This window comes from Peromyscus californicus, unplaced genomic scaffold (assembly GCF_007827085.1).
Source record: "Peromyscus californicus insignis strain IS unplaced genomic scaffold, ASM782708v3 Scaffold_7__1_contigs__length_154581171, whole genome shotgun sequence".
Classification (NCBI taxonomy): domain Eukaryota; kingdom Metazoa; phylum Chordata; class Mammalia; order Rodentia; family Cricetidae; genus Peromyscus; species Peromyscus californicus.
The window spans coordinates 3,975,538-4,083,563 of record NW_026294595.1 but is presented as its reverse complement, the minus strand read 5'-3'; the positions used below and the strand labels follow the sequence as shown (position 1 = coordinate 4,083,563).

At 42.3% G+C, this 108,026-nt stretch overlaps 1 protein-coding gene across 12 annotated transcripts; it reads left to right on the top strand.

The window, feature by feature from the left end:
- Nucleotides 1–7,776: 7,776 nt before the first annotated feature.
- On the top strand, nt 7,777–96,162 carry Cntrl (centriolin). 12 transcript variants are annotated; one of them, XM_052726319.1, is made up of 44 exons: nt 7,781–7,977; nt 13,716–13,963; nt 15,566–15,696; nt 20,590–20,720; nt 22,212–22,353; nt 24,207–24,393; nt 26,346–26,539; nt 33,238–33,357; nt 34,326–34,548; nt 36,550–36,659; nt 38,590–38,784; nt 42,780–42,933; nt 44,061–44,281; nt 46,693–46,869; nt 49,578–49,712; nt 52,512–52,657; nt 53,117–53,324; nt 54,025–54,204; nt 56,001–56,180; nt 57,201–57,317; nt 57,644–57,788; nt 58,228–58,376; nt 66,369–66,558; nt 68,479–68,795; nt 71,785–71,993; nt 73,998–74,190; nt 76,725–76,855; nt 76,952–77,092; nt 77,189–77,315; nt 77,471–77,635; nt 78,339–78,498; nt 80,893–81,008; nt 81,083–81,300; nt 84,544–84,701; nt 85,903–85,976; nt 87,538–87,726; nt 88,121–88,346; nt 88,962–89,167; nt 90,208–90,348; nt 92,657–92,920; nt 93,090–93,152; nt 93,700–93,903; nt 95,335–95,404; nt 95,720–96,162. In XM_052726319.1, the coding sequence occupies exons 2-43, from the start codon at nt 13,747–13,749 to the stop codon at nt 95,386–95,388; spliced, it is 7,008 nt and encodes a 2,335-aa protein (XP_052582279.1). In that variant the 5' UTR covers nt 7,781–7,977; nt 13,716–13,746; the 3' UTR covers nt 95,389–95,404; nt 95,720–96,162. The 12 variants fall into 12 exon arrangements, with proteins under 12 accessions (XP_052582287.1, XP_052582283.1, XP_052582285.1 ...); XM_052726318.1 differs by lacking the exon at nt 95,335–95,404 and having other exon boundaries at nt 26,349–26,539; XM_052726317.1 differs by lacking the exon at nt 95,335–95,404 and having other exon boundaries at nt 68,482–68,795.
- The last annotated feature ends 11,864 nt before the right edge of the window (nt 96,163–108,026 follow it).

Below are 108,026 nucleotides of genomic sequence, written 5' to 3'. Positions count from 1 at the left end.
TAGCCTAACTTATGGGACACTATGAAAGCAGAGCTAAGAGGAAAATTCATAGCTCTAAATGCACACATAAAGAAGATGGAGAAATCTCATACCAATAAATTAACGCACAACCAAAAGCTCTAGAACAAAAAGAAACAAACTCACCCAGGAGAAATAGATACCAGGAAATAATCAAATTGAGGGCTGAAATCAATAAAAAAAAAAGAAACAAAGAGAACAATACAAAAAAATCAATGAAACAAAGAGTTGGTTCTTTGAAAAAATCAACAAGATAGACAAACCTCTAGCCAAATTAACCAAAAGGTAAAGAGAGAGCACCCAAATTAACAAAATCAGAAATGAAAAGGGAGACATAACAACAGACAACGAGGAAATCCAGAGAATCATCAGGTCATGCTTCAAAAACCTGCACTCCACAAAATTGGAAAATCTAAAAGAAATGGACAATTTTCTGGATAGATACCACATACCAAAGTCAAATCAAGACCAGATAAACTATTTAAATAGACCAATAAACCCTAAAGAAATAGAAACAGTCATCAAAAGTCTCCCAACCAAAAAACACCAGGACCAGATGGTTTCTGTGCAGAATTCTACCAGATTTTCAAAGAAGAACTAATTCCAATACTCTTCAAATTGTTCCACACAATAGAAACAGAAGGAACATTACCAAACTCCTTCTATGAGACTACAATTACCCTGATACCCAAACCACACAAGATGCAACAAAGAAAGAGAATTACAGACCAATCTCCCTCATGAACACTGAATCAAAAACACTCAACAAAATATCTGCAAACCGAATCCAAGAACACATCAAAAAAAATTATCCACCATGACCAAGTAGGTTTCATCCCAGGGATGCAAGGATGGTTCAACATACGAAAATCTGTCCATGTAATACACCATATAAACAAACAGAAAGAAAAAAACCACATGATCATCTCATTAGATGCTGAAAAAGCCTTTGACAAAATCTAACACCCCTTCATGGTAAAGGTCTTAGAGAGATCAGGAATACAGGGAACATTCCTAAACATAATAAAAGGCAATTTACAGCAAGCCAATAGCCACCATCAAATTAAAAGGAGAGAAACTAAAAGTGATTCCACTAAAATCAGGAACAAGACAAGGCTTTCCACTCCCCATATTTATTCAATATAGTACTTGAAGTTCTAGCTAGAGCAATAACACAACAAAAGGAGATCAAGGGGATATAAATTGGAAAGGAAGAAATCAAACTTTCACTATTTGCAGATGATATGATAGTATACATAAGTGACCCCAAAAATTCTACTAGGGAACTCCTACAGCTGATAAACTCCTACAGTAAAATGGCAGGATACAAGATCAACTCAAAAAAATCAGTAGCCCTCCTATACACAAATGATAAAAGGGCTGAGAAAGAAGTCAGAGAAACATCACCCTTTACAATAGCCACAAATAATATAAAATACCTGGGGATAACACTAACTAAACAAGTTAAACTAACTACACAAAAAGTTGATAAGAACTTTAACTCTCTAAAGAAAGAAATTGAAGAAGATATCAGAAAATGGAAGGATCTCCCATGCTCATGGATAGGTAGGATTAACATAGTAAAAATGACAATCTTACCAAAAGCATTCTACAGATTCAATGCAATCCCCATCAAAATCCCAACACAATTCTTCACAGACTTGGAAAGAAAAATACTCAACTCCATATGGAAAAACAAAAGACCCAGGATAGCTAAAAGAATCCTGTATAATAAAGCAACCTCTGGAGGCATCACCATCCCTGACCTCAAGCTCTACTATAGAGCTATAGTAATAAAAACAGCTTGGTACTGGCATTAAAACTGACATACAGACCAATGGAATCGAATTGAAGACCCTGACATTAATCCACGCACATATTAACACCTAATTTTTGACAAAGAAGTCAAAACTATACAATGGAAAAAAAGAAAGTATCTTCAACAAATGGTGCTGGCATAACTGAATGTCAATATGTAAAAGATTACAAATAGATCCATATCTGTCAGCATGCACAAAACTCAAGTCCAAGTGGATCAAAGACCTCAACATAAATCCAGTTACACTAAACTTAATAGAAGAGAAAGTAGGAAGTACTCTTGAACGCATTGGCACAGGAGATCACTTCCTAAATATAACACCAGCAGCACAGACACTGAGCACAACAATTAATAAATGGGACCTCTTGAAACTGAGGAGCTTTTGTAGGGCAAAAGACACGGCCAATAAGACAAAAAGACAGCCAACAGAACGGGGAAAAGACCTTCACCAACCCCACATCTGACAGAAGACTGATCTCCAAAGTATATAAAGAACTCAAGAAACTAGACATCAAAATACTGAACAATCCAATTTAAAAAAAAGGGTAATGAGCTAAACAGAGAATTCTCAAAAGAAGAATCTCAAATGGCTGAAAGTCATTTAAGGAAATGCTCAGCATCCTTAGTCATCAGAGAAATGCAAAATCAAAATGACTCTGAGATACCACCTTATACCTGTCAGAATGGCCATGATCAAAAACACTAACGACAGTCTATGTTGGAGAGGATCGGAGCAAAGGGAACACTCCTCCACTGTTGGTGGGAATGCAAACTTGTACAACCACTGTGGAAATCAGTATGGCAGTTTCTCAGAAAATTGGGAATCAATCTACCTCAAGACCTAGCCATACTGCTCTTGGGCATATACCCAAGGAATGCTCAATCATACCACAAAGATACATGCTCAACTATGTTCATAGCAGTACTATTTGTAATATCCAGAACCTGGAAACAACCTAGATGCCCATCAACTGAAAAATGGATTAAGAAAAAGTGGTACATATACACAATGGAGTACTACTCAGCAGAGAAAAACAATGACAGCATGAAATTTGCAGGCAAATGGATGGAACTAGAAAATATCATCCTGAATGAGGTAACCCAAACCCAGAAGGACAAACATGGCATGTACTCACTCATAAGTGGATACTAGATATAAAACAAAGAACAATCAGACTGCAACCCACAGAACCATAGAAGCTATATAGCAGGGGGGACACTAGATTGACTGTGGCTTATAATAAATTTTGGTTTTACTCAATTACTGGGTAAGCCTCAATGAAACATTTCACTATCACTATTAGGATAAGAATTTATACTGTATCAAGCTGATAATAGAAAAATAAATAAATAAATAAAAATGAAAAAAAATAAAAAAAGAGATGATGAGGGTAATTAATACAGAAACTAAAACATTTAAGCTGTCATGGAAAGTATGGTGATTTGAATGAGAAAAGCCCTCAGGCTCATGTTTAATACTTAGTCCTCAGTTGGTAGAACTTTTTGGGAAGGATTAGGAGGTGTGGCCTTATGGAAGATTGTTGGGGTCCACAGAGGTTTCCTAGTGAGATCTGTGTTTGCTTTACACAGCAGGGCTGCATTAGGGGATGGCTTGACCATGTGCGTGGTCACCAGGTGTCTGAGATGGTCTGCACTTGGCTGTGCTGGGGGGGAGGTCTTTTGCTCCACTCCTTGGCATTCCTTTTAAAGCCCTTTGGCAGATACAGTCAGGGCCTGATGGATTAGGATCCAAGCCCTCCTGAGGCTATCCTGTGTTTTCTGTCTTTCTCTCTCTAACTATATTTATATCTAATATTTCATGCTGTTCCTGTTTGAGTACCCTGGGGAAAAATGGGGGTGGGGTAGCCCCCCCACAGGAGATGTGTCACAAGGGGTAGGCTTTGAAGTTTCAAAAGCCCACAACATTCCCAGTTAGCTCTCTCTGCCTCATGGCTGTATTTCAAGATGTAAAATATCCACTACTGCTCCATCAACCATGCCTGCCTGCTTGCTGCCATGCTCCTGGCCTTGATGGTCAATTTATCTATATTAACTAGCTAGAATTCTTCTGAAAAAAGCAGTGGGGGCACTTTCTTTTTATAGCAATTCACATAGTCGACTTAGAGAAGCTTTAAAATTAGAAACAAAGTTAGAGGTCTGTGGAGCTGAACAAATGAGAAAGCTGGACATAAGCAAATAGCATTTCCTATCTGTTCTGGTCTTCAGTGTTCGGGGATGTGCCCTTTCACTTAGATGAGAGAATCTCTTTGACCTTGGGGAAGGGAATGGTGAATCTGGCTTTAAGGGGTACTGTTCAGAGACAGAGGGGTTCCAGATTTGCAGGACTGGTTCTAGCTGGACCTGAGAGTTTAAGCCCAGTCCTGGCTTTAGAGTACAGGCAGACTACAAATGTCACAAACTTCAGCACTGGAAAAAGGCCTAGGGTTAATCCATTAGGTTATTCATTTATTTTAATGATATAGTGGACATGAAAGGTCTTCCCAGTGCATACTTGGATTCACACCTTATAAAAAAGGAAGTCTGTAATTCCACTCCACTGTCACAATGCCATATTTCCACATTTTTCACTGTGCTACACTCTCTCTCAGCGCCCAAAAGATATTTACATTCATTCACCAAGCATACTCACAGACTACATACGTGTTAGGGTTATCACATATCCACATATTGAAAAATAAATACAGAGCAAGGAAACACAAACAACAGAAGCCCAGTTAATTGAGGGAAGATATTGAAGGCATCCTATGAAGTCTGATATTTTGTAGATGGCAGCAGGCCAGCTGAAATTTTTTATAGAATCGGGTCATTTTCTCATATCTATATTTTCAAGGGTCTAAGATAGGATTTATATTTATCATGGAAAATATTTTTTTAAACTATACCTTATAAGACTTAGAGGGAAAAGAGCAAGTCATACAAAAATCCCAGCATGCATGGGGTTACAGTCTCAACCCTAGCTGAGGAGCTATTGGCAATTGATGAAGGCTACAAGACTCAGTTTTCTTCAGGGATGAGTGCTGTGGAATAATCCTCTTGTACACTGTAAGATTTGTCATTTGAATTGGCTTAATAAAACACTGATTGGCCAGGCATGAAGTGTAGGTGGGGTGACCAAACTAAGAATGCTGGGAAGAGGAAGGGCGGAGTGAGGAATCACCAGCCAGATGCAGAGGAAGCAAGATGAGAATGCCAGACTGAGAAAAGGCACCAAGCCACGTGGCTAAACATAGATAAGAATTATGGGTTAACTTAAGTGTAACAGCTAGTTAGTAATAAGCCTGAGCTACTGGCCAAGCATTTATAAATAATATAAGCCTCCGAGTCAATTATCTGGGAAGCAGCTGCTGGGTATTTGGGAATAGGCAGGCAGGAGAGAAACTGCCACCTACAGATGAGGCCCTTGAGAGGCCACCCATGCTTTAGCAGCAGACAACCCTACACCCTTACCCATACTGACAGCATTAAATAAACTTGATGGATTTACAGAAAACAAAAACAAAACACATTAATTTCGGAGGAAAAAGTGGTGGTGGTGGGGGGCGTGAAAGAATTGTAGAGTAGGAAATGGGGGTTGTGTTTGACCAAAACACACAACATGGCCCAGTGGTGATGGCACATGCCTTTAATCCCTGCACTTGGGAGGCTGAGGCCATCTTGGTCTACAGAGTTAGTTCTAGGACAGTCAAGGCTACACAGAGAAACCCTGTCTCAAAAACCAAAATAAATAAATAAGCACACACTGCATGTATGTATGAAATTTCCAAACAACAGAAACAAGCTTTATTTTTAAATGTAGCTGTAATCTAGTTAATTTTTGTAAAGTCATGCTATTAAGTCACAGAAATGGGACAGTGGAGGCTGCCACCTCTGCCTGAGAAGTCCCTCTGACTCTCTTTTAAAGGTGACACACGGTGTTTAGTGTGGAGTGCAAAGGAGGAAGCAAGTAAGAACGCAGAGTTTTGCTAGGGCTTGGACAAAAGAGTCATCGAGAACTAAGTCACTGTGCCGGGGCCCATCTTTCAACCTTGGAGACATGTCACAGCCAGGCTACCTTCACATCTTCCTAGGTGATATCTATATTGTAAATTAAATGCAACCCAGAAAAATGACAACGTCAGTCTCTCTTCTGAAGTCTTCAAGGCTGGAGGTACATCCAAGTTTTTCACCATGCTAAACCCCAGAGAAGGTTAATTACTAGATCTGTATGAAGAAGAAAAACAGGGCAACGTGAAACCAGATGAAAACAGGAGCTACACAACTCCCTGGAATTTTGTGTGTGTTTTTTGAGAGCTACTGACAGGATTGATGAATTAACTCTGGCACAGTGTAATCCGACAACGGAACTCATCTGAACACCATTACAGATTAGGGGTACAGCCATGAGCTTGTGCAATAAACCCAAGTCTCTGAAAAGACAAGTAGACGGGTGTTAAAGAACAGAACAGAACCTCAGCAATGTACACATACCGAACTAATACACAACATTTGAACTTTGACTAGAAATGGATACAACTTCCTTTCAAGGTTAAACAGATCTTTACATAAAGTTTGCTTTTCAACTGCAATGACTATTGTGCTGAATAGTGATGGGGAGGGGAGCATTATCCAAATGGGAGTAAAAAGCGCCCCCTGTTGGCAATTACCAGAATTTCCTGTCCAGTGAAATTACCTCTGCTTCTATAAAACAGCAAGGTTTAAAGCTGCTTGTAAGGTTCCTCTTCCGTCTTCAGCTTCTGCACTCCAGACTATTGCACAAGCCATACTGAACTACATTTGTGTATTACTTACGTTTTCTTCCAACCACAATGAATTACTTAATATCCAGTTCACTGCCAAATTCTCTTCCCCAATTCTTCCTGGGGTTTGTACAAGCTGTTCTCTTGGCCAAGCAAATCTCCGCCCTTCGGTTAAATTCTTCTTTCAGAGTTAAGATGAAAAGTGATTTCTAAGAAGTCTTGCTTAATGATAAGAACAATTAGGGCATACTGAGAACTTACTAAATGTTAGATACTGCTTTAAGTTCTTTCAAATTATTAAAGTTTCTGCTCATTGGGAAAGCTGCAGGAAATGGAGATGATTACCTGTTACGTGGGAGAAGAAACTGAGGCAGAGAGGAAATACCTAAAAAGTGTTAGAAAAAATGAGCCAGGAAGTTAGTGGTAAAGAAAGGAAACTTTAATGCTGGACTGGAGAATAAGGTAGTTAAGAAATACGCCCTTTGGGCTAGAGAGGTGGCTCAGTGCTTGGAAGCACTGGTTGCTCTCCCAGAGGACCCAGGCTCAGTCCCAGCACCCGTATGACAGCTCAAAATGGTGTGTAACTGCAGTTTTAGGGGATCTGATGCCGTCTTCTGGCCTCAACAGGCAGGAGGCATGCACGTGGTGCAGACAAACATGCAATCAAAGCAGAAAATGCAGTAGAAGACAGCACTTTTGGGCATACCCAGCTCAAGTCTCTGCAAATCCTTCTTGCTTTAGTTCCTTTGTGCTAACATGAAGAACATTCTCGGGCTGAATATCTCAGGCTCACATAGCTCCCTAAACCTCAGGAGGATGGCAGCTGGAGCCCAAGGACGCGCAGCCACGTCCGGCTGGATAGGTTCCCAAATTTGCCTCCAACATAGTCAGGTACGGGATAAGCTGCTTTGAGACACGGAAGCTCAAGGCCAGCCTTTCACCATCTGAATGTTGTGGACAACTGGTCCCTCAGGCTGTTGCCTCAGGGAGAGGAACGGCTGGCCTGGAAGCCTCGCCTCACAGACTCGGTGCCCAGGAGGCTGACCGCAGCCCGCCAGCTCGTTCACGGAAGCCGCGCATCCGAAGCGGAGCTCGCCTGGAGGCGGCAGGAGTGGCGGGAAGTCATCCCCGCCCCGCCCACTAGCTCCGTGCCGGGGGCGTGGCGAGAACAAGCCCCGCCCACACCGAGCGGCGCCTCTCGGCAACTGGCACAACACAACAAGATGGCCGCCGCGCGGCCGGTCGCCTGAGGGCCCGCGTCTCCGTGTCGCCCCTCCCGCGAGGCTGTCCCTCCCGTTCCTCAGGCGGTGAAGTGTGCTTCGGCGTCGGCACCAGGCGGGGCAGGCGTGCGGCTAAGGCCGGGAGGCCCCGGGTCAGCGTGAGGTGGGCCGGCTCGGGACGGATTCGGGGCGGGGGTGTGTGCTTGGAAAGGGGATTGGACGGGAGGGCGGGCGGGCAGGGGCCGGCGTGGGCCGGGGAGGGAGGGGAGGGCAGGGAGGGGAGACGCTCGGCCGCTGGCTCGCCCGAGCGCTGCTGCGTCGCCGCCCGGCTGGGTGCGACGCTCTGAAGGATGTGGTCCCGTACGAGGAAGGGGGCCGGGGCAGGGGGCCGGGGCGTGCCACTGTCCCCCGAATGCCTGCGACGGAGATGGGCTGGCAATCCAGAGGGCAGCTTGGGAGGGAATGTCGGTCGAGAGAAATAGGGACCAGTGAATGTGGACGCCGCACTTGATTCTACCACTCTGCTTTCCTTAAACCTTAGCTCTGTGGCTCTAGGCAGGTTCCCTTTTTTTAAACCTTTTTTTTTTTAAAGTATATGTGAATGGGGGACATGCCGTGGTGCACATGTGGAGTCACTTCTATCCTTCTACGTTTACATGGGTTCCAGATAATGGAACTTAGATCATCAAATTAGCACCGGATGCCTTTACCCACTGAGCCACCTCGCTGGCCCCCTGGGCATGTTTCTTAACTACTTCCTTGATGTCTTAGTTACTGCTGTAGTAAGACAACTGTGACCAAAATCAGCTTGGGGAGGAAAGGGTTTTTGTCTTACAGGTCCCTGATTACAGTGCACTGAGGAAAATCAAGGCAGGAACTGAACGAAGGAATTTAAGCAGAAGCAGTGGAGGAATGCTGCTTACTGGCTTGTCCCTCTTGGCTTGCTCATTCTGCTTTCAAAATACCATCCAGGACCACTTCCCCAGGAGTGGTATGGTCCCCAGGGATCTGGACCCTCTCCCATTAATCAAGAAAATGCCCTACAGGCCAATCTTTGGTTTTTCAGGACAGGGTTTCTCTGTGTAACAGCCCTGGCTGTCCTGGAACTCATATGTAGACCAGGCTGACTTTGAACTCACAGAGATCCACCTGTCTCTGCCTCCCAAGTGCTGGGATTAAAGGTGTGCTCCTCTACTGCCTGGCACCTACAGGCCAATCTTATGGATGCATTTTGTCAATTAAAATTCCCTCTTCACAGTTGTCTAGGTTTGTGTCAAGTTGACAAAAACCAATCAGCACCCTTGAGCTGTTTCTTCATGTGTAAGAATCATATCTAATCACTTTTGAGTGTTCGCCATGTGTCAGATACAGTTCTAAACACTACTTAAGTATAAAGTCGTTTAGAATTTAATGTAACTGGAAGTTGCATTCACACTTTAAAACTGAGCAAGTAACCTCAAAGTAAATAATTTGTCTTAATTTTACATAGTAAATGAAAAACGATTTTGATTTAGGCCATGTAATTCTAGAATCCAAGGTCTTGATTGCTAACTATCACTTGTAAAATGAGATGAGTAATTTTGTTGTAACATAGCATCTTAAGGATTTAAATTTGGCAATGTCTGGAGCTGGAAAGATGGCTCAGAGGTTTAGAGCACTGGCTGCTCTTCCAGAGGTCCTGAGTTCAATCTCCAGCACCCACATGGTGGCTCACAACTGTCTATAATGGGATCTGATGCCATATTCTGGTGTGCATGCTGACAAAGTGTCCATATTCATAAAATCTATATTTAAACAAATTTTTTTTTAAATGGCAATGTCTTTGGAGTGTTCACCTGTCCCTTCCAGGCAGTAGGCCTTCTTATTGTTTACACAATAGGCAATCCTTCTCTACTCTCTTGCGGTTTACAGTCTGATAGGAGAAACAAATCCAATGGAATGAATGTTTATAAATCACTTAGTGCAGAGTCTGCAATGCAGAGACTGTCTTCTCATACATCCTGAGTGTGGAAACCTCAGCTGTGTGTTTGCTCCTCAATTCATAAAAATTGCTCAGTGAAGTTGGATAAATAAACTAATAGAGAGGGATGGGAAGTTCGTGAGATGGGAGGGAAGAACTAAGGTTGTAAATAGATAGAGGAAGGTGTACTAGCCAGGGTGTTAGCCTGGAAAGGCATGTTCTGAGATACTCAGGTTGAAATGAAGATGAGCAGCGGCGGTTTGGGCGTGTTGTTTGAGTATTCAAAGAATGGAGAAGGATGTGGTACTTGTTGAGAGATAGCAGGTGAGGAAGATGGGATAGATACTGAAGAGTTAAGGGAGAGTATTAGAACTGTAGAGAGATGGGGAAGAATACTGTGGTGTCTGGGAACTGGGACAGAATTTGTGAGGAAAACTTTACAGTTCAAATGGTAGTGAAAAAGTAAAAGGCAGAAGTGGGTAGCAGGGACATTGGCTTTAAAATGAATTGTGACTAGGTTAGAGACCTTGAAGGATGATGAAGTTTAACGAGAATATTTAAATAAGAAGGTGTAGAATGAAGAGAATCAGAGGGATAGTACTAAGATGTTAAAGGGCTAAGGAAAAACTGTTGGGGTTGTTAGATCAGGGCAAGTATCTGGGTTTGTGAGTGGCAGGATGTTGTCATATAAATCTAATTGTCACAACACTCCAGTGGCTCTCTCTTGCTCTGTTGAACATCTGCTGGGCATTTAAAAACAAATCTCCAGCTCTCCAGTTGTTTTCTTGTTTCTATTTTGTTCCTTGACAACAGGAGCACCACCCTGTCTTCTCTTTTCCATTGTTTCCATTTGTTCATTCTGGGGTCAAACTTCAACCCATTGCAAACAACAACACAGGGTCATACTTCTCTGTTTTTTCCTTAAGAAATGAGTGGCTACCACCAAAGTTAACTAGAATATGCTAGTGGCCACTATTTACACAGGGTTTACCAAGTACCAAATACCATAACAAACTTGTATTTGTTGTGTGATATTTTGTTTGTGTTCTGACAAATAAGGCTTGCCTGGAGATCAGAGGGTGGAACTAGCCACTAGTTAACCACAGAGCCAGGCAGTGGTGGCACACACCTTTCATCCCAGCATTTGAGAGGAGGAAGCAGGAAGATCAGGAGTTCAAGGCCACCCTGGGCTATCCATATTGAACCAGTCTAAAAGAGAAACGGAGCTGGACACTGGTGGTGCACGCCTTTAATCCCAGCACTGAGGAGATGCAGACAGGAATATTAGGCAAATAGAGACAGGATCTCATCCCATTCAGTCTGAGGATTCTTGGAGACAAGATCACCTCCCCCTGCCCCCCATTCAGTCTGAGATTTCATAGAGGTATGAAGTCTCTGATGGCCCACTACTCTGCTTCTCTGATCTTTTAGCATTCACCCTTAATATCTGACTTCGGGTTTTTATTTGATAAGACTAATTAAGATCACACATCATATATTGTCACTTTGGAAGAACTGGATACATACTATCTCATATTTTACAGATGAAGAGTTCATTTGCCCAAAGTTCCACACTAATTGGATAAGCCAAAATTTCAATTCTCCTATGATCCCCAAACCTGTGCTCTTTGTTACCATGTCATATAGCTGAATGAGTTTTCTGGGGTTTGGATCATGTTTTTCATCATGTCCTGCAGGGCACCACATGCCTTACACAAAACAAACTCTAAGTGACTTCTGCCTCATTACAGTATTACATAGTTAGTTCACTGCACACATACACACACATCACTACTTTAAACTGCTAACTTACATATGTCTATACTTTTTCTTTCATTTTTCTCATGTGAAACTAACCAAGTAAGTCAGAAAAGCTTTCTCCCGAAGTCACAAAACTACTGTTTATACCACCATCACAAAACGTTTTGCTCTTTATTTTAAAAGGGTGGCTAAAATAACTAAACAAAAACCCATTTGTGTCTAATATCATACTATTTTTACATGGAAAAGGGTCTCTTGGTCATACTACTGATTCTGTGTTAAGGTGAACTGGCATTCTCCTTCAGATATGAACAATACACTCAAGCTTGAGAAACTAGGCTTGATGCAAACACTTAGATAAAATGTATTTACTCTTTGTGGTGGTTTGAATTAGGGTGGCCCCATAGGCTCATATATCTGAGTACTTAGTCCCCAGCTGGTGGAACTGTTTGGGAAGGAATGGCTGTTTTGGAGGAGTAGTGTCACTAGGGGTGGGCCAGGTAGTTCACCTTCTGCTTGTGGATGAAGATGTGAGGTCTCAGCTGCTGCTGCCTGCCTGCCGCCATGCTGCCTGCCATGATGGTCATGAACTACCCCTCTGGAACTGTAAACTGGAACCTTTGATAAGTTCTTCCTTCTCTAAGTTGTCTTGTTATAGTGTCTTGCCACAGCAATAGAAAGTAACTAAGTCACTCTCATTAATAAAATTAATTAATGGATGATAAATACTCTAGGTTATAGTTTTCATAAAGGAAATAAATTCAAAACAAAACAAAACAGGGAGGTACAGGCCATCCTCTTATATCTTTTTTTCCTGTCTCAGCATATCTGATGATTATAAAAATAGGATAATGTGTATCATATACTATAGATATATTTTTATATTTTTCTTGTTTTTGTTTAAAAAAAAAGCACCCTATATCTTTAGGCAGTTCAATTATTTTGTGTCTTACATCTTAGTCTTCTCTCCAAATCATCGAAATTGTAAACCATCTAGAATTCCTCTTGTAAATCCTAGTGATCATCTCACTAAATTATTATGAAGTCTTGTTACCTCTCCTGCTAAGTAAAATTTGTATTTACCCAGTCATAGAATTAGAAAAGTATTCTGTGGATTCCAGAAACCTTTTTATAACCTGTGACCTGAAAGATTAAATGATGGTTCCAAAGTCACAGTGCACCTGCAGGTCCCTCCTTGAGTTGCCCAAGTCTGGATATTGGAACATACACTGTCTCATAGGGTAATTATCCTGTGAGCCAAAGTTTGGGATTACAGGTTTTGAGAATGGAGACTCAGGCAGCACTTAGGGACAGAAATGGAACTGAGGTTTGGGAACAGTTTCATTGGTTGCAGATCAACATTTGTCTTATTTGAACATGGTTTGATACCTTAGCAAACCCGCGATTAAGAAAAGCTAGACTAAGACTCAGCTAATTGTTTCAAAAGTATATTGTTAAGTTGGACTTTCAGTTAGTTTGTACATGAAGGTTGTGTTTGGCTGTATAGAAACTCAAGGCCAAATTCAACATACATAAAGATGTGTATACATCATTCTATTACAGTACCCCTTCTGATACCAATTTATCATTAGATTGAAAACTACTTTAACTTAATCCACTATCTCACTAAATGTTTCTTCCTAAAACTTAACTGTGTATTTGAGAGCTGAGGGTATGTGTTGGATCGTCCAAGGTGACATTTAAAGGGGACAAAAGGGACACTTAGAGGAGTACTGGCATTTGGGCTGAGTAGAGGATCATGGTCCAGCGAAGGAGGCTACAGAGTAGCCAGAAAGACAGAAGAAAGCCAATAGAACATGGTGTCACAGACTGGTTTCTAGGAGGAAAGGGTGCTTACAAGTATTGGTTGTCATATATTCCCATATGTGACCTGGTATGGGAAGGACTGGGAAAAGTTTGGGCTGATAAACTGAGAAAAGAAGTAACAAGTAAGACTCTGACCTGAGCATGTGTCAGTGACAGGCCTTCCGGGGTCTGGTCCCTGTGGAGGGGTGATCAGCATTTAAGACAGCACTGCTCTATAAGTTTAGAGAAGTATGGGCCAAGTCTCCATAGCCTTTGAGTTCACAGCCTTATGGTCTTAGAGCTCTAGAGATAATCTAATACTCTTAATAACTGCAGAGAGTTAACATTATTAAATACATTGAAAACTCTTACAGGTTTTGATGGCCACCTGGTTTTATTCTTGCAATGAAGAAAGGTTCTGAACAAAAGCTCTCCAAAGCAAGGATGCCACTGTCATCTCATTTTTCTGGGCCATCATCTCTTATGTCCAATATGCGATCTAGGTCACTTTCACCGTTAATTGGATCTGAGACTCCACCTTTTCATGCTGATGGACAGTGGTCTGTACAGGCTGAGCTTACAGATGAAAACACCATGCTTTTGGAGTCCCAACACCATAAAGGTACTGCTAAAAATGTGTCTGGTCTCACACGTAAGTAGAGATGGGAAGTACTGAGCTTAGATGTAGGACCCGGATGTAACACCCTCCTGAACTAACTTGAATTGCTGTTTTAACTGGTAGAAACTGTGAGAATGGGGAGAGGACTGAGGCTTTGGGTGAGGATAGAGATGTCTGTGAAGGCATCAGGGGTGGGAAGTTTCTCGAGAGGAGGTTGGATTTCTTGTTGAGTTCTTTCAAGGTCTTCCTAGGAATATTCCACCCTCTTTATTTAGTTGGGGTTGGACATACCTCCTTACTTGAGAGTGGAGTGCTTTCAAGATAGAAGTTCAGTAGAAATGTGCTTAGCCATGCTTGGCTCTTCAGTCTGCTGGTTTTCAAACTGCCTCTCTGTGAGAGCACTGACTTCCACTTAGGGACCATGCACATGTCCCCCCAGCAATTCAAGTTTTGTTTTTTTTTTCCTTAAAAACTTTCTGCTGTGCTAGTTCCTGTTTTCAGAAATGCTTTATTCTTTACTAGGTCGTGAAATCTCGTCAACCTCTGCTGACCTGATGGTTTTATAAAAATATGTCAACATTGAGTTCATACTCTACTGTGCAGCTTTACTGCCTATTGGTACCTGGTTATTTCTGAATTGATTATTATTCCAAAATATTGGTTTTGTGTTAGGAGACTTTTCTTTTTATAAAACAATATGACTTTAACAGTCTTTGACTACACTTTCCACAAAGGCCATAAAAGTTCTGTTACTTACAAGCTGATACCCTATGTCCATAAAATATGTTACTTTTATTAAATAAAGCAACAGATGAAAAAAAATAGCACTCTGAAACAAACCTCAGTGCTGCATATGGTTGAAAGTTCAAGTAAAAACACTTGCCACATAGGCCTGAGGACCTGAGCTTGAGCTCCAGGACCCATGGTGGAAGGCAAGAACTGACTCCCAAAAGTTATGTTCTTATATCCACACATGTACCATGGTAAAAGTGCAGCTGCGCACGTGTACACACACACACACACACAGAGTACAAGTTTTAAATGTATCTGCTTGAGTTGACATTTTGATTTGTGCTATATTAGTTGCAGGATATTGAGAAAAATAATTTAAAATATTTATTTTTGTATGTGCATGTTTTGCCTGCATGTGTATCAATGCACTACTTGTATGCCTGGTGCCCTTGGAGGCCAGATGAGAGTATTGGATCCCTTAGCACTGGAGTTACAGATGGTTGTGAGCTGCTGTGTGGGTGCTGGGATCAAACCCATGTCCTCTGAATAGCAGCCAGTGCTCTTAACTAATGAGCCATTTCTCTTGATCAAACAGTTTTTTATAGAATGTGAACATTAATAATTTTTCTTCAAAGGTTTATACAAATTACATTTTTAATGTAAAAAACATTTATCACAAAGCCCAAACTGTAACTGTTTTCATCATGATAGTGAAGTGATATAAAGTGACATATTAAGGTACTGTGATTACAACTAGCCAGATACTCTGTACATCTACATAGATTAAAATTTCTTTAAGTATAGTGTAAAAGTGATTTGTATTTTATGATATTTATACCTTCTTAATGATAATGACCTGTTTTTGGATTTCAGGAGCGGATTCTTATGTAGGAGTCCGGTATATTACAGAGGCCCTCATCAAAAAAATCACTAAACAAGACAATTTGACCCTGGTACATTCTCTGAACCTTTCACTTTCTAAAGATGGTGGCAAGAAATTTAGGGTAGGTTTCCAACAATTTCTAAACATAAACATTGATTTCATTTTTTTATGTCTTAAACCTGCCAGAATTTTTTTTTTAGGAATGTCTTATTTTTTCCTTTAATGATTTTTTAAAATTTAATTTTAGTTTTGTGTGTTTGCACACATGAGTGCAGGAGGTCAGAGGCTGTGGGTATTTGTGAACTACTTGATGTAGGTGCTAGAAATTGAATTCAAGATGTATTGCCTTACCAGTACAATAGCAGTAACAGGGAAGGCAGGAAAAGAAATGTAGACCATTCTTGTGAGTATACTCGTGATGAATGAGGGCTAAGAGGAAGGCTCAGTAGAAACCCTGTTATAGTGCAGTGCGTCTTGCTGATAACAGGAGAAGTGTGAACATGGCGAATATGAATTGTGCAGCAGGGAAAATGGCCTAGGCCACTGCCATAGCCTTGCTGCAATGGCTCCCACTTCATTGGTATTAGCCATGTGATGCATATTGATTGTAAAGTGGCTGCCTTTAAACTGAGAAGGGGAGAGGCCGTTAAACAGTGCAGTCCTTAGTTTGTACAGGGGAACAGTGGTGGGAGAGTTCTTGTTGAATAGTTTGTGCTGCTTACTGTATGGGCATTGCTGAGGGTCAGGGAGAATATTGGCAGAACCTTACTACTCGGTCAGGGAAAGCAGTAGAGGTCTAGGAAAGCTGTTAGGATTCACTGATCAAAGCAGCCTCTAATGCACCTCCCTTAGTGTGTTCTGTCAAGGAATCTGTTGTATAAAGTATTCACCATTATTTTCCAATTGGAACAATTTGTTTATATTGTGTGTTGCGGGGGTAATTATTATTTTGGTTCACTTTATTTTGTTTTGGTTTTAGAGATCTCAGTCCATAGTTGTTTGGCTCTGGTATTTTGGGGCCTATTGTGAGGCAAAATACAGCAGAGAGACATGCCAGAGCAAAGCTGCCCAGCTCCCTCCTGGCAGCCGGAAGAGAGAGAGGACAGACAGCAGGAGCCAGAGTTCTGTGCCCTCTTGTTTTCAGTGGGGTGTCATCTTCTTACCTAACTGGCCGCAGAGCTTTTGCTGTCTTGTTTCCAGTGGAAGTTCTCTGTCAGAAGTGTGGTATCTCCATATCTTAGTGCCTTTGTCCAGTAGTCTATACTTCACTGACTCTAGAGAAGCAACTGGAAAGCCCCTTTACTGGTCTTTGTAAATAATTGTATTGGTACTCAGCCACACTAAGTTGTTTACATGCTGTCTACAGCTAGTCACACACACTATTAGAGTTGAGATGTGGCCCACAGAATCAAAAGTATGTACTAGCTGGCTTTTTATAGAAAATGTCTGCTGTCCTTGCTCTGGAGCATTTACTATTTTATCTCAGACTGTGTTATGTAAGCACATTGTAATAGCTTAATTTCTTTTTTTGTTTTTGTTTTGTTTTGTTTTCTTCTTTGAGACAGGGTCTCACTATGTAGTTCTGGCTGTCCTGGAACTTGCTCTGTAGACCAGGCTGGCCTCTGTATACCACAGAGATCCATTTGCCTCTGCCTCCTGAGTGCTGGGATTAAAGGTGTGCACTACTATATCTGGCTATGTAATAGCTTAATTTTTAATTAAAAAATTAAAAATGGACTCTATTGCATTACATCCAAACATTAAACGCAGAGGGAAAGAACTCAGGGAAAGCAAAACAGACAAGGAAATGCTTCAAAAGAAAATGAGACTGTTGTTTTCCTCCTAAATAAACACTAGCACACGTACCATAAAGGAAGACACTATAGATTCAGCTTCCTAGAGATTTTATTTTTTTTTTGGGTTTTTTTTTTTTTGGTTTTTTCGAGACAGGGTTTCTTATCTTTTTTTTTTTTTTTTTTTTTGGTTTTTCGAGACAGGGTTTCTCTGTGTAGCTTTGCGCCTTTCCTGGAACTCGCTTTGGAGACCAGGCTGGCCTCGAACTCACAGAGATTCGCCTGCCTCTGCCTCCCGAGTGCTGGGATTAAAGGCGTGCGCCACCACCGCCCGGCGAGACAGGGTTTCTTTGTGTAGCTTTGCGCCTTTCCTGGAATTCGCTTTGGAGACCAGGCTGGCCTTGTACTCACAGAGATCCACCTGCCTCTGCCTCCCGAGTGCTGGGATTAAAGGCGTGCGCCACCACCGCCCGGCTCAGCTTCCTAGAGATTTTAAAGAGAGCTTTGTAAATGTTCAAAGGCAAACAGATCTGGCAGTTAGTGTGGGCAGCATGTGTAGCAGCACCATTCATGTAATACAGAAGATGTCCTCTGACTCAGTGACAGAGACGGGAGATTTGCAAAGAATGTGAGCAGGCAGTTCAAAATGTGCTATCAATGACCACTAGTAACTTGAAACCCTGACCCGTTCATTACTGTCAAATAAAACAATAGTTTGGTAGCATTGTATGTTTTGTACAGCCTGTGGTCAAGTTTTGAAAGCTTTCACTATCCCGGAGGTCTGAGAAGGGGTGTTGTGTGTGTGTGTGTGTGTGTGTGTGTGTGTGTGTGTGTGAGCACAGAGAGCAGGTAGTGTTCAGATGTGCTTGTTCTCTGGTCAGTAACTTGGTTTTTACTTGCTGAGTTTACACTCAGTACCCAGCAGTTCTCCTACTCTATTATACTTTTCTAGGAACACGTTTTGAACATATATACCAAAATGCCAGTACAGTGATGCTTATTAAGTACTATTTAGATAGAAAATTTAGAAATGCCTAAACGTCTCATTGGAGATTGGCTAAATAAATTATAGTGCAATATACCATGAACTAATGTGTCAATTTTCTAAAGTGATTTAGAATCCTATGTTAACATGTCTTAGTCAGTGTTCTGTTGCTGTAAAGAGACACCATGACAAAGACATCTTTTACAAAAGAAAACATTTAACTATGGGCTTGCTTACGGTTTCAGAGGTCAGTCCGTTATCACCATGGCAGCAGTGACACAGCTCCTCCAGCAAGGTCACGCTTCCTATCCTTTCCCTGATAGCCCATCAGTTGGGGATGTAGCTTGAAATATGTGCGTGTATGGGGCCAGTCCCATCCGAACCACCACAATGGGGTGTACTTCTTTTTTCTTCGTATTAGTTTCAGTGAAAATCAGATTCTAAAAGTGTTTTATTTAGTATAATCTCAAGCTATTTTAAAAATTCTGTTTGCTGTATGCATGGCCAGAAAGGAGCGCATACACATCAGCCTCTTAACAGTGGTTTACTGAGCCATGCGACTCTTACCTTAGTGAGCTCAGAAAGAATGTTTTATGTTTCATTTGAAGATTTAAATAGAATACACTCAGGTTTCAGTTATATAGTTATGGAGGAGAAGGAAACCTGCGGTAGTTTTAGAGTTAAAGAAATGAAATATCAAATCAGTTTGTAGTTGTTTGTGGCTCTTATATGCACCAGACATGTCAGTCTAAGGAGGACATGTCAGTCTAGCTTGTAGTCTAGGATTTTAGAGTTTGGTGTGAAAGTGTCCAGGATTGAGTGTGAGATTAGGGAGAATCAGGGAGTTTGGGTTGGGGAGGCAAAGCCAGTGTGAAAGCCTGAAGGATCTGTTGTATTGGAAAAGACCCGAGAGCATGAGGCATGGAGGCTACAGAGAAGGATGATGAAAGTGACGCAGAATAGCCAGAGAGGAGAACAGAAGTCATGGCTTTCTCAAACCCACCAGGCCGTTCTTTCAAGGCCTCTGTAGAGTTTTGTTTTTAAGATTTTTATTTTGAGTGTGTGTGTGTGTGTGTGTGTGTGTGTGTGTGTGTGTGTCCTGCATGTATGTCTGTGCACCTTGTGCATGCCTTGTGCCTACAGAGGCTAGAAGAGGGCACTGGATTCCCTGGAACTAGAGTTACAGATGGTTGTAGTAACCATGTGGGTGCTGAGAATCAAACATGGGTCCTTTTCTTACCTGCAGAGCCATCCCTCCAGACCCTTGCTTGCGGTTTTTGTTATTTAGTTGGCCTAGTATTCTGTGTTCCAGGGTGTACACACAAATGACTTCATGTTATTAAGTCTGTGCTGGATGTACTTCCTCTATGGGGCCTTCTCTTACTACCCAGTTTTAGACAGACACCTTCTCCTCTTCATTTAACAGATACTTACTTAGCGTCCAGTTTGTGTCGTACTATCACAAGATGTTTTCCTTATTGTCTTCTTTGAATTTTTCTGTCTGACAATCTTGTTTGATGTTGATATGCCAGTAAAGTCAAGAAACCCTATTTTCCTTACTTGCCACTATATTTCATGTACATAGAACAGCTCATGGCACATAATCCATGTTTGATAAATATTTGCTGAATGGATGGTAATAGAGAGGCCACGATGTGCTAAAAAGATGTATTGCCTTACCAGTACAATAGCAGTAACAGGGAAGGCAGGAAAAGAAATGTAGACCATTCTTGTGAGTATACTCGTGATGAATGAGGGCTAAGAGGAAGGCTCAGTAGAAACCCTGTTATAGTGCAGTGCGTCTTGCTGATAACAGGAGAAGTGTGAACATGGCGAATATGAATTGTGCAGCAGGGAAAATGGCCTAGGCCACTGCCATAGCCTTGCTGCAATGGCTCCCACTTCATTGGTATTAGCCATGTGATGCATATTGATTGTAAAGTGGCTGCCTTTAAACTGAGAAGGGGAGAGGCCGTTAAACAGTGCAGTCCTTAGTTTGTACAGGGGAACAGTGGTGGGAGAGTTCTTGTTGAATAGTTTGTGCTGCTTACTGTATGGGCATTGCTGAGGGTCAGGGAGAATATTGGCAGAACCTTATTACTCAGTCAGGGAAAGCAGTAGAGGTCTAGGAAAGCTGTTAGGATTCACTGATCAAAGCAGCCTCTAATGCACCTACCTTAGTGTGTTCTGTCAAGGAATCTGTTGTATAAAGTATTCACCATTTATTTCCAATTAGTACATCGAAAATTTGGAAAAGTGTGTTAAACTTGAAGTACTGAATCTCAGCTATAATCTAATAGCAAAGATTGAGAAAATGGACAAGCTGCTAAGATTACGTGAACTCAACTTATCCTATAACAAAATCAGGTGAGTGACTGCTCCTTTAGGTAGCATTGCAGGGTCTTCCTGTCAGTGGTAGACTAAGGGCATCCAGGTCATTGAAAGAATCCACTGAGGGATTGTGTGCTGGAACTTCCCATCTGTCTTCGTATTTCAGCATTACTTAACTAGAGGATAGTATTTTACTTAGCATTATTAAAGCAGATATATTTTTTGTTCCAACTTTTAATTATATTTTTAGCAGTAACTTTGACTAGATGTTGTCTGTGATTCCTTGCCTTATTATATAATAATGTTTATGTAAGAGAATGGTATTTTGATCTGGAAGATATTCCAAATAACTTGATCCTGTGTATTTATCTTCATGTTCTTTGCTCATTGTTGTAAGAGATAACACTGTGCGTCTCATTTCTAATTCAGATTCACATACAAATATACAACTACTGGGAGAAATAAATGTAAAACCCAGTAATGACTAAAGCTAGGTATAGAAAACTGTAACGGGGAAGATGAAGCAGGAAATCTTGGAAATCTTTAAACACTTTTTCCCCCGACCTAGACTTCTTAAATACAGTAGTCAGTAAATGAAAACAGGCTGGAGAGATGGCTCAGCAGTGCAGAGCACTGGCTGCTCCTCCAGAGCACACAGACTGTTCCCAGCACCCGTGTGGTGGCTCCAAACTGTAACCCCAGTGTCAGAGGAATCCTGCACCCTCTTCTGGCCTCCGTGGGCACTGCACACACATGCTTCACGGACAAATTTCATGTAGGCAAAACATGTATAAACATAAAATTTTAAAAAGTTGGGAGGGGGGAGAAAACAACTGTAATAACAAGAGAAGTTCTAATTTAGACAAAAATGAAATGTAAAAAAAAACTTGGCAAATCAAGTTCACAATATGAAAACTTTCAAAAGAATTGATCTGATGAAAGTAATTTCATGAAAATAGAGAAGCTCAGGAATATTTGGTCAGTATAGTAAATTGACTAGGGAATTAAATTGACAGCTAAATTGCTGGTAATGTAAAGGATATGCTATCAGTGAAAGTTTAGTGGGGTGAATGGCAAATGTGTTTTATTTAAGTATTTTCATTGCAGTGCATATATTCATAAACACAGTATCATTTTAGAATGTGCCGCATGTGCTACTGGTATAATCTTTGGTGAGGCCAGTGTAGTTATTGTGGACATGTGGACAGCACTGTGGCTCACAGCAGTGTGCTATTGAGTGCTCCACTCTCAGTGGTACGGCCATGGGCACCTCTTCTTTCCTGTTAGGAGATCTTCGAGTACGGTAAGGTGAGTAGGACTACAGGCTCACTCACAAAGGGTTGGCAGTTTAGCTCTGTGGGAAAATTTGACTTTGGCCACTTTCTTTAGTTGTCATTCAGGAAAAAGTTAATAAATTATAGTTATGAAAAGCAGATTCATGCAGCTGATGCTATTTACTGTAAACTACTGTGAAAGAACTTAATCATTTTATGTACTAAGTGTGATTTTTTGTACTCTGGTTTTCAGCAAGATTGAAGGACTAGAAAACATGTGTAATCTGCAAAAGCTAAACCTAGCAGGGAATGAAATCGAGCATATTCCAGTGTGGTTCACAAAGAAGTTGAAATCTTTGCGAGTCCTCAATCTAAAAGGCAATAAGATATCATCAGTAAGTATTCAAAGTATCGAGATTTATTTTTCCTAAAACTTAGGTTATTTGAATTGTAAACTCTGTCATGTTTATGTTTTATATTGAACATGATCCCTTAGGCCAGTGCCCTCTCTTTTCAGGCCCCTTCCTCCTCCAGTTAGTCCCTTTTATCTTCCTTAAAAACTTCTTTATTCAAATTTTTTTATTTATTGGGAAAAAATATTTAGAAACCTTAAGTTGTTTTTAAAGTATGATATTTCTTTTAGTATCCTTGATTGATTGACCATATGCTAAATTCAGATATAACCTAGGATTCTTGAGTGTAATGAAACATAGACTGATATCATTTTGCAAAGGTTCCATAATAACCAAGAACTGATCTCTTAGTATTTTATATCCATCATTTCATTGCACCTTCTTTTATCCTTGTTGCCTAGTGCCGTGCTTCAAGTGTAATATGTATGTGATACATACCTATTTTAAATTAATTCATGTTTAGTTAGAAAATGCCTTCTGAACACCTAATGAATGAATGTGGCACCTAATTGGTGTTACATTGGGTGTTAGAACTGAAACAATCATAACATATCTTAAATTGTTAGACTAGAAATGGAAAGGCATGGCCAGCCACAGGCCAAGGCTGCCCTAATGTACCTTGGAGTCCTTTGATTTCTATGAACTGTTTAAACTAGAGAAAATAATTCTGTGTGGCCTCTTTATGGAGGTGTCAAGAGACTCAGGAGAAACGAGAGAAACGTTGAGAGAATGAGTGACTTAGGCTGTGTTGGCTCTTCTTTAAATGTGAAGACGTGTTAGAACAGGCACCATTTGTTCATCTCACTGTTGGTGATCTTGTTTGTTATTACACTGAGCTTGACTTACAGAGACAAAGAAAGTAAGTCTCTGTAAGTCAAGCACAACTCAGACGTACAGCTCTCACACCTTCATGTCCACACGTTGCTGCCACGGGCGTGCTCTGCCACCCTCGGCAAGTATCTTCCCTTCTTCCATTTTTATAAAGATCTGGGAAGGAGACTCTATTTTACTGCAGCAGCTCAAGAGCCTCAGAGTCCAAGCCTTCCGCCATTCTTATGTTACCTCATGCTCTTGAAACTCATAGGCCCATAGGAAGAAATAGCCAGGGATCAAAAATTGACCCTAAGTGTTTCTCAGTTCTTGATTTTAGGTCATACCCAGTGTCTGCTGAATAACAGGAAAACTGTTCAGTATTTATTATATGTAACCATGTATCATTTTCTCATCTGTATGTTTGGAATTGGCATTACTAAGGGTAATATATGTTTATTTAGGAGAAATACATACTTGTACAAGCTGTTTAAGATAGTGTTTCTCAACCTACATAAGTCCTTAGAATAAACAAGAAGCTTCAAAGAATGTTGGTATCTATACATATTTTTGTAGGTTTTTTTTTTAACCATCAGTTATAATTGTTACCTCAGAATTTACCAGAATCCTTCATAGCAGTTCATTTCATGCTTACTTGATCAATACAAAATAAAGACATTAGTTTAGAATAATATAGACTTAGATTGAAACCCCCATTTTATTCAGTGTCACTAGGTTCTAAGCAAGTCATATCTTTGAATCTTGAGTTCTTGACCTGTAAAATTCAGGTAACACTTACAGCATGGGTTTTGTGAGGAGCCACAAAGGAAAACAAATATTACTGCCTGATATACCAATGCTCATATACTCCTTTTCTGTCCCTTTCTTACATTGCTAATTTGGGGCAGTAGGTTTTTTAAATAGGTTTCTGGACATGCTAAAAGCAATCCTCTGATTTGTTACTTTCTTTGTTAGTTTATGATTTTAAAGTAAATTATTCCAATGCTGCTATTGTACCATTTCAGCTCCAGGATGTAAGCAAGTTGAAACCACTACAAGATTTGACTTCTCTAATCCTCATTGAGAATCCGGTTGCGAGCCTTCCTCATTACCTCCAGTTTACCGTTTTCCACCTTCGCTCCCTGGAAAGTTTGGAAGGTCAGCCAGTGACCACCCGGGACAGACAGGAGGCTTTCGAGAGATTCAGTTTAGGTGAGGTGATACTTAAAAACTCGACTGAGGAAGGAACTTGTCTTTATAGTCTCTAGAGGGATGGGGTCTGGTGAGGCAGCTCAGAGGGTAAAGGCATTTGTTGCAAGACCCGAGAATCCGAGTTCAGTCCCCAGGACCCACTTGGTGGGAGGAGTGAGCCGACTCCTACAAGTTGTTCTCGATCTGTACACTTAAGCCGTGTCAGTAGGTGTGCATTCCTACCCACCTCCAATAAACACACAAACCTCAGTTTACAAAGGTGCATATCACTGCACCTGACATTTTTTTAAACAAGGATTAATTATAAACCTTACAAATCCTACTGAAATTTTCATAGAAAATGGCACCATAAATTGGTTAATTAAGCAAGTATCTGTTGAGCATATACTATGTACCACAAGTTCCCTGCCTCAAAAACAATCTCCTGAATGTGTGTGTGTGTGTGTCTAAGGTGTGAGAAGAGGAAGAATGGTGAGCAGCCAGCCAAGAAAACAGTAAATGACAGGCTAGCAAGATCAGAGTACAGGAAATAGTTTCAAAAGCCCAGAAAAAGAGTTCAAGAGAACAAGTGGTCACCATGGTAAATGGACTGACACGTGAGTTAAGACAGGCACAGAGATGGCTTTAGAATGACTTTGGACTGGGCAGTGGGGATGCACACCTTTATCCCAGCAGTAGGGAGGAGAGGCAGGCTAATCTCTGAGTTTGAGGCCAGCCTGCTCCAGGATGGCTGGGGCTACACAGAGAAACTCAAAAAACAAACAAACAAACAAAAAGAATTGCTTTGAATTGGTTTGGTGTTCTTGCCTAGAGCAATTCAAGAGGAATGGGAGCTATTGATAGATGTTAACAGATTAAAGAATGGGAGGAAGATGTTTGAGCAAAGACCTGAAATTCCTATAACAGCTTCACTCTTCTAATACTTAATAATTGTGATTTTTTTAGGTTTAAAGGTAAAGAAAAGATCCAAGACTAAACATTCACCAATAGCTTCAAAGCCAGGAAATGGGAAGAAACAAAATGCGATCAAACCTCAAAGTTTGTAGTGATGAAATAGTGTTTCTAAGATCAGGAAAGACGAATCACACCTTGATTCTTTTAGTTCATAAAAATGAGGACCATGGGCTGGAGAGATGGCTCAGAGGTTAAGAGCACTGACTGCTCTTCCAGAGGACCTCAGTTCAATTCCCAGCACCCACATGGTGGCTCACAACCATCTGTAACGAGATCTGGTGCCCTCTTCTGGCCTGCAGTCATACATGCTGCATATATAATAAATAGATAAATAAATCTTAAAAAAAAAAAAAAATGAGGACCATGAGATTAGATTTTGAGAGACAGAGATCACTGATCATCTTTTGGTAGGAGGGACACATTCTCCTTTAGATGTTGGTGCTTTGGTTGTTTGGAGTAGGAAAATAAGGGCACTCCCTTAATGAACTGGGAAGCTCAGCTGAGAAAGACTGGCTGGAGTGTGGGAAGTTTGAGGAGAAAGGAAGGTGCCAAGTGACCATTTTAGAGTGTTGAGAAGCCGGCCTCTGTTCAGTCTGAAGTGGAAATTGAATCTGAAATTGGCATGCATCACTTTTGACCTACAGAAATGGCAGTTTCACACCGTGGTGGTGGCTTAGTGAGGAAGGCAGTTCTGAGCAAGCCTGCTGGCTTGAGTCCCATCCTGAAAACCACAAACAGGTGGAAGAGCCAGTTCCAACGAGCTGCCCTGTGACTTCTGGGCCACATCATGGCTTCCTGTGTGTGTGTCACACAGATAATAATTATAATAAAGATCTCTCCAATTACTACTTTCTTACGTCGGATTCAGATCCAAGGTGGTCTTCATTTTCCCGAAAGCCCACAGCGTATAATTTTCAAAGTCGTGTTGCGTGTTCTTAGACCTCTTCCGCTGTTGCTCTGAGAAGCACATTCTGTTCCTATTGCGTTTTTATTCGCAGAAGAGGTCGAAAGACTGGAAAAAGCCCTGGAAAAGAAGACGGTGGAAACAGAAGAGCTTAAGAACAAACAAACAAAGTTTCTTGAAGAAATTAAAAATCAAGATAAGCTAAACAAGTCCTTAAGAGAAGAAGCCATGTTGCAGAAACAGAGCTGTGAAGAGCTAGAAAGTGACCTCAGCACAAAAAACAAGTTGGTGAGTCTGTGCTACACATTGCTTTGGCTGTATTCTGTTAAGGTAGAAAATTTTGCTCTTATATTTAAAAACACAACATCCTGACTGTAGTAGCATCGGGAAGTATCGGGGACTATGGGGGTCCAGCCCCTCGATAGTCCCCTCCCAGGGTCCGGGAAGACTCTACAACCAGCTGATAATTAATCTTTGATGAGGAGAAATGAGTCTATGTACACAAAACTCCTTAGTCCATACACTTTATTATTCTGTGTCAGTTACAAGCTTATATTCTGCTCTCATGTTTAGGTCTTTTCTTGCCTGATTTCTCTCTACACTTGTCCGTGGTCCCCTCTGGGTTCTATCTTAATTCCTTCATCTTGTTCTGCCCCTTCTAGGGTCTCATCCATCTTGTTCCTTCCCATATCATCTTCTCTCCCATCTCCTTCTCTCTCATTTGTTTCTTCCTCATCTCGTTCTTCCCCATCTGGCTCATCCTCATCTTCCATCTCATTCCTCAGTACTCTCTTCTAGCCCTTCAATCTAGTTCTTCCCCATCTCAGTTTGTTCCTCTCAAGTTCTTACCCGTCTAGTTCTTCCATTCTCTTTTCTCTTCTCCCCCCTCTGCCCTGGAAGTCCCGGTATATAAAAGGAGGGTCCGAGCTAAATTGTGTAAAGCTATTACTTAACGTCCACCTGACCTAGGCGGTGTCTCCTTGTTGAATTTACCTTAAGTCAGGAGGCTTGTATGTGGGCTGTTATCACTGTTAGTCCTCGGAAATTGGGCGACCACCTGGGCGGTGTCTCCTTGTGGAATTTACCTTAAGTCAGGAGACTCGCCTGTGGGTGGTTATCACTGTTAGTCCTCGGAAGTTGGGCAACCACCTGGGTGGTGTCTCCTTTAGTCCTTGAAAGTGGCTAGGGGAGATATCTGATTCCAGAGAAAGCCTTTCCTGAGGCTGTTCTCCAAATGCCTGGAATGTGTATATCTAGAGAGTGATCAGTCCACACTGTTAGCCGTTCTTAGGGAAAAGTCAATTGGGAAAACTATGAAGGCACACATGATTTTCATAACAGAAGACAGCTGATATATAACAAGCCAAGTAACACCAAAAACTCCTTGGGATTTGGCTTCCTCTGGAGGAATTCCCTGATTCCTCCAGGTAGTGACTTTGCCATAACCAGCTGAGTTCTTATGATATATTCCTGCGGCCCGCAGCAGGGAAGATGGCCAAAGGCTTTGTGAATTGTAGTTGACTGTGATCTGCTACCCAAAGGCTAATGTGTGAGGTATGGTGTCCAGCATGAAAGGAACATAATACTTCACACTGGGTCACACTGGTTAGGATATGTTTAAAATAGCTTCATAGATAAGACTATATATTGTCAAAAGTTTAGAAGCTGGCAGAGTTATCCAAAGGTTAACCCTATGCACCCTGTGTCATGGAGACTCCTTTTCTGTAGAGATGGTAGCAGTAATGTGTAAAAGTAAGCCCGTGTTCATGCACAGACACACACACACACACACACACACACACACACACATACATAACGTACGTACACACACACACACACACACACACACACACACAAACACACACAGATATATGACATGCTTTATATTAGCAAAATTTCAAATAACTAAACTTGGATATCCATGTGGTTGAATAACTTATAGTAAGCTCCTAATAAAATGAAGGCAGACATGGAAGGGTGCTGGGCATATTTTACTATGTGAAAAATTCCAAATGGTGAGAACAGTGAATGCAGCATGATCCTGCATGGAAAGATGCACGATGGTCTTCTGGGGGAAAATAGCAGAAGATTAACAGGAGTTGTTTCTGAGGATTAACCATCTAGGAAATTGCCAAGGTGATCTTTATGTATCTCTGTAAAGTCTAACTTTTACATAATTTACTTTATAGTTGAAATGTGGAGAAAAACATTAAAATGTAGAAGAGTTTGGACAAATATTTGAGAAGGTGACTAACTGAGAACTTGAGAGGTCTGGAGAGGGTCAGGGAGCTAGTTGTCCAGGCTGGAGGCAACTCAGGGGGCTCTACCAGTTGTAACTGTCTCACACAAGAAGAGTTAGAGCTGTAATTATATAAATCAGGCCTTGTGAGGTAAATTTAAGACCTAGCAGAGACATGTTTTCATTTAGTAGTGAATCTGATGAGTCTTGAACTATACTACAATAATCAGAATATACCTACTATCTTAAAATAAGCAAATATTAACTGTGTGCTTGGTGCTTCAAGAAAGGCCTCCCCCAGGCCCTGCCACCACCTCCCTCTCACCCCCTCACCCCTACAGGGTTTCTCTGTGTAGTCCTGGCCAGCTTTGAATTCACTTTATAGACCAGGCTGGCCTCGAACTCACAGAGATCAGTCTGTCTCTGCCTCCCAAGTGCTAGGATTAAAGACATGCACCACCACCTGGCCAAGAAAGGCCTTTCAACACAGACAATATGATTTTGTAAATTTACACACACACACACACACACACACACACACACACACACACACACACATTTGGTGTGTGCACATGTGGAGGTCAGAGGACAACTTAACAGTTTTCAGGTCTCTCCTTGCCCTGTGTGAACCCCAGGGATCGACCTCAAATCATAAGATTTGAGGGCAAGTGCCTTTACCCGCTGGGCCATCCTGCCAGTCCCTTGTTTTCCTATCGTTTGTTATAATGTTACACCTTAGACAGGTGTTTTATAAACTGTCAACAGTTTTGTTCTTTCTTCTGTATTTTTATTAAAGCCATATTATGCTCTTCTGTGAACTGTACTATTTTTATTGTTAACATTTTTAGAACCTTTTTATACATAATTAACATTTATTTTAACAAATTCAGATCATAGAAATATAAGCATGTGGAAATGAAGGCTTTCTTCTATTTCACTCCCCCAGATGTTAATGTATAGCCTTTTTGTTTCCATGCTTCTGTACTACATATGTAATAAGTACATTATACACTGGAATAATTTTGTGAATATTTTAAAAAGGAGTCTTTTTAATATATATGTATCTATAGACAATGTAGATAGATACTGCATTTTATCTTTAATAACACAGTCAAAGCTCTCCAAGTTAAAAAATAATGTATATATAAATCTTCCTCAATATTCTAAAAGTCTGCGGTTTTTGTTCCATTGAATGGCTCCTCCATAATTTAGCCAATGCTGCAGATAGATATTTAGATAATTGTTTTTGCTCTTGGAAGTAGTACCACATAGAAATTGAGTGTGTGTGTGTGTGTGTGTGTGTGTGTGTGTGTATCACTCACACTAGTATTTCTTTAGCATAAATCACATCAAGGACAATTACTGTGCAAATTTCTTTTGAAATGTGTGTTTGTGTGAGTATGTGGTGTGTGTGTGTGTATGTGAGTGTGTGGTGTGTGTATGTGTGGTATGTGTGTGTATGTGAGTGTGTAGTGTGTGTATGTGAGTGTGTGTGTATGTGGGTGTATGTGAGTGTGAATGTGTGTGTTTTTGACAAATGAGACCAGCAGGATAACTCAGCAGGTCAAGGTGCCTGCCACTGAGTGTTCAGACCTGAGTTCAGTCTCTGGAATGTACATGGTAGAAGAAGACAGCCAGCCCTGCAAGTTGTTAACATAACACACACACACACACACACACACACACACACATACACACACATTCACACTCACATACACCCACATACACACACACTCACATACACACACTACACACTCACATACACACACATACCACACATACACACACCACACACTCACATACACACACACACCACATACTCACACAAACACACACATACACACACACCACACACTCACATACACACACACCACACACTCACATACACACACACCACACACACACACAAACACACACCACACACTCACATATACCAATGTCCACTTAAAAAAGCTTATTACTAATTTGTGTTTTCCACAGCAGTGAGTAAAAGGGTCTAACTGGGTTTATTGTTGTGAACTTATTAGAGAGAAAAAAATGGAATCTTGTTAGTTTCTTTTTATATTTTTTAACTGCCGGAGGAGTGAATATTAATTGATCATTTTGTCTTTCCTTTTAAATTACCCATTTTATTATTTTGTCTCTTATGTTATCTCAAAGTACTACTATGTATTTAGAAGTAGAATTCTAGGTCTTCTTTTGAGAGCTTACATTTCCCTTTGTCTCTTGCAAGATATGTGATGATAATATCACTCCAATTATATAACTGTGCAATTTTATTAAGTGATTGTGTACTAAACTAGTTCCTTTATAAAACAAAAGTTGTTTTGATGGTTATCTAAACTATAGTGGCCCTATCCCCACCATCTGCAAATACTAACCCAACTTCCTCTTGGTCATTTTGCAAGGTATTTAACCCTGACCTTTCAGTGTTCTTATTGTTTTTTTTTTTTTTTTTTTTTGTTTTTGTTTTTTTGTTTTTCGAGACAGGGTTTCTCTGTGTAGCTTTGCGCCTTTCCTGGATCTCGCTCTGTAGACCAGGCTGGCCTCGAACTCACAAAGATCCGCCTGCCTCTGCCTCCCGAGTGCTGGGATTAAAGGCGTGCGCCACCACCGCCCGGCATGTTCTTATTGTTTAAATGGAACATTTACTTGTCCCGCCACCTCATGGCCTTGTGAGGATTTAGTAAAGTTCTAAATGTGAGAATAACTTCAAGTGAAGCCAGCTAAGTAATGTAAGGTGGTAAATTTACACTCAGTGACGCCATGGGTTAGAGTAAGAGTGACACCAGGACTGATATCATTCGGTGGTGAGCCATCAAGAAAAATGCTGGGGGCTTCAGAGCCTTCCTCTCTCCAGTGTGCTGCAGGTAATGTGTGTCTGTCTGCTGCTTCTCTTAGCCCTTCCTTCTCTTGGTCTCTTGCAGGCCTTTTTCTGCTGGGTCTTTATTCTTCTTTCAGGTAGTTCCTTCAGGACTGAATGCACTGTTTTCTGTGATGTTGCATGGTAACTTGTATGATATGCTTGTTTACATTTTAAGTTTTGAAACTGGTTTGCCTCTTTGGGAATGTGTTTGTGTAATAATGTTGTAAACGACTTTGGATACAGGAGAGCAAATTTGAATGTGAGAGGAAATGTGTATTATTGTTCCTGTTTGTAGTGTGTTAACTGCAGTCATTTCTTGATTCTCCATAGCCAATATACTACTGGCCTACTACTTCCCTTGGCCTGTGTTGCTCCCATGTATGCACTTCTGCTTCCAGATGTTTGCTGAGGGCTTATCATCATCTAAGTCTAGAACTATGTGAAACACAAAAGTACTTTGAAAACACAGATTAGTGTAGAAAGTAGTGGAAAAAAACTGAACCTAAGTTGATGCTGTTGATTGTGAATTGTATCTCTGAGACTCGGTCTCTTGAGTGTTCACTGGAAACATCAGTGTGGACAATGTGCTAGAGAGCCTGCAAGAGGACCCTGAAGGCAGCATAGGACAATAGACAGTGTTAGACTTGAAACTGGTTACACAGGTTTGTACTTTACCTTTTCAACCAGCTGCTCAGCTGGGCAAGTGGAGTAACCTCTCTGAGCAGCTTTTATCACCTCAGAGTGGGTTGTGCAGCCTGGGTGAGGTAGCAATGTAAACCACACAATGTCTGGCTCTCAGAGAGAGCTCAAGATCGGTGTTACTCCTTTAATGGTACTCAGGAGGTGACTGCACGCTAACTCATGCACGATTTTGATTTCCTGGTCTTGTAAAATGTTCATGTGTATGCTTTCTTCTTTTCAACTTGTATTTTGATATTCATGAAATATTTCTGCATGCTTTTCTGTTTGAAATCAACTCTCAGAATGCCCCCCCCCCCAAAAAAAAGAAAAAGAAAAAAAAATCACTTAGTGGACCTTTGAAATGAACTCAAAGGATTAGTTTGATAGTCTGGTAACCTGTGGCAAGGCAGTTCATCAATCTGAAAAAATTCAGAAAATTAGGTTAGATTATCCTTACATTTTTCTCTCACTCCAAAATCTTCCAAGAGTAACCAAAAGGTTGTAATTAAAGTTACTGTATTAAAAATGACTGATGCCACATATTTGCATCTGATTGAGCTTATTTACGTTCCTTACCTCTCTGCTACAGAGTAATGTTCTGGCCCAGCATGGAGGCACATGCCTGTAATCTAGTGCTCAAGAGGCTAAGACAGAAAGATCACACACTGCCTGCCTGGGCTGCATAGCAGATTCCTGGGAAACACAGTGAGATACACACACACACACACACACACACACACACACACACACACACACACACACGTACTGAACACTCACAGCTAAGAGTCATTGACTAAAGCCAATCTTTCTCCTCCTCTGTAAAATGTCTCTCCATGAATTGAAACAATCATTAAAATGAAAGAGTAAGCAAAGAGTTCAGTAAATTAGTGCTCATAATTGGGAAACCAGGAAGCAAGTACTACAAAATGGCTGATATTTATTTTCATGTTTAGATGAAACAACCTAAATTGCTTTTTAAAACTTGACTCACTATATCCTGAAATAGCGTACAAGCTTCAAAGGTCTTTTATGTGATCTCTTCTAAAATACTAATTTTGTGTTTCATTTTTTTGTAATATAGGATTGAGATAAAATAGTCTCAGTGTTGTGCTATTTGGTGTAGCTATAGTGAGAACTACCTATATCATTATAGGGTCATGCTAACTCACTGATACTGATTCATCTCATATTGACCAATAGCTAAAACAGAAGACAATGGAACTAACTCGAGCGTGTCAAAAGCAGTATGAGCTGGAGCAGGAACTGGCCTTTTATAAAATTGATGCTAAGTTTGAGCCACTAAATTATTATCCATCAGAGGTAAGTTTATATTTTTTTTAGCACTCTAAATTAAAGCCAGGATGGGAGGGATTTTAATCACTCGGTTTTCTTTTTAAATACGTATTCGTGTTTGTGTGTATAGGGAGGGCATGCATGTGGAGGTTAGACAGTTTTGGGAGTTACTTCTTGGCTTCCACTGTGTGGTTCCCAGAGATTGAACTCAGGTGGTCAGCCTTGGCAGCAGGTGCCTTTGCCACAAGTGCCTGTGCCTGCAGAGCCAGCCCACCAGTCACGCTCCATTTTCTTGATGTAAGGGTATCACCAAAGTAAACTGTATTTTGGTTGAGTGTGTGTTATTTGCCTCATGGAGTTAAAGTAGTTCTAAAAAGATAAACGTTCCAAGGAGATCCTTGCTTATAGCCACATCTATCATTGAAAGCAGTCATCTTGGCCACTGTTACCTTACTCTGGGTGTGGGTCAGTTCAATGTATACTTTGAATGCGGGTGCTTCAGCACCCGAGTGGTCGCCTCCTCAAATGGCTTGTAGAGCCAGCACCAGGCAGCCATTACTAGTAAAAATGCCACAGAAACAAGGAACTGCCAAATGTCCAAGACCAGTAATTCCAACAGTATCATGTTTAGGTTTTAAAATGTTAATATTAAAATGTATTAGATTGAAATCTTACTTATATTGGTCAGGAAGCAACATAATACACACAGGCTTTTGACTGAAAGATGAAACAATATTAAGAAGTTGTATAGCCGTGGGTAGTCTTTAGTTATTCCAAGCTTGTTAGTAGAGAGAATCCTTTTGAGACCGTTTTTTAGTTCTAGTTCCTTTTTGCTATATGAAAAAGAGGATAAAGAATAACATTCTATCTTTTAGCTTCTAGACATATAAGATTAATATAAATATAAGTAATTCTGTGATATATTTGCCACCAATAAGATGAATAATGTTGGGTTGCTTCTTAATCTATAAACCTATTGCTATGCTTGCTTTTAGTATGCTGAAATTGACAAATCCCCAGATGAAAGCCCTTATATTGGCAAATCCAGATACAAGAGAAACATGTTTGCCACTGAGACTTACATTGTCAGCGATGCCCAGGCAGTTCAGATCCAGAAGATGACGTCAGGAGGACAGCTTAGACATGAGCAGGTGCCCCTGAGAGCCCATGCATCACCGGATGTACAGTTGGAAGACACAGAAAAAAAAATAAGTGCAGGTTAAACAAAGTTATTCTTAAGTTCTTAAAAAATATGAGACTGGGGATGTGGGTCCATGTGGACATTTGCCTGGCATGTGCAAGTCTTTTGGTTCATTGTCTAGCACTACAAGAACTAATGCATGCATACAGATAGACAGTCATAAACTAACAGGATATGCAGATTGATTTTTATCTTATAAGTTTTAGTTGAACATATTGGTAGTACTTATTATTTACATGAAAAGTCTAAAGCCTAAGTAGTAATAATTGAGCCCGCTTTTTAGATGATTCCTGTTGTACTTGAGAATGAGATTTCTGACAGTAATTGATGGCAACATGTCAAGGAATCGATCTAATAAGAGTCTGGCTAGGCAGTGATGGTGCACGTCTTTAATCCCAGTACTTGGGAGGCAGAGGCAGGCAGATCTCTGTGAGTTCAAGGCCAGCCTGGTCTACAGAGTGAGTTCCAGGTCAGCCAGAGCTATTACATAGTGAAAACCTGTCTGGGGAGGGAAGTATGTAAATCGGATTCTGCCAACAGGCACTGAAACTACTCATTTAGAGATATAGTTAATAATCACTGAAGCAGGTAAAGAACCATGAGGGCAAAAGCCTTCCAGTACTGGAGAAGAGCACTCTCCTTAGACTTAGACCTCAGGCCAGCCTCTGACTCTTCCTGACATGCCCTGCAGTCTGTTTCTTCAACCCTGGTGTGTAGCCCCCAGTCTAATTCAAGGGATCTTGCCACTCCCGGGAAGCCAGTACAGGAAGAGGTTAAGCCAAGAGGTACTGAAGGGTCTCTGCCAGTGTTAGCTCTGAATCCACTTAGTCACTGACTGTGTGGATTCGGAAGAAAGGGAACCCTGACTGGAGTCTGTGCACCTTGTGGACTCCTGGTCCACTGTAGGGCTCCCACTAATCAGATTATCAGCACATCCTTGCTTAGCTGATAGTTACATAGGAGTCCAGGTGGACACTGATTTATTTTTTTACATGTATTTTATGGAAAGCTTTGGCAGGAGAAAGCAGAAATAAATGAGATGTGTGTACAAACTGGCTTCAGGAGGGTTTTGTGAGAGGATAAAGTGTGAGCAAGGGAAAAGGCAGAATGAAATCTGTGGTAGATAGAAAGTAGCTGATTTGAGGTCCCCTCGAGAGGAAAGTTTCTTTCTTTCTTTCTTTCTTTCTTTCTTTCTTTCTTTCTTTCTTTCTTTCTTTCTTTCTTTCTTCCTTCCTTCCTTCCTTCCTTCCTTCCTTCCTTCCTTCCTTCCTTCCTTCCTTCCTTCCTTTCTTTCTTTCTTTCTTTCTTTCTTTCTTTCTGTTACTTCCCTTTTCTTTATTTCCTTTCCTTCCCTTTTCTTCGTCGGTGCTGGGAAACAAGCCTAAGGCCTTGTGCACATACTGGACAAGTACCCTTCCTCAAATCCAGCTCCAGCCCTCCCACAACGAACTACTTGGGTTTCAATGTTTGTTTTTTTCTGAGACAGGATCTCTCTATGGTTCTGGCTGACCTGGAACTCACCATGTAGATCAGGCTGCCCTCAAACTCACAGAGATCTCCCTGCTCTGCCTCTGAGTGCTGGGATTAAAGGCATGCACCACCATACCCAGCTCCAAATGGTGAACTTCTTGATACTGAATCCCATCATAAAGCATTTAATCTGTAACAAAGGAGATGGTAGTGGTGTTATTGTTAATATCCCGGGTGAATTATGACTTAGTAACATGTAAAGTAAAGTACCTACTTTGCAATGAAGTTCTGTTCTCTTAAAACAGTTCATAGTGGTAAGAGAAATCAAATCCTTCTCGTGTTAAGAAGTATACAAATAAAGGATCAATTACAGTTTTGTAGAATGGAGCTGAATAGAGATGGACGCCATCATAAGTCCTGCATTTCCTTGTTCTGCAGTGGAACAACTTACCTAGGGTGGAGCTCACTGCACAGAAGGAAAACGTAGTAAGAACTTGAGAAGTCAGCGTTTTTCTTGTGTGTATAGGAGAATTGTTTTAAATTTGCAGCACACATTCGACTGTCAGAGCTCCATCATGAAATAGAAACAGCAGAGCAGAAAATATTACGGGCTACTCAAGAATTAAAGCAGCTAGAAGAAGCTATACAACAAAAAAAGGTATGTGGAAGCATAGCTAAGAAAATAGTTTTTAGTGGGTTTGCTTCTTACCTGTAGAATTTCAGTAGTGGTGGCACATGCCATTAATCCCAGCACTCAGGAGGCAGAGGTAGGAAGATCTCTGTGGGTTTGAGACCCACCTGGTCTACAGAGTGAGTTCCAGACCAGCCAGGGATGTATAGTCATATAAATAATTTTTAAATTAATTGTTGGATACTTTTAGAGTTGAATATGGTTAAAGCATGTCATTCATGATGACATCCTATTAACATTTCATAGAATGTATAGAAATAAATTACTTAAAATTGACATAAACTGAGACTGAGAGATGGGTCAGTAGTTAAGATCAATTACTGCTCTTCCAGAGGACCAGAGTTCAGTTCCCAGCATCCATGTTAGGCAGCTCGCAACTGCCTATAACTCCAGGGGGATCTAACACTTCTGTCCTCCATGGGCATCTGCCCTCACACACACAAATTCACATACAGATACACAAATAATTAGAATAGTAAAAACAAATATTAAAAATTCTCACAGAACATGTATTCGGTCTCCTATACTGTGTTGCTCCCTGACTCATCTCTTCTGATGAAGCCTCTTCACCTGGGACTTAGGTTAAGAACCAAAGAACACCTCTGCCGGGGCGTGAACATTGTCAAATGCAAGGTTGTGTGTCAGGTGGGGGACATACGACCAAAAACTACTTTCAGCAATTGCCAAGTGTTTCATGCAGTTCAAATCCATGATGTTATTGCATAGGTTAAAAAATATTTTTAATGTATTTTGGATTTTTTTTAATACAGGGTCTCATGTAGCCCAGGGTGGCCTGGAAATTGCTATGTAGCTGAGGATAGCCTTGAACTACTTATTCTTCCTCCTGCACCCTTTTCCTAAGTGCTGGGATTAAAGGTGTGGACCATCCTCAGTCCTACACTTCTGAAAAGCATTGCTGCTTTGTATAAATCTCTACATTAAAAATTTTTGGAAGTAGCCAGGTGGTGGTGGCCCACACTTTTAATCCCAGCACTTGGGAGGCAGAGGCAGGCAGATCTCTGTGAGTTTGAGACCAGCCTCCCTAGTCTACAGAGCTAGTTCTAGGATGGCCAAGGCTACACCAAGAAACCCTGTCTTGAAAAACCAAAAAGAAAAAAAAATTGTTGGAAGTAGTAGATGAATATAAATTTATTGCTACTGTGTCAATCCTCGGATCTCACTGGTTTACTATGTCCATATTTAAACTATTGTAATACAATAGTAAAATTGTCTAAAGTCACACATAGTCTTGGTTTTATAACCTCCTAATGTGACCTTGAGCAAGATACCCGAGTTTTCTGTGATGTTATTTTCCTTCCTGTAAAATTGCTGTAGTGCTGATATACACCTTTAATCCCAGCACTCGGTAGGCAGAGACAGGTGGATCACTGTGAGTTCAAGGCCAGTGTGGTCTACAAAGAGTTCCAGGATGGTTGGGATTGTTACACAGAAAAACCCTGTCTTGAAAAAACAAAATTAATTAATTAATTGGTTAATTTGGGGGGCTCAGGGTTCCAGAGGGTTAGAGTCCGTGACCTTTGTGGCGGCAGGCAGGCAGGCATGGTGCTGGAGCAGTAGCTGAGAGATGATATCTTGAGGTACAACACAAGGCACAGTGACCTAACTGGGAATGGCTTGAGCTTTTGAAACCTCAGAGCTTGCCCCCAGTAGTACACCTACTCCAGCAATGCCAAACCTTTATTCTTGCCAAACAACTGGAGATCAAGTATTCAGATATATGAGCCTACAGAAACCATTTTCATGCCAACCACCACAGCCACGTCTCTTATTTTACTCATTTTCTAGGATATGAAATATTTTTTAAACTATAGATGTGAACTTCATAAATTGTTGTTGCTCCTTTGTTAATTCCATGCTGGGGTTTGGGGAGAATTAGATTTCAGAAGCAGAGAAGGACCTTCTTCTCAAGCAGTTGAGTGATAGAATACAACTTCTAAACAAATTGCGCCAGGAGGCTCTGGATCTAGAAATGCAGATGGAAAAGCAAAGGAAAGAAACAGCCGAAAAGCAGGAGGAGATCAGCAACCTGCAACTAGCCATAGATAGCCTGGACTCCAAAGACCCAAAGCATGTGAGTACGATAGGAAATCATGACTTGTTCTGTGTGTAAATAGGACATGCATGCCTCATCATTTTAAAAGGCAGAACCCTTTCTGAAAGTCTCTTAGTTTGATACACAGATTTAAGTGATATATATGTATGTATATATAATTAAATACAAATATACGCTATGTGTTCATGTGAAGCATTCATATCCAAAACAAAACAACCTAAGTCTTGAAAGAATGGCTTTCAATAAATGAAGGCTGCGTGGTACACTTTGGGTGCGCAGTGGTTGAATTCATTGTATTTTAGAGCAAGAGAGACTTGCTTCAAGGTGCCCTGTAAATTTCTCTCTCCTTAGAGGGAGAAAGTGAGGAAGCAGGGGTGGGGTCAGAGGTCTTATGTACCTCTTTAATCTTCATGCAAATATTCCACAGAAGCTGTTTGCTGTTCCTGTTCATTTTGTCCTTAAAAATAAACCATTTCTCTGGAGTTTGTCATCCTGAGTTATGAAGTCAGATGCTGAATGGTAGGGTCAGACTCTTGTGTTTTGTCAGTGATTCTTACTAATGGCTTACATTTTAGCCACTATTCTGAAATAGGTGAAACTAATTCCTTCATGTTTTCCTGTTACAGTTTGAATCATAAAGTTATAAGTTAAGAAAATGTAAGCTCTCTGGACTAACAGGAATAAAAATTTAATGTGATAAGGACAGTGCACTACAAATGCTTTAAGTACTTGACAGATTAGAGGCTCTTTAAATGTGTCAGTTTTGTACGTATGTGTATAAGTGTGTACATACCTATGAGTAGAGGACCAGGTAATTTTGACAAAGGGTAACATTATTGTCATATTTTCTAAAAAAGGCCTTAGGACTTACCGTTCATACTGAAAGTATTATTTTTAATTGTGTGTATGCATGCATATGTAGTGTACACACACATTTATGTGTATGAACATGTACATGTTGTATATGTGTGGAGGCCAGAGGTCAGTGTCAGTTTCCATCCTCATTTGTTTTCTGTCTTATTTGTGCACTCATTTATTTGTTCATTCGTTTATTTTTGAGACAGGATCTCTTACTGAATCTGGAGCTAAATAATTCAGCTAGGCTGGCGGGCCAGTGAGATCCAAGGATTGCCCCCCACCCCCATCTTGTGCTGTGCCTGCTTTACATAAGAGCTGGGTATCTGAGTTCAGCTTCTCATGCCCATATGGCTATCTCCCTACTAGCCCTAAGAGTCTTGGTTATTTTCGGGAATTTTTGTTAGATGAAAACTCAGAGATTTTTAAGTACCGTGATGTATAATAGTCAGTAGCATCTTACATTATTATGTGATGTCTTAAGACGTCTTCCATCTGTGTAAGGGTTGCCCTCACAAGAGAAAACTGTATCCCCCTGGAAGACAGGCAGGAAGCAGCCTGATGGTCCTGAGTCCAGTTAAACCCTGAATTATGTGTTTGCTTCAGCAAACGATGTGACATCCCGGGCAGAAGGGGAGTGTACTTTTCACTGTGTTTCTGTGGAGTGTCACATAGAGGAGAGGCTAAAGAGACGGAGGAATGGTGTCTTATGTCGTGAGGGTAGCTAGAACCCATCTGCTCAGGCAGGAGTAAGGCCACCCACCAAGCTCCCTCCGGATCCCCACACCAGAGCACAGCCTTTTCAGTTCACCTCATCTCAAGTTTTCTATTTGCAGAGGGTAGAAATGTGACTTGGAAAACTAAGTTATCTGCCCCTGATCACTCTGAGGAAGAGATGGGGCCCTTGCTTAATCCTCAGGAAAGGATTAAAATCCAAAAATAAAGATTAAAAAATGAAAAATAAAATATTAGCTCAGGAACCAAGCCTAGTCAGATGTTTTTTAAAAATACATTTCGTGGTGGCGCACGCCTTTAATCCCAGCACTCGGGAGGCAGAGCCAGGCGGATCTCTGTGAGTTCGAGGCCAGCCTGGACTACCAAGTGAGTTCCAGGAAAGGCGCAAAGCTACACAGAGAAACCCTGTCTCGAAAAACCAAAAAAAAAAACAAAACAAAACAAAAAACATTTCATTGGATTTCAGAATGGAAAATGGCATTTAAAATCGAATCCCATTGTAATTACCAAGTTTTCCCAGCTAGAGGAACAGTATCACTGAGCAAACATCATAAAGATCTGTGCTGCTTTCCTAGAGGGAATTAGCCCAGTGATCTTTCAGCCTCTGGGCGTGATTGGCCCTCGGGAGCTTCCTGTGTTTTGATTTAAAGTTGGGGGCGGGGCCTGTTCACAGAGCATGCTGGTGACTGGGCCAGCTCAGCTGTCACTCAGCTTGCCTAGGACGGTGGTTTGAGGCGCTGGGAAGTTACTTAGGCACAGAGGCACTTGTAAAGATGCCGCTGTCAGAGAGGGACGGGCACATGAATTTGAAGATGAACTTAGCTTTCCTCCCACTATTGGTGTTCTCCATGGCTCAGTTGTAACAGGACAGATTCGGAGTTAAGGTATGGTCGTTCTTCTGTGTATAAAGAAAGGGCTTGGAAGGAGGAGGAGTCAGGTCTGTGAGTTCCTGTTTTCACAGTACCTCTTTTGTGAGCTCCACCGCTGCGGAAAACCGCGGGGTCTGCTGCCGTTCCGTGTGTTTAGTGCCCAGCACCGACATCTTGAACCACATGTTTGCCCTGCGTGCAGAGGTTGCAGTGTACTTTAACTGGGAATTTTCAAGGTTGTTGGTTAAGATAGGAGTACAGTAGGGCTTTTGTTCATTTTGAGCCACCAAAGTCTAGGGTGTACTATTAGGATGTAAACTCTTATCTACAGTAACTGAGTGTCAAAAGATTGAAGGTGAGTATTTGGGGATTATGGAGAAAAGTAAGATTTGAGCATCCCTTGATCAAATTCACCGGTAGTAAAATAAAAGCTGGCGAGGGCGCGTTACCACATATTCCTTCTCCATTTGAAAGGAGACCTCTCAAACAGAGGGCGTTCTTGTCTATCCAACAGGTCTCAGGCTTGAGAACCTCAGCATTTGTTGTTCAGGCTCTAACTGTTCTGACAGCTCTCCCTCAGTCATTGTATTATCCGAGCCTGTTGGGTAAGGGCAGAATGAGTGGGAAGGCAGACTTTCTCTGGAGAATTACTGTGTGTATGACTGTTGCCAAAGGAGACCCCAGTCAAGACGTTTGATTGATCTGCGACTCAGGCTTACATTTGTGAAATGAAGGGTTAGATAGATCATTGGTTCTCTGGTTTCCCCCAGCACACCTGAGGAAGAGAATCCATTCCTTTCATGTGGCAGTGGCTGGAGAACGCCATTGTCAGGAGGCAGGGAGTGTGTGGGCCATGGATAGTGTGAGAGGAATGTCTCTCCCAGGCCCTCCATTGAATACTTGCTGCGATAAATGGTCTTTGAGCATCCTCACCATTCCCAGTTTAGTATATCTAAAAACAAAATGTTTGAATAGAAGATAGAAAATAAACGTGAATTCTCAGTATTTGGTTATTACAAGTCTCCATTTTTCCCAAGAAACCTTTTAAAGTAATTCAAATGTATTTTTTCACATTAAAAAGGCCTTAGTTATCTGTTATAAAACTCCCAACCCCAAAATTTTGTAAATATAAAAACCCATAAGTAAAATCTCTTAGAGTCCTTGTACACAGACATAATGTTTATTTATGTTTTGGAATGTACTTTTGGATATTTCTCTGTTAATATACTATCTTTCCGTATAGCCAGTGCTCTGGAAACCTTTTTTAAAAGACACATTTTAATTTAGGCATAAAGCACTGAAATTTTCTATATGACCTACCAGTTGTGCCCTTAATATTTTACGCTCCCTGATCAGCTCTGATTTCTCATCTTATTTCAACTCATCCTAGGGTTTAACAAGAACCACTTACATGAAAATACTACAGGGCCTAACTCAAGCAGATGCAATTGCCACATTTTATTTTCTATCCTTCCTTTTAAAATGTTGCTAAAGATTATTTTTTAAGAGTTTTAAAAACTTAGGTTGTATTGATTTTTTTTCCCCTAAATTCAGTCCCACATGAAAGCCCAGAAAAGGGGTAAAGAACAGCAGCTTGACATTATGAACAAGCAGTACACACAGCTGGAGAGCCGCTTGGATGAGATCCTTTCTAGAATTGCCAAAGAGACTGAAGAGATCAAGGATCTTGAACAACAGCTTACTGATGGTGAGATTGAAGTGTGATTTAAGTGAATGGTCTCAGTGTTAGCAGAAGTTACCCAGACAGACAGTCTGGGACTTGGCTGGATACAGCCTGGGTGTTAGTACTAATATTTGATAGGGAAATTTTGCTGAATTTATCCAGAATGTTTGATAAAATTTAAAGTATTTTGTATTATTATGGTTTGTTACATTGACGACTAGTAAGCATGAAGTCAGTATGATGAGGAAGAGCTGGTCATTGATTATCTTCTGTGGCGTGAAATCCTTTCAGGGGCCCGTTGACGTTAGGAGACTCCTTGTCTAGTTACAGAAAGTGTGTGGAAAGAAGTCTGGGTCCACATTTGCAAGGCAGTTTTAAATGGGAACACTCTCAGAATAGTGGTGTAGTAATGAGAGCCTGCACTTAGTGTACAGCAAGATTCCATCCCCTGATTGCCACTCTGTGTGTCACCTTAAACTTGTTTATATCTTGATAATTAGTTGTGGAGACAAGTTTTTCCGTACTGTTTTCAGTAAAGTATCCTGCAAAATAGCATGTATCAGCATATACTTTTAAAATCCTTACACAGAAATGTATGTGAATGGGTGTTTTGCCTGCATGTATGTCTGTGTACCATGTGCATGTGGTGCCCATGGAATGTAGAAGAGATCGTCAGATCCCCTGGGACTGAAGTTAACAGCCAGTTGTGAGCTGCCATGACAAGCAGCCAGTTGCTCCTAACTGATGGGCCATTTCTCCAACCCCCATACCACATATCACTTTGTTTGTTTGAACTTTCTTTTTAACTCTTCAGGGTCTGTATTTATGCTGCCAGTCTGAAATTGGTGTTAGTCTTATTTATTGAGTGGTCTTGTTTTGTATATTCAGCAAGAACTCATAGTTTTATTATACCTTTTTTATTATTTTAGCAGAAATTAAATTTTTATAGCATTAGGCATTCTGTAAATGTTTGTCATTAATATGCTTATTTTATTGTATACATGCATAATATTATAGGAAATAAATTATCCTATCTTGAAAAATAAAGTAAATAAGAAACTTAGAATTTCACTCTGGGCTAATAACCAATCACTAAGGAGACAAAGTACTTCTAAAATACATATTCCCCCCTCTGTTTTAACCTTGCATAGGCCAGATAGCAGCAAATGAAGCTCTGAAGAAGGATTTAGAAGGTGTCATCAGTGGGTTGCAAGAGTACCTGGGGACCATCAAAGGCCAGGCAACTCAGGCTCAGAATGAATGCAGGAAGCTACAGGGTGAGAAAGAGACATTGCTGCAGAGACTGACAGACGTCAAGCAGGAGAGGGATGAACTGGAAATAGTTGCCATGGATGCAGAAAATATGAGGAAGGTATGATTTCTTTCTTTCTGTTTGTTTGAACTTTGGAAGTAAATGCTGTCCAAAATTAGTTAGACACAGTGCCACTGTAAGTCACAAAAGGATTAGTGGCTCTTTGGTGTGTGTTCTTTCAAGTTGAGGACAATGACAACTACTATTTCTTATTCTGTATACTTGGAAGCGTTATTCTTTCTTTGCCTAGAAAGATTATGCTAGCTTTGTTCCTGTCTCTCAAAGGTTGCCAGACAACTAAAGATTATGAAATTGTATCTGCTCAAAGTGATATATAAAATGTTTATGTTGGGTGTATGCAGTAAAATTATAGGAATAACATGGTTCATCTTACTGTTACTACTTAGTAACTGACATCGTTTTACAGCTGTGCCTGTAAGGCTGTAAGTTAGATCTTTCATGTGTTGTCCATCCTCATCACTTTGAGAATTCCCCTGTGCTGTCTTAGTTCTCTTTTTCAGATAAAATCTTGCTATAGCTGGGCGGTGGTGGCACACGCCTTTAATTCCAGCACTTGAGAGGCAGAGGCAGGCGGATCTCTGTGAGTTTGAGGCCAGCCTGGGCTACCAAGTGGGTTCCAGGAAAGGCTCAAAACTACACAGAGAAACCCTGTCTCAAAAATAAAAAAAAAAAAAAATTAAACAAAAAATCTTACTGTGTAGCTCAGGCTGGCCTTGAACTTGTGACTCTCCTGCCTCTACTACCTGAGTTCTGAGATTGTAGATGTGCATCACCACACTAGCAGGAAGTGTAATTATTTGTCAATCTGCTGAATTTTAAAAAGTGTCTTCCTCCAAACTTTGTATTATGAAAATTTTCACATTTGCAGGAACACTGAAAGAGTAGTTAAATATCTCTGAGCCTACTTAGAGTAATAAATATTTTGGTTTGGATTTTATAAATGTATATGCTTTGTTCCTGCTCATAAGGTTTCAAACATCATACTTCAAATCACTGTTGTTAGTTTCTGACATCACTACAATGAATGCCATTCTTACACCTAGGAAAACTGAGGGTACTTCCTTGGGGTCATCTAACGGTTAAACTACCTTCAGATTTTCCTACCTATCCCCAAAAATGTCTTTTATAGTGGTGTGGGTGTGGGGCACATGCGCATGTGCCGGCATGTGTGCATGAGTGACGAAGCTTTGGACTGCTCTCCATTCTGTGCTTGTGCCTGATGGGTTCCTTGTGCTGGTTTACTATTGGAAATTATTAAGGCCACTCCACGTAGTTGAAAGGGAGGTTTATTTTGTGGGGTAACTTACAAGTGAAGGGATAGGTAACAGGGTCTGGGAAAGGTGTAGCGCAGTCCAGCAGTGTTCTCTGGAGAACTCTGCTTGGTCTACCTCCAGCATCCAGGGTCCAGGAACCAAGAGAGGCCGGCACATCCGGATCTCGGGTCTTCAGGGTCCTCTCTCGGCCCACCTTGTAGGCGTGACAGTTACCGAAGCCTCAATGGGGGTTGGAACTTCCAGATCAAAGCTGGAATGGCTACCCACTACAGTTTACTTTGTTCCTCTATGCTCCATATTAAATAGTATCTTCTTTTAACTTCATTTCCCCTGAGTACTGGAGAGGTTACACACCCTTCATTTGTTCTTTGAAGTTCAGATTTCCTCAGCCTAATGGATTCCTAATCATATTCTTTGACCATTTTTTTTTTTGTATTGGACCATCTTTCTTTTGTTAATGATTCGCAAGAATTCTTTATATTTTGGATGTTAATCTTTTGTGGAATACGTGCAATAACTGCATTTATTCACAGTAGTTTAAGCTAATTCTTCTATACCCAAATAAATAGGCTGAAGTTGCACACTAGCGTATGAAGGTCAGTATAGGAGTTTAGTTTTGAAAGCGTTTTCCTTTCTCCAGTGGCTAGCACTTGGTTGTTGGCAGCACTCTGTTCAGTCACTGCCATCTTCAGAATGTCAGTCCTTCTGTGTTCACACTATGGCTTACCTAGAAAAGTGTGGACTTGGCCGTCAGAGACCTAGGTCCATAGTGCACCTCCTTTTTCTAGCACCACGGTGCTGTGGTCACTGAGAAACCGTGAACTGTCTTCCAGGCCTGTTAGGAAGGTAATGAAACACAAGGTCCAGGGAAGAACAGGCCTTACACTTACTCTCTTTTTTTTTTTTTTTTTGTACATTTTCCCCACTCCTGTCTTTCTCATATGCTTGCAGAGTAGCGTATCATTCAAATAGTTACTTGGAAACAGCATGTTGGTAACTTGGTGAATTTTCAGGACTTGGATATGCCAGCATGACACTCCATCCTGCTGTTCATAAATCTTTCTGTGCCAGGCAGTAGCGGTTGGCCAGCATTGGGTGCGCAGGTTAGTTGCAATGACTTGCAGATGATCACACAACACTCAGGATGCTGCATTTAAACATGCTGCATCTTTGCAGGAGCTTGCAGAGCTAGAAAGTGCCCTCCGGGAGCAGCGTGAGGTGAATGCATCCCTGCAGCAAGCCCAAGGAGATCTCAGTGCCTACGAAGCTGAGCTGGAGACTCAGCTAAGACTAAAAGATGCTGAAGCCAGCCAGCTCAAGGAGGAGCTGGAGAAACTCAAAAGGCTCACTCAGGTAGGTGGAGCATATGCCAAGTATAGACTAAGCAGCCTGTGATAGCATCTCACTATGTAGTGTAGCCTAGGCTAGCCTAGGATTCATGGAAATCACCCAATCTCAGCTTTGTAGTGCTCAGATTACAGGCATGAGCCACCAGTCCTGGCGTAATCCTAATAAATATTTTTAATATTTTTAATATTTAAAAATAAATATTTTTAATATAAAGAATATGAATTGATGGAACATGTCAGAGAGCATATTTTGGGAGTCTGGCATTCTGAATTCAAACATTACCCCTGTGTAAAACGTGGGCAAATCATTTCAGGGTTCTGAGCCCCCCAGCCTGTTCCTCTGTTAGATAGGAGATGGTGAGATAAAGGAGATAATGGACATTAAAGCCCTTGGTAGTTAGTATTTGATAAATCCCAGTTTTCTTTTCTCAGAATAGCTCGAAGACCTTCTTTTTAAGTTAATGTTAGATTTTAGTTTGCTGTTTCCTTTTATGATTGGTTGAAAGATCCACTACTTGCAAATTAGAGAAAACAATATTCATCCAATAAGTATTCATTTGCCTCTGAGGACCTGTCTTGAGGAGTTGATAGTCCAGCACATGAAACAGGTGAGAGAGAGAAAGAGGTGACCACCCTTTAGAAATGATGTCTCAGCTGTGACCTGGAGGGTGAGTGCGTAGGCTGTGGGCACAGGGAGGGTCAGGAGTGAAAGGAACAGAGAAGGGAGGGGTGAGTGACCTTGCAGAAGGATCTTCAGACCTAAGGGCAAAAGAAGAGTGAGGAAAGAAGGTAAATTTAATACAAGAAGGTAGAGGGAGGTCAGCTGTGCATAGTATTTATCAGAGTGAAAAATACAGTTTGGGCTGGGTGATGGTGGCAGAGGCAGGCAAATCTCTGAGTTCGAGGCCAGCCTGGTCTACAGAGCTAGTTCCAGGACAGCCAGGGCTACATAGAGAAACCCTAACTCAAAAAATAAAAAAAGAAAGAAAGAAAAAGAAAATACAGTTTGGGGAGCTGAAGAGATAGCTCAGCGTTTAAGAACATTAACAGAGGACCAGAATGGATTCTCAGCACCCACATGGCGGCTCACAACCGATTATAACTGCAGTTCCAGGGAGTTCGATGCTCTCTTCTGACCTCTGTAAGTGCCAGATATGCATATAGTCTGCAGACATCCATGCCAGCAAACGCGTAGACACATAAAATAATAAATAAAGCATAAAGGCACATGCTGAGAGTGTCCTGTGATTAGGAAAGGAACTGAGACTAGGACTTGTACTGTAGTGGTTAGCGTTCTGTTCTTCACTCTCCAGAGTTTAGCATCTTGCCAAGAATCAGGATTGCATTTTCAAGAGCTTTAAGTTTTCAAAACCCTTGGCAGGATCAGAGTAACAGAAAACAGCAGGTTGGGGAAAATGAAATACAAGTGAATACTTTTTTAAAATAATAGTAAATAAAACTTCTGAATGCCATTTCTTTAAACTTTTTGGTCAAGTCCGCCCTAACTAGTCTGAACGATGCTGTCTTTTGTACTTCTACTTTGATTTTTGGTTCAGTCTTGACAAAAATGTCAGAAGACCTTGATGTCCACTTGTTATTGAAAGCAGTACTCTACCCTTAACCACCAGGATTGGGCTTCAGACCGTGTAGGAAATACAGAGCTTGGAGGCTCTGGTCTCTCGTGTTGTTATACTGTAGTTACATGAAACCACTTGTGAAGCTTGTGAGATGCAGAGTCCATAGATGTTCTGACCTGTCAATCTGAGATGGGGCCTGGCTGTCTGCTCTTTTGTTTTGTCCTTCCTCCCTTTTTTCTTTCCTTCTTCCCTCCCTCCCTCCCTTCTTCTCTTTATCCCCCCCCGTCTCCACCCCTTCTCCCCCTCTTTCTTTCTTCTCTCTGTCTCTGTCTGTCTGTCTCTCTGTGTGTGTGTCTCTCCCTCCCCCTCCCCCTCCCCCCTCCCCCTCCCTCCCCTTCCCCTCCCCCCTCCCCCTCCCTCCCCTTCCCCTCCCCCTCCCCCTCCCTCCCCTTCCCCTCCCCCCTCCCCCTCCCCCTCCCTCTCCCTCTCCCTCCCCCCCTCCCCCTCCCCTCCCTCTCCCCCTCCCTCCCCCCTCCCCCTCCCCTCCCCCCTCCCCCTCCCCCTCCCTCTCTCCAAGTTCTCATTTTGTAGCCCCAGGCCGCCCTCTCACTCCTCCTCAGCCTTCTAGTGTTAGGATTATAAACCAGGCCTCATGTATTGCTTCCTCGTCTGTCTGTGTACCACGTACATTGCTGGTGCCTGCCAAGGCCAGAACGTGTCTAATGCCCTGGACCTGGGGTTACAGATGGTCGTGAGTCACCATGTGGGTGCTGGGAATTGAACCCAGGACTTCTGGAAGAGCAGTCAACTGAGCCATCTCTCCATCCCCCTCACTTTTAATAAATATGAAATTATTTTGATACTGGTGTTTGAGGACCACAGTTTGCTTTTAAAGGTTGGTATTGGAGACTGCCCTGAAGATTCTGATGGTTTATCTAGGCTGAGCTAATTCTGATGTGAGTTCCTCATATGTAGTCAGAGTGACATGTGGAAAAGTGATGTTAGGTTTTAACTTCAGAATGTTAATGTACAGCTATAGCAATGGTGTGTGTGCACATGTAAATATACCTATGCATTTGGGATCATAAACTGTGACCATTTTTCTCTTTGATACCATTGCTTCCTCTGACAACAGCTAGAGCAGTCTGTGCTTCAGACAGAGCTGGAGAAGGAAAGAGAGTCCCTCAGGGATGTCCTGGACAAAGCCCAGTCCTCGGAAGAGAAGCACCAGGAGAACAGCAAGCTCCGCACACAGCTTACAAAGCTGCAGGTAAAGACCTGTGCTCGTGGAGCACCCAGAGCTGGGGATGACTTTACTCAGGCTTTAACAGCCTGCTCTACCATGCACTACGCAGCGTGAACTGTTAGGTGAAAATGAACTCTGGAGGAGTCGCACCAGCCTCTGCTTCTTCCTAACGCTGCTTTTAAGTAACTGGAGTAACCAGGATTCTGTAAACTCTTCTCTGGGAAAGCAGCTCCTTGCCTGCTTCCTAGGAACTGTCAGCAGACTGAGCTAAGACTGCTAGATCAGTGCACCCTCTCCCATTGAAATGTCTCCTGTAGTGGGCTGCAGTAAGATCTCCTAATTATAAACAGTTCTCACAGTCTTCTCAGTAAAGATGCAGTTAAAAATATAATCAGTTTTTCATCCTTGTGTGGGATCTCTGTGTGTGTGTGTGTTTGCAGTCTTTGCTGGATTAATTTTTATTTTTAGTATGAAAGTTTAAGATGATCACAAAAACAAAATAAGCCCATGACCTTTTATCCATTGCCTGTTTTATACAATTTTTTTAACCTATTGTGGTCTTTTTTTTTTTTTTTTTTTTCTTCGAGACAGGGTTTCTTTGTGTAGCTTTGTGCCTTTCCTGGAACTCACTCTGTAGCCCAGGTTGGCCTCGAACTCACAGAGATCCACCTGCCTCTGCCTCCTGAGTGCAGGGATTAAAGGTGTGCGCCACCACCGCCTGGCTATAATTTTTTTTTAATGTACATTGGTGTTTTGCCTGAATGTGTGTCTGTATGAGGGTGTCAGATCCCCTGGAACTGGGGTTACACACAATTGTAAGCTGCCATGTGGGTGCTGGGACTTGAAACCAGGTCCTCTGGAAGAGCAGCCAGTGTGCTTAACTGCTGAGCCATCTCTCCAGCCCTGTTTTATACAGTTACTAATATTGTTTCATTTAGTTCTTTTTCTTTGAAATATTTTAAAGAAAAATTCAAGTCTGGAGGCAGAGGCAGGTGAATCTCTGTGAGTTCTGGACCAGCCTGGTCTACATGTAATGGGTTCCAGAACAATAGGACTACATAGTGAGACCCTGTCTCAAAAAGAAAAGAAAAGCCCAATATATTTTCACCTAGAAATACTTAATATGCAGCTCTTACTGGAAAGAACTAAAATCAAGTCTTCAGGGGCCTTTCTCTAAAGTGTAAACTTTCCAACCTGGAAGTTGGAAGTCCACTTTCCAACCTGGCCTTACCATGGTCTGCCTTGGTTAGGATTAGATCCTACTTGGCCTTCTAGCCTCCTGATGGATAGTACAGCTTTTACCCCCTACCTTTCTCTTTCTCAAATGTCAATTTGATAGGATGAATAGACAAACCAAAGTATGCATACCACCAAAGTCTAGCTTGGTGAACCAATGGATGTTTATTGGTGTTAACACAGGAATGTGGGTGAGGGGTCCCTTACAGGAACAGAAATGACTCACAGATAGCCGCATCACCAATGCCCACCTGAGCACAGGTGACAGCTCACAAAAGTTGGGAACCTGGAGCACACTGCACAGCCTGCAGGCAGCTCAACAGGTTGGAGAGTGTCCTTTCTATGTGACTGGTCTACACCTGTTCCAGCTGCTGCTCTGGTCTCAGTCTTCTTTGCAACTCAACTTCCTTGGCTGAGAGGGTCTCTTCAGCTTCTATTGCTTACTCTGGCAGGGAGGGGCCTAGTGAATCTGGTCAGTTTCAGGGAGTTCGTGAAGCTATTTTGAGCTGTTTACATTCCTGCTTAAGGTACTTCCCTACAGGATGGAACATTTCAATCTAGAAGGAAACTGTCAACACAAAACTTGCTGAGAAACAAAGTTATTGATCAGTCTTTTAGGGGCTAAATGACTCTCATATTTATTTCTTCTTCCTAATTCTCTGTGTATCATATTTAACACAACCTGAACCCCAGTCCTGAGTTTTTGTATTGTTTCAGGTCCAACTCTTGTACAGACTTTATATGTACTATATCCAGCTTCAAATTATGAAGATAGTAAGAGCCTATTTTTCTGGCTCTCAGTGGGTTTTGGCTGGTCTTGAGTCAGATCCCCTAGGGCCAGGATTAGGCTATAGAGATGTCCTTGATTTATGATGGGGTTATGTCCTGACAGACCCATTACAAGTAGAAAATAATTTGCAAATACATTTACTATGCCTAAGCTTAATATCATACCATGGCCCAACTATACTTAAATGTGCTTAGAATATGTGTATTTAGTCTAGTAAGGAAAAGTTACCTTAACGTAAAGCTTATTTTATAATAAAATGTTGACTATCTGTTGTTACTTATTGGAAACATGATGACATTCAAAAACACAAGACCATGTAAAAAACATGGCATCTGTGTGCACTGTAGGGTAGTATTACCCTGGTAGCCTGGCTAGTCCGGGAGCTGGGTCTCCTTGCCTCCACACAGTATCAGGAGAGAACAGTTGAAAACCCATAAAGTGGGGGAGGACACTGTGGTTCAGGGTATTGGGAGGGAGAGTACAGATCAGACCTAGATGCCATGGGCACTTAAAATGCATTTGCCATTTTAGATTCCCCTTGTAACTAGCAGTGCTGCCCTGGATTTGAACTAGAGTAATCCCTAGGGTATTACAGGTATTCAGGGGACTAGCACTTATCTATCTCTTAGGATAGACAACATTTTTCTTTATATTGTGGGGACATTTTAACAATTCTTTTTATTTGAGAGAGGTACCATATGAATTTCATTCTGTGGTCAAGATATGCTCTTGCATCTGTTAGTAATGACTATCTGTTGGCAGATAACACTTCTTCTCCATTTCCTGCCTACACACAGGATGACAACAGCCTATTAAAGCAGCAGCTAAAAGATTTCCAGAACCACCTCAACCATGTGGTTGATGGTCTGATTCATCCAGAAGAAGTAGCAGCTCGTGTAGATGAGCTAAGGAGAAAGTTGAAACTAGGAGCTGGAGAAATGAGGTAAGGAGAAACAGGACCCCCAAGTTAAAGTGAGCCTTCCCACCTCAGAGCTGTGCCTGAGACCAGCCATGAGCTCCCCGTCCTGAGTCTTTGTAGTACTGACTGATGTTTCTGAAAGACAGTGATGCAGGGTTGCTTCATTCTAGTAAGAGCATAAAGATATTTATTTGAGAGTCTTTCTTGAAAGTTCATCTGAAAGAAGAGTATGCATTTTCAGTAGAGAATGAGTATAAAACAGGATAACCTCAAATTTGTGAACATATTCTTAGCCTGTGTCTTCAGAGTGGCCACAGTGATTTGATACAGTGATTTGCTCTTAGGAGGTCTTGAGCAAAATGCTGCGATTGACAACAGTCCCTTTGCACAGTACTTTCTGCTCTTAATTTTGACATGTTTGCATTGAACATGTTTGCATCAAATCAAATGTCACATTTATACCTTCTTGTTTTTTCTCCTTAGAATCCATAGTCCTTCAGATATCTTGGGGAAAAGTCTCGCTGATCTACAGAAACAATTCAGTGAAATCCTTGCACGATCTCAGTGGGAAAAAGAGGAAGCACAAGTTAGAGAGAGGAAACTCCATGAAGAAATGGTTCTCCAGCAAGAGAGACTGGCAAATGGACAAGAGGAGTTCAGGCAGGCCTGCGAAAGAGCGCTTGAAGCCAGAGTAAGAAAGGGCAGAGACAGCCAGAGGGTGGCCTTCAGCAAATGTTGATGTTTTCAGCGTGTGAATTGAGCATATCCTTGTTATTTTCACTCATAACTAGTCTGTGACTAAAATCCAGTCCTGAATATGGTTATTAATGCCAAAATCAGGCTTGTTTGTACCAGTGCTTTCCTTGTTTTGAAAGCAGATGAGAGATACTTTACAGTGGACAGATTAAATAATATCACATTGCTAAAGTATAGTGTGGTGCCAGAATCTTGAGTTCTTTTTAACCTACTGATGTTCACATTGAGGCAAGCATTCAAATCCCAGAGAACAAGATAAAAACATCTCTGGTCACTATTTAGTATAAAACCTTGTTATATTTATATTCCCTGGTAAGGAGACCATAGCTCCATAACACTTTTATTTTGCTTAAAATATATTTTATGGTTATATGTTTGTATGCTTACATATATGTTTATTAATGTGTTTGGTTACATATGTGTTTGTATATATACACATGTTTTTATGTACACACACTCACACACACACACACACATACACACACACACACAGATGCCTATGATCCTATCACTTGGAAGATGCAGGTGGGGGTGTCACAAGTTCAAAGCTGGCTTGGGCTGTATACCAAGAGCCTGTCTCAAAAAAAAAAAAGAAAGAAAGAAAAGAAAAAGTTCTTCATTTTATTTCCTTACAGATTAAGTTTGATAAAAGGCAACATAATGCAAGAATCCAGCAATTAGAAAATGAAATTCACTATTTGCAAGAAAACCTAAAAAGTATGGAAGAAATCCAAGGCCTTACAGACCTCCAGCTTCAGGAAGCAGATGAAGAGAAGGAAAGAATTCTGGCCCAACTCCAGGAGTTAGAGAAAAAGGTGGGGAACCTAGAAGAGTAAGAGACCTGCTTCTCAGGTCCTGCCCCTGGTGACAGTCAGCTCTCCCTTGCTGGCACCGTGCTCTGAGTGCTGAGGCTGACCTCACAGCTGGGTGCTTGTTACGCAGTTGTGGGCCTGAGACTCTCCTGATCCAGGGAAACAAAAGACTTGGAAATAGGAGAACTCACCTTAGGGTCATGTCGATGACACTTAACAAATGATAATGGGGTAAGCTCGCCACCTTAGACACACTTTGGCCGCCTGGGTCCCTCCTCTTCCTCTCCTTTCCAATGCCCTGGCCTCTCTGATGGCCTTTTCTCCATCTTCCTTCCCCATCCCCGTGTCATCTCCACAGTCACACTCAGAAATCTCACTCAGCACTTCTGAAACCGCAGACGGAAGCCTCGTGTCTGCCAGCCTTCTCGAGCTTCTCTTCACTGGCCTCCAGTCCACAACCAGCTGCTAAGTCTTTTTGTCGCCAAGAAGTAGCTTCAAGTCCCTCTTCTTTTTCTCCTGTCTCACTTCCCCTGACAAAACTGAGATCACTGCTTTCTTGGGGTCTGCATGGTCCTGGGGGAGGTGGAATATCCTTCTCCAGCACAGTAATATCACTACAGGCTCACTGTCACATGTCACGTGGCATCATTCTTCACTGTAAGCTCGCCTCCCATCTTGCTGTTTGGTCTGTCCCTTTCCACATCTGCCATCTCTCTTCATCTCAGTGAGTGATTTACCCCATAGGGACCCTCCAGTCTCCAAGTCTTGTTGACTTCCAGCTCCCTCTAGCCATTCTCCTGCTCAGCTGCTGGGCTACCAAGCCAATTTCCCCATTCTACACATGACCCTATTCCACAGAGCAACCAGTCCACCCTCCGTGAAATGGGGAAATGGCTGTAGTCAGTCCAACCTCCTCTCCCAACCTCCACTGTTAAAAACCAAGTCTTTGAAACCTAAGACCCTGTCCCATTCAATAGCCTCAAAAATGTCAAGGTCTTCACTATCATATATCCAGGCTTGATACAGTTACCTTGAAAGCTTTGTCCATCTGTTATGGTACCTAGAAATAAGGTTGGGTTTAGAAGGTTGTTTGTTTAAATATTATTCATTTATTTTCATGTGTATGGGTATTTTGTTACCATGTGTGCTCCAGGTACCCACTGAAGCCAGAAGAGGGTGTTGGATTCCCAGGAACTTGAGTTACAGATGGCTGTGAGCTGCTGTGTGGGTTCCGGGAATCCCAACTTTGGTCGTCTGGAACAGTATCCAGTGCTCATAACCTCTAAGCCATCTTTCCAGTCCAAGATTCTTAACTAAGAAAAGAGTTATTTAAAAAGTCTTATGTATTTGGGGAGCTGGAGTGATGATTCAGCTGTTGGGAGCAGTGCTGGCCATCATGAGGACCAGAGACCATCAACCCTCACAACAGACTGGACTCCTCCATACACCTGTAGTCAGAGCTGTGAGGGAAGCTGAAACAAGAGGATGGCTAGGACTTGCTGGCTGCAGCCTAGCTGAGAAACACAAGCCCTAAGAAAGAGTCTGTCTCAAGGGACTGAGAGGGAAAGGATATTTGCGCGCACACGCCAGCCTAGGGCTACACACACACACACACACAATTTTTGTCTCTTTTGAAATTGCCTGTTCAGTGAATATATATGAAGCACCTAGTATACATCAGGTATTATTCTAGACATGGGCATGTTGCACGGGACAGCTCCTGGCCCTCTTGGAACTTATATCTTAATTTATTGCCTCTAAACGATTCACTTATCTCAGCTATGATTCTCTTACTTTAGAAGAGGCGTGAAGACGCCAAATCTCAGGAGCAGTTCCTTGGTCTAGATCAAGAGCTGAAGAGTCTGAAGAAAGCTGTGGCTGCTTCTGATAAACTAGCTGCAGCTGAGCTTACCATCGCCAAAGACCAGCTCAAGTCTCTGCATGGAACCGTCATGAGAATTAATCAGGAGCGAGCAGAGGTTAGTCCATAAAGTCTGGACGTCTTCACCAGCTCTGTCTCAAAAACGCAGCAGCATACATATTGATCCTTGGTGCAGACTTTGGTCATACAAACTGCTGTGATACTCTGCTTTTCTTCTTTTTTCTTTTTTTTGGTTTTTCGAAAACAGGGTTTCTCTGTATAGTTTTGGTGCCTGTCCTGGATCTCACTCATGTAGACCAGGCTGGCCTCAAACTCACAGAGATCCGCCTGACTCTGCCTCCCGAGTGCTGGGATTAAAGGTGTGTGCCACCACCGCTCGGCGACACTCTGCTTTTCTTAAGACCCAGTGATTTTATACCATCGTGGGGGCTATCTGGGCCCCAGATTGTACTGAGTTCTGAAAGGAACCATCAAATGAATAGTAAAAGCTAGCAATCTCCTTAGAGAAATCACTGTCAGTACATGCTTGGATTGAAGTTTTGAAAGCTCACCATACAGTCCCTCTGAGCCTCATTTTTTGTCTTTCTTTTCTTTTTTATGGTTGTTTGTTTGTTTGTTTGAGATAGGATCTCTCTATGTAGCCCTGGCTGTCCTGGAACTGGCTGTGTAGACCAGGCTGTCCTGGAACTTACAGAGATCTATAGCCTCTGCTTCATGTTCTGAGATTAAAGCTGTGTACCACCAAGCTCATCATGAGCCTCAAAATGTTAATTTTGTATATGTGTTTGAAAACCCAGTACCTTACATGCTGTTAGTGCTGTGGCTGGAGTGATGGTTAAAGTGCTCAATGTGACACAGATTTCAGTGAGATTGATCTAGTAGATCATAGGAAGAGAACCCAGAAAGACAGTCTTGAGAGACTGTAGGATAATGAACAGAAGGTCCTTTTCTTCATGCAAAACCCTCCACTTGCCCCAGGACTGGTCAGGCTTGGCACCCCGTGTGCAGGAGTAAGCAAGACTGGTAATAGGATGGGGCATAGAGGTCACTCTGAGAGAGGACTGACTGAAGATAATCATCATGATGGCCATGCCCTTCTCATGTCCTGTCCCAATAGGAGCTGCAGGAAGCTGAGAAGTTCAGCAGAAAGGCCACACAAGCAGCCAGAGACCTGACCCGGGCTGAAGCAGAGATCGAGCTCCTGCAGCATCTTCTCAGGGAGAGAGAGGGACAGGTCAGTGTTGGTACCCAGAGACACTCTCCAGAGAGAGGGGCAGGTCAGTGTTGGTACCCAGAGACACTCTCCAGAGAGAGGGGCAGGTCGGTGTTGGTTCCTGGAGCCGCCCTCCTGGTGAGCTCCTAGGCGTCTAAACCAGGCCCTGTGTGATTGCTTAGCACACTGAAGTCCACTCGTAGGCAGCACTTCAACTTCAGCTATGCAGTACCATGAAAATGAAGGATAAGGTGGTGTCCTCGTTGTAAAAAGTGAACAAAAACTGCGGGATTCTTAAGTTACGAGGGTAAGTGATCCTGTAACTTGGTGTGTATGCTTTTTAATAGTTTCGCGTTGAGATGGAGAATGCAGATGTAGGTTCGAAAGGAGCAACCTCACAGCTGCTGGAGATGGAGATGCTGAACGAGGCCATGGCGAAGCAAAGGGCTGAGATCACAAGGCTTCGGGATGTCCTAAACCTCACTGGGACTGGTAAAGTACTGTTGGCTTTGATTTGGGTGGTTCTGTAATTATCAAATTGAACTGCCTTCTTCTGCCTTTAGAAAAAAGCACTTAACTGAAAGAAAGAGTCAGTTCCTTGCCTGACCTAAAGAGTTGTGGCTTACTTGACAACTTAAAGGTCTGAGAAAGCATTTGACCATGTGGTGTTAGGGATTTGATTATAAAAAGACAAGCTGTAGACTGTAATTTAAAAAAAATGTCTACAAATCTGTTTGTTTTCTGTGAATTACTTTATAATCGATGTACAAAAGGATGTTCTCTCAGTGTTCAGCAAAAAGTAATTACCCAAGGGCAGGCTGAAAGTCAGCTTTGGGGGCATGGTAGAACCTGTTGACTCATGTGTCTCTCTTCTGTGAAAGAAGGGAAGTTCATGAATGCATGAACTTCATAGAATGGCTTTCCTTTACAGATAATAAAGGAGGCATTGAAAATGTTTTAGAGGAAATTGCTGAACTCCGGCATGAAGTTTCTGCTCAGAATGAGTACATCAGCAACATGACAGATCCTTTCAAAAGACAAGGCTATTGGTATTTCATACCACCACCGCCATCATCAAAAGTAGGAATTCTGTGTTGCTAGAAGTATATACTGAATTTTCTTGAAAGTGACATTTTCTCCTTCCCTAAATTTGTTAGTAGGTGCTAAAAATACTTCCCTGCTGAGATATACATTTAGGTTCTTCAGTGTTTGTGTTATTTGAGATTTAAAAATAGAGCTATCCACAGACAGTAGTACTTGCCTTTCACGGTCAGTGCCATGAAGCAGATAAAGGATAAGGTGACTTAAGCCCAACAAGCTGAATGAAAATGATTATAGAAATGTGCAGAGGTGTAGACAGAATACTGGGTACCTAGGTTTGATTTCCTTTTTAAAAAAATCTTGGGGCCGGGCGGTGGTGGCGCACGCCTTTAATCCCAGCACTCGGGAGGCAGAGCTAGGCGGATCTCTGTGAGTTCGAGGCCAGCCTGGACTACCAAGTGAGTTCCAGGAAAGGCGCAAAGCTACACAGAGAAACCCTGTCTCGAAAAACCAAAAAAAAAAAAAAATAATAAAAAAATAAAAAAAATAAAAAAATCTTGGGAGTGTTTACCAAAGTCTAGAGCACGTGCTAAGCAGTGCTGTGATGACAGATGCATCCCTGCACTCAGAAGAACCATGCTGTGCCAGTGTAGTTACAGAACAGTGACGTACTGTGACAGCAGACTTGGCCGCTGTGCTCTAGTTGCTGAGAGGTTGGTTTCCAAGATTCTTCTCATAAGGAGAGAAAGCTAACTAGCTGAGGCTATGAGGTGAGCAGTGAGCAAATGTCCAGAGAGGACTTAAGAGGGAGGAAACAGCTTGTGTGAAGAGGAAGGGTAGTGTAACCATACCTGTAGATTAACAGTTTGCTGGGAATGCTGAAACAAGAGCTGGAAAAGTAGATTGGGGCTGTATTAGCTGCTTTTCTGCCACTGTGATAAATGAGCATGCCCAGAACAACAAAAGAAAGAGTTTATTTGGGCTTGTGGTTCCAAAGGGCAAGAGTCTCTCATGTTGGGGAAGCATGGCAGCAGGAACAGAAATCTGAAAGCACACATCTTCAACCACAAGCACAAAGCAAAGAGAGTATGCACTGGGACCCCCAGGATGTACATCAAGGCCACACCTCCTAAACAGCACCACCAGCGAGGGACCAAGTGTTCAAATACCAGAGCCTTATGGAGACATTCTCGTTCAAACCCACAGGGGCCATCCTTCTTTAAAAGGGACATTATATATGTTATGGGAAAGTGAGATTACTGTTAATAGAGTCAGAGTTCAGAAGGGTATTCTAGCTGAGCATGGGGGCTAGAGTTGCAGCTAGGTGAGCTCTGTGGGGCTATTTGAAACCTTTCAAGTGAAAGATAGAAGAGGCCAGAGCTAGATTAGTGGCCACTGGAAAAGAGATAATGTTAAGGGATGAGCTTGCTATCTGAGTTTGGAAGTGAGGAATGGATCTAAGTGGGATTTAATCCAAAGCAGAGGGACTGAATGATACCCTCTGAGTCAGCTGTGGAGCAGTAGCAGGAGAAGCAGCTCAGACACTGGGGTCCCAGGGATCTGACTGTAGTCTCAACCAGAGCCTACTAGCAGAATCCATCTCCCAGAAATCTGAAGGAAACAACACCCTGTGTGCAACCAAGGCTGGAGGTCAAAAACAGGAAATAAAAGGGAAACACTACACCTGTGCTGAGTGTGCTGGGAAACGGAGAAGAGAAGCACCGCATTCCCAGGACAGCAAGACACTAGCCTCCAGTTTCCTCCAGAGTGGGTGGTTTCCTTTACCTTAGCTACTGGGCCATTAAGGAAAAGGCAGAGGAAGAGAAGCCACTAAGTGGTGAGTGCAGGTAGAAGGAAGATGTGACACTAAAGGGTCTGATCACTTATGGAGAATTTATTTTTATTTTTCTCTCATGGAAAATTATTCTATAAAATAAACTCAGTCAAACAGCCAGCTTGCATTTACCACTGCAGTGCCGTGAGGATCCATATTCCCTGAGAACAGCCAAAACAGCAAGGTGGGAAATGGACGTGTTGGGTCTGGGGTCACGAAGTAATGGGGGACAGACCACCAAAGTCTGTTAAACCAGAAGCAGAATTTATTCCAGAAAAAAAAAAAGAAAGAAAGAAAGAAAAGAAGAAAAGAAAATTGCTGTGGGGCACAAAAGCTTATCAGCTAGTTGAGACCACAGCCAGGGTTCTAGATTCTGAAGCTGTGGCGAAGGGGTGGATTTCAAGCCCCTTTTTATAGCAAAAGTAAGCATTAGGCATTGGATGCATGCTAGGAGTCATGTAGAAACAATTATTAATTTCTATATTCCTGGACCTTTCCTTCCCCGCTTAAGTTATAACCAGAATCAAACCTTGGATTCTTCTAGGTCTAAATATGAGCCAGATTATAATCCTGAATGATTTATATAAACATAATAATTTTTTAAGCCTTTGACTTGGCCTTTTTAGCCTGTTTTGGGGGCAGGGATTATTCTGTTCTATAGCTGTTTCAAGCTGAAACGGGACATTGATGGTCAGGGCCCAGGAAGGCTAAAAGGCTAATCAAAGGTAAGGAGGGAATTTATGCCATGGGGCACTTATCAGAAGCATCTGATTTGACCCAGCTGGAGACAAGGAGCATTCATATTGGCTGGATTGGTCCATGTCAGCTCTTTAGCAAATCCATGGCTCACAAGTTGAAGTCAGCAGCTGATTCGTAGGTGTGTCAGTCAGTCAAGTAGAAACCTGCTGAAACAGACAGACTAGAGACAGAAGTTAAAATTTAGGAATTTCGCCGGGCGGTGGTGGCGCACGCCTTTAATCCCAGCACTCGGGAGGCAGAGCCAGGCGGATCGCTGTGAGTTCGAGGCCAGCCTGGGCTACCAAGTGAGTTCCAGGAAAGGCGCAAAGCTACACAGAGAAACCCTGTCTCGAAAAACAAAAACAAAAACAAAAAAAAAAAAAAATTAGGAATTTAAGGGAAAATTATAATTGGAACTTTTAGGCCCAAATCTTAGTAATTGGAGAAAGGGAGAAGTCCCAAGACAGGAAAGGGAGGGAGACATCATCCTCAGGAATAGATAGGTAGGGGAAATTTAGGCTGTACTTATCTGGAATCCTTTTGATCTATGAGAAATGGATTTAAGTCTTAGGACTTTTTTGATCCTTTGAAGCCTATATGAATTTTATATCATTTTTATATTTTTGAGTCCTAGCAAAAACTACAGATTTGAGTTAAAAGCATGTACATTTTTCTTCTGTCCCACAAGCCAGGTATAGATTGGACAGAGATGTCTTTGGCCTGATGAGATGCATCTTTTAAGTTTACATTTAATTGTTTATCAGGTATATAAGCAGCTATTATTGAGAGCAGTCTTTTCAAATCATATTTGAAATCTGTTTGTCCCTTAACATGAAGCATGTGAGTAAGGCAACATGTTTGTCTTTTTTATCAAGAAACCTAGTAGCTTTAGAAAAAGCAAGGCAGATATATAGATAGATAGATAGATAGATAGATAGATAGATAGATAGATAGATATGAGAATCTGGTTGTCCAATGCTGCTAAACTGACAGAGTTATAGTTAGCCTAGCCGTCAATATTGTCAGAGATCTGAGAAAGATAAATTATACCTGAGTGCAGACCAAGCAGCTTCTGAATCTATCAAAATATGACAAGAGACTAGTCCATACCCAGTTAGCCATACCCAGGTCTCCATGGCATTGGAGGCAGAAGTATCAGAACAGCATCAGTCTTCGCCTGCCAGGCCCATAAGGGGAGAGTTTTTCCTATAGAAGAGGGACATGGGGAAGACCAATCTTACTTTGTCTAGGCAAATGGGGTGCAATCAATTCTCCAGTGTCCTGTTGATTGTCCACAGTCTGGCCGGGTCCTGTTGGCAGGTGTTTCATCAGGGCATCTTGCCCAGTGGTCAGGATTGCCATAATCCAGGTAGAGAAATTGTGATGCCCTGTAATCTTTGGAGACCTTGGGTCACTGCTAGGATCTAGGAGTCTCTGTCTGATATAATAAGCTTTTTAGTCAACATTTTAAATGCCATATTCTGCAGATCTCTGAAGTACTTGAAGCCTGTCCAGGTATATCTGTATAGACAAACTTTGTTTCTATCCTGAAAACATATGCAAGGGACTAAGTAAAACTTATCTCTGTAATTAATTACCTCAGTCCCATAGTCTTATAAATTTAAATATTTTTAAAAACTGTTCTTAGCTGGCGGTGGTGGTGCACGCCTTTAATCCCAGCACTCGGGAGGCAGAGCCAGGCGGATCTCTGTGAGTTTGAGGCCAGCCTGGGCTACAGAGTGAGTTCCAGGAAAGGTGCAAAGCGACACAGAGAAACCCTGTCTCGAAAAGCCAAAAAACAAACCAAAAAACTGTTCTTAAAAAATTAAAATCTCTCAAATGTCTTCCTGCAGTATCAACAATAAAGTACCCTTTTTTACTCTAAGAGGGAGAAAACATATCATAACCATAATCTGTATAAGGCAAAACCAAGCTCCAAGTGCAAACAGTCCCAAAGTTCAATATCTGGGATTCATTCACAATCCTTTTGGTTCTTTAACTGAGAGGCTTGGATCATTTCTTTGGCCCCACCCTTGGCAGCATATACATAGCCTGCCTTCCAGATCTCAGCCTGCTCCATTTCACTGTGGCTGGTGCTTCTGATGACTATCATCTGACCCTGGCATTTCCAAAACTGTTAGGATCCATCATTGCAAATGGACCCTCAGCTGTTCCCTATGATCCGATCCCTTCATGCCTCTAAAGCCATTACCACCTGGGTGACTCTTACATTGCAAAGTTTAGTTGCCAGAACAAGGTACATTCTTGTGTATAAAAGCATTGAGGTTCAGCTTTAATATTTTATTTATTAAATATCTTATCAAACATGTGTAGCCATCTATTTAAATTCTCTAGAAGCTTGCTATTGAACATTTGGCAAAGACTTAGGTGTAAATCTCTAAGTTAGCTTTTGTTAACCTGAATAGCTCTTTTACTGTTTATAAGATCTATATAAGGTTATAACCTTAGTAAAAGTTGGCTATCAACCACGGGGCTGTCTATATCATGATGGGGTCACCAGCCAAGATGGAGGAAAGCCACATGGTTGCTATTTAAAACATGTTTTTCTAAACAATAATTACATGCACACATATGCACAGTTGGATCCAAGTTACATACACATACAGAGTTAAAGCTAGCTTACATTCACATATATAGAGTCAAATCCAAGTACTATATGTGTTCATATATATGTATATATCTTTTTTTAACAAACATTTTGCACTGAAGAATCATCAGCTATTTTTAAAATGAAGAAAACCAACCATAATTAACCTAATATGGTCAGATTTCAAATTCAGTATTTGCAGGTATAAGAAACCATAACCAACAGAGTTCACATCCCCTTTGGCCTTCTACAACCTTCTATATACCTTCAGTCTGTTCCTTTGATTCCTAAGACATTTTTGCTTCAGACTAATTCCTCTTTCCTTTTCTTTCTCTTTATTATTCCAATCTCCTGCCTTCTTTCTTATTTTCCAAACATAAAACTTTATCAAAGTCTTTCTTGTGGTTCCCCTCGGTAGTCTAGAATATATTGTGTGGCTACAATATTTTAAACATGCATATGCCATAACAAAAATAACTCTAAATTTGCATCAACACTGTACCAATGTAAAGCATCTGAAACTAGCAGTAGGTTTTTTTTTTGGATTTTTTTCTATAATAGTTGAATCTAAGTTATAAGCATATATATGCATAATTAAGCCCAGCTCATTTATATATAGATATATATAGAGAGAGTTAAGTTTAAGTTGTGTATGTGCATGCATCTCAAACAGGAGTTGACTATACATATGGGCCAAACCAGATATATATAGAGATATCCGTATATCCGTGTGTGTGTGTATCCATGTATAGAATTTTAATTATAAGCCCTTTGTTATAAGCTTAAAGCCAAATTTTGTTATAAATTATATAGATTTAGCTCATATCTCATGAGCAATTTATTAGTCCTGAGGTAAAAGCTTATAGTATAATTTTAAAATAGTATTATTATTATTATTTATCCTTATTATATCAGACCCAATGACCAGAAAATCCAGAGGTAAATTTTAAGTTTGGACAGTAAATAAGGGCTGCAGCCAGTATACATTGAACATAGTTGACTCATACATTTAGAAATAAGCATTTAGTGGCCACCTTTATGCATTCAAACCAGATAAAACTTTTCTTACTTTATTTAGCTGAATTTTAGGGGGCGGGGTGCAGCATGCCCTTTGTGCTTTCCTGATGGGGATGTTCCTGCTGCTGTTCGGCCTGGTCTTTCCTGTGCAGCTTTGGAGCATGTGCCATTTCTGTGAGATTTAAAACATTTATTGTCCTTTGCCCTCCCCTGCTGGGCTCCTCATTGGTACTCAGGCAGGAGGCTGCAGCATCTGGGGTCGGGGGAGAAACGGAGGGTCCTCTTCCTGGCTGCAGGCTGCTTGCACAGACTGGAGCCAGCTCAACTGCCTTGGGGAGCCTGGACTCCTGAAGTGGAGAAAGACAGGGAAGGCTGGCAAAAATGACTGTTATGTTCTTGAAATCCCGGAAATGAGAGAACAAGACCTGAAAGGGGCCTGGGGCTTAGAGGAACCTTGGCCCAGGGTAAAGGTTAATTTACTAACAATCACCACAAAGAGACTGACAACAGGTAACATGACAAACAGAATAGATAAGACATTAAGAAGGAAGAACACTGCATGCAGGGACCTGGGGCTCCCAATCCAGTCCTGCAGGGCTGCAGATAAGCAGCCAATGGCCAGAAGAAGGGTTGAAGCGTCCTTCATCCCTGCCAGCTCAGGTCTTTGGTGGGTCAACCCACTCTTATTGAGCTTTGGTTTTATCTAGACAGCAGATACAGAAACCAGACAAAAAACTTACGGTTGGCCAAAACCAGTAGAATAAAGTTGCCAGAGACTGAGGTGCCCCTCAGAACCAGTATTGCGAGAGGTCCCAGGTTTCAGCACCAAAGATAGGGTCTGGGATCATGTAATAATGGAGAACAGACCACCAAAGTCTATTAAACCAGAAGCAGACTTTATTCTAGAAAAAAACCAAAAACCAAAACAAAACAAAAGAAAAACAAAAAAAAAAGAAAAAAGAAAATTACCACAGGGCACAAAAGCTTGTCAGTTAGCTGAGACCACAGCCAGGGCTTGGGATTCTGAAGCTGTGGCAAAGGGGGTAGATTTCAAGCCCCTTTTTATAGCAAAAGTAAGCATCAGGCATGGGGTGCATGCTAGGAGTAGCGTAGAAACAACTATTAAAAGTTAACTTTGAAGGCCAGGCAGTGGTGGCGCATGCCTTTAATCCCAGCACTCGGGAGGCAGAGCCAGGCGGATCTCTGTGAGTTCGAGGCCAGCCTGGACTACCAAGTGAGTTCCAGGAAAGGCGCAAAGCTACACAGAGAAACCCTGTCTCGAAAAACCAAAAAAAAAAAAAAAAAAAAAGTTAACTTTGGTCTAGGCAGTTGTTGGCTATAAGGGGCAAGGGGGTTAAAAGTTAACCCCTGGCTGTCGATAGAGAAGCTGGCTGTAAGCAGAGAGCCATTGTTAGAAGTTAACCTTTAGAGCTGATGACTGTCAGCTTTTATTTTATTTTTTTAGGTTTACAATTTTATATTTCTATATTCCTGGACCCTTCAGATGCTATTACATAACTTCCTGAAGAGATCCCTTCTCTTTTCACAGAGCAGTCTGACATAACTCTAGCCACTGCATATATACTCCTCCCTGCCCAGCCTTCCTGATACTGCTCTGCTAAAGAAATGTTAATAAGCTGAGCCATATGTATAGACCATAGTTTATAACTGTGTAATCATTTCTTATTTCTGTGAAAAATGAGAATCATAATAAGGAAATAACAAATCCTTTCTTAGTTTGTGTGTATCTCACCTTAGCTGTATACTTTGATATATCTAAAGGTCAGCCTTTCCATTGGTAATAGGCAATGTGCTCTCCTGTCACTGTTTTTAGGTTTCCAGCCATAGTTCTCAAGCCACCAAGGACTCCGGTTTGGGTCTAAAGTATACAGCATCTACTCCTCTTAGAAAACCACAGCCTGGACAGCAAGAAGAGAAGGACAACAGTGGACCTCTGCCTGCTTCAGGATACTGGGTCTATTCACCCATCAGAAATAGGTTACATAAGTCATTTTCAAATAGAGGTAGGTCACATCACATAAGGGAAGTTGCATTTCTCTTACCTATTTAATAACCTTTTATTGTTTCCTTGAAATCTACAGATGCATTCCAAAGTCCTTAGCTTACTCTGAGGTCCTGTATAATCCTGTGTTGGCCAATAACCTATCTTCCCATAGATTATCTGAAGGGGACTCCCACACAGCGGGGGACTCCCTTCCAGACCATGGATTAGGCACAAACCACACCCAAACACCTGTTTTCACAGAGAGATCCTTTATTAAGCTGGGAAGAAAAGTTAAAGTGGCTGCTTCCTGACTTTGGCAGAAAAACAGCAGCAAATGATGTTGCAGGTGTCATTCTTAAAGGGAGAAGAAGGGGAGGTCTCTGTTAGGGTGGGCTAGGATGCAGTGGTAGAGGAGATGGGGATGAGGGAGAAGGGGAGTGGGGAAGGGAAAGGGGGAGGGTCATCTGTCCAGAGGGACAGAGGACGGTCTCTGGATAGAGAGGAACAGGCATGGCCCTTAGGCAAATGGCGGTTCGTAAAGGGAAAGGGGAAACCCCTTAGTAGGATGAGGTGTTTAATGTTAATTGGTCAGGTTATTTAGGTGAATCAAAGGGAGCTTTTGATTGCTGGATCTTGGTAGTCAGCCTCAGGAGGAGTAAGTGGCCAAATTGACCAAATAGACCTTGGTGGCAGCTTTAGGACTGTAATCTAAAGGATTTTAACAAGGCAGAGGGAATAGGAGAAGGGTAAGGCCTGCCGTTAGTGTTCCTTCATTATCTGTCTAAAGCAGTGGTTCTCAACCTGTGGACTGCGACCCTTTGGGGGTTGAACAACTCTTTCACAGGGGTTGCTTATCATGCATATCAGATAATTACATTATGATTCATAACAGTAGCAAAATTACAGTTATGAACTATAATGAAATAATTTTATAGTTGGGGGTCACCACAACATAGGGAGCTGTGTTAAAGGGCACAGCGTTAGGAAGGCTGAGAACCTGCTCAAAAGATACTTGTAGTATGCCAAGTTCCTCAAGCCTTTGTTGATGGTTTTCAGTGCTGTGGGCTGAACACTTGGCCACCAAGCTACATCCTCACCTCTACACCTCTCTGTTTTAAACCATTTTTCTGTAATGCTGTCTTCCTCGTTCCTTCCCCAAACCCATTCAGAGTCAGGGTTTAGTAAGACTGTGCTCCCTGTATGGTGCCTTCCTCCACTCTCCAACTGAACAGCTCTGTGGCTGGTGCTTCTGGATCATGGGGCATTGGACCTTTTTTTTTTTAATATCATGGTTTTATGACGTAGCTCTAAGATTGTCAGAGATTACTCTTCAAAAGCTCTGTTCAAAGAATGAGACTTGCATTAGCCTAAGCTCTTACATTTCATAGCTCGGTGGTCATAGTCAACTCATTTTACTGCTCTGAGACTGTTGATCTGTGACATAATAATGCTCCATTTTGATGATTTACCAATTAAGAAAGTATTTGTTGGGATGGGGATGTGGTTCATTGTTAGTTCCACCCCTAGCAACACAAAAGCAAACCACAGAAACTCTGTACTGGGTGAGCACTGCTGTGTGCTTGCTTTATTTGATGTCAGGTCCACCAGCCCAGCTCCTGCCTTAAGGGGAGATAAACTGCCATACTAGAGTGCTGCATGTCATGGCAGAATCAGTTGGAGTTCTTTCTGATCTCACAACACTTCTACATGTTTTCTGTAGGATGAAGCAGATATTCAGATGATTGTTGAGTACATTATTAATTAATGGGTGAAGAGACGTGAAATGCTGGCTGCTGAAAACACTGTGTATTGATCTGTTTCTCACAACTACAGTTGACCATTCTTAGAGTTTTGTTCCACGTCTCCATTGTTTCCATTGAAGTGTTGCTGTTTCTTTGTAAATCTGCTTACCAAGTACACTCTCCTGTTTGTTTCATAGAAGATGCGGACAGTGGAGGAGATAGCCAGGAAGAGAGTGGACTGGATGACCAGGAAGATCCCTCATTTGTGCCTCCTCCTGGGTACATAATGTATACTGTGCTTCCTGATGGGTCTCCGGTACCCCAGGGAATGGCCTTGTATGCACCATCGCCTCCTTTGCCCAACAACAGTCAACCTCTGACCCCTGGCACTGTGGTTTATGGCCCACCTCCTGCTGGGGCCCCCATCATATGTGGACCTCCTCCCACCAACTTTGCTGTTCCCCTTGTCCCTGTGGGTGTGCAGCATTGCAACGTCCCAGAGCACCATAACCTAGTAAGTGGGAAACACAACTCTATCCTTATTATACCATAACCTAGTAAGTGGGAAACACAGCTCTATCCTTATTATACCATAACCTAGTAAGTGGGAAACCCAGCTCTATCCTTACTATACCATAACCTAGTAAGTGGGAAACCCAGCTCTATCCCCATTGTATCATAACCTAGTAAGTGGGAAACCCAGCTCTATCCCCATTGTATCATAACCTAGTAAGTGGGAAACCCAGCTCTATCATTGTATCATAACCTAGTAAGTGGGAAACCCAAGTCTGTCCATACCACTTCCCAGTGCCTGAGACAGACACGCATGTGATGAGTTCACAGTAATGTGGGCCTAGCTCAGGAGTGAGATTATAGGACTGACGTGTATGAAGCAAACATGCTCCTGTTAAAATAGGATTGTGAACAGGATAGTAAACTCTCAAGCCCAGATCCTAGCACAGCTAGCTGTTTTCTAAAATGCTTTCAGTCTAAAAGCCAACAACTTTTCCTACGATTTTCTCTTGTTAACTGTGTAGGAGTGTTTATGTAAAGCTATCACATACTAGTACCTATAGCTTATGCACATGTGAGTATGCTTCACATGTACATGTGTGCCCGTATATGCTGATATGTATAAAGAGCATACAGTAGGTATGGGTTGGAATTACCTCTGGGTTAACTGATGATTATACATTATTTCCACGGTTACTGTTGTATGCACATTTGAATTCCATTTTCCCATTTAATGTTAGAAATAATACCTAGTACTTTTCATTTTAATATTTTATTGGTTTTAATTAATGTATATGTGTGTTGGGAGAGTATACATGTGAATGTGATGCCCTCAGAGGCAGAAATGGTATCAATTCTCCTGGAGCTGGAGTTACAGATAGTTGTGAGAAGCTGGTGTGGGTTCTGGGAAAGGAACCTAAGTCCTCTGAAAGAACTGTTGTATGAAAAACTTTTCCTGGGGAGACACAACACACATATCTGCTCACCTGGGATAAGGAACCCACAACAGACTAAAATACAGATCCCACCAAAGTCCAGCTTGGTGAACCAATGAGTGTTTATTGGGGTCACTTGCAGGAATGTGGGTGAGGGGTTACTTACAGGAGCAGAAATCACTCATAGACAGTTGCATCACCAAGGCCCACCCCGGCTCACAAAAGCTGGGAACCTGGAGCACACTGTACACACTGACAGCTCACAGGTTGGAGAGTGTCCTTTACAAGTGACTCAGTTGCTCTAAACCACTTCCAGGCATCTCAGGAGTCTTTGCAGCTTAGCTCTGCTTGTTCTGGCAGGGAGGGGCTTAGTAAATGTGGTCAGTTTCAGGGACTTCCTGGAGCTATTTTGAGTTGTTTACCTCCCTGCATAAGAAGCTTCCCTGCAGTATGGAGTATTTCAATATAGGAGGAAACTGTTATACAACAGTCCCTACAAATATTTTTAAACAGCATGTTAACATCTGTATAATCTTTCTTTATTTGTAGATGTAATAGGTGACTGTGTGGATTCTTAAGTGTGCTTTTTATTCTTTTCTTAGGCTAGATTCCAAGGAGGGATTACTTCCTGATCTGATTGCTTTCTAACTTCTGGGTTCTAGCATAATAAAACTGCATTCCAAGTCCTCTTTTGAGCTCAGAGCACTTGGAGCTTTTGTTCTTTGCTCCCTCAGCCCACTGAGGGAATAGAAGAGAAGATACCTCGTGTTCCCTTCTAGTAGGTCACACTTGGTCCACAGGGCCCACGTGCATTTGTGTGGCTACTACAGTAATTACCCACATATTCTGTGGTTTTGATGTACATTCAGCTTGTAACCATCTGTCTGTTAAGCATTTGCTGAGACTGCTTGGATTGCTTCTACTTTCCAGAAGTGAAAGGACTAAATTGTCACAGGACACGCTGAGACCTAGTTCTCAGCACAAACGAGATCTATTTGCCCCAGAGAGACAAAGACAGGAGACAGAGGACAAGGAAGAAGAGAAAAGGGGTGGGGGCGGGCGGAATATTTGTCCTGGAGAAACAAAGGACTGCTTCTAGATAGAGAGGAGACAGGTGTGACCCTTAGGCAAATGGCAGTTTATTAAGGGACAAGGAGAAACCCCCATGTTAGGATGAGGTGTTTAATTTTGATTGAGCATATTAATTAGGTGAGCCAAAAGGGGGCTTCTGATTGCTGGACTAAATTACTTTGATAGCTGGGCCTTGTTAGCCTCAGGAGGAAGAAGTGGCCAAATAAGGGAACAGGCCTTGGTGGCTAGCTTTAGGAATGCAGTCTAATGGTTTTTAGCAAGAGAGAAAGAGAAAGGTGAAGGGCAAACCTGTTAGTGCCATGCTTGCTGTGTTTGGGCCTGCTGGAGCCCTTCAAGAATACAGGACTCAGACAGCTGCGCCAGTGTGCTTTCACACCTCAGACACTTTAGCAGCTACTGCTGCTGCTGCTGCTGGGTTTTTTTTTAGTTTTTTGAGACATGGTTTCTCTGTGTGTCCCTGGCTGTCTTGAAGCTTGCTCTGTAGACCAGGTTGGCCTCCAACTCTGAAATCCGCCTGCCTCTGCCTCCCAAGTGCTGGGATTAAAGGTGTGCACCATCACTCCCTGGCTAGCTTTTTATCTCTTGAGATTCAATTTACCTTATTCATTCTGCAAAATGCAGGCAAAACATGTCTTCTTCTAGGAACCTATTCCAACAATTCTCCCATGTGTGGAGAGTGGAGAGAGACTTCAGTGTGTTTGTTCTGCTGGATCTGGAGCTCCAGAGACAAAGAGGTCTGATGAATCTCTAATGCATCGTCAGACTGGTGGAAAGGTCTTGTGAAGTCTGTCCATTTCATCTATGCCATGTGAAAACATCGGCTTTGATTTTTCTTTCCATACCGAAGTTTTAGAATGTCCCACTATTTTTTAGACCACTTTATCCAATTGATTTCAGTTTTGACAGCAAAAGGGAAGAGACACCCTCTGATATCGTAGTAATGCATTTACTTTCTGTGGTCAGGAGAATGAAGTGTCTAGACTGGAAGACAAAATGCAGCAGCTAAAATCGAAACGACGGGAAGAGCAGTGGCTGAAAACATCCAAGAAGCATTCTGAGAAAGAAGTAGAAGAGCTGAATCGTAATATTGATGACCTTTTGCAAGAGAAGAAGGAATTAGAACAGGAAGTAGAAGAATTGCACAGAACCATCCAGAAACATCAACAACGACAGTAAGCATTCGCCATTCTATTTTTATAATTCAGAGGGTACGTACGACATCAGTTCTGAAGGGCACCCTCCGTCAGCACTACTTCATAAAACATTCTGTCTTTTTAGAAATTCTTAGATCTAAACGGCAAAATAGTAAATGTTAGCCATATGTGGGTGGAGGTCTCTAGATGTGGCAATGGGAACTGAGAAACAATTCAATTGCAGTTAATTTAGTGCCCACATGGTGAAAACCATTTAGGACAGCAAATATCTAAGATCTCCTGGTAAATAATACAAATCGGCTCTTTTTGTAGTTGCCTTTGGTGAACAGCATGACCATTCTCCATCCCAGCTACCACAGCAAAACATACACTAGGGTGTTTAAACCTTCTTTCTCCATGGCGTCTGTTTGGTTTCCTTGTCCTTCTGACCATTTTCTGTCGTTTTCACTGCCTGCCCTTTAATTAGTGGAATTCTAGACCACTAGAGTAGGTTCCACGCTTGCCACCATGTGTAGAATCTTTCTCTCCAGTCTCTCAGGAAACCTGGACTCAGTCTCATCTCAGTACACAGGCAGTCGGAACCCTGCCTCTCTGTCACCCTTCAGCCTCACACAGTGCTTGACCTGACCCACTTCTATGGTCTCCCCAGTACCACTTTTCCCCACCTCCACACCTCCACATCTTCTGTCCTCTTCCTGAAATGCCTTCCCCAAGCCCTGTCTCTCTGTCCTGCCTTTCAAAACAGAGCTGGGGTGGAGAGACTGGAGAGTCGGCTCAACACTTTAAAGCACTGGTTGCTTTCTGGAGAGGATGCAGGCTTAATTCCCAGCATCCACATAGTGGCTCACAAACATCCGTAACTCCAGTGTCAGAGGATCTGACACCCTCTTTTGACCTTTGTGGACACCAGGCATTCAGTGGTGCATATACATACATGCAAGCAAAACATTCATACACATAAAATCTAAAAAAAAAAAAAAATTAAAACAAAGTCAGGGGATCCTTTTACATTAAGCCTTTCTTTTTTTTTCTTCTCAGGTACCCTGTAAAATTTAGGGTTAGCAACCCTTGACATAGCCCTGCTCATGCAGTGCTGTGAGCAGCCAGAGAGTCAGTAGGGTAATAGCTGGACCTCCGTCTATGGGGGCCAGCACCTCACATAGAGTCAGTTCACATAGCCTCTGTTGTCTGGTCAGTTATCTAAAATGTCTTCTGTGGTGGTCCATGGATTATGACAGCTCCCTAGTTTGTGTCATTTGATCCAGACTAGCCAAGGCTCAGGGTGGTAGGGAGGCCTGTGAGGCATGCGGAGTGAGGCATGCGGATCACTGCCATCTAGGGGTGGACAGCTGAGGGATTACAGCGCTGAGGAAAGCAAGAGCCACGCTGAGAAGAATGGGTGGGGGTTATAGCTACTTCTCAATTACAAATGCATGTTAAGAAGAGGACAGTGGGCCGGGCGGTGGGGTGCCACTTCTGCCACTCTTAGAGTGATGAAAGGATCATTGCAGGAGATTTGTGTCAGACCTGAGTATCAGAGTTTTAAAAGGCAGAAGTTCTCTGCATGCCTTTGTGTAAAGAAAGAAGAAAAGCATCAGTGTGCTGAGCTTGTTTTCATGTTTTTCTGTGAAGCAGTCCATTTGCATTTAATTTTTTCTCTGACATAAAGAAGTAAGTCACACAACCATGCAGTGTTTGGGGCTGACTGACCTGGGGACTGTCCTTGAAGACTGTCAGAGGAATTGGATATTATTATGTAGTCATTTCCTATATTTCTGTTTTTCAGAAAAATAATGTGGCAGTGCTGTCTTGGCCAGATGTTGACAGCACAAATCCATCAGGCATTTTACATAATGTGCATTTACTGCCAGAAATGTTCCGTGTTTATAATAAGAGTATATTTTGAACTCGAGTTGAACATAATCAATTGTAGCAAAGTTAGTAAATCTTAGAAAGTTAGTAAATTCACATTCTATGAGTGTACATATGGTCTGTTTAAAATCTCTCTATGTAATTTTTTAGGGACTTCATTGATGGAAATGTTGAGAATCTTATGACTGAACTAGAAATAGAAAAGTCTCTCAAACGCCATGGGGATATTGTTGATGAGGTTGCGTGCATAGAGAAGACTCTTCTGAAGCGGCGCTCGGAACTCAGGGAAGCTGACCGACTTCTGGCAGAGGCTGAGCATGAGCTCTCCTGCACTAAGGAGAAGGTGAGTCTGCTGTGGTTCAGGCAGGAACACACTGTCCAAGTCTGGACCCTGCCAGTCAGGAGCTGGGCATTTGGGTAAGTCGTTTAGGTCCTCAGACTTCATACATGCTGTTCAGTAGGGAATCAATAGCATGCTTAAATTCCCGAAGCTGTTCAGATACCAGCTTGTCTCTCTTCCCCATCTGAGTGTGTATGTTAGGGGTTTGTTGTTTGTTTTTATTTTGGAATCTTCAACCTGTGTCTTTTTAAATGACCAGTCAGATGCTTAGAGAAGTCGTACTTTTCTTCACAATGATAACAGAAGTAATGATGTTTTCAGTTCCTGGGTCATATAGATTTTCATTCATTTAAGTACAGCCAAGTTGAAATTAAAAAAAGAAAGAAAGATTCTGAGATGTTCTTTGCTGGTAACTTACTTCTGTGGACTACTGAGTGAGTGATCATAACATTTTTTAGGCCACACAGAAGAAAGCCAGACAGGGAAAGTGATTTCTCAAGCCTGTGTGGTGGCTATTTACAAGTGCCGTTTCACTCAGCATCCCCAGCAACCCTGTGAGGTGACTTAACTCGGTTTGTACATGCAGCTCAGAAGGGCTCTTAACTGGCCCAGAGTCTCATAGCTGAAGCTCTGCCTTCCTAAGAGTTCTTTAATAAAATGAGAATCCAGAGAGGAAAAAGCCCTTGGGCACATGAAACACCTCAGAAACTATTTTCACTTTGCTAGTTTAACTTGAATCTATTTAAGTTAATAGAAACCTACTACTTGGGAACTGAATGAATGGTTTCACCTATTAAAAAAAAATTCTGTGGACTGTTGTTGCAATACAACCCAAAGGTTTTTTGTTTGTTTGGTTTTGGTTTTTAACCTGTTTTTCAGGATGTTAGATCAGGCTTTATCTGCTGGTCTACACATAGGGTGTTGGGTCCCACACAGAGGTGGGCAAAGCATGTCTCTAATTTAGGAGGCTGACGCTAACCCAGTGTAAACTGTAATGAGTTTCTGGACCTTCAGCATTCCAACCCTTTACATCACTGAGGTCCATCAGCCTTTGCTGACATAGCCCCTTCCAGGAATCCTCCTTCACGTGGTCTTAAATGAGAACAGGGAAGTCCTCGTTTCTTTTCATCTCTTTTTTCTTTTTTCTTTCTTTTTTTTTTTTTTTTTGAGACAGGGTTTCTCTTTGTAGCTCTGGCTGTCCTGGAACTCACTCTGTAGCCCAAGCTGGCCACGAACTCACAGGGATCCGCCTGGCTCTGCCTCCAGAGTGCTGGGATTAAAGGCGTGCGCCACCACTGCCTGGCCCTCATTTCTTTTCCTCTGAGTAGTCCTTATGCAGTGAACATTCGGTCACTGTGTGGAGAAGGGGGCATCACAACCCTGGAGAAAACCTCTCACTTGTGTTAGTGTTCGGCAGTGGGCACACAGTGGAAAGGCACACAGTGGAAAGGCACACAGTGGAAAGGCACACAGTGGAAAGGCACACAGTGGAAAGGCACACAGTGGAAAGGCACACAGCGGAGCCGCTCTTTCTCCTCCCAGGGACTCTGGGGCAGCTTAGAAAGAAGGAGGGGAGAGGAAGTAGCTAAATGTGCCAGACATGTTCAAACCTGCCTCGGGAGACTAAAGCTCCTTCCTTCCTGAGCTCTGCCGATTGCTTTGCTAAAGAGTCAGCAGAAGGCAGCTCTCTGAAGAGCTGCCGTGACATGTCTAGTGCTGTGGACCCTGTCAGCAAGTATACGTTCACCGGACAGTTCATAGACAGACATCACACACAGACACCTTTGACTTTTGAGGCTGGATATGAGTCAGTATTCAGCCAAGTTCAAACTAAATCTCCTTTTAGATCCATTAAACCTCTTATTCTAGGCAGATCAAGAAACCAAGCTGATATTTAAAAAGTGTTTTTGCCAAATCTAGCATAGGAGTATTTCCAAAGACTTGAAAAGAATTTGGTATTTGTGTTCCTTAACTATAAGTAAATCACCATCACAAAGTGAGAGTCCATTTCAGCTGATAATGTCTGAAGTAAGAAGAAGCTATGTGGAAGATTGGAAGCTTGGTAAAATTACTGCCATTTAGTTGGCTAGATTTGATGTAATCAAATTTTTGAAATAAAAAGATATCTCCAGTCAGTCTCATCATCTTCAAACAACTTTTTCATAAATGCTTTTTGTTGACACAGATGTGATTTTATATAGTTCCTTTCACAGTGCTTATACCATTTACGGTGTTTTTCTGGTCTAACATACTCAAACATCTGTATGCTGCTACACTGTCGTTTTAAAGACTAGACAGTATTCTGTTTTAATACACTGTCACTTCATCTTTTGTCGAGATTTAGCTAGTTACATTTTTACATAGTAATTATTTGCTTCTGGACAATTTTCTAAGTATTAGAGAGTCACAGCAAAGGAACGTTTTCAGGTTTTTCTCTTTTTCTCTTTTTATCTTCTGAGAGTTGTACCAGTTAATACTGTGAATAACTGTGGTGAGTACTGTAGCCAAATTGTTTTTAATGACAGTTTCTCTTCTAGACAAAGAATGCTGTTGAAAAGTTTGCTGATGCTGAAAGAAATCTATTACAAGCCGAGTCAGATGCTGAGGCTTTAGAAAAGAGAGCCCAAGAGACTACATTTAACCTCGTGAAAGCTGAACAGCAACTGAGGTGGGTGGACCCTGGGCTGCTGAGGGCTGAGGTGCACAGAGTAATGGTTGATGTGTGCTAAGCCTGAAGGACCAGGGCATAAATATTTCGTTGTAGATTGCTCCAGGCTGATGCAAAGGACTTGGAGCAACACAAAATCAAACAAGAAGAAATCTTGAAAGAAATAAACAGAGTTATAGTAACCAAAGATGCAGATTTCCAGTGTCTGAGCAAGAAGAAGGAGAAACTGACAGAAGAGTAAGTAAAGGGCTCTGGGGGCTGCGCTGGGGTGCTGCAGCAGCTGTGGGCATCGGGCTCCTTTAGAGGCTGCTCAACTGCTGCCCTGCTTTGTAGGCTCCAGAGTCTGCAGACAGACATTGAGACAGCGGAACACAATGAGGACCACCACCTCCAGGTCCTTAAAGAGTCTGAGACTCTCCTTCAGACCAAGAGAGCTGAACTGGAAACACTGAAAAGCCAGGTATGGCTAGACCCTCAGAAAAGACTGTTTAAGATGTATTTCTTCTTGAGGATTGCTGGATAAGGTTTATTTGATTGTAGAAAAGATGGAAAAGTGCGAAAAGTATTAAGAATGTGTACATCCTGGAGTCACACTTCCCGGCTCTCCCCTTTCAGGTGACAAGCCAGCAGCAGGAGCTGGCTGTCCTAGACACTCAGTTGGGGCATAGAAGGGAGGAGCTGCTCCTACTCCAGGACAGCCTGGTCCAGGCAAAAGCTGACCTCCAGGAAGCCCTGACACTGGGCCAGACAGAAGTCGCTGAGAAGTGCAGTCACATCAGGGTATGTTTGGGAGTAGGCCTTCTTAGAAGTCCTCGGCAGTGCTGTAAGTTTATTTTGAAGTTTTTCCCTGGTTCTTCCCAAATGGAGATAGAAATGCCTCCTCTATAGCACTGTTTGGGTGTATGTTAATGTGTTGGTGATGAGGCAATCAGGTAGCATCTGGATATACTCTGGGTTCTCTTGCTTCTTGGCTTTCTCATGTCTTTCCTGTCCAGGAGTGCCCTTATCCCAGTCACAAGCTACATCCCATTCTGCCTGCTTCTCATAGCTCAGCCACATGCAACCTCCTGATTTTTTTCAGTTGCTCCTAAGGAGTTTCTTTCTCATGCATCTGATAGCAGCTGCTTGTCTACTGAGCATCTCAGTCTGTGATTGTGTCTGTGCCCCTAGCCTTCCGCCATGACAGCCCCTGAGGCTGGTGACCATGTCTGTGCCCCCAGCCTTCTGCCCTGACAGTCCTGTGACTGGGAGCAGCCTTTGCTTGGGGTAAATGGCACAAACACATTTGCATGAACATGTTACTTTTTTCTATTTCACAGTAGATGTTAGTGCAAAATGTAGTGCTGTTCTTGGTACCAAAGGCAAAAATTGCTATAAACTAAATTACAAATTAGATGTATGAGATAAAATAACAGAACTAACTCCTGTGAAAGGGATGCCAATTCTTAATTTCACAGAGGAGATGACTTTTATTTAAACACAGGAAGTAAAATCACTTCTGGAAGAGCTGAGTTTTCAGAAAGGAGAACTGAATGTCCACATCAGTGAAAAGAAGACTCAGCTTGCACTTATAAAGCAGGAGATGGAGAAAGAGGAAGAAAATCTTCAGGTAGTTTTACAGCAGCTGTCAAAACATAAGACTGGTGAGTTGAAAGAGCAAGTCTCAAAGTGTGAGGCCGGGGACGTCTGACTGCAGGCCCCAGAAAAGCACAGCTGGCCACAGTCACATCTTCTGGATTGTATAAGCTCCCTAATAAGCAAGAGGAGCAAGCTATAAAAGAAACATTAGTTTGTTAAGGTCGATTTAAAGCAAAATAACCATAGTGGTGGCAGATTAGCGTATGTTGATGGAAGGAAGGACTCTTAGAGCTGATGGAGTGTAACTGAGACAGTTTTAAGACTCCAAATATTCAGACTTGTAAAACCAATTTTGTGGAGTATTTGATCACACGTGAAACCCAAAGCTGTGTTAATAAAATCAGCCTTGGATCAGTTGACAGGAATTAGCCATAGAGAGTACGGAGGACCCATGAAGATGAATAGAAAGACGCACAGGAAGGAGTAGGGAGGGACTTGAGTTTCATGGTATTTTTTGTTTGGGACATCTGAAGAGAGGCTTTCTTGCTGGATCTCTGGCCAAAAAGGAGAGTCAGTTGGTTGCTTCTCGACCTCTCTTAGCTAGCAGGTTTTCACCCCAACGTCTGACTCCAGAGTCTTTATTGGTAAATAGAGCAGTAGAGACTTAGTTAAAAACTACATTTGGCTGCCCCGGTAGAGCTGGTGCTGGCGGGACTGGAAATCCTGCCAGGCCTCAGGGCTGCAGGGCCACAGATGGTAGTTAAAAAATCAGTAGATTCAGGTGCTGCTACTAAGCTGACTAAAAAACAACAAACTCAAGTGTCCATTTCTACTCATCCAGAGAGGGCCAACCTTTATGTGTATGTACCACAGCAAGATTTCTAATTTCAAAACTGGGAGGAAAAGGCTTATGTTTAATATTTAATGACATGTAAAAATAGAATGAAAAATGTAGGTGAATGGTGACTGTGGGATATAGCCCAGTTATTTTATTTATTTATGTTACCATCATGTTTTATGTGAGTATAGTGTAGTCACATGTGTGTGCATGCCTATGTGTGTACACAGCCCAGAGGAGGACATCTGGGTCACTCTCTGTCTTTCCTTGAGACAAAGGCTCTCACTAAACCTGGTCCCAGTGATCCTCCTGACTGCATCCCACCCTACCCCACACATACACACATAGAACACTACAGTTATAGGTGCACAGCCACACCACAGCCACACACCAGTCCTCAGACCTACATAGCAAATGAGTTTTACCTGCAGTGTCCTGGAAACCTGTCTGGGCAGTGAAGGGATGGGGAGAAAACAGATAGGCAGACATGCACACAGAACAGTGGGGATCAGGTGAGCGGTACTCATTCTGTCATAGCAGCACCAACTCCACAGCAGCCTGGATCCTCGACTCGGTTTATTCTGTGCAGCACAGTGGGGTTGCGGTCCAGTCTCAGTAGGAAGTCTCTCAGACTGTAAGTATCTGGGAGGAAGGAGCTGCACTTGCTAGTCTGTGCACACACTGTCAGTGTTCGTGAGCTAAGGGAAGGACGACTTTGCCCAGTCAAGTTGGCTTCCACCTGAGGACTGGGAATTCCTGGAAATTACCATTGACTGTGGGTCTGAGGCCATGCCATGTCAAACAAAGTGTACGGAAATAAAATACCCCAAAATGCTGTTGTAGTAGTCATCTTTTGAATTACTTTATTACACTGTTTGTTGATTGTGTGTGTGCATGTGAGGAACAGTGTGGGAGTCAGGACAACTTTTGGGGCGTTGGTTCTTTCCGCCATGTGGGTCCCTCCTGTTGATCTCAGGTCACCAGGCTTGGTGGTAAGAGCCGTGTCACCAGCCCTTTTAGAGATTTCTTTATTACATTTATTAGTACTTATCATTTGACTGTTGGACTTCTGATATTTACTTTCCAGATTGTTCCCAAAGAACAAGTACCTATATTTTCAAGTTTTTCCTATTTTAATTAATATTTTTGCATATGAAATGTACTTAGCTCATTGTATGTGGATATAAATGCTCCTAGAGTCAGAATTTTATTAAATGTTTTTAACAAATTAGTGTTGTTTTTTGGTTGGTCGGTTGGTTGGTTGGGTTTTTTTGGGGGGGTAGTGAGTAGTGGGTTCCAGACAGGGTTTCTCTGAGTAACAGCCCTGGCTGTCGTGGAACTCGTTCTATAGACCAGGCTGGCCTTGAACTAACTCACAGAGATCCACCTGCCTCTACCTCCCAAGTGCTGGGATTAAAGGCATGCACTACCACCACCCAGCTAAAAATTAGTGTTTTTAACACTACATTCAAAAATATTTTTCCTTTACAAATAAAATCAGCATTTAGGCAGTTCAACATAATTGTGTTTCAGTGTCAGTCAACAAGGAGTCACAGTCTGTCCTGTTCTGTTCTGTCTCCTGGTTCTCTTACTAGCACTGACCCTGCTTTGTCTCTTTTAGAACTAAAGAATGTTGCAGACATACTGCAGCTTGAAAACAGTGCGCTCCAAGGTCTGAAGCTACAGCATGACCAAAAGGTGACGGAGCTGGAGAAGACGCAGGTGGATGTGCTGGAGGTACTGAGGAAAGCCTGTGCCTTTGCCCACAGCCTTTCTCCTCAGGGTTCTGAAGTCTCTCCTGTCTGATTCAGGAGAAGCTGGAACTGGAGAATTTGCAGCAGACAGCTCAGCAGCAGAGCAGGGAAATCGAGTGGCAGAAGCAGCTCCTGGAGAGGGACAAGCGGGACCTAGATCGAGTGAGGGCCGAGACCCAGGCACTGCAGTCATGCATCGAGTGTTTGACTAAGGAAAAGGAAGACCTCCGAGAGCAGTGTGAGACTTGGGAAAAGAAGTCTTCACATGCCAAAAGGTAAGAGAGCTGCTGTAGTGCCGTGTGTCTGTAATCCCAGTACCCAGGAAGCTGAGGCAGGAACATTGCTGTGGATTTGTGGCCACCATGGCCTACATAGCAGGTTCCAATTACCAGTGCTGTTTAGTAAGATCCTGTCTCAAAACAGTAGCAAAAGCCAAGCGCATGCCTTTAATCCCAGCACTTGGGAGGCAGAGGCAGGTGAATCTCTGTGAGTTCAAGGCCAGCCTGGGCTACAGAGTGAGTTCCAGGAAAGGCGCAAAGCTACACTATATTGCCTGGGGTTGGACAGTAAAGCTTGCCTTTCAAGCATGAGGACTTGAGTTCAGTCTCCAGAGCCCATGGTAAAAGCAGAAACAGCCCGACAGGAAAACCCACACTTGTAATCCCAGCAATAGGGACGTCTCTGAAGCACCCAGGCCGGCCAGCCTAGCCTACATGAGCTCCAGGCCACTGAGAGAGACCCTGCCTCAAAAAGACAGCAGCTCATAAGTACCTGAGGGTGTCCTCTGACACACAGACACACAGACACACACACACACACACACACACACACACACACACACACACACACACAATCTTTTGCTGAAAACAATTGGAAAGGAACAATTTGTTCATTTCTGTAAGAAGACAGATTGTTCTCAGATCGATCTACATATTCAAAACAGTTGCAGTTAAAATCCCCGGTAGCATTTTTTTTTTCTGCCTTGTTTAGAAATTCAAAAGTTGATTCTAAAATTTATAAGGAAATGCAAAAGACCTACAATTCATAGAATTCTTTAGATATAGTACACACAAAAAGACAAAAACAACAACAAAAAAAGAACTTTAGGAAATAAAAAGATTTAAGACTAACCCCACTTGATTTTAAGACTTCATATAAATGATAGTAATCAAACCCTATGATACTGGTGTGCACCAGATGGAACAGACTAGAACAGTGGGTCTCAATGGTCCTGCTGCTTCACCCTTTAATACAGCTCCTCATGCTGTGTGACCCCAACCATAACATTATTTTCGTTGCTACTTCATAACTGTAACTTTGCTGCTGTTATGAATCCTAATGTAAATATCTGTTTTCCCAATGGTCTTAGGCGACCCCTGTCCCACCTACCCCCAAAGAGGTTGTGACCTACAGGTTGAGAACTGCTGGAATAGAGGGTCGAGAAATAAACTGAAATATGAAGCATGTGTTTTGAGAAGTAGCTAAAGGCATCTTTTCAACAGAGAAATAGTCTTTTTAGATTTATTATTATAAGAATTGAAGATCCAAAACCCAAAATGCAATACATATTTTCACTATATAAAAAATGGAGGAGTAGAGAGTTCCAGGTTCAGAGAGAGACTGTCTCATTTCATGCATGCCTGTACAGTTAAGCATACCTGATACATATTTTCACTATATAAAAAATGGAGTAGAGGATCTGAGTTGGATTTTTACCACCCACTGGCAGCATACAACCACATGTAACTCTGGTTCCAGGCAATCTGGCACTCCCTTCTGGCCACTGTGAGCACTGGGCATGCAAGTAGTGCACAGACGTACATGCAGGCTGGACACCCATGCTCATAAAATAAGTAGTGCACAGATGTACATGCAGGCTGGACACCCATGCTCATAGAATAAGCAGATACAATGGTTCCATAGGTAAAGGTTCTTGCTGCTGAGCCTGAGACACCCTGAGTTTAATTCCTTGAACCCACAAAGTAGAAGGAGAATACCAACTCTTCTAAGTTGTCATTTTATCTCCACACATGCAACAGGGCATGTACATGCCCCCTCCCCAACTGAATAAATAAGTAAAAAAAATGAGCCATAAATGTAAATGTAAAAATTAAATATGAAACTTAAGAGAAGGCAAGCAAGCCCTCTGTGCCTTTGAGTAGGACAAAAATTTTCTTAACTCGGCACTAAAAACATGATCCATATAAAACAATAAAGTACAGGGGTGGGGAGATGTCTGAGTGAGGACCTGAGTTCCAGGACCAGAACTCATGTTAAAAGCTAGGCGTTGAGGAGTGAAGGCAAGATCCCATGGGCCCACTGGCCAGCCTGTTTAGCCAAGAGTGAGTTCCAGGTTCAGAGAGAGACTGTCTCATTTCATGCATGCCTGTACAGTTAAGCATACCTGATGTGCTTTCACATAGACATAAAATTAGATAAATAAAACAGGACTTTTAAAGCTGACAAGAAGGCATACCAGATGCTGGGGTTGTGCATTGAGAATCCCAGCACTCTTGGGGAGAGATGCAAGGCAGGGATAGGAAAATCACCTGGAAGCCCACATGCCTGCCAGCCTGGAGAACACAGTCTAGCAGAAACATGATGAGAAGCCACAGCAGGGAGAAAGGGAACCCCTGGAGGCTGTGCTCTGGCCTGCGCTCAGACATATGCACAGTAGTAATAACAAGTGATCTTATTAAAAACTGGGCGTGTAAGCCAGGTGTGATGGTATGCACCTTTAATCCTTGCACTTGGGAAGTAGAGCAGGTGGATCTCTGAGTCTGAAGTCAGCTTGGTCTACAGAGCAAGTTCCAGGACAGCCAGGGCTCTGTAGACAGACCCTTACTCAAAAAATCAAAATAAAATAAATTTAAAAATAAAAACCAGACATTTAAAAGATTACTTCAAAAGACACCATTGAACGTAATAAAAATACATGACAAGGGTTAGGAGAAAAATTTTTTCAGCCACATGTGTAATATAAGTCCACAAAATGTATGTTTTAAAGAGCCTTCAAAACTTGATAGTAAGGAAATAACCTAGTTTTTAAATGGGCAAAAGATTTGAACATACATTTTCATAGAAGCTACATAATGGAAAAGAAGCACATGAAAAGGTGCCCAGCATCATTCCTCACCAGGAAAACCCAAGTTAAAACCTCAGTGAGATGCACACTTGCTAGAATGGCTGTGATGTGGGCAGACCCTATTGTACACAGAGTGTGTTTCCTGCTTTTTCACTGATGATGAGAGCAGTCTGTGTTTATCACTCACCTTTATTTTGTTTTGGTTTTGGAATTTTGAATGTCGCATGTAAAACTTTAACTTAGTGAATCTTTTGTTTTAATCTCCTCTTTGGAATGCTGGTAAGGTATCCTTTGAAAATGAGTTCTGGCGTCTTAACTCCCAGCCTTATCCTCATCCCGACTTCCTACTGCACACTGTGGAAGGTGGCACTGCCCCTCAGGTGGCTTCATGGTGGGTGCTTTCTGCTTAACAGTCTGGTTTGTTCCATGGCAGAGTTTTAACAGCTACAGAAGAAAGCAACAGAATGGAACGGTCAAACTTAGGGAAGCTAGAGCTGCGTGTCCGGGAGCTGCAGCAGGAGCTGGAGCACCTGAGCAGAGACAAGCTGGCCTTGCACAGCGACATTTCCACAGTGCAGCAGCAGCTACAAGGTAAGGGATGGACTCTGCAGCCCGCAGCCTGCCCGCAAGAGAAGTGATGGATGCAGAATGGGGCATGGGATTGCTTTCTAAAGTTCAGTTATGGATTTATTATACCACTCTATAGATATACCGTCTAAATCATAGACTTTAAGACACACATGATACGTGAATTTCATCTTAAGCTTTTTTTTTTAAATCTAATTTATGTTCCTTAGAGAACAGTTTAAAATTAGGAAAAAATAAAAATAAAAAAAATTAAAAAAAAAAAATATATATATATATAAAGTTACTTTTGAGCCAGTGAGGTGGCTCAGTAGGTAAAAAGCACTTGCCATAAAGCCTGACGACATCCTGTCCTTCAAGCTCACAATAGGGGAGAGAATTGACTCCCGATGTTGACCTCTGCCCTCCACACTGATGCATGGCACATGCTCATTCTCACACAAAGACACACAATAAATTGACATCACCCCTCAGGTCATAACTATGACGTGTGTGTGTGTGTGTGAGAGATTGAATGCAAATAGGAAAAACGTCTTTTATTACCAATGCTTCTGTTAATTTATTTAGGAGAAATGGCTAAGTATTTGTAGGTAATAATGTACTTGTTAAGCATGTATCATGTTCTAGTCATGATGTATGTACTGTCTCATTTTTAGTCATATGACAAAACTAGATCTGGTGATACACACCTGTAAACTCAGCACTCAGTAAGCTGAGGCAAGAGGAAAGTAAGTTCAAAACCAACTGGGCTGCATAATGAAACACTGTATCCAAAACAAAATCTCTGGAGCATTTGGGACATAGAAACCAGTATTCTGTCTATTTACAGGTGATGATACTAATAAGTTCTTGCAGTTTGCTCAAGATCACATAGCTAGCAATGGATACCAATTTTATCTAGGATTGTCTTCAGGAAAGAGTCTGCGAGGGTTACATTTCCACAAGTAATGTACAGTATACCCATTCTAAACCATGAATCTCACCAACATTATTATCTAAATGTTTACTCTTTAATATGGAAATCTTTGAAAACCCGTACCTGGGTTGTATGTGTAACTGTCTTTTGTCCTTTAATAAGATACTGTGGCATCGTCATTGATTTGACAAAAATAAATATAAATTCAGTTCTGATAAACTTTGAAAGGGGGATCAAGTAGAAAACTATATGTATATGTGTAAGTAACATTTTATGAAAATGTTTTTCTAGATAAACGGGAAGCCATAAACTCCCTACAGGAGGAACTGAATAGTACCCAAGACCATTTGGACCTAGCAAAGCAGGTGAGTTTCACAAATATAATGGGCTTCTTACCGCTGGCACTACAGCACCATAGGCCCTTCACAGCACCACAGGCCCTTCACAGCACCATAGGCCCTTTACAGCACCACAGGCCCTTCACAGCACCACAGGCCCTTCACAGCACCATAGGCCCTTCACAGCACCATAGGCCCTTCACAGCACCATAGGCCCTTCACAGCACCATAGGCCCTTCACAGCACCATAGGCCCTTCACAGCACCATAGGCCCTTCACAGCACCACAGGCCCTTCACAGCACCACAGGCCCTTCACAGCACCACAGGCCCTTCACAGCACCACAGGCCCTTCACAGCACCACAGGCCCTTCACAGCACCACAGGCCTTTCACAGCACCACAGGCCCTTCACAGCACCACAGGCCCTTCACAGCACCACAGGCCCTTCACAGCACCATAGGCCCTTCACAGCACCATAGGCCCTTCACAGCACCACAGGCCCTTCACAGCACCACAGGCCCTTCACAGCACCACAGGCCCTTCACAGCACCACAGGCCCTTCACAGCACCACAGGCCCTTCACAGCACCATAGGCCCTTCACAGCACCACAGGCCCTTCACAGCACCACAGGCCTTTCACAGCACCACAGGCCCTTCACAGCACCACAGGCCCTTCACAGCACCACAGGCCCTTCACAGCACCATAGGCCCTTCACAGCACCATAGGCCCTTCACAGCACCATAGGCCCTACACAGCACCACAGGCCTTTCACAGCACCATAGGCCCTTCACAGCACCACAGGCCCTTCACAGCACCACAGGCCCTTCACAGCACCATAGGCCCTTCACAGCACCATAGGCCCTTCACAGCACCACAGGCCCTACACAGCACAGCCTTCCGATAAGGCTTTGGTCCTTGGATGGTTCTCTGATCCCTTTCAGCCCTCCATTCATGTTTACCCAAAGCTAGTAAGAAGTAGGGTGGCAGCTAGACTCGAGCCAAACAGCAGTCCCTAGAAGGCTCTGTGGGGACATGGGGACCTATGACACAGGTGACCCCTACCCCCTGTAAGACTGCTCATAGAGCTGCAGAGCAGCTGTCGATTGGAGCACGCCTTTAATCCCAGCACTTGGGAGGCAGAGGTAGGCAGATCTCAGTGAGTTCAAGGCCAGCCTGGTCTACAAAGTGACAGCCAGGAATGTTACACAGAGAAACCCTGTCTCAAAAAACCAAAAACAATAAAATAATAATAATAATAACACAGATAGTAACAAAAGAATGAATCCTTGTGTGTAGTTTTCTCTTCATTTTCTCAGCAGTCTTGGTTATTTGTAGAGCAGTGTTTATTCCCATCTTGGTGACAAGGCAGCTGAAGCTTTTCCTGAGGTTTTGCCATCCTTTGCCATCTTACCTGTTAGGCACTAAGAGAAGGCAAGCTGGGTGTTAACTCTGAGTCCTGGGCACTTTTCTCTAAGTTTGCTGATAGTAAAGGGTGTGACACTTTGCAGACCTGGTTGGTGCTGAACAGACACTGGTCACCTTAGGAATGGCTTTGTGAGGAGTTCCAATGTGTTCTTTCGCCTAAAGGACCTGCTCCACACCACCCAGCGCCAGAATGCTCTGCTCAGTGAGCAGGGGCAGCTGCAGAAGGACATCAGCAAATGGATTGCCAGGTTTGAGAGCTGCCAGAAAGAGGCGGAGACTAAAGAACAGCAACTTCAGGAGCTTCAGAATGAGATCAGAGAGAGCAAGCTCCAGCTAGACCAGCAAGAAACGGTACTGCACAGAAAGGGGGCCATTCTGCGCTCCTGGGAGCTCTGCGCCTCCCACCTCCCCACCCCACATCAGACTGCCTGTGTGCATCTTCTGGGTGACTCTGAGTAGTGTAAGTTACGGACCATTAAAAGTCATCAGGCATTGGTCTTGTAAAGCTCTTCATGGCCACATGCTAATGAGTTAGCAGCATACATCCTCTTCTCATGGTGGCCAGGTGGCTTCCCAGCCCCTGCTTCATCTTTATAAAGGCACGGCATTTGATCTCCCTTTCTGTCTCCCCCCCCTCCCCCCTTCCCCGCAGACATTTCTCTCCTTTCCTTTGAACTGGAATCTCTCTGAGGATCGTCAGGGACACTTGTCCCTTTATGACTGACCGGGGTTCTTTTCTATTCAGATGTTTGAAAGGCTCCAGAAGGAAAGAGAAAGTGAGGAACAGAAGTTCGAGGCTGGTAAAGTTACACTGAGGCAGCAGCAAGAGCGGCTGGAGGAGGAGTTGACAGAGCAGAAAACCAAACTGGAGCAGCTGCTCACAGACGTGACGGCCGCTGAAGGACGCCTCAGGACCCTGCGGGAAGAGGAGCGGGGCAGTGAGAGCCTGGAGAAGACGCTCTCCCAGGCCAGTGAGTACACTGCAGGGGTGGGAGTCGGCTGGGGGGGGGGGGGGGGTGTTCTGCTTGTCTTGTGAAGTTTGTGAAGAAGACCCAGGCCCTCGCCAGAGTCCAAGAAGGAGGAAGGAGAACCGAAGTGGGAAGGAGGGCAGCAGCCCTGGGAGAGATGGCTGAGGACACAGGGGCAGAGGGAGTGTGTCTTTATGGGGAGGTTTGACCCCAAGACTGGCCAGCATGGCTCTTCATGCCCTTCGGCCTCATTCCAGAAGATGAGTGGGTAAGTGGGACGTGAAGGGGGGAAGTTCGAGACTCAGAGGGCGAGCTTTCGGGAAATGTGCATGTGGGTGTATTTGGCTTCAGCTGCTGAGAGAAAGAGTGTCGGCACCAAAGGTGACTGCATGAGCTGTGCTAGAGTACAGGGCCCATCTCGGAGTCAGTTTGCTCTCTCTTGGTGAGCTTCTCTTGAGCCTGTGGAGTGGGTCAGGGCAGGCTTGTGAAACCCGTGACTAAAGGAAACAGCAGAGTGGGTAACACGCCACTATTAGGTGTCTGCCTGTGAGATACAGAAAGCTCTGCCCACAGATGGTCCAGGGCCTCCAGCCAAACGTAAGCATGCTCTCATTCCAGAACAGCAGCTTTCAGAACGGGAGCAGCAGCTGATGGAGAAGTCAAGTGAGCTGTTGGCCCTGCAGAAGGAGGCTGACGCTATGAGGGCAGATTTCAGCCTACTGCGAAACCAGTTCTTAACAGAAAGGAAAAAGGCAGAGAAGCAGGTGGCTGGCCTAAAGGAAGCTCTAAAGAACCAGCGGAGCCAGCTGGAGAAGAACCTTCTGGTGAGTATTTGCTCCCCTGCAAGTCTAGAGAAAACAGTATGTTTACATTGAATTGACATAGACATTTTACTTATACAATGCTTCACTGGAGAGAAAAGAAATTACCCATCAGCCCAGGCCCTAATCCAGTAGTTATTATTGGTATATTTAATCACAATTTATTGTTGAAGCACACAGTGAGTTTTTTCTGAGACTTGGGCAGCTCTGGCTGCCCACAAGGGGCCATCCTGTGGACAGTATCAGAACAGTAGAGAGTTATGTTCAGTCTACTGTGGGCTGCCAGGGGTTGGGTTGGTAGGAACCTTTGTATAGCTACAGTTTGCCCTTTTGGGTCAACATTGGCTTTTATCAAACATACTAAAACCAGGAAGTCAGGTGTACCATGCTTTTACCTATGAACTAAGTATGTTGAGGGGAGGGATGATTACATCATTGAGCACGGTGAGCAGTGGGTTCCCAAGGAATGGGTTCTCCCTGCTCTCTGCAAAGAATAGTGGAATCTGCTATATGAAAGGAATCTGGATGCATTTCCCAGAGGGTGGTGTGCTTACACCTAGGACTTAGACAGGATGACCATAGAGATAGAATTTAGATGTCTAAAATTTAGTCTGGACATGGTAGCACACATCTTTAATCCCAGCCCTCAGAATTTGAGGCCAGCCTAGACATACATGGTAAGTTCTAGGCCATCCATAGCTACATAGTGAGACCCTATCTCAAATATATAAATAAATAAAATAACCCCCCCCCACACACACACACACATAGAACCAATGATGATATTGTTGCCATTTCACAGATAATTAATGGGGCTGAGAAGGAGGAAGTAACTTGTCAGAGATAGTGCTAAAGATCTGAGGTTCAGACTTTGGGAGACTCCCAGCCACACTACACCCACCTGCCTCCAGAAGGCAGATGGATTTAGCTCCATTCTACAGCTATAGAAACTGAGGTCGTTATAGTGCTAGTGAGTGTGGAAGCCAGTAACTACAACTGCCCATACGTGACTACAAAGCCATTTGCCTCCCTCTCTATGCTAGGAGCAAAAGCAGGAGAATAGTTGCATGCAAAAGGAAATGGCCACAATTGAACTGGTAGCCCAGGACAACCACGAGCGAGCCAGGCGCCTCATGAAGGAGCTCAACCAGATGCAGCACGAGTACCTGGAGCTCAAGAAACAGGTGTGCACCCCTGAAGCCTGCTGGCCAGCCTTGGCCATCATGTGGGCTTAATAGTTCCCTCCCCCAGGGCTCAGGAAGCTTTATTGTTGTATTTCTCTCTAAGGGGCATGTGGGAGTTGTGAAAAGCTGATGGTTAAGAATGTTCTGTAAGTTAAATCTTTTTCAGCCCTAAAATTTAGACACAAACTTAAGGAAAAAGTATTGGTTAAAAATATACTTTCAAAATTATTTTAAGTTCAACTAGCTTTTTTTAAAATGATGTTTATTTATTCATGTGTTTGTTTATCCCTTGCATGCCCTCTAGACACACACTATAGTGAACATGTGGAGGAGGTCAGAAGATAACTTGAGGGAGTCAGTCCTCTCCTTCCTACTGGGTCTTGGGGATTCACCTCAGGCTGGCAGGCTTAACCTGCTGAGCCAGCTCAACTGACTTTAAAATGGCTGTGTAGGCACAGGCTCCCAAGTGTGCAGGTCTACATGTGTGGAGTTGGAGTACACCTTGCCTACCATTATCAGGAACCCTAGCCATGTCTCTTTAGCCAGGGTCCCTAATTGTCCTGGGTAGAGGCCCTGTCCCCATTTCTCCAGCACTAGGATTCAAGTGTGTCCCCATGCCCACCATTTTATATGGGTTCTGAGGATTGAGCTCAAGTCCTCATGCTTGCAGGCCAAGTACTTTAGAGACTGACTGATAGGTCCCTCCATCCCCAACTCATTATGTTGTGTGTGCATGTGTAGCAGTACACATGTGTACACACATGTGGACATGTGGAGGCCAGAGATCAGACTCAGGTGTTAGTCCTCAGAAGACATCCACCCTGCTGTCTTAAGAGTTTCTATTGTTGTAATAAACACCATGACCAAAAGCAATTTGGGGAGAAAAGGGTTTATTTCAGCTTATAACTCTCAGGTTATAGTCCATCACAGAGGGAAATCAGGGCAGGAACTCAAGGCAGGAACTGAAACAGGGGCCATGGAGGAACACTGCTTACTGGCATGCTTCTCATGGCTTGCTCAGTGTGCTTATAAAACTCAGGACCATCAGCCCACAAATGGCACCAACCAGTGTGCTGGGGCCTCTGACAGCTTCAATCATTAATCAAGACAATGCCTGACAGAATCACCTCATGCCAGTCTTAGAGGCATCTTCTCAAGTCAGAGTCCCTCTTCCCAAATGACATAAAACTAAGCAACAGTCTTTCACTGGGACCTGTGGCTTACCAGTTAGGACAGGCTCCATACATCCTCCTGTCTCCACGTCCCCCAGCACTGGAATTACAGGCACAATGACACAACACCCAGCTTTTTATGTGAACACTGGAAACCAAACTCCAGTCCTGATTTATGGCCTGCACTGCACTGAGCCATCTCCTTAAGGTATTGTTTGGTGTGTGTATGTGTGTTAAGGTATTGCTTGGTGTGTGTGTTGTTAGGGTATTATTTGGGGGGGGGGTGGTATTAAGGTATTGTATGGTGTGTGTGTGTGTGTGTGTGTGTGTGTGATAGGGTATTTGTGTGTGGTGTTAGGGTATTGTGTGGTGTGATGTGTGTGTGGTGTTAGGGTATTGTGTGGTGTGATGTGTGTGTGGTGTTAGGGTATTGTGTTGTGTGGTGTGTGTGTGTGTGTGTGGTGTTAGGATGTTGTGTAGTATGGTGTGTGTGGTGTTAGGGTATTGTGTGGTGTGGTGTGTGTGTGGTGTTAGGATGTTGTGTGGTGTGGTGTGTGTGGTGTTAGGGTATTGTGTGGTGTGTGTGTGGTGTTAGGGTATTGTGTGGTGTGGTGTGTGTGTGGTGTTAGGATGTTGTGTGGTGTGGTGTGTGTGGTGTTAGGGTATTGTGTGGTGTGTGTGTGGTGTTAGGGTGTTGTGTGGTATATGTGTGGTGTGTGTGTGTGTGGTGTTAGGGCGTTGTGTGGTATGTGTGGTGTTAGGGCGTTGTGTGATGTTAGGGTGTTGTGTGCTGTGGGTATGGGTGTTGCATGCACTGAGTGGTTGTTCATGTAGAGGCCAGAGAAGGACCCTGGTGTCCTCCTCTAATTGCTCTTACTGCCTTGAGACAGGGCCTCTCATTGAAGCAGCTCGCTCGTTAGGCTTGGTGGCCAGCCAGTGAGCTCCAAAGATTGACCTGTTCCTGCCTCCCCAGTACTGAACTTTCAACATGGTCCACCTCGCCCAGCCTTGTGTGTCCTTCTACTTGCAAAGCAAGCGCTTTACTGAGCTAGTCCAGTATTTGTAGATCCTTCAATATATGGCACATAAGCAACTCGGTTCTAAGTACTGGTGTTTGACCTCAATTCATTCTGTAGATGGCAAACCAAAAGGATCTGGAGAGAAGGCAAATGGAGATCAGTGATGCAATGAGGACACTTAAGTCTGAGGTGAAAGATGAAATCAGAACCAGTCTGAAGAACCTCAACCAGTTTCTCCCAGAACTACCAGCAGATCTAGCAGCTATTTTGGAAAGAAATGAAAACTTAGGAGCATTGGAAAGCTTGAAAGAGAACTTCCCATTCACCACAAATGAGAGATTTTTTGAAGAAAAATCCAACTTTTCCCATGTTCACATCATGGTAAAGTTCATCCTGTTCTTCCCTGAGCTTCACAGAGTGATAGTTTGGTTCCCACCTCCCCCAGTAAAGCTAAAAACAGATTTTGGGGTGCCAGGATAGGAGGGAAAGATGGTAGGCTCCCACTCATGTCAGTTGGTGACTCATTGGTCTCCTTTTCTTTCTGAAAAAGGATGAACACTGGCGTGGAGAAGCACTCCGTGAGAGACTGCGCCACCGTGAAGATCGACTCAAGGTTGCCTCTTTAAAAAAAACAACAAAAGCCAGTGTGAGATAGTTGGCACTTGGCAAGTGGGGAGACGTCTCCATGCCCGCGTGCTGCTTAGTCCACTCTATTGCAGCCCTCAAGAGGCCACTTAGAGGTCACAGTAAAAGTCCAGAGGAGCTGACCTCACACAGTAGTAACTGGCTGTCACTATTCAAAACCCTTTGAATTCTAGGGCCCTGGACGTACGGCTCAGTGGTACAGCACTTGCCCAGCAGTGTAGGGCACTTGGTCCAGGCGTAATTCGGATGTGAAGTTGTGTTCTTTAACCTGTGTAATGCTTCCTTGAGACAGGGTCTCCCTCTATACCCTAGGCTGTCCTGGAACTACAGGGGGGCCTTGACCTGGGGGCTGTCCTGCCTCAGCCGCCCCAGTGCCAGGACTAAATAGGGATACTGCCACGCCCTGCCCTTACTCCTGTTGATTGAAGTCAGACTTGCTTATCAGAGGTGAAGAAGCTGAGTGATGTTTCAGGTGCATTTCTTCTGTGTAAACCCCACATCTGTAACACTTTCAGGCTCAACTTCGACACTGTATGTCTAAGCAAGCAGAAGTATTAATCAAAGGGAAGCAGCAGACAGAGGGCACCTTACACAGTCTGAGGAGACAAGTTGATGCGTTAGGAGAACTGGTCACTAGTACCTCTGTAGACTCGTCATCACCCAGTCTGTCTCATCTAGAATCATCCCTTGTGGAGGACTCCCAGCTTGGACAAAGTCAGGTAAGAGGGAAGCTCTGAAAGAGTTTAGAGTTACTTAGACTGCCTGAAAACTTTGGGGTTGGTGATCCAAGACTTGGGATCTAAATGGCACTCTCAGCTGTCTTGGCAAAAACCTTGTCTGCCATCTCTGGGTAGATTTACCTGGTCTATAGGTATAGAAAGAAGGTAAACTGGTGGCCTAGTGAACTAGAACTGGATAGGAGGGCCCAGGAGAAACGTAGTCAGTTTGTCTGTGCTCTCCACTTGTGAGATCAATGTAGAGCTTAGACCTTGAGGGCTGGAGAGATGGCTCAGCAGTTAAGAGCACTGGCTGTTCTTCCAGAGGTCCTGAGTTCAATTCCCAGCAACCACATGGTGGCTCACAGCCATCTGTAATGAGATCTGGTGCCCTCTGCTGGCCATGCAGACACTGTACTGTATAAATAATAAGTAAATAAATCTTAAAAAAGAAAAAAAGAGAAGAGCACTGGCTGCTCTTCCAGAGGACTTGGATTCACTTCCCAGCACCCACATGCTGTTCACAATCATCTGTTGTTACTCTGCTTCCAGGGGACCCAATACCCTTTTTTCCAGTCACCCAAATAATGTAGACATATACATGCAGGCAAAACAGGTATAGCACATTTTTAGAAGAAAAAGCTGAGACCTGTGAGGTCAAGTCTGGGTTTCCCTGGGCTTTAGGTAGTGACCATTTCTCAAAGGCATTTGAATGCAGACCTCTTCACTGTCTTACAAAACTCTAGATCTCTCAAGGGTTTCTGTGTGGGGTTTAGTTAGTAACCATTTAAGAGAAACATAAAGTTAACTCATGGAACTGGCCAACAATAACATGGTTGGGCAGAAAATGGCTTCAGTTTCCAGGTGCTTACTCTGTGTACATGCTAAACGCTGTACCTTCACCATCCCATTTAATTTTTATATCCTGGAAGGTACAGATTGTCCCTTTATGTTGGTAAAGAACTATATAAAGTGGTAAACAACAGGTCAAGGATATAGCAAAGGACAAATGGGGATATACAGGCCAACCTACCTTTACCAGAAAGCAGTGTGTCCCAAAGAATGTCCAAGGACAGTTGCTTCTTTAATTGGCCTAAGGAGGGGCAAATGACTTACCTGAGTCACAAAGCTAATGAGCAGCAGGACTGAGATTTTAACATGATTGCCTTAACACTTGTGGTGGAGACAAGTCAGGTAAAGGCCCAAACCACTTGGCCCTCCAGAACTTAATAGACTCGTAAGGGCTTAGTAAGAGCATGTGTGGGCTGTGGATATAGAAAAATGCATGCGCTTTGGAGGTACTCTACATCAGAGGTGCAGGTGAGTTGTAGGCACCGTGTCAAAGTCTGGGGTTGTCACAACATCTGGGACACTATGAGATGAAGCTAGGATTGGGGACTGGCTCGTGTGCTTAAAATTGTTTTTCCTTCTTAGAGCTCCTTTCAAGTTCTGCAGGGTCCATCAAAACCACACAGTTACCACCACTGAGTTTCCTGCTTGAAGGGTATGTTAGCAACCCTGCATTTAATTGGAAGATTTGGAAGTCTGGCAGCCCCAGAAAAAATAACTATTTACCTTTCAGTCATGATTTTGTAGCAGTTCATCTTAAAGTATTTTGGGGGCTGGGGATTTGGCTTAATGGTAGAGCACTTGCCTAGCATATGCACATCCCCAGATTCATCCCCCAGCACTACAAAAAAAGGTTCCAAAGAGGCCCTTAAGCAAGTTACTTTGCCAGCCATCACACCCACCTCCTCATTCTGTAAGACCGTGTCCTGTTAGAGAGGTTTAATTCATCCACTCTGTTCTGTTACTGTAGGAAAAGAAGCTTCAGCCGAGGTCAGGAATACAGTCTTGTGTGAACAAAGAGGAAATGCCTACTCTACCTCATTGACTTCCTAATTGGAACGTCAGTTTATTACCAAGACCCTGTGAGTCAAAGACAGAAAATGCATTGTAGTTTGTGTTTGTACCGTTTATACTGCAGATTTTGTAAATTACATGTACTTGTGGGACTAGATGTGGATAGTCTAAACCAGAATGTAAGGGGGGTATTTTTATTTTTCTCCTCCAGTCTTGCTCTGTTTTTGTTCTTCCAGTGAATTTTTAACCACATACCCTGAGTCCATAACTGGTATGTCTAGTTACCATGAAAAAGAATGTACTAAAAGCCCCAAGACTTAATAAGTTATTTTTAGATTCTGATCAGAAATCTATTTTTAATATGAAAATAAAAGATACTGTCAACTTGGTCTAACTTTACATTTCATAGCGTTCTTTGGTAAGACATCAGGTTATTCCTTAATTCCAAGACAATGACAATAATCTTCCAGCCATTTCTCCCAATTTTTACCTGGTCTTAGCAATGAGTGCTTCCTTCTTTAGAAGTCTCTATCAGGAAACCATTGCACTTAGGCTGCTTTTCTTTAGCCTATTAAAATAGTAATTCTCCAGTGGAAAACGTCAAGACTGTATTCTGGAGACTAAGCTCTGATGATGAATGTATATATTCGTCAGCCGGTAGGTGGTGGGGCACACCTTTAATCCCGGCACTCGGGAGACAGAGGCAGGCGGATCTCTGAGTTAGAAGCCAGCCTGGTCTACAGAGTGAGTTCCAGGACAGCCAAGACTACACGGAGAAACCCTGTCTCAAAAAACAAAAACAAAAAACAGAAAACAAACAAAAAAACAAACAAAAAAAGAATGTGTATTAGTCCACTTTTAAGCACTGGAACAGCTCACTCTGTGCTACATTTCTTTAGAAATGAGCAGCTCTGTCACGGCTGTGTGGCTCCAACCGTCCTAATGATGTTGGTGACTAGACAGCCTTTGAGCCACAGTCAGTACTGCACCGTGTCAGCAGAGCACCTAGAGTTGAACCTCTAAGATACAGGGTAAATATAATTACCATGGAGATAATGGAAGTCACACCGCTTGCTGCACAGTATGTTCTAGAAGGCATGCATTTCCAACACTGTGGGAGCCTGTTTTCAGGTTCCACATGGCTTTACCCAGCAGGTTCTCATAGAGAGGCTGATTAGGACCACGGGCCTGAGTGCAGGTGTCTGAGATGGTCTGCACTTGGCTGTGCTGGGGGAGGAGGTCTTTTGCTCCACCCCCTGGCGTCTCTATAAAAACCTGGGGCAGAGACAGTTGGGGCTGTTGGAAAAGGTTGCAGGCCTCTCGGGGCTATCCTTTATTTTCTATCTGTTCATCTCCACAATCTAAATCCTTCTATTTAATATTTCCTGCTGCTCTCACTCAAGAAAACTCTGGGGAGCTGTGGGGTTGGTGGGTAAATGCCCCACAGAATGGCGCCATGAACAGGGACTTAAAAAAAAAGAGAAAGAAAAAGAAGAAAAAAAAGGGGGGGGGGAACTAAAGATAAATGAACAGGGACTAAAGACAAAGTAATAAGGACTTAAAGGAAAATAATAGTTTTATTACAGAGTTTTTTGGCAAAAGTGCTGACTGAGTCAGCCCTGCCAGTGGAAAGGGGCATGCCCAGTGTTATGGAATATATATATGGGGCAGGGGTTTTATCCTTGAGAGAAAAGGAAAACGGACTGGAAGGATGTCCGATGCTGCAGCGCAAAATTCTCTTCTGTCAAAATTTTCTATCTTCTATCCCCTTTTCAATTTCTATCTGTGAAAAATAAGTATAAGGTATAGGGTAGTAATATAGTGTAGGAAAAACTTAGAAGTGTAAGATTGTGTAGAAAGAATTTAAGCTAAGTAAAAGCAACTAGACAGCAAAACTCCAATTTTCTAACTTTGGGGGCTATGAACGCAAACTGGGGGAAAAAAATCTTTCTTTGAGCTTTACGGGGAGTAAAAAAAGCTTATGGGGAAGAAAAAGTTTCCTATGGAAGCTTTTGTCCTGGGGACAGCTGAAGTGCTAAGTCCAAGCGGCAGGAGAAAGTGATTTCTCCCTGAGGCAAAAATGTGGATGTAAGAAGCCAAAAAGTTTAAAGTTCAGAAGTTTTGGGAAAAGGTCTTTCTCTCTTGGGAAAAAAATCTTTCTCTTAAACTAAAAGCTTTTCTTGGAAAATTTGGGGGGAAAAAATCTCTCTAAAAAGCCTAATCATTCTTTCTCAAACTAAAAGCTCTCTTAAACTTAAAAACTAAAGCCTTTCTCTCTCAAAATTAGAATCACCTGTGATTAGCTCTAAGGGAAAACAACAAACCTCTTAAGACAGCAAAACCTCTCTAAGTTATGTGTTTCAAGCTTTAAAAAATCCTCCCTGCAATACAGGGGGCAGAGATGGAGTTCCTAAAAACCTCTTCTAAGCTCTGTCTCTTCAAGCTAGTAAAAGACAGTGGGTCAGAGTCCCCTGAGGGAAACACTCGGGAGAGTGTGGGTGAAGAGCCCAGTAGGGCAGGAAACTGTTTACTGGGAAAAGCAAAAAAGCCAAGCTTTTCAGTTACAGCTGAGCTGAAGCATCAAGGGTTTTGTTTCTGAGTGAGCATTTCAGAATTAAAAGGTGCTCCTAATCGTCCTCATGCAAAGATCCCCTGAAGCAGTGCAAACTGTTAGCATTGTATCCTCGCTTCTGACCAAAAACCCAGAGGCGACTGGCCAGTCTCTGAGTTGGAGTGCATTTCGGGGATACTAGGGTTCCTGCAGTGGTAAACTTCCTGGAGCACAGAGCTGAGGCAGGAAGGTGCAGGACCCAGGGGAAGATTGCTAATGAACAAACAAAGCTAAAGCCGGTGGGAACGGCACAGTTGTCCACTTTCCTACAAGTCCCGGGTTGATAGGTCCACAGCTGCAAAAAGAAATCTGAGAAAAGCTTTCCTATCGGAGTAAGGACCTTTCTGGGAAAACAGTAAAGCTGAACTGTGTGTGAAGCAGTTGTGCTGCTGAGTCAGAATGTTGTCTGGGGAAAGAGCCCAGCCAGGGCAGAACAGAACTATCCAGGAGTAAAGCTTTCTTTTCTGTCGGAGAAAGCATCTCTTTGAGAAAAGTTTTGTTTCAACTGACTCCCGGTGAGATGAGGGACTGAACCCTAAGGGGTGATTGCCTCTGGCATAAGCTCTGTCCTTGAGCACCCAGACAAGCAAATGCAACCCATTGGGGGACTGGGCCAGGTGAAGGCCTGAATAGGCAAAACACCTGTCCTAATGGGAGTTTAGAGATGGCAAAAACCTCCCATTAGAAAAGCAGAAGCTTGATTTATGAACACAAACTCCACAGACCCGAAAACAGACAGACAAAAAGCCCCTACCTTCAGTAGCAGGGAAAGCCACTACTGTAGTGTCGGAAACTGTTTCTGGGGTAGAGGGGATAAACTGAGACCAAACTGGGAACTGACTCTCTGAAGAAACGGAGAAGGGACAGATTCCTTCCCAGAAAATGCATGACCTGACAAAGCTGCTAGAGTTTGAGGCAGATTTGGGGTGGTGGTGGAGAGGGCCCTACCTCCAAAGGCAGCTAGCAGAGGAACAGAGCAGCCTGAGATATCTGAAGCTCTGCATCTGGTGGGGAAAGGAACAAGCAAAATGAGAATAAAATCAGTGGGAGAAAAATCTCTGAAGGAGCTATGGAAAAGCTCTGTTGTAAATGTTTTTGTTTTTCACTGACTGGCTAAGGCAAACACAAGCCCCAAGGAAAGTTGCTATCAGAAATGCCAGCCTCAATGCGCACTAACCAGGCAGGTGCAGTTCTGATTGGGGCCGGTGTCCGATAAAGCAGAGACACCTGTTGAAGCCAGCTGAGAAGAGTGCAGAAATCTCCTAATCTCCTGTAGTTGAAAACTTAAAACACTTGGTTCAAATCTCTTGTCACAAAAGCAAAAACTTCGTAAGCAAGGAGGTAAAAGTACAAGAAGTTGACTCCTAGACCCGAAAAGAACTATGGGAAATGAAGTCCGAAAGCTAGCTTGTTTTGTTTTTTTTTTTGGTTTTTTTTTTGGTTTTTTTTTTTTTTTGGTTTTTCGAGACAGGGTTTCTCTGTGTAGCTTTGCGCCTTTCCTGGAACTCACTTGGTAGTCCAGGCTGGCCTCGAACTCACAGAGATCCGCCTGGCTCTGCCTCCCGAGTGCTGGGATTAAAGGCGTGCGCCACCACCGCCCGGCCGAAAGCTAGCTTGTGACAGTGAGCTGATGAAGAGAAATGCATTCTGGGAAATGTATTTCAGCTAAAGATGGCGATACTGTCCAAAAACTTTTCAGCTCAGAATGAAGTTTCTTCTCAAAGCAATGCAAGAAAGCTTAATCTTACCTCTTGAGAACTCAGATCAGACAAAAAAAGCTACATATAAGAGCAAACAAGCCACTTTAAAACAAGGGAAAGCAGTTTATACACTGAATGTTGTCTTAGATATGAAGAAACTTATGTGAAGTTAAAAATTCTTCACCTCTTGAACAAACAGCCTGCAATGAGTGATTCCTCTGCAAATTTAATAAGGGAGACAAGGAAACAGGCATTCAAAAAGGAAATGACTGCTTTATAGACTGCAAACAAACTTCAGAAAATCTAGCCATCTTTAAAAAAAGTTAACTTCACCTTATAAGAAATCAGTGTTAAATATTACAGCTGCTAATAATGATAACATCAGGAGTTAAAGCTAATGAAGGATATGTTTCATGAAAGAACATCTATGTTCTTGACTCCTTTGAATAGTAACAGTTTTGGTGAAAATATTGGAACTAACAACAGTCAAGTCAAAAATGTTTCAACAAATTCAAGATGCTATTCACAAAAGAAAGCTGCCATGCTTTGTGGGCCATATTAGAGCTCACTCCAATCTTCCTGGTCCTTTAGCTGAGGGTAATGCAATGGCTGATAAGTTAACAAAGATAAGTAGCATTATCCCAAGTGGAAATGGATCAACAGTCACATGCTGTTCATCATCATAATAGCAAAGGTTAAGAAAGCAATTCAATCTTACCAAAGAAGCAGCTCATCATAGTTAAATGATGTGGGGTATGTCCAAAATATTTTCCTGTCCCTCACTTAGGGGTAAACCCTCGAGGTCTTCCTAATCATCTATGGCAAATGGATGTTACTCATATTGCAGAATTTGGCAAATTAAAATATGTACATGTGACCATTGACACTTATTCAGGATTTTTAATGGCTAGTGCACAACCTGGAGAAGCTAAAAAGCATATAATTATGCACTCCTTGAAGTGTTTTTCATACATGGGTATACCAAAAATTAAAACTGATAATGGTTCTGGATATAGTAGCAAGGCATTTCAACAATTTTGTACCCAATGGGAAATCGTACATAAAACAGGTATTCCTTATAATCCTCAGGGACAAGGTATTGTAGAAAGGGCTCATAGCAGTCTTAAAATACAACTTCAAAAAATAAAAATAAAAAAGGAAGAAATTTACCCTCAATCGCCACATAATGCATTAAATCACGCTCTTTTTGTTCTGAACTTTTTGAATATGGATGTCCGTGAGCAGTCTGCCGCAGATAGATTTTGGCACAGTGGCACCCAAGCAACTTTTGCTCAAGTGAAATGGAAAGATCCCTGCTCAGGATTATGGAAGGGTCCCAATCCTGTGTTAATATGGGTCGAGGACATGTTTGTGTTTTTTCACAAGAGGAGAATGAAGCTTGGTGGTTACCAGAGTGTCTGGTAAGGAGCGTGGAACTAAGGAAGGTCAGCTCCAATGACGTTCCTATAAAGGAATCAGAATGAAAGTGGCTCAATTAGTGTTTCTGAGGTTTTGTCACTGGTTAATGCAAACAGTGAGGAATAAGAGTTTGGAGGTGTGCCGCTTTTGGCTTTACTGGCTCCTTTAGAAAAATACTTTATGTCACCTAATAGCTGTGCAGTATTTTTGCAAAGAGCTTTACAGCGGCTAAATACGGTAATTTCACCCTTAGCGTGAAGTGACATCTTTTGGTTGAACAAACCAAAAGTACTGCTGTAATAGAAACGTTTGTCTGAATTGAAGCACTTAGGAGAGCTATTATGAATTTGGGTGAAGGGACAGCCTCTAGTTAAAAACCATTTACCGGCCGGGCGGTGGTGGCGCACGCCTTTAATCCCAGCACTCGGGAGGAAGAGGCAGGCGGATCTCTGTGAGTTCGAGGCCAGCCTGGTCTACAGAGCGAGATCCAGGAAAGGCGCAAAGCTACACAGAGAAACCCTGTCTCGAAAAAACCAAAAAAAAAAAAAAAAAACCATTTACCGCTGACAGTGCATCTCTGCCGGTTCCGGAAAGGCTAAGAGAATTCGGCATCTTTGGGGTGTGGCTTCGTCCCGAGAATGTTAGAGTCCCCTAGCAACAAGTATCACAACTCTATAATGACAACATTCACTAAATCCTAGTGTTGTATAGCAAAGCTGACTATAAACTCTAAACTTTGAAATGATGTACGTACTTCCTGTCTAGTTAAGAGACTCTTTCTAATAGAGATGGTGATGATAATTAAGAGTAAGAAGTAGAAAAAGATGAAAATAAGATATGTGAGTTTGTAGAAATTATTCTCTTGTTAGATCTCTGTGTTAAGAAATCTTTGGGTGTTTGCTAAGTTAGATATATGCTAATGGTAGCCCTATATAAGTTTGTAAAATAGATCTATAGTGTTCCTTTAAGAATATAAGCTTGCAAGAAGGATCTAAGGTAGTCTTAAGACTTGTCAGAAGTAGCCGGGCGGTGGTGGCGCATGCCTTAAATCCCAGCACTTGGGAGGCAGAGCCAGGCAGATCTTTGTGAGTTTGAGGCCAGCCTGGTCTACAGAGTGAGTTCCAGGAAAGGTGCAAAGCTACATAGTGAAACCCTGTCTTGAAAAACCAAAAAAAAAAAAAAGACATGTCAGAAGTAAAGATGCTAGTTGTAAATGTAAGTTTAAATAAAAATATAAGAAGTAAATCAGTAAAGATGCTAGTTGTAAAAGATAAAAATAAGTAAATAAGAAATATATTTGCTAAAGTAGTTCTATAGCTTCCTTAAGAAGTATAAATAAGTAGATGTTAATATGTTATATGTGAGTTTGTAAAAAGTATAGAGTGTGAATCTATGCTTAAATGTATATGGTGAAAGAACCTGAGACACAGAAGGTAGTGTCCTAGTACATTGCAAAGCAGGCAGTCTGAATGGTTTCAAAAGCTCCAGAAGCCGCTAAGAAGCTAAGAATGGTGGACACCAGAACCAGCACAAGGTGAGATCAGTGGAAAATCAACGCAACACAGAAAAACCTGAGCTAACAGCAAAAAGTCAGTTTAAAATATTACTGTACCTAAAAAGGTCTCTGACTTGAGAATAAAAGTTGCAGAGACGCTTGTTTGAACTAAATTGTTAACTGCAAAAAGTTTTGGTTGTAAAACGTCTCTTCATATTTGGAAGTGAAATTTTTTTTGAACTTTTTGAACTTAAAATAATGAGATAAAAATATCCATTTTGGTTATGGATTTCTTCATATTTGGAAGGCTAGTACCAGAATGTATTTGAATTTTGGGACTTAAGAAATGAAATGAACAATAGTGATTTCATTGCAATGGAGTAATTTTGAATTTACTTATAGTAATGACCTGGGAACTGTTTTCTAGAATTACTTGTGTTAAAAATGGAACTGTTTAAATGAAATTTATTGTTCTATCTAGAGTCAAGGTGCAATTTTATGTATGCATATATGCTTTATTAACTGGTGATTCATGAATTGTTTTATGGAACTGTTTATGTAAAAATGGAATTACTTATGAACTGGTTTTGTCACAAATGGAACTGTTTAAACAGAAAAGTTTGGGTTTTCTAACTAGGCTTGAGATTTTGCTTAAAAAATTATAAAGAAGCCGGGCGGTGGTGGCGCACGCCTTTAATCCCAGCACTCGGGAGGCAGAGCCAGGCGGATCTCTGTGAGTTCGAGGCCAGCCTGGACTACCAAGTGAGTTCCAGGAGAGGCGCAAAGCTACACAGAGAAACCCTGTCTCGAAAAAAACCAAAAAAAAAAAAAAAATTATAAAGAAAAGGGAGAATTAATATTCCTTAGTCTATTTAATTTAAAAAATTGTTGAGGCAGAGGCAGGCAGGTGGAGGCGGGGGACCACAGAGGCAGGCAGGCCTGGCGGTGGGCGGCGGCTGAGACACAGTTGCAATAAAGACCAGAAAATGAGCTACTACCCACTGAAAAGTTAATGAAAACAAGCTCTTAATCAAGAGCTTGGAACAGGGACCCCTTTAATCCCAACACCCGGGGAAGGAGCTATCTCCCTGGGACATGACCAGAACGGATCTGAACACTCTGTCTGAGGCCAACCCAGGGCCCAGCTGCTGATCCTGTGAAACCCAACAACTTGGAGGTGTTGGTGAGACTACCCTGCTCAGCTGAAATCCATCCAGGATAGGATTCAGAACCCTACAGTTTGAACTCTGAGGAAACAAGATCAACTGAGGTGTTGACGAATGAGCAAAACGTGACCTGAGAACACAGAAGGCGCCGCCCAGCCACCAAACCAGATCACCAGAATCATAAGTATATACTTCACCGACTGAGAACAGGTAAGCTCCCATCTCCAGACCGACAGATCAGGTCCCTAGCCCCTAGGCCCTATCCATCGGAGTCCCAGAGACCAGACAGCTACCTCTCCCTGCTCCCCCACCAAAAAAAAAAAAAAAACAACAACAAACAAACAAGAAACTAACCCTACGAACCTAACAACCACTGAAACCATAAGCACAACCTGCACCAACTGGGAACAACTGCTCCCAGAGACAGAACCCATTAACACTGATTTGACTAAGCTGCTCCCAAAGAAACGGAGCCCAACAGCACCAATTTAACCAAGAACTCCTAGTGAACCAAGACTAAAAATTAGAACAAGAGAGGTACCTTCAGACACAGACACTGCCTGCACCGAGCAGAGGAAGAAATGAGTAGACGCCAGTGCAAAAATACAGGCAACAACATAAAGACCTATATGATAACATCAGAACCTAGCGATTCTACACCTGCAAGACATGAACATACCAAGACAGAAGAAACAGAAGAAATCAATCCTAAAAATGACTTTCAGAAGATGATAAAGGCCCTTAAAGAAGAAATAAAAAATTCCCTTAAAGAGGAAATTAAAAATTCCCTTAAAGAGGAAATGAAAAACTCCCTTAAGGAGGAAATAAAAAAATTCCCTTAAAGAGGAAATGAAAAACTACATTGAAGAGGAAATAAAAAATTCCCTTAAAGAGGAAATGAAAAACTTCCTTAAAGAGGAAATGAAAAATTCCTTGAAAGAGGAAATAAAAACTACATTAAAGAGGAAATAAAAAATTCCCTTAAAGAGGAAATGAAAAACTCCCTTAAAGAGGAAATAAAAAATTCCCTTAAAGAAATGGAAGAAAAAACAAACAAAAAATTGGAAGAAATCAAAGAAAGCCAAGAAAAAGTAAACAGAAGAAAGAAACATTCCAAGATCTGAAAAATAAAATTGAGACAATAAAGAAAACACAAGCTGAGGTAATGCTGGAAATAGAAATCCTGACTAAACGAACAGGAACTACAGAAACAAACATAACCAACCAAATGCAAGAGATGGAACAGAGAATCTCTGACACTGAAGACACAATAGACAAAATAGATTTGTCAGTCAAAGAAAACACTAAAAACAAAAAAGTCGTAACAAAACCTCCAAGAAATTTGGGACACCATGAAAAGACCAAACCTTAGAAGAAGGAGAAGAATACCAACTCAAAGGCACAGAAAAAATATTCAACAAAATCATAGAAGAAAACTTTCCTAACCTAAAGAAAGAAATACCTTGGAATATACAAGAAGCTTACAGAACACCAAATAGGCCGGATCCAAAAAAAAAAGAGTCCCCTCGCCACATAATAATCAAAACACTAAACACACAGAACAATGAAAAAATATTAAGAGCCGCAAAGGAAAAAGACCAAGTAACATATAAAGGCAAACCCATCAGAATAACACCAGACTTCTCAATAGAGACTAAAAGCTAGAAGGTCCTGGACAAATGTTATGCAGACACTAAGAGACCATGGATGCCAACCCGACTATTATACCCAGCAAAACTCTCAATCACCATAGATGGAGTAAACAAAATATTCCATGATAAAACCAGATTTAATCAATATCTGTCCACAAACCCAGCCCTACAGAAAGCACTAAAAGGGAAAATCCAACCCAAAGAAGCTAAACACACCCATGGAAACTCAAGCAATAGATAATCCCACACCAACAAACACCAAAGAAGGACAACACAATACAACCACAAAAAATAACAGGAATTAACAATCACTGGTCATTAATATCCATCAATATCAATGGTCTCAACATACCTATAAAAAGACACAGACTAACAGAATGGATAAGAAAACAGGATCCATCCATCTGCTGCATACAAGAAACACAACTTCAAAGACAGACACTACCTCAGAGTAAAGGGCTGGGAAAAGGCTTTTCAATCAAATGGACCTAAGAAACAAGCTGGTGTAGCTATCCTAATATCTAATAAAATAGACTTCAAACTAACATCAATCAAAAGAGATCAGGATGGACATTACATATTTATCACAGGAAAAATCTACCAAGATGAAGTCTCGATTCTGAACATTTATGCCCCAAATACAAAAGCACCCACATTCATAAAAGAAACATTACTAAAGCTTAAAATGTACATCAAACCCCACACATTAGTAGTGGGAGATTTCAACACACCACTCTCACCAAAAGACAGATCTACCAGACTGAAACTTAACAAAGAAATAAAGGACCTAGCAGATGTTATAACTCAAATGGACTTAATAGATATCTACAGGACATTCCATCCTAACACAAAAGAATATACCTTCTTCTCAGCACCCCATGGAACCTTCTCAAAAATTGACCACACGCTTGGTCACAAAGCAAATCTCAACAGATACAAAAAAATTGGAATAATCTCTTGTATCTTATCGGACCACCATGCCTTAAAGTTAGACTTCAACAACAACAAAAATTATAGAAAGCCTACAATCTCATGGAAACTGAATAATGCCCACCTGAAACATCAATGGGTCAAGGAAGAAATAAAGAAAGAAATTAAAGATTTTCTAGAATTCAATGAAAATGAAAGTACAACATACCCAAACTTATGGGACACTATGAAAGCAGTGCTAAGAGGAAAATTCATAGCTCTAAATGCACACATAAAGAAGATGGAGAAATCTCATACCAATAAGTTAACAGCACAACCGAAAGCTCTAGAACAAAAAGAAACAAACTCACCCAGGAGAAATAGATACCAGGAAATAATCAAATTGAGGGCTGAAATCAACGAAATAGAAACCACAAGAACAATACAAAAAATTAATGAAACAAAGAGTTGGTTATTTGAAAAAATCAACAAGATAGACAAACCCCTAGCCAAATTAACCAAAAGGCAAAGAGAGAGCACCTAAATTAACAAAATCAGAAATGAAAAGGAAGACATAACAACAGACAACAAGGAAATCCAGAGATTCATCAGATCATACTTCAAAAACCTGTACTCCACAAAAATGGAAAATCTGGAAGAAATGGACGATTTTCTGGATAGATACCACATACCAAAATTAAATCAAGACCAGATAAACCATTTAAATAGACCAATAATCCCTAAAGAAATAGAAACAGTCATCAAAAGTCTTCCAACCAATAAAAGCCCAGGACCAGATGGTTTTAGTGCAGAATTATACCAGACTTTCAAAGAAGAACTAATACCAATACTCCTCAAATTGTTTCACACAGTAGAAACAGAAGGGACACTACCAAACTCTTTTTATGAGGCTACAGTTACCCTGATACCCAAACCACACAAAGATGCAACAAAGAAAGAGAATTACAGACCAATCTCCCTCTTGAACATTGATGCAAAAATACTCAACAAAATATTGGCAAACCGAATCCAAGAACCCATCAAAAAAATCCATCACGACCAAGTAGGATTCATCCCAGGGATGCAAGGATGGTTCAACATACGAAAATCTGTCAATGTAATACTCCATATAAACAAACTGAAAGAAAAAAAAAAAACACATGATCATCTCATTAGATGCTGAAAAAGTCTTTGACAAAATCCAACACCCCTTCATGATAAAGGTCTTAGAAAGATCAGGAATACAAGGAACATTCCTAAACAAAATAAAAGGCAATTTACAGCAAGCCAACATCAAATTAAACGGAGAGA

What these genes read in the sequence shown, in the direction of transcription:
- Cntrl (XM_052726316.1), top strand. Translation starts at nt 13,747, where the DNA reads ATGAAGAAAGGTTCTGAACAAAAGCTCTCCAAAGCAAGGATGCCACTG. An exon ending in GGAGTCCCAACACCATAAAG is followed by an intron (nt 13,964 to 15,565) that starts GTACTGCTAAAA and finishes TTTGGATTTCAG; the next exon opens with GAGCGGATTCTTATGTAGGA. An exon ending in TCCCAGAGCACCATAACCTA is followed by an intron (nt 68,796 to 71,784) that starts GTAAGTGGGAAA and finishes TTCTGTGGTCAG; the next exon opens with GAGAATGAAGTGTCTAGACT.